This window comes from Desmodus rotundus, chromosome 2 (assembly GCF_022682495.2).
Source record: "Desmodus rotundus isolate HL8 chromosome 2, HLdesRot8A.1, whole genome shotgun sequence".
Taxonomy (NCBI): domain Eukaryota; kingdom Metazoa; phylum Chordata; class Mammalia; order Chiroptera; family Phyllostomidae; genus Desmodus; species Desmodus rotundus.
In genome coordinates, this window is record NC_071388.1 from 197585821 (window position 1) to 197710271 (window position 124451).

The 124451-nt window shown below is 44.9% G+C and overlaps 1 protein-coding gene and 1 long non-coding RNA gene across 2 annotated transcripts; one reads left to right on the forward strand and one right to left on the reverse strand.

The window, feature by feature from the left end:
- Positions 1-11641: 11641 nt before the first annotated feature.
- On the reverse strand, positions 11642-17919 carry LOC123480104 (uncharacterized). The gene is made up of 3 exons (XR_008426217.2): positions 17425-17919; positions 13823-13990; positions 11642-13726 (listed from the first exon to the last, which is right to left on the reverse strand). It is a non-coding gene; the product is annotated as an uncharacterized lncRNA (long non-coding RNA).
- Positions 17920-18143: 224 nt separating this feature from the next.
- On the forward strand, positions 18144-116774 carry SGPP2 (sphingosine-1-phosphate phosphatase 2). Its single transcript, XM_024563983.4, has 5 exons — positions 18144-18376; positions 53484-53642; positions 84829-85008; positions 88031-88120; positions 113406-116774. Exons 1-5 carry the CDS (start codon positions 18158-18160, stop codon positions 113955-113957), a joined length of 1200 nt encoding a protein of 399 aa, XP_024419751.1. The 5' UTR covers positions 18144-18157; the 3' UTR covers positions 113958-116774.
- Positions 116775-124451: the final 7677 nt, after the last annotated feature.

The following is a 124451-nucleotide window of genomic DNA, read 5'->3' on the forward strand; positions in this document are numbered from 1 at the left end:
TTCTCCCTTACAGACAATAACTAATGAGATGAAGAAAATGAGGAGGAGGGGAAGAGCAGGGGGCAGAAAGGGTGAGGAGGAGAAATGGAAGGAAGAGGGAAAAGAAATGGAGAAAGAGAAGTAGGATAAGAGAGATAAGGAGAAGGGTAACACATGCATTCAATTGGATTCTAGTGTTCTCAGCTTCTGCCCTTAGTAGTTAATGTGCAGGGACCACCCCACTCTTTACAGATAGTGAGAAAGAAGGAAAGATGGTAGATAAGGCCCAGCTGGGTCCGGGAAGCTAAACTTCTACTTCAGTCCTTACACCAAGATAAAGTCCAAATAGGTCAATATTAAACTTAAAAATTGAAATAATAAAAGAACTGGTAGACAATGTGGGTGGATTTTTAAAAAAGCAATGTGAAGCCCTGGCTGGTGTAGCTTAGTGAATTGAGCATGGGTTGCGAACCAAGGGGTCGCCGGTTCGATTCCCAGTCAGGGCACATGACCTGGTTGCAGGCCAGGTCCCTAGTGGGTGCCACTTGAGAGTCAACCACACATTGATGATGTTTCTCTCCATCTCCTTCTCCCGCTCTTCTCCTCTCTCTAAAAATAAATAATTTTTTTAAAAAAAGCAATGTGAACATATAGAAAAACCTGTGAAGTGTCAATGTAAGAAACGTCCAAATCTGCCAAGAATTTTTATGAGTGGATTTGGGCCAAACGGATGACAATTGCTAGAAAGCAAAAGCTCAACAAATTGAGAAAATGTTTCAGAGAATGACAGTTTTGCAGCTGATTTTATAGATTAGAGTAAAAGAAGAAGATATAAGGAGGGTTATGTGAGATTGATTGGTGGTAGATTAAGGAGGTAGGAGCAAGAAAAGTAGGGACATCTCTGGGATTGTATAAAGGGGCAAAACAGAGAAATGCATATGTCTCTTCCATTGGTGGGCACATGATACTAATTAACATTTACAGCCCATAGAGATAGTATGTGGGGAACAATATAATGTGAGGGATTCTATGGCCTCATGCCCTGAGGAGTCTGGCAAAGATTGCTCTGACACTTCAAAGTTACCTCTTTTAGATGCAGAAATATAATAGGCAGCCTCACTTAAGGCAAAGATCGACCTTTGACAAGGGAGCCACAGGCCTAGGATGTAACTACCCGCCATGACTTGCTTTTAGTTAGGAATTGTTATGTTCAGACCATCCTGGGTGGTTACTTTTGGTCTCTGAGTTTGTAAGGCCGCCGTGCAGGCCTCCTCTGAGCTTGTCAGGTTTAGTACGTGGTCCCTTCTCACCCACATAGTATGCTACAAATTCCACATTAATTCCATGAAGGAAAAAGTTGTTAAACAGGACTATATACAATTTTAAAATTCTACTTGGCAAAAATGACATCATCAAAAAAAGATAAATGACAACTGGAAAAATATTGTCATACACATTATGTGAAGAGAGCCATTTTTGTGACTGTACAAAGAATCCGTAAGCACATTTTTTAAAAGTGTATGGAAAAAGAAAAAGAGCAAAGAAAAATGATTAGGCCGTTCACAGCAGAGGAAATACTATAGGGCCATAAAACTTTATAACTATAAAGAAGCAAATTAAAGTAATGAGATACCCTGTGCCTACCAAATTGGCAAATACTAAAATATTGAAAATGCTCAATATCAGCAATTGATTAGGAAATGAGTTTCATGTCCTCTGAGAGGGCTTGAAATTGGTGACATCTCTTTGCAGGATAACTTTGGAATATCTTTCAAAACTAATAACACATGACCCTTTGGCCCAGCAGGTCCACTCCCAGGAGTCTAACCAGAAGACGGTTACAGAATCTCTGCACCAACATCAGTTCATGGGATGCTCACTGCAGCCTTGGTTCTGGGAGCAAACCCTGGGAGCAACCGTAAGTGTCCAGCAGTTGCGGGTTACTTGTATAAATTATGGTATTTTCCCCTATGTGCATGAATTACTAAGAAAAAAACCCTAGCTTTAAAAAACAGATCATTACTCACTATGCTGTATACCTGAAACTAATGTAGAATATCAAATATAATTGAAGAGTAAATTTTTAAAAACACAGCAAAAATACTCAGATTATTACTTTTACAAACGAGTAAGTTCAAGTACGCAGGTGAATCTGTATCTGGTAAATTCAGAAGCTGCAGACAGGAGTGGGCTGCAGGACAGTGAGGGTTTGGAAGCCCAGCCAGAACCAAAAGTACCATTCGTACAAAGGGGGCTCTAAAGGGTATACATGAACCAACAGCAAAATGGAGTCAACATGGATGCTGACTCCTCTCCCTGCGGCCAGGATCTGGCCTAGAGAGTAAAGCGGAGCTTAGCACAGTGGTGAGGAGGTTAGCAGATAGTCTGGGTGGAAAATCAGTGAGACCTGGAGAGCACCAGCCCATGCTTATGCCAGCTATTTCAATAAAAAGTTCCTTTATTTTTACAAAATTCTGTAAAATCTCCCTATTTTAAAGCATCATAAAGTAGAAAATCACACCTGCATTTCTCTTCTACTGTATCTTTAGGAATCACAGAGGCTTGGGAAGTCAAGTTAATTATGCTAGTGTGAAACTGGTTACCAAGTGTCCAGCCAAGTTTACATCAGAACAATTAATTACTGAGTTCATTTCTCTAACATGAATAAGCTCAAGTGTCATATTCTACACCAGCAGATTACAGTTTGAAAAAAATTATTGTTTCCGTAAAAACATTTCATAAGATGAAGTTGGTGAACAAAAGGCTAAATATTTGAAAACAGTAAGTATCTGAAAAGTACTTTATTTTTTAATTTAATTTTTATTATACTTTTTCTGTTGCCATTTAGTCCCCTTATACCCCCTCCACCTAGTACTCCCCACACTGGTGTCCATGTCCATGAGTCCAGAGTACTTTAAAAATAGATGCAGCACCTTAAAATGGGTGGAGCTACTGAGAATCTTATGTAACCTCTATTAAAACTCAAGGATACAGTTTCCATAGAATAAAGACAGAGTGCAACACCTCATTTGGAAACTGTCACACATCTGTTTTCATCACTTTTGCATTTTAAATGAGAGCTGCTTTCTTGCCCAGATTTAGTTCAAAGTATTGATCAATACTTAGTTCAATAGTTCTTAGAAGTTTCCTCTGAATGTATTTTCTTCCAATTAAAACATTTTCTTCTCTTTAAAAGCACAAATCAATATATACTTTCTTAGGATCCGTTATTTCTGTTTCTGTGGTTTACCTAATGCATTTATGGGAAGGAGTACATTTTGTTAAAAGAAAAAGTAGAGATTTTTCATTTTTCAGTTAAAGCAATTCTCGCTGTAATTAGTGTTTGGATGCCTTTGCCCTCCTCCCTCCCAACACGCAATCGTCATCGTCATCATCCTCATCCTCATCATCGTCATCTTTGTAAACCTTGGGCCATGCCCTAATAGGTGCTCAATAGGTATTGATTGAATCTAAGGTAAAACACGCTTTCCAACTCCAGGGCACCATGCTGCTCAATATCCATTCCTGCCTCTGACCCTCCTGTGAAGACAGCTGTGGTTTGTTCAGGTGGTGACAAGGACCTCTACCTAAAGCCAGGGGATGAGTTGTGATTGGTCTAAGCTAGTGATAGAAATCTCATTCCTCTCCCTCGGACAGTATTGCTCTAAGGGTGGTCACGTGACCCAGTTCTAGCCATGCAGATGGAAGGGAGTCTTTTGAGTGGGGCTTCCAGAAAATGTTTTGCTCTCCCAGTACGAAAGTTCTGACTCAGCCAGCAAACCCCTTTGCCCATCCCTCCTTTCCTGAGAGCACGGGCTGCTGGGGGAGCAGCAGCCGCCTTGCAATCATGACACACGAGGACAAGAAGATGAAAAATTAAAAATGGCAGACATTCAGAAAGACAGAGAAGATGTATGCCAGCCTCACTGGTTCTGAGAGAAAAATTGCTTGTGCTACTCACCACTCAGTAGTGGTAGTTGAGTATTCCACTATTTGCAGCCTGAAGCACTCCTGACCAATACCACCTTTAAATGTGTATAATTAAAGGAAAAATAAGTATTTTGCTATTGGGAAGGTATTTCAGGCTTTTCCTAAGTTCCCATTCTCTATATTCTATTAGCTGCTAACTTTGTTGACTTTCCCTTCGTAACATGTCTTACTCAAGTTCCCTTCTATATCAGTTTTCTTTTGCTGCCTGAAAATCACCACAAACTTAGCACAAAACAGCCCTAATTTGCTATCTCACAGTTCCTCACAGGGGGTCAGGAGTCTGGGCTAAGTTCCCTGCTTAGGGTTCCGCAATGGTGACATCAAGAGGTCAACTGAGCTGCATTTCTTTCTGGATCTCAGGGTCCTCTTTTAAGCTCCTGTGGTTATAGTAGAATTCAGTGCCTTATAGTTGTGGGACTGAGAAACCCACTTCCGGTTGTCATAGGCCAGGGGCTGCTTTCAACTTCCAGAGGCCACCCACATTCCTGGCCCCTTCGTCTTCAAGTCAGCTTCGGAGAACTTCTCACACATCAAATCCCTTCAGAGCTTCAAGTTCCTGATTTCCTCCATCTCTCCTCGAGACCCTCCTGTGAAGGGTTCATGTGCTTAAGTCAGGCCCACCAGGAAAAATCTCCCTATTTTAAAGTCAACTGATTTGTGCCCTTAATTACATCTGCAAAATCCCTTGAGCGAAGCACGTAGATGAGCATTTGGTACACTGCAGAAGGACATTTCTGCCAACAACAGAATGAACGTACGCCATGGTGGTCCCATGAGATCATAAGGGAGCTGAAAATGCCCGTCATCTAGCGATGTGGTAGCTGTCATCACATCGTATCGCAAGGCATGGCTCGCGTGTTTGTGGTGACGCTGGTGTAAAGCAGCCTACTGCGCTGCCAGGTGTGCACAAGTATATACATACAACTACGTACAACTCATAATGCTTGATAATAATAACAAACAATTCTTCCCAGTTTATGTACTTATTATATTATACTGTTACCAGTATAACAGTATCTAAACTGTTACCAGTTTATGTACTTATTATATTATACTTTTTATCTTAAAGTGTGCTCTTTCCACTTATAAAAAAGTTTGCTGTAGAACAGTGTGCCAGGTTACCCCAGCAGCAGTCTCTCATACCTCTCACGCTCATGCATCTCTTGATCTCACCATCTTCTCTTGTGCTTCATTGTATCTCATGTTGTTTTGTCCTGTAACAGGCTGGGAGCACTAGGCTGTGCCATGTAGCCTAGGTTGTAGTAGGCTCTGCCATCTAGGTTCCTGTAAGTGCCGTCTGTGATGTTTGCACAATGACGGCATGGCCTATGCTGTGTTTCTCAGAACTGCCCCATTATTAAGCTCTGCCTGACTGTAATTGGGAAAATGTGGGCGTACATCAAGCACTGGAAATCAGAATTCTGCCTACCGTACCTTCTTGTGGGCAGAGACTGGGCCTTGCACACGTTTTTTAAGTCCCTGTCTTTCCTACCACAAAGTCCTTGTGATGTTTTCGCTCAGCTGGCAACTCGCATCCCAGTTATGGCTTTACTGTGAATCAGTCCCCAGAGTCCGGTCAACCACTTAGGTTGAATTCCTCACTTTATGTTCAACTCATTTAGATTAAAGAGAAAAGAATGAACAGAGTTTCTGCCTGCCTTTCTTTGTTATCTTATTTCCACAATATCCAATGGTTTTATGAACCCCATTTCATGGATGAGAAGGCTAAGTCTCAAAATAATGAAGTGGATTCTTGCCCTAGGTTATATAGCTACAAAGACATCTTGACTCAAAATCTAGTGTTCTTGGTATGGAATTACAGACACAATCAGGTAAAGCTGGTCTCACTGTATGAAAACAAATGGTCCCTGTTCCAAGGAGCTATTATGATGATAGAAGCTGGTGATATGTAAATATCACCTAGTTACTTGATTATTAGATCCCACGTTTCCATGACCTTTTCCTTCCACTGCTGCGTAGATGATTTTGCCAATGTTCTTCAAATGGGAGCATGTTCGATCTGACAGCCAAGACACAGTGGTCTGTTGTTGTGACCAGGGTCCAGGGCACTTGAGCACAGCTATTTTGCAAGCTGACCTTAGCTTCATTGATTGGCTCTGCAGCAGCCCATTTGTTATCTAAAAGCCGAGCACCGATGTGTATTGTTATCAGCATGATTATGTTTCTTCCTTGATCCCAAGAAGCTGACCCTTTGCCAGCGGTAGGACCCATTGGTCGACCAGCCGCCATGTGAGTCTGCTCCTGTGGTCAGACTTGCTTTTCCTCCTTATGACCCTTGTCACAGCGGCCGTCCTCTCCTGAAGCAGTGAAGTCTCACCCAGGAGCAGACCTGAGGCACAGGATTCACTCACATACATTCCACTAACCCAATTAAAGTCGGTACAATGAAGCTTTTGTCTTTGTGTTTCGAAATGACAATATTCAGATCCAAATCGCCTCGGAAAAAAAAAATAGATCCTAATCGATTGTAACGGTGTCGCAAGAACCAAACACATAATGATTTGTGTTAAAATAAAAACAGCCCATATATTGTGACCAACAGCCAGTGGTATCAGCTTCTGATAACAATGGGCTTCGTCGTCTTTAAAATATTCATTCAGTGCATGGAGACCTACCGCAGTTCTTAAGGTGATAACTGGTTTCACCTTCATGTTTTCAAACGAGGACATGTAGCTCAGTGACTGCGCTAGCGCTGAATAACGCTGGGCGTGTGTGTATTTTTGTACATTAACACTTAGAGAAGTTCCATCAGTCTGGCCTCAGAGTTCAGTTTACTAATCTGAAAAATATCTGGACTTGTGTGGAATACAATGATTTGTTATTTCAGTTTTATCCACGCACAGCCTGCTGATGGCCTCCTTTGAAGATCTCCGTCGGGCATTTTGGTATTTCTTCCCTCAATTCCCTTTCACATCGCTCCCTGACTTCAGCCCGCACCATTCTCTGTTTCTGCTTTTTGGGGGGCTGCGCCTTCTGTCTTTTACCTGTTACATTCTCCCCCTGTCTCTATTTGTCAAAGTCTTTCCCACCTTGGGTGGAACTTCTCAAGTCCTCCCTCCTCCATAGTGTTTCCTTGGATCTCCAGCTGTACATAACTTCTACCTCCCTTGTTGCCGCTGCCCTGTCTTAGATTACAGTCTGGTTATTAGCAGATCCACCTGTTTCTTCCCCCACACTATTCATGGAGGGTAAGGGCTATGTTAATTTCTCTTTTCAACTGTCTACCCTCAAAGCATTAAGACAGAGCTTTTCCTTTAGCTGGTGCTAAACCATTCAGCATTGAATCGAATCCTGTTTTGTTTGTTTTTTTTCTTTATCTGCTTTGACCAACAAGGATTCAGAATTGCATCATATGGTTTTCGTAGATCTCGGAGAATGGCCTCTGAGCATCACAGGCAACACTGGGAAACGCCTTGATGCGCACTTGGGAAATGTCGCTTTTAGACCAGGAGCAGAATCACTAAATGAGCAGAGCCCCACATCCTGGAGGGAGCTGGCAACCAGCTGGGGAAGCAAGCAAAGCATCCAATCCAATCCAGTTTCCTTCAGAATGGACTAGCTCCCTCCTTCCTTCCTCACTCTGTGCTAAAAGCTATTTACCAGTTCAGCACAAAATGTTGGCTTTTCCAGTAATTTCATAGGTGATTGTTGGGTAAGGGGGTTAAATAGGACTTCTCCCCCACAGACACTTAATGGGAGAAAACAATTTTTTTTTGTCCTAAAGTACATGATTCTTCAATAGTTAAACCCCCAGTGCATTGACAATGCTCGTTAATAATGAATCGAAGTTATATTTTATAGCAAGTGATTTAACCTTTCCAATCTCAGTTTTCTCATCTGTCAAATAGGGTAATAGTCACTTTTCCAAACTTTTCGGCTGCTGTGATAATTACAGATAATGTTTATAAAGGGCCAGCTGATGCCATCTGCCCTCCTGGGTCCGCACCCGTTGGCCTTAGGCTGGAACTACACCACTGGCCGGGTCTCTGGTTTGCCGACTGGGCCGTAGATCTTGCAACTTGCCAGCCTCCGTGATCACATCAGCCAATTACCATACTGAATCTTGTGAGGTACATATACACCTATCAATGGGCAGGGTATATGCAGATGTAGACGTACATGTAGATGTATATTCTGTCACTGGTTCTGTTTCCTTGAAGAACCCCGATTCTCAGTATTACCTGAAGTACAAAGAGACAGAGGTCAGAAGCTCATTACCTGTTGAAAAGAATGGGGGTCATGGTTAGGAAATCCACCAGCAATGCTTAGGTAATCAGGAAATAAAGGGATGACAGGGTCCTGTGCTGAGTCACAGGAAGTGGGTGAGTCACGGCAAGCTGCTCAGAGCTGTTAGCCAGCCCTCCTGTCCGTCATCTGTGGGATCGTCTGCCAGGCTGCCCGTGCTGCAGGGGCAAAATGACTTCTGCTTCGTCCACAGTTTCAAATCCACACCGGCATCTCCCAGGGGAGGAGTCTCCCCCGGATCTCTGCCAGGAAGAGTGAGTTTGGGAAATGCAGGCTCTAGGCCTCCAGCACCTGTAATAGAGGGAGAGCTTAGAAGTATTATTTTTAAAAATCAGCTTAAAAATGAATCTAATCTACAAGGTAAAGTTCTGTTGAGTTGAATAAAAACAGCAAACAAAATTGTCCTCTTTCCGTCCAAGCAGCAAAGGCCCTCACAGCTGTGATGGCACTAGCAGATGACGCAGGGCCTCCTGCCTGCTGACGCTCTGATGTGTCCATCACCCCAGGAACCCAGCACTCCAAGTGAATAAATAGCACAGCCACTTTCTCCTGGAAGTCCGTAAGTTGTGAGTGATATTTATCATTCCTAGGCCAGTGACGTTGGGCCTGATTCAGCCACACTATTCCCTGACACTAACCACCAAGGTGAATGCTAGCCAGATATAGAAAAAGAAGTTGAAAACATAAGCCAGGCTGAGGAAAATATTTTGCCTTTGCTAAAACAAGGGGACAAGCTCCTGGATCTGATGACTCAAAAGCTCACTTGTGTGAAAGTAATCTGCAAAATCACTAAAAGAACTCTCCAGCATTCTTTCTAGGGTTCAGCAAATCCACAGATACCAACTACCACAGTTACACAAATGGCATTAACCACGGCTAATAAACTCAGTTAGTAAATGAGAGTGTGAATGTATAAGGCTCCGTAAGTATTTATTAACCAAGTAACACACTGATATTTTTTGTTAGATTTAATTGATTTATTCTTACAGAGAGGGGAATGGAGAGAGGAGGAGGAGCATCGATGTGGGAGATAAACATTGATCAGTTGCCTCTCTCACGCCCCCAACTGGGGACCTGGCCCGCAACCCAGGCATGTGCCCTGACAGGCAATGAAACCTGCTACTTTTTGGTTTGTGGGAGGATGCCCAACCCACTGAGTCACACCAGTCAGGGCCACACTGATATTTTAATGGGGTATAATATCAACATTAAAATAAAAATGTTGCAAAAGCTACAGTATTTACGACTGCAGAACTCAGAGGTGACATAGGCAGTTCAGAAGTCAGTGTGTTTGACCGTCCTGTTTGCCTCCTGTTGTCACTTCAGCTGATCGATCAGCAAGAAAGTTGTCCTCCACTGTGCACTGACCACACATGAGCATTAAGCTGAGTTTTGTGGCATTCAAACACAACTTTAAAAAAAAAATCTCACCTCACAGAGTGAATTACCCAAATGATGTAAGTTAGGTTATGTCAACGGTGATACAGACACGAAAAAACTGGGGAATCTGGAGAAAATTCTATTACAGTTAAAGTAAGGGAGAAATAAGCATCTCGTTAACTTCATGAAATGACCCATCAGGAAAAATAGGATATAGAATGATAGTATCATAGGTTCATAGATGGTTAAACTTGGTCATGGAGAAGAGAATTGCTCAAGGACTAAGGGACCTGGACTTGAACCTGGGTGTGCCTGACTCTGAAACCCACACTACCAGATCATTCTGCTGCCAGCATTACTGGTAATAGAAAAGGGCATTATTAGCAATGACAAAGCACCAGAAGCAAAATTACAAATTAGCATTCTCTTAATTATTCTTCTGGGGAAGTATTTGTTACTGATGCAAGACAATGACATATTGCCATATGTCAACATGGGCGAACTTAAATACATCAAAGAAATTCAAACACAGGATCATTTCCTGATGGCCACTAACTATGCAAAGGAAGAAGATTTGGAGGCCAAACTTAGGACTAGATTTACGGATACAGATGACTGTCTGTCTTCCCCCCTGCATTTTAATTCCATAAGATGAGGGACCACGATTTCTTCTTGTGTCTAACTAACACCAGGAGGTGGGACTCCGTTGGAGAACAGTGCTGCTGATCAGCGTTGGCCCTCTTTGTTTTAACTGCAGTGCAGGTAAACCCAGATGCTCCAGGGGCCATGCTGGCAATGCGATGTGTGATCGCGGGAGGATGTCAAATACAACGAAGTGGGGAGAGCTGTGGGAAACTCCGGAATGATGTCCAGTCTAAAGGGCACAGCAGCTATTTGGCTCAGCTGTTGCCACCATGAATTTGGGCCTGGTGATATCAGACTTCCTGGTTTTTTAAGAGAGGCTAGAAATCTATGTTTTGCATGATAATGTCATCTGATACTTAAAGGTTGGCAATTAATTCCATTTTTAAGATCAAGGCATGGACCACACTCTGAGGCCTGTGCTCTACGTGTCGGTTGTGGTGTGTTGACAGCACTGAGTTTTGTCTGCAGGCTGTGTTCAGGGGGGTCTCTGGGCTTCAGGAATGCCGATGCCTGATGCTACGGTGTAGCACGGATTCGGAGAAGCTCAATGGGCCAGAGGTATGGTCAGGGCTTTTGTATAGAGTGGGCTCTGCAGTCCTGTGTGCTCAAGCTGATTACAGACTGGTCATTGGCCCGTTGTGGACAGTAGTCATTGTCACAAATGCTTCACAGCTGAAAGGACCTTTAATGCCCTGCCATCAACAGCAAAGAACACTGAGACCCAATGGGTTCCGCACCTGTCCACACTGTTTGCTGCCCACGGCCCTTCTCACCACAAGGTGACTTATTACATTGCTGAACCAGAAACTCAAAAGTCCCTAAAAAATTGTGATTGTCTACAGGTGAGTTTGACAGGGGTATTGTTAACTTTGTGGGAAAGACAGGTCATACCTGGTGGCCCACATCACCTCTTGGTATAATTACTCACAATGATCTCTTTTATATGAATACCTCAAAAACCTGCTTCTCTCCCTAGCCAAGACTGGCCAGTTAAAAAGGTCTAAAAGAACAATAATTTTTTTTTAAGTAACACCCTGGGTGGACTCATACATTTAATATTTTTGTCTACCAGATATTCTATGTTGTTTTAAATTAAACAACTGTATAAAGTTACAAACATAATACATGTCTGTGAAAAATTGAAACAAAGGTTAAGAACTCAGAGTGAGAACTGAAAGTTCCTGTTAGCGCCTATCCCATGCCAGGAGTGAGCTACTGTGAACAAATGGGTACTTTTCCATTTTTTTCCTATTCTTTTGCATGCACCTGCACACACACACGTGTATCTTATTTATTTATTTTATGTTTCTAGCAGCTTTTTTGATATATAATTATCATGCAATAAATGCACATATTTAAAGTGTATGATTTGATAGATTTTTTAATTTGATGAGATATACATATGCCCATGAAATGACAACACGATAAAGACAATGAACATAGTCAACAGCTGAGAAAGATTCCTGGTGCCCTTGGTTATTCTTCTTTTTAATAATTTTTTCATTTTTTAATTAAAGTTGATAACAATATTTTATTAGTTTCAGGTGTGTAACATAGCGATTAGACATTCCTATAACCCACAAAGTGAACACCCTGATAAATCTAGTACCCATCCGACATCATGCGTAGTTGTTACAATGTCATTGACTGTATTCTCTATGCTGTACTTTACATCCCTGTGACTGTTCTGCAACTACCGATCTGCACTTCTTAATACCTTTACCTCTTTCACCTGCTGCCTTAATCAAAATGTTCTCTGTGTCTATGAGTTTGTTTCTGTTTTGTTTATTTTGTTTTTCAGATTCCACATATAAGCAAAACCATATGGTATTTGTCTTTCTCTGACTTATTTCACTCAGCATAATACCCTCCAGGTCCATCCGTGTTGTAGCAGATGGCAAAATTTCGGTTTTTTATGGTTGAGTAATACTCTACTGTATACATGTACCACTTCTTTATCCACTCATCTGCTGATGGACACTTGGGGTGCTCCATATCCTGGCTGTCGTAAATAATGCTGCAGTGAGCATATGAATGCGTATGTCTTTGCGAACTAGTGTTTTGGGTTTCTTCAGATTAATACCCAGAACGGAAATTGCTGTGTCTTTTCTTATCTCTTTTTATAGCCATTGTTTTGCAGCCTATTTTGTCTGGTTGTAAGTATTGCTACCCCAGCTTTTCTTTTATTTCCCCATTTTTATGAAATATCTTTTCTCACTCCTTTACTTTCAGTCTGTGTGTGTCTTTTGATCTGAAGCGTGTCTCTTGTAGGCAGCATATATAAGGGTCGTGTTTTCTTATCTGTTTAGCCACCCTGTGTTTTTTGATTGGAGTATATAATCCATTTATGTTTAAAGTAACTGTTGATAGGTTTGTAGTTATTACCATTTTATTATTTATACTTTTGATCTTTCTTTTTCTCCTTTTTAAAGAACTCTCTTTAGCATTTCTTGTAATACTGGTTTGGTTGTGATGAACTCCTATAGTTTTTCTCTTCTGGGACACTCAAGTAGTTCAATATCTTAAACATAACAACATGATATACCTATTGCCCCATAGTATTCTGGAACTTTCTTTGTTTATTAGACAATACATGTTGGAGGTGAATATCTATGAAGTTTTCCAACTAACTTTTAGCTTATAGATGACCCATGAATTTGAATATATGCATGAAGCATACTGAAAAATGCTTCACTAAGATTTGGAAGCGTATCTATAGGTAGGTGAGGTTTTAAAATCTTGTTAACTAAGTGGTACAGCCCTACCCAGATCTATATAATAAATAGTCTTGGAAGGTATTATGTTAACTGTATTTGTAAATTGAGTCACACTATAAAAGTGTGCAGGAAACCGATTATTGGAAAAGACTCAACAGTGACACTAACAGGGAATATTCTTTAGGAATAAAAGTGACCATCCCTAATAGACCACTTGTGGACCAATACATTTCTTTGTCTTAAGTTGGGGCGCTCTCTGCATTGACCAAGTCTGATGTAATTGGATGAAATGTTCCCCTTTCTTTATTGGAGTCTTAGATGTTTTATCAGAGCAAAAGCAAAGAAAGAGAAGGACTTACTTTTAAAGGTTGGCTGGCATGTGAGCTTGCCCCTCCCCCAAGCTCTTTAGTCAGGTACAGCTTGCTATACTCTAAAATGTCCCTCACAATGTGGTCAAAATCCATCAATACGCACTGGAGAAAACTATCTGGTCTCATATGATTTAACTCAACTGGATTCAAACCAAGAAGTCCAGCTGGAAACAAACTCTTCACCAATACCCATGGTTGTGAGAGCAAGCAAACTGGGCCATTCCTGGGAAGTTGGCTGCAGGGAAAGCCAAAACTCCAGTCTTTCCTTCATCGTTTTCCTTCTCGCTGTTCCCCTGTTTGCAGGAACATCACCCACAATTGTTTTTGTTCTTCTTTTAAATCAAATTTTTCTCAGCCCGAAAGGTTTTTTTCCCTCCTCTAAAAAGAAAATGTTATTATTATGTTTCATGATTTATTGAAAATGCCCAGATAGAAAATAATATTTTTCATTAGAGAGAAGAAAGAGGTACCCACCTGAACAGTACAAAGTGAGTCTTTTGCTTTCCACTTCAAATTTCAGCCAACTGTGTAACCCATGGATTTGTGTAATCCACGGGGCTCTGATCAACTTATCCACAAGTGATATACCTCTAATCTGCTGAAGCTATTACCGGTTTTTTGGACCATAAGACGCACCTAGGTCTTAAAGGAGGAAAATAGGAAAAAAAATTTTGAAGCAAAAAATGTGGTAAAATATTTAATAACATCCTTTAAAGCAGAAATCCTGCAGTGAGCCAGGTAAGCTGCATTCGGACTATAAGATGCACCCCCCCTTTCCTCCCTAATTTGGGGGGGAAAGGTGCATTTTGTAGTCTGAAAAATATGGTACTCCTCAGGTACTTTACTTGTAAAGATACAAATTAGTATTAATGAAAAACTTCCAGTAACCAAATTCATATATAGTAGTTGGTAAATTTTAAAATGTTTGTGTACCCTGAGTTTTCTTGGATCTCAGAATGGCTGACCCTTATAAAGTGACTAGATTTCCAGCAAAGCCTAGGAAGCAATTGAATTCAACATGAAGTGAAATATTCTTAATAGTTTCACTCTGAGTTCCAGAATCTCTCAGGAAGGCTGGACTCTGCAGCCCTCTCCAATACTCCAAAGGGCTGGGGTGGGTAGGAATCAGTAGTTTCCATGGAAGCAAGAGGATGTCTGTCTCTAGCAGCATGAGGTGGGTGGGGCTTTGGTGATCCTGTGACAGTGACAGAAAGGTGGGAAGCCGCTCAGGTTTTCAGTTCTAGGGTCTCAGTTTTCATGTCCTGCCAATGCCTGGCTGCCTGAGTTAGGCCTCTTCTGGCCACAAGTTACAGAAGCCGGGTGGGAGGTGGGGATTGTTACCAAGGACTCCAGGGTAACTCTGGAACCCAGGGCCGGAAGAAAGTCACAGTGACTGGAACCAAATTTGATGAGTCCAAATTTGGTCAGGTGTCCAGCCAAGGGCCAATTACCCTTGGCTAAGGGCTCAAACATGGCTGCCAAACTCCTCCCCCAATTCTGTTCCATCCCTTGGGTAAGGCAGTGGATGGGGGAGGCAGGAAATTCTCCCATAAGAGCAGAGTGAGATGGCAGACCTTGCAGAAAGTACCTAATACGTTCTGTCAGAGCCTCTGTTTTTCTCCTTTATAAATTGGAGATACAACTACTTGTTTCCAAAGGTTGTTGTAGAATCTACATGGGACAATTTTAAAATGAGTCGTTAACTCTGAGAACATTTTTAAAAAGTGAGATTTTACTTCATCTAGAACAATGTTCATTGACTCAGTATTTATTGAGCAGTTACTACACACTGGGAATAATTTTCTACACAAAGGTCAAAAACAAAGATTAATTCTAGGGATAGAATGTACTTTAGTAACAAAGAGAACAAGTATTGGAGTCAGACAGACCTGGCTTAAATCACCCTCTAGCAGCTTTCCATTGTGTGCGTTTGGGCAAGTTTCCTATCTCTGATCCTGTTTTCTCATCTGTAAAATGAGAATATTTCTTTCTATTGCAGCCTATCTGGACCTACTTGGTCTATCCCTGCCCTCAATCTCTCCAGCCACGCTGGCCTCCCAGTGGTTCCTCCAACAGGCTGACCATGGGCCTGGCTCAAGGTCTCTACAACTGCAATTTCCTCTGTCTGGAATTTCTGGATCTTGATAAGGCAAGGTCCTTCTTTTCTTCAGGTCTCTGCCCGAACATCCTCTTCTTGGAGTAACCACGTTACCTACAAATGCCATGCCCCTACCCCACCTACAATGCTCTTTTTTCTCCAGAACGCTTATCACTCCCTAAAAATACATGTTTATTTGATTTCCTGTTATCTTCCTCCTCTACTGAAATATAAGTTACATGATTTAGGGGTTCTTTTTTTTAAAGATCTTGTTCATTTATTTTTAAAGAGAGGGGAATGGAGGGAGAAAGGGAAGGAGAGAAACATCAATCAGTTGCCTCTCGTATGCACCCCGACCAGGGGCCAAACCTGCAACTCAGGCATGTGCCCTGACCAGGAATCAAACTGGTGACCTTTTGCTTTGTGGGATGATGCCCAACCAACTGAGCCACACCAGCCAGGGCTGTATTTTAGACTGATGTAGCCCCAAACCTAGAATAGTGCCTGATGCTCTGTACATATTGTCAAATACATGGATGATGAGTGGCTCTTTCATAGGGCTGCTGGGAGGAAATACGGTGACTCAATTAGCCCCGCTCTGAAAGAACAGAGCAGGCATCTGGCATGGAATGAGTACTCTCGCTGGGTTGAAGAGTGTCCCCCGAAGACTCCTGTTTACCCAGAACCTGTGAATTATTCAGAAACAGAGTTTTTGCAGATGCCATCACATTGTGATGAGGTCACACTGGATTAGAGTGGACCCTTATCCAATGACTGGTGTCCTTACAAGACTGAGATTTGGACACAGTCACACAAGGAGACCATGTGACGACAGAGGAAGAGATTGGGGTGATGCTGCCATGAGCCAAGCACCTCCACCCACAACGGCCTTATCAGAAGGATAAGGAGTGAGGATTATTGTTTTCTTGCAGGAAGAAACTGAGGCAACAGCTAGATGTATCTGCTCTTCCAAGGAGATAAAATGCGTTTCTGAATATTACAATTCTTTGGCCTTATGCTGCAGGTACCACGTTCTGCTTTGCCTTTTCCCCCCAAGTTGCGAGAAAGGAAAATTGAAGCTCAAATTTGAGAGACGCATCACTCAAGTGAATTTATGGCAGAACATGTTTCTTTCAACACAGATATAGAACAGGTCCTGACCTACTAGAACTCCAGCTTTCAAAACTAAACCACAGGGTTTGGTCCCCGTGACCGTAAATGATAGCCCAATGCCGAGAGGAGCCTTCTTTCCAGGACTGGACGCCTGGATATGACACAGCTGGGCTGGGACAGCAGCTCTCTGCTGCTTCCCTCTATTAACTAGAAAATGGTATCTCTTAAGAGTTTCATTGCTCTCTCTCCCTCCTTGATCTTGACCTCCAGACAGACTTGGGAACGAGAGTGGAAACTAAGGCATGAAGGAGACCAAATTATCCTTGAAAGCTACACTCCGGAGACTTCCTAGACTGAAAGCACAACTCAATAAACGAAGTAGTGGCAGGCATCTGTTGACAGTCATTTGTGTAGCCGAATGCTTAGTAGCCCTCGCGCAGGCGACGGGGAAACGTGCAGCCTTCTGCGGCAAACGGAAGACAGAAGGACTGAATTGCACTTTTGTTGCTGGCTGATTAGCTGGGCGCAACTGGACTGTTGCCTCTCACTCCTTGTGAGAAAGAGCAGTGGCCCTTAGACGGGATCTAAGCGCCCCTGGAAGTAGATTCTGGAGGCAGGAGGACACACCAATGTCGCCCCACGGGTCCTTTCCTTCGCTGCTCTGCAGAGATCTGAGAAGAGGCGGAGGTGCGGCCGGATGGCAAATCACCACCCCGTCCTTCAGCACCTTGCTCTCTTTGGGTCTAAAGGTCCCGAAAGATCTCGTTCCGTCCTCCCCGCTCCATCGGGCAAACAGAGGCAGAGGAGGGCAAGCGTCATCTTTCTCAAAGCAGAAAACCGAGAAAGAATCACATTTTGTACCTACGCTTTTAAATGAGTTTCCCCAGTTGCCAAATCACAAGGTCAGGGGCAGGGACGCGGAGGATGACTCAGGTCCACTTTCAGTCTCCTCCGCTCTTGAGCAAGGTCGAGGAAGTCCGGCCTTTGGCGAGAAGTTGCCTCACGCAGAGTGTGGGACGAACTTGGGGTTCTTTCGCTACAGGACTTGACTTGCCCGAAGCGGTCAGAGGCGAAAGGAGAGGGCTGGCTTCGGGGCGGGGGTGGCGGGGCGGAGGTGGAATTCTGACCTCGCCCTGGGCGCAGAAGTGAAAGGAAGGTGACTACGGCAATCAGCGGGCGGTCTCGGCAGGTTGGACTCCCGCAGGTTCACACGTGCTCCGCCGCTCCCCATTAGGTGGCACGTCTGCGCCAGCCTGGAGTGGGCGGAGGCGCGGTCGTGCGGGGAGATGGGCGGTGCAGACACCTGTGCGCCTCCGCCCAGGCCCGACCGGACAGACGCCGGGTAGCGCCCAGCCGGAGGGGGAAGAAAGGCGGGCTGACCTGCCCGGAGAAGGGTGGAGGCGCACACCTGGGCTCGTGTGCGCCAGGGCGGGGGCGGGCGTTAGGACCCGAGCGGCTCACCTGTTGGCGGGCTCTCAGCCCCGCCCGCCCTCCTCCCCTGGTGCTGGGCCGGCTGGTGCTAGGGCGAGGGACAGCGAGCGCAGAGGGCCCTGGCGCCGCAGTGGCAGTGGCAGTGGCAGCGGCGTCCCGGGCGCACCATGGCCGAGCTGCTGCGGAGCCTGCAGGATTCCCAGCTCGTCGCCCGCTTCCAGCGCCGCTGCGGGCTCTTTCCGGGGCCGGATGAAGGCCCCCAAGAGAACAGCGCCGGCCTCGCGGAGAGCGTAGCGCGGGCGCCGGGGGTCGGTCACCACCTTGCGGCCAACGACAAGGGCGGCGGGGGACCGGCCAACGGGCTTCGCAGAGTCCCGGCCCCGCAGGTAATCGCGGGCCAGGTGTTCGTGGGTGTGGGGGAGAGGGCAGCCCGCTCCGCTTCCCGCGGACTTGCTGGTCCAGGTGACTCCGCAACGCGGAGAAGCGCGAGCGCGGAGCCTGCCCGGCTCAGAGGGCGCCGGCCCCCGCCGCTTCTAGCGCGGTGGGCAGAGGGGAGGGGGCCTGGGGGTCCCAGCCACCAGGGTGCCCCGCTTTAACGCTGCCAGGTCTAGTCAGACTTCACGTGCCCCCAGAGCTTTAAATGAAGTCTATTTAGAGACTTTCTACCTTCATGAGAAGTTAAATTTATGTGCATGGATTCTCTCCCAAATGTGTAAGCGTTACGTAATTGAAAAACGGAGAAGAGATGTCCTTGGCATTTTCGAGACAGGCTTCCCCGGGGAGAAATTCTGAGAACTCCCCCAGGATTCATGCATTTCCGCCCCATCCCCCCTCTCCTGATCCTCATTAACGGGGTGTAGAGGGGCTCAGTGTGCCCTTCGCCTTTGTGCATCTCCAGCTCTGAAGACAGAACCTCAGGTTTAAACACTGCTCCTGGAAAGGTTTACACACACACTGCCCCCCCGCCCCCCCCCAACCAGAGATGAGGTCTTAACAGTGCTTCCCTTTCCCCCTTCCCCAGAGCTTCGGGGGCCCTCCTGGCTGGGGGGACTTGTATTAACTGGCACCAGTGACTTTTAACAGATGCTGTCAGCAGGGAAGCTCACCACGCTCCCCTCTAGGTGTCCAGAGCGGGGTTATACAACCCACTGCGGCTTTGGGAAGCCAGCGTGTGTTGTCGCAGTGCACAGGGACTCTGGGCGGGAGGGACCAGGCAGGCTGCAGAGATTAACGTGCCAGGGCTTCTGACTGCCAGGGAGGAGGGCTGCTCCTGGGAGGGAGGGCTCTCTGCCGCAGTGAGATGCCCTGAGCACCCTCAGAAACTGCCCTTTCCCTGAGGGAGGTAAAAAGGGTGGCCCAGCAGACAGAAGCATTGTGTTAACAATTCCAACGCTCTCCTTTGGGCGGGGCGGGGGCGCGGTGGGCAATGGAGGAAGACACATTTTTTCTTCCTGGAAGTTTTGGTAACAGGAAGGCGATATTTATTTTTGCGTCGCTTTCTAGTATCCTAGGACCTGGCTTCTATGCAGAGTAGAGCATTGTGTGCATTGAATTACAGAATTTGCGATGGTGGGGGGAGGGGGGAAGGGGGTTTGTGTGTTCCACTGTACAGAAATCCTCCTCTGTAATTTGTTTCCTCCTTTTATTTTTCCTTCTCTGTCCCGCATGATATCCAGTAAGTTTCAGATGAGTTTGGGACAGCCCTTCCTCTTGCCTTGACTTAAAAATGGGGCAGAGTGGGAAGATAAGGACAATTCACCTTCATGAAATGTGGCAAGGCATTTTCTGTGTGCCCACTGTTGAGACCTGCAGGTAGATGCCGGGCTCTATGTCCCTAATTCAGAAAGCTGAAGGAGAGTGCATTTTTCCACTGGTGCATTTCAAACTGTTTTCAACATCGCCCCTGTTGATGTATTCTGGAAAAGGATCCTCTTGTCTTTTAAAAGCGTGATCAGCAGATTTCTTGCAGAGAGCGGTGTCCTTCTGTTGCTTGAAGAGCCTGATTATTTATTCACTGAACCAAATGAAGGAGTTTCCCACTTCCCCTCCAACACACAATCACTCACTATAGAGCAGGAAAAAGGAGTGAGCTAAAAATCCATGATAAGGAATCACCATGGTGATGTGTGATGGAGGAAAACAACCCGAGAGCATTTGATAAATGAGAAGTTCACAAATGTTTTTAAAGGTGGGTTGGTTTCCAGTGACTTGGGAAGGTGAATGTGCAAATACAGGTGGAGTTCCCGAAAGAAAATGATTGTGTACCTGCCCCAGAGACTAGACAGGACTCTGAAGGGAAAGTCAAAGAAACTTTCTCCAGCAGATACCCTTCCCCTTGGCCTCTAGCCTTCGCCCAGCCTGGGGCCTGCCTGAGCTGCCTGTCTTTTTTCTAAATAACCCCACTCTTCCTTCAGTGTCAAAGCTCAGGTCCTCAAGGATAGATACCTTTGCTCATCTTCCATTCTCACCCCGCTTTTATAGGTTCTCTTTTTTTCTTGTGTTTCTTCATTACAGCATTTATCACACTGTCCAAATATACCTTTTTTTAAAATCCTCCCCTGAGAGTATACCTATTGATTTCAGAGAGAGAGAAAGAAATATCAGTCAGTTGCCTCCTGTACATGTCCTGAGCTGGGATAGAACCCAAAACCTAGATACCTGCCTGATCAGGAATGGAACCCACAACCTTTTGGTATATGGGAGTACACTCCAACCACTGAGCCAGCTGGCCAGGGCGTGAATACCCCTATGTGTGGAGCCCTGATCCAGTCTCCTGCAGTGGAAGGCAAGGTCTAAGAATTCAGGAAGCATGTCTGGTGTGCTCTTTATTCCCCCCAACCCTCACCCGACTCCACCCTCATGGCCTGCCACATGGGAGCTCAGTGGATTTTGTGAGTAAATAGGTGCAGATTGCAACATTAAATCAACCCTTTGCAGCAAGATACGGATTTCTTGCAGAGAGCAGAGAAGTGTCTTTTTGCTGCTCAGAGAGCCTGGGCCTTTAGTCAGGCAAATGGTAGGGGTTTCCTCCTTCGCATCCAACATAATTGTATTCACTAGGGAGCAGGAAAAATGAAGACAGGGCTAAAGATTCAAGACCAAAAAAGTGAAGATTTCTTTAACATTTAAGAGTAGATATTGAAAATCAAATGTTTCCACATAACCTAGAAGTCAGGAAGCACTAGGCCATTGATTTAGACCCTTCAAACAATAGAGAAGTCGTTTTCTTCATTTCAGTGACTTAGATTATAACAAATCTAATTTTATCAACTCCCACCTTTTCTATATTTAATTCTTAGAACAGGCCAAGTACACAAATGATTGAATAAGGACCCTCCTTTACAAGTTCTCTTAACATTGCACACTGCTAGCTTAAAGACTGACTGCATCTTTTACCAATCAGAGCTGGGCGTGGCTTGTACAAAGCTGTCTTTAAATAAGGCAGATGGAACTTCAGGTGTGTTCCAATAGTCATGAACTTCCCAGAGTTTTGAGTCCAAGTCTAAACTCTTCTATCGTCCATCTTCCAGAGAGGAATTCAATGGCTTCACTTACTCTGTCTCACGGAGAAGATGTGAAGTGTTGGGGCTTGGTTGGGAGCAGAAAGGAGATTGAGTAGGAAGAGAAATTGCTTTTGGTGTGCAAGGGTAACTATTGGAGGATATTCTTGGCAGTAGCCAAGAGCAAGAGACAGAGATTCTGGGACGGAGCTAGGAGGGCAAAGGCCCAATTAAAATTGTGTATTTATTTATGTTATATATATTTATTTGTTCCGGCATAGAGCCAGCTTTGGATGTGATAATGGTATTTTGATTTTTATCATCTTTGCTTACTCAACACAGTTGCATTAAGTTAGCCTTTTGGTGTCTTTTCTCATCATATCAAACTAGAGATAATCTTTACAAAGTACACTGTGCTTAATAAATACTCCTTGATAACTATTTGCTGAGACATAGTTCGAAAGTTGGGTTGGAGAGGGGATCAAAGATAGGTTGTTTTTAGAAGTTCTTTGCTCTCCTCTTTCCCACTTGAAGTATCTGGGGCCCTCCAAGTCCGTCAATCTATAAAACCCCAGCCTTGACTTGACTGGCTCCCTAAAGTGTAAAGAACCATCACAGGAATCCAGAGACCTGGACCTGGCTCTGCCTCGGTGTCATTTTGAGCTCCTCTGGGCCTCAGTTGTCCCGTATGCAAAATGAGCAGAGTGGAATAGAACCATGGTAGCTCAGTTGATTGAGTGCCAGCCTGCAAACTAAAAGTTCTCCAGTTCCATTCTTGGTCAGGGTACAAGTCTGGACTCCAGGCCAGGTCCCCAGTGGCGGGGAGGGGTGGTGAGAGGCAACACATCCATGTATCTCTCACACATTGGTGTTTCTCTCCCTCTCTTTCGCCCTCCCTTCCCCTCTCTCTAAAAGTAAATAAAGAAAATCTTTCAGAAAGTGGTTTTAAATAGGTATTAGCAATTTGTCCTGCAGAAAGGGTGTATAGAGTACACAACTGTGAGTGCAGGTTTTCCCACACCCCCTCCCCGTATCAGGTATTAACACTTTTTTAATCTTTGGGGGAAAAATAGTCCACTTTGACTTCTCAGTTTTCTTCCTTTATTTCCAACATTTACTGATTAGCAACTGTGTTTCTGGGACAGTCTTTGGCCTTAAAAAAAAGATAAATAATATTTAGTTCCTGCCTGGGGAAAGCCACAAAGAAAATGACACAATGCAAAAAATACTGGACTAGAAAGATACATATGTGGCGAGACAATAGGGGGCGAAAGTCGTCATCCTAAGGGGAGCCCATGAAGTCTTGAGTCAGATCTTAGAGTGAGTAGGAGTCAAATAGGAAAAACATGGGAAAATCTCTTTTTCTCGGCCTGGAAATCTAATGTGATTAAACATAAAGACACACTGTCCTTTTTGGTGAATAGCAACAAGTTCAACTTGGATATAGTAAGAGTCCCAGTGGGCAATAGGTGGCCTATTGAAAAAGGGTAACTAAACCCTTAAAATGATTAAAATGGTAAACTTTATGTTATATATATTTTACCTCAATTAAAAAAACACACACATAGTCTCTACCCCACCTTCTGGTGGAGGAAGCATAACTTCCCCTCCTTAAGTGTGGGCTGTCCAAGGTAACTTCCCAGAAACCAACGAGAAACCAACATAGGTCATGTTGACAGCACATCGTGTCCTGAGATCATATACTCTTGATACATGTTGAGAAAAGCACTTCACTTCTGTGGCTTCCTCCCCCAAACTCACACCCTCGGCCTCAGCATGAGAAAGACATCAGGCAAATCAGGCATTCTGCAAACACCTGACCTGTATTCTTCAAAACTGTCAAGGTCATCAAACACAAGAGAGGTCTGAAGAAACTGTCACAGCCAGGAGGAGCCCAAGGAGACGTGATGACTGACTGTCATTGTGGTGCCCTGGAGGGGCCTCTGGAACAGAAAAAACAGGACGTTAGGGAAAAACTAGAGAAGTCGAAATAAAGTATGGTCTTTAATTAACAATAATGCATCAGTATTATAATAAATTTACCATACTAATAATATAAGATGTTAATGATAGGAAAACTGGCTGCAGATTGTGTGGGAAGGCTGTGGACTATATAGGAACTCTCTATACTCTGTTTGATATTTCTCTCAATGTTGAAACTGTTCAAAAAATAAAATCTATTTAAATATTTTTTAAAAGTGGGGAGGTAATTGAAGGGAGTTCAAGATTGGGCTCTTTTACAAGGGTGTAGGCAGGGTTGGGAAAATTTAACATGGTCTTGGAGCAGGCAACTTTAGACTAAAAAAAAGCCAGGGAGGTGGATAGGGTTCTGGTAACCCCAGCCCCAAGCAGAGCTTAGATGTCAGAGAGAGGCCCCTGCGGGGAGCTGAGGCCTTCAGTAGAGCAACATAGCCACTTCCAGGCTGAAGTACTGGGGGAAATACATCTCAGACTCATTCTCCATATGTCTTCTCAGATCCTGCCAGAGCCTCCCTTTGGCCAGATCCAATCAGAAGCCAGGGAGCTTGGGAGCCTGGCCGATGCGGTCCATGGACGTCAGCCTCCCTGAAGAGAGGTGGGGAGGGCAAATGGAGAATGTCCAAGCACAGGTTGCATGAAGAGGCTGGTGTGGTAATTTAATACTGGCTGGAATTTTGGGTGAGAGCCAGAGTATTAGGCTTAAGCCTTAAGGTGGCTTCCTGCAGAATTTGGATTTCATCCTATAGATGGGGGCGGGGGGGGGGGGGCAGGCAAATCAGTTTCATCCCAGGTGCCAACTCAGACTTGACAACTAAAACACCGTGATAAGAAAGGTTCTCGGGGTGTCACATGCTTGATGCGAAAGAATGTGGGATGGACTGGCGATGCCCGGGTGGCTGGTTAAGGGAGCCTGGTGCTGAAGCATTTGAGAAATGGTGATACCATTGTGTATTCAAACAGCAGCAAATATGGGAAAAAACATGAAATCAAGCCTTAATCTGTTTGGGGTTCTTTGTGATTCCCTGGAATATCTCCTTCACCCACAAACACCTCAGGAGGAAAAAGACCACAGAGGGTTTCCTAAGACACTGGTTGCCCTGTTTTGAATCATGAGCCCCACCATTGTGGCTAAAAGCTGAGCGGATGGAGGTCGGCCCTTGAGTTCAAAGCAGCCTTCTGTAGGCTGGTCAGCATCTTGTGAAATGGCCTGGCGTGAGAGCTCCATCCAATTGGGATACTGCGTAGCAATCAGATTGCTCTCTTAGGGAGTCTGAATGCAAGACCCAAACATAGGGAAATAAATGGCAAAGTGGTGGTGAACTTCAGAGAGAAAGACAAAGGCTGGACGCAGAGGAAGCAGTAGGACAGCGGGCTCCAAAGCGGAGAGGAGAGCCAAAAGACCTCTGCAACCATGGTAAAAGCAGAAGGAAAAACTCCGAGTGGAGAGGGGAGCCTTGAGTATGGTAGGCTCCACTTCTGAGGACAGAATGTGGGGCTCAGGCCAGGGGCTGGTGGTGTGGCTGCTGGCTCTGTATCCTTACTTTCTGAGGAGTCATGTAACAAACTCCTGTCCACGGAGAAAACCTGCAGGGGCAGGGGGTGGGGGGTGGTCTCCCCTTGCAACCAGAATGTGCTGGTCCCTACTGCTCCGGAGACTTGCACGTGATTGTGCTTACATCGTTAGCTCTGTTATTTTTGTGCAGTTGGGAACGGGGATGGGGCCAGACCCCTCTTCCTCACCTGTGCATCCCCAGGACCTAACCTGCACCTGGAACGTGGCAGGTGCTAATAGTACCTGTTGAATGAAGCATGAGAGGGGTGCCAAACTCCTTTTCTTTCTCTGCAGAAATGTGATCGCCTGCTCTCTCTAGTTGTATCTGCCGTCATTTTATCCGTGAGCATTCAACCTGGCTGTCTTCTTTCACCATAATATTTTGTCGTTGTTGACTCCTTTCTTCTTACCCAGGAAAAGATGGAGGATTTTGATTAATGAATAACTTTTTTACTGCTTTGCTTTCTTCTGTCGGACACCTGGCGGGGAGTATAGGTAAGTTGGCAACGGTGAAATACCTGTCCACTTAAGCAATGGGATTCAATTACTGTGGTCTAGGAAGGCTGTTCACAGTGAGCCCAGTGTAATCTAAACTTACCTGACTTAGAATTGACATGTCAAAACTTTTAAATTCTCAAAACACACTTCCACTTCTGTGGCTACACTTTGTGTTAATGATTAAATCTGCTCGCTCTGACAAGGTTTCTGTCTTGACAGAAGCATTCTGACACCTTATCCAGCGCACCATTTTCCTGGGAGCAAGTTCTGTCTGCTTTCCTGGCTGCACCTTTAGAGTGCTCCTATCTGTGTTAGGAATCAAAGACAATGCTAACACTGGGGCTTCTGCTGCTCTTTATCATTCTGTTACTTGCGTGGTGAGATGCATTCTACACACTGAGAAAATGAGATACTGAAAAGCCCAGTCGGGACGATGATTCACGTATTTCTCCCCACACTCTTGCTTCAAACACAGCATGGGCTAATTAGCAAAGTGTTACAAAAACAAAGAAAAAATCTTTAGGAATGGGCTAGCGTGGATGGAGAGGGAAGGGTTAACACACGCCAGAACTTGGGGGAGGGTGGGACTTGGGCATCTCGGAAAGGAAGTGATGGTGCACTTGAACTATTTTAAATATTACCTCCAGCCCCCCCCCCAAAGACTCACTGGCAGTTTCGTATCCCTTAGTTTAATAAAACAAAAAACACTGGCTTCATTCTTGCTTTTGTTAATGCCCATGTACTTGGCAATCACACCTGGCAAAGAAATGTCCTCTCTGCCTTCTGCGGGTACGCTTTGATTTTTCCAAGTAGCGAAACCTTTGTTTCCATAGAATGCTATGGGGATCAGCCCATCAAAGCCAGGATGATTGTGAAGGAGAAGGCTCCGGAAGGTATAAAACGTTGGATGCTGAGAGACCAGGGCTTAATGGTTAGGGAAACGGCTAAGATGAACTTTTTTGTTCTGCAGTTAAAAACAAGTATTCTCTCTTGAAAGATGATTTAAGGTAGCCATGTGCTAGAACATCAAAGATTTTGTTAAAAGCATCACAAGGGAAAGGCGGGAGTTGGGAGCTGTTGGGAGTTGGTTGGGTATTTTTCTTCTTTCTGAATTTTGATCTTTTGTTGACTTTTCAGCTACTAGGAAGATATCAAATAGTTGGTAATTAATTTTCATATTTTTAAAGTAATATATGCTTATATCAGAAATAGTGGAAGAACACCAAAAAGTATGAAGAACAAAACAAAAATCCTGTCATAATTTTGTAATGCAGAGAAAAATATTAACATTTAAGAGTACTGATTCCTTTATTTCTAATCACACATAGTATATTTAAGTTATGAACATATAATATTGGAATTAACTTTTTTCACTCATATAGTGTGTATTTCCCCATGTCACTGAATATCCTTTAATTATATGATTTTAATAGTATAATCACTTAATCATGCAACTATAACCTAAATTTTAAAAACCATTTTCTAATGTTTGTATTTAGATTGTTGCAATGTTTATCTATGTCTAAATATCTAATTATTTCTGAGAGCCATAAGAGAAGCTCATGTCAGAATTCTTCATGCTTATACCTCCCACTTCCTGCCTGACTGTCTTTTGGAAAATGTAGGGTCTCTGTCACTGCTCCCAATAGCACTCAGTGTGGTCTGTCACGTAAACATCGGCTAATATGAGCTCACAACTAATCTATTTCTAACCTTTCCTTGTAAAGAGAAAACAGCTGGAGTCCAAGGGAGAGAAGGGAAATAACTCATTAACTCCCTTCAAGGTAACTGGGCTTAGACAGGTCATGCCTGGCCCCCTGTCCTTGACTCTCCCTTCCAGGTCAGGCCCATCCTTTGCTTCCTGTAAAAGGTCAGGTATTTCAGTAGCCTTGGGCAGAGGTTGGGGTTTCTGAAAGGGTTGGGTGGCCTACATTCCCTGGTAACTCTGAGCCAGGAAGGCAATTTATCTGAAATCAGTAAGTATGTCCTCGTGTGAGGATAAAAAAAAAATCATTGTTAATTTCTAAATGTGTTTATCGATTTTAGAGAGAGAGGAAGGGAGGCTGGGAAAGAGAGAGTGAGACATTGGTGTGAGAGAGAAGCATTGATGGGTTGCCTCTCGTATGTGCCCTGACTGGGAATTGAACTCCCAACCCTTTGGTGCATGGGAGGGCATTCCAAGCAACCGAGCCACACTGGCCAGGGCTCATTGTTTATTTTTAAATTACAGTTGACATACGATATCATATTAGTTTCAGGTGTGCACACCAGTGATTAGATATTACATACCTTACTAAGTGATCATTCTGATGAGTCTTGTCCCCACCTGACACCATGCATAGTTATTAGAATAATACTGACTATATTCCCATGACTGTTCTCTTACTACCAGTTCGTACTTCTTAACCCTTCACCTTTTCCACCCAGCCTCCCGGCCCCCTCCCCGCTGGCAGCCATCAGTTTGTTCTCTGTCTCTATGAGTCTCCTTCTGTTCTGCTGTTTGTTTGTTCTGTTTTTTAGATTCAACTTTTAAAAAGTGTAACTTATTTATTTAATCTATAAAAGTTAGTGCTAAATATATATTTACCGTGCAACCCACAATTGCACTCCTGAGCATGTATCCCAGAGATCCAGGAATTTATTCACCCAAATACCTATACGTGATTTTCATAGCAGCTTAATTTGTAACAGCAAAAACTGGAAACAACCAAAATGTCTCTCACTCGGTGCAGGGCCCAATAAACCGTGGTACCGTGCGATATTATGCCATATAAAAGGAATGACCCACTGACTTCCCCGACAACTTGGATGGATTTCAAGCCCATTATACTGAGTGAAAGAGCCAATCTGAAAAGGTCATCTCCTGTATAATTCCTTTCATATAACATTCTTGAAATGAGAAATTTATAAAGACGGAAAACAGATTAGAGGTTGCCAGGGGTTAAGAATCGGGGTCTGACTACAAAGGGGTAGGAATGGAGGGAGATCTTTGTGGTGAAGGAACAGTATTGTAACTTGATGACGGTGGTGGTTACGTGAGTCCACACGTGTGGTGAAATGACACAGAGCTGTACACATACCGTGCCAATGTCAGATTCCTGGTGTAGATAGCGTGTTTGTAACTATGTAAGATGTCACCATTGGGAAAAAAGAGCTGAAGGGCATATGGGACCTCTCTGTACTACCTTGGCAATTGCTTGTGACCCTACTGTTATTTCCAAATAAAAAGTCTTACGATGCCAGTACTGCCTTCCAAAAGCTGGTCCTGCCAGCCCCTTCACAGCTTGTACCGCAGGCATTCTTTGCACACCGTGCAAGAAGCCCAGGAAACCCGAAGCAGCATCCGGGAGATTTTCCTCTGAGTGCCCATTTCCAGAGCCACGGGGCTTGATGGTAAACCTCCTGCCCACTAGCCCTGGCCACCCGTCCAGGGAGAACATGGGGAAATGTTTGAGGGTCAGGAAAGCACATTTGCCATTGACTTTAGTCCGGCTGACTTGTGTTATAGCTGCAGAATTTTTGCATTAAAACAAGGTGCGTGTGTGTGTGTTGTTTTGTTAATCCACTTCAAGGTGGTGGTGTTAGCACATCAGTCTGCCTTCAGTTGTCACTTTGTCTCTCAGTCTACAAACTGATTTGTCCCATATCTTCAACCCCCGCTCCTGACCTACCAGCTACTCTCAGCCCTACAACCCCTAGAAAATCTGACATCCTTGCCTTTCTGAGATTTACACTTCAGTTCCCCTTTATCACCCATGCTTTTTTGCTGTGGTAGAGTATGAACTCCAATGAAATGAAACCGTGAGAGAGTATTCAGCATAAGGTACTATTTGGGGGGTTTCCTGTGCCCCTGTGTAATTTCATGCAGGGTACCGCCAGTGACTGTAAATGGAAAATGGTAGAAGAGATCACTGTCTCTGATAGTCATAAACAGTGTCACAGATTTCCCTGACTTCAACTGCACTCTGAATGCCAGTAGCTGAGGCTATGGCAGGGGATGCACAACTCTCATTGTAACGGCTGCTTTTTCTGGGCCCCGGGCCAACGGTATACCCTTTCCCGAAGGGGTGGACCCATTCAGCTGGTTGGTAGATTTTTGTTCTTCCCCTACAGGTCGTTTCCTCGCTGCATCTAACTTACCGGATATCTGATTGAAAAGGTGTTTCCCCCACTATATTCCACAGAGGGAAAAACTTAACCACAATATCCAAAGGATACCTGGAAAGCCATTCAAATTCCACCTAGTTCTAGACATGGAGACATATCCATAATATGCTGAACCCAAAAGAGCAAATTTTAAAAAATGATATTTATAATATGACCCAATTTTGAAAACTATATAAGCATGTCCTGGAACATATTTTCTAAAAAAAATTTGAATGATGAATCCAATGTTACCAGTAGTTTTCTCTGGACATGTAAAAAAATGTTATTCATGCTTGTCTATATTTTCTGCATTTTTTTAGTAATAGAAGACAGTATGTTTATGTTTAGAGAAAATTAAACCATTTTCATTTTAGAGAAAAAATTCTCTTATAAAGATCATTTGTGCTTTTGAGGAATATTAGGAAGTTACTAAGATGACTACCATTGTTTCATATAAGAATTTTCTACAACCACCTCTGACATCTTTGTTACAAAGTCCCAAATATCAGCAGTGTTGGTTATGACCTCAACCTGAGGGGACGTTTATTAAACCAGGTGACGTCCTCGCCAAACCTTCGGAGATGAAACAAAATGGCTCCCTCCACGTCTCTGCCTAAAAACACCATGTGAAATGATAAAACACAGTTTCCCGCTCTCTCCAAACAACCACGTGAAGTGCCAACAGCTTAAAATGCAGAATGTCCTTTTGCACCGATGGGAATATCTTAACACATGGAAAGATTTCAGCCTCTGAAGATCTCTTCTTTTCTTGGCCAAAAGTGCATTATTAGGGAGTTTACAAAAGTCTTAAGAAAAGCAGATGTTAAGTGTTATCCTCTCTCCCATCAGTCAGTATTTGGCAGGCATCTTTTGTTGTCTCTTTAAAAGTTGTTTTAGAAGATCTCTTTTGATTGTTTTAGGCCCAAGCAATTTTAAGTGGTTTTAGCTCTTTAGTCACCTGCTGGCCATGTCTTGGGAGCATTTGGTGTTGGATCTCGGTTTCCCTTAATCTGGTGACAATGATTAGAGTAAAAAGATCCTAAAGCAGGTTCCACTTAGGGGCACGACAGCCACCACTGCCAGTGTTTAATGTGGTTCTTAACTGGATGGTACCAGAATTTATCAATTTCTATTTTAAAATAAAGCATAATTACTAATTTCAAAAACTAAATGAATAGACATTTTCTTTTTAAAAAATAATGACTATTCTAAGAATATGACTTTTTTCACTTTCCTGAACAAATGTAAAATGATTTACAGATGATATGGATTTTAATGTGATTTTAATTAGAGTTGTATTAAATCTCTGGGTTAACTTGGGGGTAATTGGCATCCTTATGCTATATCTACTGGTGTGTTCGAACGCAGTTGAGTTTTATGTGTTGATTTGGCAACCTTGCCACACTTTGATTAATTCGACCAAATTGTCTCATTTCCTTGTGTTTGCTGTGAAAACAATGGGAAAAAATCAGATTTTATTTCTTCCTTTTCAATTCCTACACCTTTCATTTGTTTATTTTTTTTTTCTACCTTACTGCACAGACAAGGACCTGACCGGTGTTGGGTGGAGTAGCAGTGGTGGGAGCAGACATCTGGCCCTTGACTTTAAGGGGCGTGGCACTGACATGTCATCACAGAGCATTATGTTTGAGGCAGTTCCCCCTCCCTTTTAGAGTTTGTTTGCCAAGAGATGTTCTCATGAATTAAGACCGAGTTGTTCTGAGTTCTTTTTCTGTGTCTAAGGAGAGGATCATATGTGGGTTTTTAAAAATCTCCTTTAATCCTATAAAAGGATGAGTTAAAAGAGAATTTCATTTGGACCAACCTTTCATTATGACAGATACTTAGTCTTTGTCATGATGTAATCAAATTTACTGCTTCCAGCAAATATAAAAACATTATCAAATAGACTTTTTGCACTAGCATATTTTAAAAGTGTCTTCCGACTCCCACCTTCCCTGACCTTCTGGCTTGGTCGGGCGATGTTTTTCCCAAACACAGAAAAACACTGGACAATTTCGTGGCACAGTTTATCTTCATGTGTCCATAGGTACCAGTATCATAGAATGTGCTGAATTATGTAAATATTCTTGAACATGTAAAATACTCAGTTCCTAGGGTTTAAACTAAATTAGTTTGCTTTGGATAAATATGAAACATGTTTAAAAAACAAGTAGATTCTTTTTGAACTGTGTGGCTCTGCTCATATTTGAACTCTGAAGTGTCTAGCAGTTTACGAATGTAATAAAATAGAGCAACACTGGAGAGATTAGCCTCAGGGGGCCCTTAACTTCCTCCCCCCAGCCCCACCCCCAGAGCAGGCACCGTTGATACTGCTCAGTATTGGGAAGCTCTCCACGGCAAGCAAGAATCTGCAGGTCAGTCGGAGTGGAGCCTGCATGAACAAGCCTGAAATCAGAGTGACTGAATATTGAATCCCAGTGTTATGCTAAGGGACGCCTCAGGAGGAATTGGCACATTTGCAGCTAGTGACCTTTATAAAACACCCACACTGAAAAGGAAAATGACATTTTAAGTAGTTTCTCCCCTAACAATTGTCATAATATTCAAAGTGAAAATATATCACCAGAACGGCAATTATCTTGTAAAGCAGAAGTATTACATCTTGAAATAAAATTGTACCTGGCTGTGCCTTGTGCCTCATTAAAAAAAAAACAAATTTTCAGCTTATTTTATTATTGAAGCAAAGGCCTTACAAAGGGCCACCTGGAGAGAAGGCAGCAGGGATGGGCTTTCCTGTTGCTCCTCCCACCGTTTCTTCTCCCCAGTAGCCACGGAAGATCGGAGGGCTGCCAGGGGCAGGTCTGCTCAAGTTTGTTTTCAGAACCATTGGTTTTGGCCTTGTTGACCGAGGTGGTTGGGCTGAGGGAGCCCTGCAGGGCTGCGGCTGCCCCTGCAGTGGGTCTGCATGTCCCGCGGGCTGTACTTTGGAGGAGGCAGCGGAAGGAATGGGCTAAGATGGTGCATTGCTCCTTACACTCCCAAACCACATCTCCTTGGGCCTAGCCCCTAAGCTTTCTCGCCTTGGTTTCCTTATGTATGAAATGGGGGAAATAATCACATACACCTGCTAGAGTTCTGAGACGTACATAAGACCATCAGGAGGCGTACTGAACACCTCAGGTCTGGCGTCACATGAGCCCTCAAACGCCAACTTTTCTCTGTCGTTTCTGGCGGCTCACTACCACCAATGCTCCTGCTCCTCCGGCTGCTAAACCTCTGCTGCTGTCTCGATCCAACAGATGTTTTCTAGAATGAGTTGCATCTTATGGTGGGGCATGCGCGGCAGGGGAAGAGGAGTGTTGGACCGTACAGGTGGTCTTTCTGTGCCAAATCTGCTTTCTATGCCACTTCTGCATGGCTTCTACCTGAAAATTTGGGCTCATTTTATGGTTTACAGGGCCGTATATTAAATTTTACATTCCTTGGGTGCTTCCTTTTGGTAGTTTGTGGCATCCAGTCATGTGCCATCAACATTCTTTCCCAAGTTCAGCTTCCTGGGAGCTTACTGAGTTGTGGAAAGTGTCTTCCAGAGTGTTTCTTGCTCTGAGATAACACTGTTAATGTTCAGCCATTGTCTAGGAGGCTCCTAAGAACACACCAGACCCTGGATTGGGCTCTGAGCGCTCAGCAATGGAAATGGCCGCTGCCCCATACTCTTGAAGAGCTCTCAGGGGAGACAGGTACACATGGGAACGTAACGTAGGTGCAGAGGAGACAAACTCTCCAAGGTCATCAGTGTTCCATGGAACACGATCTTTCTCAGTTTCCCTCATTCCCCATAAGAACACTCTTAAGTGAACATTTTGAAAGAAGTTGCCCTTTAGCTTTCTTGGAGGGTTTGAAACTTACCAAATATAGAATGAGTTCAGCTGACGTTTTCAGATTTTCGACAATAAATGTGGACATCATATGGGAAAAAACCCTTGGTTTTTTTTTTTATTACAGCATATGACATATAGATTTCACGCTTAAGGCTAGAACATAAGGGAGTTTAAAAAGGGGAAAAGGAATTGTGTGCATGAGTCACAAGAGAAAGCTTTGGGCGTGTGGGCGTGGGAGCTCCTGTGGATCCCCGGCCAAACCCCGGCCAAACCCCGGACCCGGAACAGCGCTAACTGCTCCGTGACCAGGAAAAGGAGGACATCTACTGGTCCCCCTTTCCCTGGACTGCGTCAGAGTTGTGAGGATAAGGTGATCCCTGTTCGGCCCCACGTGGGTAATGGCCATCCATGCAGGCAAAGATGGCAACCAGTGGTCACTGCTGAGACCCAGCCTGGCCTGGGTGGTGGTCCTCCTTCAACCACAAGACAGAGGTCCCACACCAGGGCCCGGAGGGTCCAAATGTTGGCCCCACACAAGCTTTGTTCACACGCGGTTTTCCTAGGGAGACCTTTTTAGATTTTCTGGCTTATGGGGTTTCTTTTTTGTTTATTTGGTATTTTTTTAAAGAAAACGGGACGTGGAGCAGCACCGGCTTGCACTCCACACACCATAAGAGGTTGATTTCTAGGCGCACTCCTCTTCATGGACCAGGGCAGGCTCCCTCGGTCGCCACCAACCCCCCCGTCTCACACCTGCTCATTTATGTCGCTTCTTGCTTGACCTGTGTAGGCATTTGAATTTGCTGCTCCTAGTCTAGAATGTTCCCAAGAAAAGGAGAATAGCTAGGGTCCTCAGGGTAGAAACCCTCAGAACACCCTCAAAAATGGTAGGGGCACCTTCTCGTGGGTGCTGCCACAAACTCTCAGAAGGAATGCCCAATTCCATACGCCTCAATGCAACCATTTAAAACATAACTCTGGCCCGAAGTTTAGGGTAGAAGCCATTCTGAAGTGGCATAGGAAGTAAATCCGTACTGCCTGATGCTATGCTTTGAAAAATTGAGCTACTGGGACTTCCAGGAGGTATTGTTCTGGGCAGCAAGGAACCCTGGTATCCAGGCCGAGGCTGCACCCTAGAAGGAGTGACCATCACACAACCACAGAGGGACCCAAGGCTGACAGATCAGATTTGTAACCACAGATTGTTCCACTTCGAGGAGAAGACTATGAGAAGTGGGTAGAACTAGTCTTTATTGCATTTTGCATAGGCAGTTTTATTTAATTCTCCTAATGATAACGTGGTCCTTCTCCAGATATTAGTGGGTGCCGCCGTGTGCGGAGCTAGGCACTGGGGGAAGAGTGGTGAGTCAGCCCTACTGAGCGCACAGGCAAGTGAAGGTGGCAAAACAATGACAATGATTAGAAGTAGGTGCGAAGAGGTAGCACAGCTGGACAAGGGGATAACTGGTGAGGGAGGGGAAGAGATGTGCCTCCAATGCCACCAGGAAGGAGCTTCTGTCATCTCCACTTTACTGCTGGGGACACTGAGGCAGGACGTGGCCAGGTGATATCTGGTGGAAGCTGGCTTCTGAGCCGGGTCAGACCCCGGTGCACATACTTGGGAACAGTCATTCAGCTGGGAACTGGGGGCTACTTACTGTCTACATCTAGGGGGAGGCCCAGGGTCTCACCTAGGACTCCGTGTATGAGAAGAATTCAGCATTGGTGACATCAAGCTTATTTGAATGTTTACGCCGTAGAGAGTCCCTTTTGCTGTGACAGGAGCACAGCACCTGATTTTTGCCATGACTTCTTAGTCTCTGCTGGCCAAGTGTGGTTGTTGAAACAAAGGGACTATATTCCACACGGTGAGCTGCCCGGACTCATGGGCACCAGGTTTATGGGCAGAATGGAGGGGTGGTTGAGGGACCACAGGCTCTGGACTCCAGGAGCTTGCATTGGAACACTTCCTCACTGGCGCATAAACTTGGACAAGTTAGCTCTGGGCAGCTCAGTTTCCTCACCTGCAAAGCGAGAAAAATCCCAGTTCCTACCTCAGCCCCGTGCTGTACATTGCATCTGAGATAACGCGGTCATGGAGGCACTGTGTAAATGCTCACTCTGGGTACTGTTTCTCCCGGCGGCTTTTAGAGAACCTTCTCATCATTGGATGCTATGATCACATGGCAGAGGTAGCCTCAGAAAAACTTTTTTTTTTCCACGCAGAAACTCCCATTTACAAGTTTCTGAACTGGGAACAGCCTGTGGCATGGCGAGGGACTGTGCTCCCCTGATGGCACATTTCTGAAGCACAGCAGGCTCAACATTTTCTCTTCCTATTCGACATGCTTTTGCAGACGGCACAATATGGAACCGGTCAGACTCCTAATTATGACAGTGGTCCAGAGCCAGAATCCAATCATCCAGTTGACAAAGAACTTGGTACAGAGAACGGTGACCAGCTGTTCCCCATCTCCAGCGAGCAGAGAGTCAGAGGAAATGGGTTTAAGCTGCGTGAAGGATTTGGGTTATTTATGGTAGGATTTCCTGACAGTGAAGGCTGCTGAGCATTGGGACTGGATTAGAGACAGCGGTTGTAGAATTTCCGTCCATGGGGATTTTGCAAACGTGGTCCTGCTTGCACGCTGACTGCAGGGCCCGCCTTCCAAAGGCAGAGACCGTGCTCTCTATTTGGTCTCTGCCCCCTTCTACCCGTGTGGTGCCGTAGGCAAATGAACCTTCTCTGGAAGATAGCGAGGAGGAGAAGGGAAGTGGGCTCCCAGTTAACCCACCCAGCTTTCTGACACATTGATGGCTGGCTTTGACACTCCAGGTAAGGTCCCAGGAACCATGGCCTGGTTTAGTTAGCCTCAGACTGAGAAGCCCTCCTGGGACAGGGAAAAAGCAGCTCTGGTCAGGTTTAAGGCTTGGACAACCGTGGAGAGCACCTCCCTTGTCCTGAGGAAGGCAGCCCTTCTGAGAGTGAGCCGATTCTTGCCACAAGACCTGTGGGAATGCACACTGTCGCCAGACTTCAATTCTCAAAAGAGGGTTTGAAATCCGGGAGTCTGAAAACCCTGGCAACTAGTTTTTAAGAAACTGGTTACTTGAGGACCAAAGTGAATGTGCCCCTGTGGGCCTAAATCCAGTGTGCAGGGCGCTCTTCCCTGACCTCTGCTCTGTGGATGACGCCGGCCCTGTGGCCACGGGCTGAGTTCAAGCACAAGCTTGAGGCAGCAGAATTTCCCTTTTAGAATGAGAACCTCTGTCGTAGTGTCTACAAATATTGAATCATTATGTGTATGCCCGAAACTAATATAATGTTACATGTCAATGACACCTCAATAAAAAATAAATGAGAAGCTCTGTATTCATGGATTGAACCAAAAGAAATCACTATTTTACTCCTGGCAAAGTAGTTCAGTTGGATAGAATCATCCCCATATACCATGGTTGTGGGTATAACTAAGTGGAACCACAAATTGATCTTTCTCTCTCTCAAAATCAGTAAGTTAAAAAAATTAAATAAATCAGTTTTATATACAAAATTACCAAATATTGTTGATTTCATGGACTTCAGTCTAAAAGTAATCTTCCACCCACTTAAGAAAAATAAGAATATAAAATATCAATGGTGGTTTCTCCTGTGGTGTCGACCATTTCTGCCTCCTCTAAGACAGAGAGAGAACTCCTTGATTGCTTCACAGTCCTGTGTTATCTCTTAGCACAACGCCCCTGGTAGCTGCAGGTGACATCGGCCATCTGGGTAGTGTCCAGGCAGCAGAGCCTGCCCTTCCCAGTCTCCAGGCAGCAGAGCCTGCTCTTCCCAGGACTAACAGCTTTGAGATCGTGGAAGCTCTCCTAATAGGAATATATCATTTGTGGGAATTACTCAAAGAGATCACCCTTCTCTTCACCTTTTCATCTCTCCCATAGTCATCAGCTGCCATTTTCTACATATACCATTATTTGGAAATGAACTGGGTATAGCTGAAGGCAAAACAATTGTCATCGCTCCCAAGCAGGCAGATTTCAGTTTCAGCCAGGGTCCATGATGATTCCGTGGAAATCAAGGCGCTTAGCTGATGGTGCCATGCTCTTAAACAAAGGTGTGCTGGGGAAGATGCGGCTGGCAGACCCCTCACAGGAACCAGGAGGGGAGGGTTCCGCCTCTGACGCCAGGTCTCTCCTGCTGCCCTCCCTGACTCCTGAGGGGGATGGCAGTGCCAGCCTTGATCATGTTAGAAGAGAAAGACAGACAGAAGGAGGAGCTTACTTTTCTCTCTGGCCTTCCCCGTGTGTCCTAGAATTTAAACTCTAATGGAGGTATTTCTCCAGGCAGTCCTGACAGCTCTCTGGATAAGTAGGGTGGTGGGTTTCTTTTTCTTTTTTTTTCTCTTTTCTTTTCTTTCCTTCTTTCAACTATTTGAGGTTTATTTTATATTGATTTATAAAGATCAACTCCTTTGTGTATTTCCTTCCTAACATACTTCCTTTGTGTGTTGGACTAAATGCATCATGCATTCTGTTCTCTTAATCAACTGGAATTTCAACTCACTCCCGTTGCTTCACTTTAATAAGAAGTAGCAAATGAATAAAAACCATACTAAATAGAAGAGGCTAGGGAAGCTGCAGCAGAGACTCAACAGAACAAAACTCCCCACTAAAACAACTTCCTAGAATTCATTTTCAGAGGACCCATGAAATCAATCACCAGGGGAATGTTTTGAAGGGAAAGATGTGCCCTATTAAATGATTACTGTATTTTTCTATGGATGACTTTAAAAAAATAATAATGGATGATCTACTCCTCACCCCATTGATGGTTACTACTTTGAAAGTCATATTGATATTTAGGAAACACCTGTGAGTGTGCATGGCGCTATCCAGCTACCTCTTAATTTAGTTCAGTAAGTGCATAGAAATTTTTTCTGATGGGCCCCAAGAGCCTGAGCCCTCTGCGTGATCTGTGGTGCAGCCACAAATTGTGGAACAGACCTCTGAGGGGCTGAGGCACTAAGCACTGGCAGTTCCAGGAGTCACAGCCCCCTCCAGACACAACTGTTCCTCCTCTTATCTCAGGAGGAGAATGTAATGCCTGCTGCTTCCCCATGGGCCACAGCCTCTTAGCTCTGTGCCTCTGGCTTGACGCAGATGGCATTACAAGGGTACTAAAAGTAAGAGAAAATAAATATCACATTCTTTTAATTAAATGAAAGGAAGGGAGGGAAGGAAAAGAACAATGAGACCGGGACACAGATTTAAAAATACATTCTTATGTTCCCCGAGCACAGTGGCAGCAACACATGGAAAGGGTTAGCGGCTGTTGCTTAGTGCCTGCCGGTGTGGAACAATCACCATCATCATCATCATCATCGACAACTTGCATTCACTCAGGTGCTAAATGCCTCACGTGCATCGATGCACCTGTTTTTCACAACTCTGTAAGGTCGATGTTTTATTTTCTGTAGTTGGGGGAACAGGCACAAGGCCGGGCCACACAGCTAGTGGGAGGCAGAGCAGGGGCTGAAACCCGAGTCTTCACCGCGGGCTGTCCTGCTTCTTTTGACGAGGGTGCCAGAGGCCATTCAGTTATTTCCAAAGAGCGCTTGCGTTTAGTGACCATTTTCTTTAACACTTAGCACCAGTGTTCCCCCGTAATGAGAAAGTCCCTTTGGAACCCTCGGAAGTCAGACTTCCGCTTTCTTGGTATCTCATTGGCTGATGCAAATTGGGAAAATTTCTCTCTAACCTGCCAACAATCTCAAGATGAAAAGAGAAGAAGCTGGTGGTTTCTGTCTTTCTCAGAGACAAGGAAGAATACGCCCCAGGCACTTGCCAGAGGGGATTTATGAAGTTATTTCTGGATATTTGACCAATGAGACTTTATTTTTTAAATGGAGATATAATTCACATACCACTGAATTTACAATAAATTCAAATATATTTATAAATATATAATTTTAAAATATAAAATATTTATATTTTACAATAACCCTTTAAAACCCTTTTAAAATCTATAATTTGGTGGGTTTTCGTGTATTACAAAGCCGTGGGACTAACTGTAAGCTGTGTAGATAGTACATCACTATATACTTTTCGGGTTTAAGAACAAAGTGCTGTAAGTCACAAAAATGATGGTACCTACTCCCAACTACAGAGCGAGTAAGAGAGGGCTTACTGAGACTATAGAGAAAACATGAAAATTCTCCCAGATCAGCACATGCAATGGAACTTCTGGGCAGGATGGACATGTTCTGTGTCTGCTCTGTCCAGACTGGAAGCCATTAGTCACATGGGCCTGTCGAGCACGCGGAATGTGACGGGTACAACTGAGTAACGGGATTTTTTTTTATCTAGTTCAATGTAAATAGCCACATATGTCTACCATACTGGGCAGGGCAGCTGTATGGCAACTTACCAATTCGGTCTTATCTGGGATCATTGTCCCCACCGCCCCAGTTTCCAGAATGACTGAAATGTTGAAGCACATGCTATACAAATTGTTATATTTAAACTTAATCCCCAGTACAAAGAAAAAGCTGCAGCATTCCCACAAGGAATCCAGATGACGGGATTGGGTGGGGGAAGGCATGAGGACTGGGGAGCCTGTTCTGGAAATCTGTCTGAGTGGGAGTCCACTTGGTTGGCACCAGGCATGGGCGACATCTGTGCGCTCACAGGAGGGCAAAGGAAAGTTGTGAACTTGGCCTCTGTTTCACGGCTCACAAGGAATAAAAATCATTCCAAAAGCAGAGTATTTTCAGAGGACACAAAAGTAAGGTTGCCTCTCCTGCTCAAATTGAGGGTTGCATGTGATGACAGGAAATTGCCCCTTCTAGGATTCTGTCACCAAACTGTTAGTTAGGAAGAATCCAAGAGCCAACATTTCTTTAAGCTCTCGTGGTTTAACTCATTAAGTTCCCCACCCCACCCCCACAAAGTTCCATTTAAGGTGTTTGTTATTGTTTTCAAAAAGTGTCCAGTGGCTTTTTTTTTTCTTGAGGATTTGTTTTTCCATTCTCCTTTAGAAGAAGAATAGCCCAAGAGGAACTTTAAACTTTATTAATGTAAAAATATGTAGCCTCTTTATTCATTTTTTTACCTCCTAGTTTTTCTGTTTTTATAAAAACTGTCATGTTTACAAGTATGAGGTATATGAAGGCAAACATTTAAAATGCTTATCACCCTGGCCAGGTAGCTCAGTTGTTTGGAGCATCGTCCCAATACACCAAGGTTGTGGGTTCAATCCCCAGTCAGGGCACATACAGGAAGCAACCAATGAATACATAAATAATTGGAACAACAAATTGATTTTTTCTTTCGCTCTCAAATCAATAAAAAAATAAAATAAAATGCTTCTTATCCTAAAACTTTCTGTACTGTTTGGGAACAAAAATATATCCTTAGTATTTATTATGTATGAAGTTATGAAAAGACAAGATGGCCTTTAGTGAATAATTAATATTTACCTATAAAATACAGCACGCAAGAGAGAAGACCAAAAATATTCACTTGACAAACAGAGGAAAAAATAATCGACCTCTAAAACGGCAAGGTTTTTAGGCAAGTGCACGGATGGAGACAGAGATTCCGTGCACTTGGACTTATAGGTCCAAGTGTGTTAAAGTTATTTATCAAACTAACAAATCACTAGGTATAATACATTTTGACCTGCCTTGACAGAGATATCTTTATGTGACCTGGAAAGTTAGGGTCAAATTCAGAATTCTCAGACTCCCCAGAGTTCCAGCTGGAAGGTAGCAAAGCCAGGGGACCAGTCTGTCACCTGTCCGGGACCGCACAATGACCCCCACCCCACCCCGTGCCTGGGACAGCCCTAGGGTCTGGGGGCGGCACACTGGTGTGCCACCCACACTAGGGAAGGCAGACCTGGGGCACAGACCTGTGCGGGGCCCGGGTATAGGCTGGGGCATTTGGTCAGGGAATGCGGGGGATCCACATGCAGTACCTAGAGAATGTTCTAGAAGACTGGGCATCCTCCCTTGCTGTGTGTGCAAGGACACAGCTGGAGGAGATCAGAATGGTGTGTCTAAATGACAGAGTCAGGGCACAGACCCAGATGGCCTTCAGGCAGCACCGAATCGTATGTGGCTGAAGACCAGTGGCCAGTTCGGCGTTTCTGTGCTGAAACTCTGCTCCCTAACAAGGCCCTTGAACCTCACCAATCTGGGACAAGAGAACAGGCTCTCCTGTCGTCACCCTTCAAGGCCTGGCTCTACTGGTGGCCTCTTTTGCTGTCAGGAGTCAGAAGTTGTTAGTTGGGCGTTTCCAAGGCTCCTGGGTGTTTTCATTTATATTTTTCAGCTTTATGGAGCCATAATTCACGTACCCTGCAGTTTGCCTATTTCATTGTTTTTTAGCGTATTCACAGAGTTGTGCGATCCTCACTGCAATCAATTTTAGAGCACTTTCATCACCCGGAAAAGAAACCCATAGCCACTAACAGTCTCTCCCTAACCGCGCCCCCCCCCCCAACCCCTCTACTCTGTTTCTCTGGGTTTGCCTGTCCTTCCTGAGTGCTTTCTCTTCTCAAACAGTTCCCCCTCGCATGTGTATCCGGACCTAGAAAGAATAGTAACATCTTATACATTCAAACATTGCATTTGCTTCCTCAATAGATGCAGATTCATGCTTCTCACAATTTCAAGTGCATGCCAACCCCCTCTCCACCCCCGGCGGAATCTGGCTCCAATTCCCAGCAACTCCGCAGGTCTGGGGTGGGGCCTGAGATTCCGAATTTCTAAAAGTAATGCCCACTCTGAGGATATAGGTGATGCTGAAGTCATATTTTTTAACCAGAGCAGCTTTCATTGCAGACAGTGTGTCAAGGAGCTGAGATTTCAACTGGCTTAATGTGGCAGGTTCCCGTCATAGCAGAGAACACAGGATGGGAAGGAAGTGTGAGTGCATTTGTGTGCTTGTGTGTTTCTGCGCGTGTGCGAGAGGCAGAGGGTGGGGGGTTTGCGTACACAGGCATCTGTCATTCTGGAATTAGGCCTGTGAAGACCCCAAACATTCATTTCATCTTTTCTCGTCTCCAGATCCAGGCTTTCCTGCTCCTCGTCACCCTCGCAAGCGGGCAGTTGCTGTGGGATGTTTAACTTGGTCTGGTTCCCTTCCTTGTCAAGCCCCTGAACCCACATTTCCCTGGCCATCTCTGACACACTGGGGTCATTGGTTCTGGTCACACAGCGCTTTCTGGAAGTTGTGTTCTAGGAAAAGAAATGGGAACCACATTTTCCACAGTGTGGTGTTTTTAGTGTGTTCTGTGTCCTTGGGTATGGGAGCCGTGGTCCCTGTTTAGGGAGGAAGCCTCTGAAGTGTGGGGCCCTCGGTGACAGGGCTTAGCTGAAACCCAGAGCTAAGGGTTTATTCAGGGCGGGTCCCTGCACAGCCTGTGGCATCCAGTCTCCCTCTGTGCATGGACTTACTTTCTCTGGGTTTCATCAAATTGTTTATGTTCCTGTGGTTTCTTGCTAAATGACTGTATCATCAGATCCCACATGGCAACGGCCAGGCCAGAAAGAGAAAGCACGCTTTCTTCCTCTTCCCTGATGGCCCCTGGAGACTCTCAGAGCGCCCAGCCTCCATTTCAGACACAGGGCGGCTCCAACTGGCCTGCCTGCTGATGGCCCAGGTGGCTGTGCGTGAAACCCTTGGGGAGCACAGCACAGGAGAAGGGGTCCTGGGCGTGTTGCAGCCTGTCTCCTTGCACACATCTGAATCTGAAAAAGGTGGGAAATCACTGAGAAGGGACAAGAATGTGAGCACGTTGGTGGCCATTTAGACCACACTGCTGATCGGGTCACTCACTGGTCCAGCCCTCTCGGTGGCTTCCCATTGCCCACAGGTTAAACCCAGCCTCCTCATGAAGGCCTTCAGGACTCCCTCTGGTCTGGTATCCCTTCCAGGCTTCCACCTGCAACTCCCTTTACAGAGACTCATGCTCTAGCCATGGACCATACACCATTCCAGGAACACTGCGCCTTGCTGCTTCCATCCTTCTCCTCATGCTGTTCCCTTCAGCTTAGTGTCTCCCTCCCTTCCTCTTTCTGTCAGAGTTCCAGTCATCCTTCCAGGATGGTGTACCTGCCTCCTCTAGGGTGTCTTTGTTTTTTTAAAAAATCTTTTTTCCTTTTCTCATCCTTTGTGTTCCACTGTAACTGGACACTTCTGACATTTTCTTATTTATACTGTGTAAAAATGTGGCAGATGTAACTACCATTTATTGAGCACATACTGTGTGTCTGATGTAGTATGATGTAACTTATATAAGTGACTTCACTGCATCTCTCGAAACACCTTTCTAGGGACCTGGCATTATATCCACTGCACAGGGGAGGATAAACTCGTCGCTCAGATAAGGATATACCCGCTGCACAGGTGAGAATACACGCATTGAACAGGTGAGGAAGTCAAACTTCCCCAGAGTTGCACGAGTAGATCTGTCATGGGACCCAAGGCAGGCAGACACCCACACCCTCTTAGCTCCATGTAGATCCCTTCATCTGAGCTAGAGGCAGCTAGGAATGAGGGGGGTGGCTCACGTACCAACCCCAGGAATTCCAAAGCCTTGAAGACCTGGTTTCACCGTTTTAAAGGTGGACTTGGGACCCCCCTTCTGCTGCAGCACAGTAACTGTCCCGCCCGTTCCCCGGTCATCCTTCATGTCTTCAGCCCTGTGCTCTGAGCCAGGGTGCTCGGGCAGATGCAAAGTATCTCTCTAAAGCTTGTGCAAGATTTGGTGAAAAGACAAGCAAACAGCAATAAGGCCGAACAGGTGGCCAAGGGGGATGTTGTCGGTGTGGATGTTTATTTGGTCAGGCTAAGGAGTGAGTGAGGCCAAGAGAGAGTCCGGGAAGGGTGCCCCCAGGAGCCCCCGGCAGGCTGAGTTTGCTGCCCTGCCCTGGGCTGGGTTGGCCTGGGATCTGCCTTGGAATGGGTGAGTGAGCCGGCGGAGCACAGTGAAGAAGGAACCAAAGTTCCACAGTCCAGCTTGACCAAAGTCATGATCTCAAGTAATATTTAGGGACCTAGGCACATATAATACATTATACTTAAACATGTAAGATGTAGTAGAATCTCAATTCTGCTAAATACAGGCCACATGTACTCTCACTCATGCACCAGGAAGAGACCAGTGAAGCTATTCAAAGGGGTTGAGGCTCAGGGGTGGGACCACGGGGAATTTTTGCTTTGTTTTTACATAGTTTTGAACTCCCACATGTTCTCAAGTAAAATGTGTTAATCAGGGGGGGAAAAGTATTAATCAGATAATCAGAAAAACAAGTAACTTAAAAAGCCCACATGTTTAGCTCAAAAAATCAAAAGGGCCAAAAGAACAGCAATCCCAAGCCCCAACAGTGGCAGGCACACGGGAACCAGAGTGCGCAGGCACAGACTGGGCGGGGGGACCATTGTTCTGACTCGCCCGCCTTTCTTCTGGACGGCCTTTCCCGTGTCCGCTCGACTTCAAAGCTTTCCCTAGGTTTGTTTTTGTGACCTGTGACTTCAAACTTTGCCAGAGCTAGCCTTCCAGAGGGAACTATAGTTCGAAAACACAGTGGAGGTGGATGACACTGCCCAAGGTTTAGGAGGGGTGAGGAGGGAGTGAGACCCTCTCAGCAAAAGGTCCCCCCCTTCCATCTGTCCCAGCCATCCCTGCTCTGCTCTGATGCCCACGGCCACATCCTGACGGTGCCCTGGGGGTGGGGTGGGGTGTGAAGGAGGGTGCCTATCAAGAAAGGAAATCGTTCCCAAGCATTCTCTTTCTCATCTTGGGTTACAGGAGAGCTTGAGGAGTGGAGAGCTAGGTTTCAGAAGTGGGGACAGGTAGCAGGAAGGTGCTTTTTTGCTCCATCTTTGTTCTCCACGTACACACACAACTACCAACGTGAGAGGCTTGGGTAAGAGAAACTACAGGCTGAAACAATCTGTGCCCAGCTAATCCAGAAAGATGGGGGCAGGAAAGCCTTTGGGTGAAATCTCAACTTCAGTGGCGAACTAGCCAGACTTGAGTTTTGTTTTTGTCTGAATTCGATGTTTGTGTTTAAATCTCTGTACGTGAAAATCACCAAGGAGAAAACCTTATATGTGTCTGCATAGCTTTCTTACATTTCAGTGGTGCCCTTTTAAAAAATTTAAACATTTGTTTTGTTGTTGAGCTATAATCAACCTACACCATCCTATTAGTTTCAGATATACAACATAATGATCCGATATTTGCATCAATTGCAAAATGATGGGAAGAAGACTTGTTAACTTCTGTCACCCTCCAGAGTTACGGAATTTTTCTTCTTGTGGTGAGAATTTTTATGCTTTCCTCTCAGCAACTTTCAAATAGGCAAAACAGCGTTATTACCTGTGGTCAGCATGCTGGATATTACGTCCCCAGGACTTACTAGTTTATAACTCCAAGTTTGTACCTTTTGGCCTTCTTCTCCCCCTTGTTGGTGGTGCCTATTAAAGCTTTAGAAAAGTTTTTTTTTTTTCTTTTGAAGGGATTCAGGAATGGATGAGTTCATGCTGCCAGGTTAGGGCAGAACCGAACCAAGCCTCCCTAGTTCTGAATTCTGAGTGTGTGCATTGGAGCGGCGGTGGAATTCCTGGATTAAAACTAATGAACTCAAGTTTAAAAGGCTCCTTCTCGAACATCCTCTAGCTCTTCCAAACGTCATGCTGATAAGTTAACATAAATGAATCAGAAACATCTGCCGCAAAAATCCCCCCGAACACACGAGGGCTTAACAATTAAGTGGAAGAGCGTTTGGCATAATGTGTTTCAGGTTTTAAGGGATCCAAATGTTTTGAAAAACAGTTAAGTTCTTAAGACATTTCGAGAATTTAAAGGGCAGCTGGTCCTCCCACCCCCTGTAAAAAGGGGAATAGTTATTTCTGCTCTTCCTGTTGACTCCTGTTGCTTGTAGTGTCCGTGGAGAAGGTCCTTCTAGCCAAGGCTCACGTCTGCATTTCTGCAAACCCGTGTCCCACCCCATCCCACACATTCCTAGATTTGCTTCCGAAGATACTGTGTGTTTCAGGCAGAGTTCTCCAAGTCATGGTAAAGCAGTGTTTTCTCCCATCAGAAGACCTGTTTCTAGGTACAAGTGAAGCGTCGTTGCCACCACGGATCACTGTTGCAATTTCAAGAATTTCACAATTTGTAGTTCTGGCTCCCCCTTCCTGATGGTGCCCGATAGGAGAGCTGGCTCTTGAGGAGAGATACCAGCTGTTCCGAGGATGAGCTGAAATCTGATGGACTGTCCAGAGGAAAGCAAAGCTGCCATGTGGAAAAGGCTACAACAAAATCAAATAAAAGCCACGCTGGGTTCTGTCCCCAGCAGCCTCCGTCTTATTCTTGAACACAGGCAGAGGGCCCCCGACCAACGCTAACTAGAAGATGAAAGTGATTAACATGAAGTTCCCTTTCAAGCTCTTGTACTCGAAGAATGTGTCCTTTTATTTTATTGACTTTCAGTCTTGCCATCCTGAAAGTTTAATCACCCCGGCACAGAGCAGACATCAGTGAGCTCACCCAGCCTGTAATTCTATCTGGACTTGAAGATAAAAGAAGAAACCCTTGCACAGTCTCGTTCCTCTGGTTTCCCCTTCAAGGGACACTTTCAGTCTCTCTTAGGCTTCCTAAGTGATCATTTAATTTTCTTTATAAGTTGAAAAGTCTTGATTTCCTAAACTTAAATTAAAAAAAAATAAGAGTAATTAAAAGTGAAGGGAGTATGCTGGCCAGTGGCTCGGTTGGTTGGAGCATTGCACTGTACACCAAAAAGTTGCAGGTTCGATTCCTGGTCAGGGCAAACACCTAGGTTGCAGGTTTGATCCCTGGTTGGGGTACATACGAGAGACAACCAATCAGTGTTTCTCTCTCTCTCTCTCTCTCCCCCCCTCTCCCTTCCTTCCTTTCTCTCTAAAATCAATAAACATATCCTTGAGTGAGGATTTTTTTAAAAAGTGATGGGCCCTGGCTGGTGTGGCTCAGTTTGTTGGGCGTCATCCCATGGGGCCAGGGGTCGCCTGTTCAGTTCCTGGTTGGGCACATGCCTGGGTTGCGAGAGGTCCCCAGCTGGGGTGTGTGCAATGGGTGGTGTGGTGATCAATTGATGTTTCTCTCGTACGTCAATGTCTCTCTCCCTCTCTGTCTTCCTCCCTTCCCTTCTCTCTAAAAATAAAAATAAAAATAAATAAGTAATGAGAGCATTAGTAAATAATCTTCCATCACTAATGTGTAGCAACAAATGAATGGTCTATATAAACATGGCCCCTAAGATTTGCCGTATTTGATTTTATAAAAAATGTTGGGCATTGCTTGGTTGGTACTTGGTGTGTTAACATGCTAGCAGGTGTCTTCTGTAACAGCTTGGAAAGAGTGTTTATTTCTCAAATGTTCCACCTCTGTCACGTGTGCCAAGGCCTCGTCTTTCAGAGAGAGGTAGCAGGACCGAAACCTCTACTGACTGTATTGAAAGAGGCGGCCAGTGCCTTGGATGTGACCTTCCCAATCTCCAGGCTCTAGGTTAGAGACTCTGCCTGACTGTATGCAGAGTGTGAGAGTCAGAGAGCAGGGCAATGTCGGATTTTAGTCCTGAACCCTATGCCTTTTGGGATATCCCCTCGACCACGGACAGTATTTTTTCTGGGGAGACCCCAGTCTCATAAAGGACTGTCAATCTGGAGGTCATCGGCTGATACCCCTTTACTCTCACAATCCCAGTACACGACGATGTTGTCTACCTTGAAAAATGACCCTGGGCAAGCATGTGACAATGTGACAGTCCTTGGAAGTTAAAGAGATGAATGTGCAGGTTGAATGTGTATTATTGCCGATGTAGCTAGCAATGACAATTTTTCAGGTTGGGTTAAAAAAAATAATACTTTAGAACTTCCAAAAGCCACCCATCTTAATAGGATACTCTCCGTTTTTATATTCTATTTTCAACAAAAGGCAAATTGCCGCCTGCATTTATTTTAGCAGAGGACATAAGGACAGAGGTTCCTGCCTGCAGAGTCAGAGGGCCTTGTTTCCAAGCCAGGACTCTGACAGGGATGCAAAAAGCCCTTTTTAAGAAATGAGGCTTGTTTTTCTGTACTGTGATGGTCTCTCAAGGCTAAGAATGATTTTTAAGGTCCGTGACTCCTAACTAATTTTGTATTTGTCACCCAAGAATTTATGCAAACCCTGGAGACGGCTTAGTGCCTTCTGCATCGTCAGCTGGTAGTTTGTTCCAGCTGCCATTTCAGCTCCTAGGTGGGCCCTTCCCTAGCTTAGTAGCTTCTGCGCTCAAGGTGCTTGTCTGGGCTCCCTTCCTGCGTTCAGACAATTGTAGGCTCCTGCATGGAACCCACTCACTGTTCCCTTCCTGTTTTCACCAGCGTTTTCACCTGTTGCTTTGATATCACATTACCTAACTCCCTTAAACTCCCATTGGGGCTTTCTCCAACTCTGACGATCAAATCTGAGAGCCTCACTTTTGTGTTTAAAGCCCTTCGCTGGGGAGTCCTTGACCCTTGCTCCTCAAAGCGCGGCCCATGGGCTGGAAAGTGGCAGCATATGCATCACCTGGGAACTCAGAACGATCAGCCCTGCCCCAGAGGAACTGCACCAAAATCGGCATTTTAACAGGATCCAGGTGATTCAAAGGCACATTAGAATCGAGAAGGAGTTTCTGGAAATCTTCACCGCTATGGTGGTCAGTCATGGCCAGTCATGGCCAGAAACATCTCTTGCTGAGATGTTTCTCTGCCAGGGTCCGAACTGAGTGCTTTGCGTACACTGCCAACAATATCTGCTTTAAGCTTCCCAACATCTCTGTGTGGTATGTACTAGTATTACTTACACTTTTGAAAGGGGAAACTGAGGCTCTGGGAGATTAAGGCATTGCTGAGATTATTCAGACAGTGAGTGGTGCACCAGCCTGGATTTGGTCTGAGGTCCCCACCACCGGGCACGGAGGTGCCTTCCTGCTGGCCCCTCCTGCTCTCCAGGTCAGTTCACCCCGTATTCACTGGCTTCTTCCTCTCCCGTCTCTAAAACTTCTCTAAAGCGAAGCTATTGTGAAAGGAACACTGCTGTTCGGTGCACTCTACAAAAGAGCTTTGGGTCTAACGATTATGTTTAAGTAAGACTGTGCACATGTGTGGTCAGACCTGTATCAGCGGATCTCCCTCAGCCCAAGAGAGTCCAACTGGAGAGAAATGCTTAGAGCGGCAGATGTCCTCCCAAACGTGAGCTCTCAGCTCTGTTGAGACACAGAAGTGTCTCAAACTTGACCTTTGGAGAAATACTTGTGTTTACAGCTCTCATCTAAACAAAGGGAGACAGTAATAAGACCTTGTGATGACTTTTGGTCCAGAGCTTATCAAAGACCTCAGGGTTGGTGTGCCTATAGCCTGTGTACTCAGGGCCAAAGGTCAATGCTAGGACTTTGGAAGGTGAGGTCTGGCAAAGGTCCATGGTTTCCAAGCCTGCTACTGAGCTGCTCTGAGGGGCTGTTCCAGAGCAGGGCCGGGGGGCTGGAGGTGGTCAGGCACGAAATAGGGATTCTCTGGGCACCCCCCACTTTCAACCAGTTAGTACAGACTTTCAGTCTTATTTTATATAATAGGCCTGCAGTGCCATTTTATTCAAGGGGACTTTTCCTGTTTTAAAAGTTTTTGTATATTAAAAAGCAACTGAACTCACACTACTCTGTCCTTTGCAGCTGAGGCCTCTGCAGTCCAGAAGGGCAAAGTGACTTCCCCAAGGTCATACACTGTTTTGGCTAAAAACGATTTCTTGTTTTGCTCCTTTGAAAACTCAAAAGTGGGGCCAGCTGCTGAGTCTGCTGGGCATTTGCTCCTCTGCTGTCTAGGTCAGCCCTTCGCATATCAGGGGCACCGACCTGACCAACTTTTCTTTGCATTTAGGACTCCTTGGTGTGTGCTTGGGGGAAAATCGAAACAAAGCAAAAACGCTGTTCAGGTGTTCAGAGCTGAGCCGAGCCAGGAAGTTATATATTCTCAGTGTTCTTTTCCTTCCCACACAGTGAGCCCGCGTGGCTCCCCCGCTCTCTGGATCCATTTGTGTACTGAAGGCAGCCTTGCAGAGAACACAGAATACTCCGGTAACAGCAAAACAGAGCAGCTCGTCTCTGGCCCACAGGCTAAGTTACTGAAAAGCCAGCGTTAGAAAAATGGACATTTGAGGAACTCGTGACCAAAAAGGCAGGATGAGATTGGGAGACTGCGGTCACACTCTCTCACCTGTGGAAACACTTCTGTTTTTTAACTTTCAGGAAAATAAGCCAATCAATAAAATAAACAAGTGAGACTATCCATGATATTTTGCAGTTAGTTAGAATGGATATGTGAGTAATTTCCAGCTTATCATCCCTTGTTTCCTCCAAACGTCTTCATTTGTGACAGATAATAGGCACACTAAGAAGCATTTGGTTGCTAAAAGTATCTCTCCACCCCTCAGTGTTCAGCGCCTTCCTGATCTTTAGTCTAAAAAGTTAGCTGCTAATCCCTGTCTCTGAAGGCTGGGCCCAGAGACGCTGCCCCACAGCCTGCCTGGGCCATGGGCCCCTTCCACGGTGCCGGTTTTACAGAAATGTGTCGGTAGGCTTCTGGGACTTGGTTTCTTTTCTCTCGGCTCTTTCTTTCTGCCATTCACCTTTCCTACCACTTCTCTTTCTCTCTCTAATTGCTCTCAATGGGACCAACACATACACTGGGCCTGAAATTCTTGTGATTTCCAAAAATATGTTCAAGTTATACACACTGAGATTTCCTACAAGGGAAACTTAGATTCTTGTTTGGAAAAAAAAAAAGAGAAATTACTTAATTGCTTTATTTAGGTACATAATAGCCCCCAAGAATTTGGAGGTAAATAATAGCCCTCAAGTTTAATCATAGGTATAGAGATGTTCTCTAAAAATTCCTGTAGGTGTCCTATCTGTATAGGCTGATATTTAAAATTTTACCTTTGCTGCTTCTGTTCCTGGAAGATTTAGAGAATATTTAGCTGCTCCCCCCACACCAAAAAAAAAAAAAAAAAAGAATTCCTGCGAGATGATAAGAAGCATGTCTAAATATATCACTTAGAAATACGGACACTAGAGCTGCTTGCTGTCATCCTTGACGGTCTTTTCGGTTACTTACTAGGATTAAGATCGTTGAGCACGGTCTTAGGTAAATCTCCAGGGTGGGAAGTGGTTGTTGCTGAGTGTTTACAATGTCAACAGCACTTGGGAACCATGAAATGACACAAGGGAAAGGTTTGACCCTTGTCAGAGTTTGGCTCAAGTTCTCCTTGTAAAGCTTCAATGCGGGACAGATTACCAGGGGCACCTGGGAGCTGGCAGGTTGAAGTGGTCTTCACACTAAAGGGGTGCTTTACAGTGTTTGCCTGACGGTCGGGCCTATTAGGTCGACCTGTATACAACAAAACTTGCAGAGATTAGTTTTCAGATCAGATAACAAAGACCGGAGTTTGTCACTTATTTATTCACAGCCCCTGGTCCTTATTTTGCAAATCTAATCCTAATATTATTTTGGCAGAGAAATGAAACTAGACGCTTCCTTATTTAATTCATTTTGTGCGTTATTATTTTTCCTGTTTAGGGTGGATCTATTGCCATTCCCTCTCATTTAGATTCACTTAAAAGTAAAGTCCATCCCAACAAGAGAAGAAACTGTGGCATGTGCTCACCCCTGACTAGTTACTTTCAACAGGTACCAAGCACTGCTTGGCTTGAGGCTGAATTCTTGAACTTTCGGTGACTGGCTGAGACAAATCCAGACAGATCCACCCCTGGAGCTGAGGGTAGTGTCAGCTTCCCCCTGAGTCACAGGGCTCTGTGGGGGGAGGCAGAGATGCTGGAATAAAATCAGGAACCTTTTAGAGAGGAGAGAGAAAGGAATGCATGCTTGGTAGGCAGCCAACAGTGTCAAGTACAGTTATATTCTTGCAATTTCCAAGGTCATCTTTTTTTTTATTCCTTAAGTATAACATACTCTTGGCCTTTTTCAAGGCCTCAAAGTGTTGGACCTTTAAAAATCTGTTGCCCCAAATTATTGTACGCTTTGACTCCCACCGGAAAAAAGCTCCTTGAACCCCGATGTCATGCTTGACTCATCTGAGTTTTCTTGGCACCCAGCACAGGTTCAGGGCCATCGCAGGCACACAGTGTGTTCAGAATAAATACATATACCTTGTTCTCGAATTCCCCCAGGATTCAAGGACCTCAGAATTTTTATAAAACAAACAAAACAAAATCCAGATCTACAAGGGTCTTGACAAGTTGCCCCAGTGGTAGGGCTGCCCTCCCCCACCCCAATTTTTCACCCATCACGAATATACCATAACTTAAAGGCATTTACGATATTTTGAATAGATTGCTTATTTCTGTTTTAACCCCCTTAAGTCATTTTTTTTTTCCCCTGCCTTTTCCTACTCCAGCATAAGAGGGGAAGAGGATAGAAAGTGGGAGTGCATGTTAGCAGGCCCCGTGTGTATTAGCTGCTTTTCTTGCACCATCGCTGTGTTGGGTTGGCCTTCTTAGTCCCACTTAAAAAGTAAACTAAAAACGTTCATTGGCAGCTGATTTTTCTTAAGTCTTTCTAGTAGTTATCCATGGCTGCTGTGACTTATTACCTCCTGTATACCCAGGAAAAAAGGTTTTGGCTCTTTTGTGTGTGTCTTCCTGACATTTCTGTCTCAGATGTTACTTCGTTAACTTTTTGAAGAACGAACATTTTCTGTGACTGAAGAAACTGCGTCGATAGATGTTCAACAACTGCGTACACGAATGCAATCATACCGTAATGACATAGTGGGCAGGGAGGCGGCGCCTTGGCAACTGAGGCACGAGTTTCAGAGAGTGGTTTCAAAATTTGCCGGGTAGTAATATGTTCAGCGAACTCACAGTCTTCTAACCTTTTGTTTCTTCAGGCTTATGTACAGAAGTACATTGTGAAGAATTATTTCTACTATTACCTATTCAGATTTTCGGCTGCTTTGGGTCAAGAAGTGTTCTACATCACATTTCTTCCGTTCACTCACTGGAATATTGACCCTTATTTATCCAGAAGACTGATCATCATATGGGTGGTAAGTATTACCAGTACTCACGGATCACTGGTACTTCTACAACAACTACCTGCTTTGGTGTTCAAGTGCTTTGCACATATGTTCCTTTTTTAATCACGTAGCGTTGAATTTTTGCCTGGTTTACTTTGGGAAAATACCAGGAAGAATTAAAACACTATGAACACAACTCGTTCTGTCTGCAAAGCCAGACAAAGCTGTGGATTCCTTGTACTTTGGTGTCCACCTCCCCGGGGGTGAATAAAACTAGAAGAAGGGAAAAGTGATGGGCAGAGAAGACAGGGCCTTTTTGAGAACCCATAAAGTGCATCCTGAGAGGCCCATTTTCGTAAAATTGGATCAAAAGTTGAAACTAGAAGCTGTCGACTAATAACTCCAAGCGGTATTAAGCGAACTCTATAAACATCAGAGAGACAGAAACTTATAAAGGAGGGAGGGCACCTGCCTGAGGGCACGGCTAGTGAAGTATGGGCAGCTGGCTTGGAAACAAAAACCCAGTCACAATTCCAGCTGGTGAGGCAAAACCCCTCTCTGAGGTTTTACTCAGGACTCTATTGTTTAATTTGCAGAACCAAATTAGTTCTTTTATTATTATTATTACTGGGGAGGTGGTGGATGTTGGCAAGGCAGCAAGGCCGGTTGCCAGTGAACAGGCTTTGGGATCCGAAAGGCTTGGGTTCAAGGGCAGCTCAGCTGCTGCCCTTGTCTGGGTGCCCTTGCCCTCAGCCTTACCTATCTCGTCAGGAAAATGGTGTTAATAATGCACATCTCCCAGCTTCTTCATGAAGAGGAACAGTGTGCACAGGGCTCGGGGCCTGGCCAGTGAGAGGACTGTTCACGGGGCTACTTGAGACCATGGCAATTGACAGTGAATAGTCCGTGAAGGCAAAGGGGTCTCAAAGAGCAACACATTCTAAGGTCAAAGATGGCTTAGCTGGAAGAGGGAGATTCAGGGACAAGGATGACAGCGTGACCGGTTTCCTCACTCAAGATTCTGCAGTATAAAGGGAGGTGCCGACATGCTCCGTTGTGTGGGAAGCAGTCGGGGTTCTTGTGCGGCTCTACTCTGAGAAGTGGTTCGATCACAAGCATATGACTGCCCCGCCCTGCCCTGGGCTTCGTATTTTCCATTTGTAGAGCAAGTTAGAGTGGCCTTCATCAGGAGCCATAAACTCAGATGTCCCCAAAGGCAAGGAGAGAAGTGAAACAGTGAAGTCCTGGGGAGAGAGAGGCAGCGAGGGTGGGGAGTATCGGGGAGCATCACAGTGTGAGCACCTGGGGCACTGGGGATCGGCTGTCCCTCTGCGCCTCCTGTGACTGCCATGAGGAGAAATGGGCCAGAGTTGCCAGATCCATTTTCACGTGCAATCTCCCACTTTTTAGATGCAGGCTTATATTTTAAAAACATTATATGCCAACGGAACACGGAATCCTTGAAGTCCAAACATATGAGGCCTGGGTTGAAGCCTCTAGCCTAAAGGACCACTGAGGTCCCTAGGGCTTACCATTAGGATTATTTGGCTCCAAATTCTTCCTGTTTTCTCCTTTTCTCCCTAAAACTACAACCCACTCTTTTCTTTCCCCACCCCTGTCTCCTGGCCAGCTCTCTTCTGAAAGCTAGCTTCTGTCTAGAAGTACAGTCCATCCCGGCTGTAGCTCGGTGGGTTGAGTGCTGGCCTGGGAACTGAAGAGCTGCTTCCCGGTCAGGGTACAGGCCGGGATTCCCGGCTGGGTCCCCAGTTGGGGGTGTGCGAGAGGCAACCCATCCATGTATCTTTTGCACATTGCTGTTTCTCTCGCTCTTTTTCCCTCCCTTCCGTTCTCTCTAAACATAATTAAATAAAATCTTTAGAAAAAGTAAAAGTATGGTCCTTTCAGATAGAATATGCATGTTGCACAAGGTGAATGTTAGGCCAGTTGTCCCCCGCCCTATCTGAACCCCTGCAGAGTGGGGCTGTGACTGGGGAGTCGGGGTGGGGGAGGGAGCGTTCCTTCTGTTTTTAAGATCTGACAGTGCTTGAAAGACCCACCTTGCCTGAGTTTTCGGAGATACTAAAAAAAAAAATTCAACTGTCATGGTGGTTGAGTGGAGCAAATGATATTAATTACTTACAATAACCTGAGAATATATTGTAATGTATATGGTCTTCTCAAGGCTAATTATCTCTCACACCCCCAGGGTGGGAAGATTTCCTGGGGGAGGGATGGTGGGAGACGGTGGTCAGAGGGCTCTCTGATTATCTTTATTGGTTGTTATTTTCCGCTTTGGAGTCCTCATTTCAAAGTGGGCAAAGGATTTCCTGTTGGAGATAGAATTACCAGCCTTTTGTCAGAGAGGGAGCCAATAAAATCTTTGCGGGAGAAAGGAAAGCACAATCTTTGATTATGCAGTTTGTCCTGAGCTCTGGCGGCTTGTGACTTGTTTTTAAAAATGGGTGCACGGCCAGGTCCACAAAGCACCCAGACTGAGAGTTACCTGTTCTGTAACTCTCATGTTCTGTGTGGTCAGCTGTGTCTGTAAGGCACTGTGTGTGGTCTTGGTGGTTCCTGGTGGAGAGAAGGGAGGCCAGGAACCTCCCTGGGTGGGTGAGGTGTGGGAGACAGATATTCGGAGAGAGGGAGGGAGGGGAAGGGGAGGAAAAGGAGGAAGAGAGAGGGATGTTGAGAAAGGTTGAGAGGTAGGAAGGGAGGGAGCTCTGCACTACACAGATAATGAGAGATGCTTAGCTTGGCTCCAGTGTTGAAGGACGAAGGGAAGGGAAGGGAAGGGAAATTCCTGGTGGTTTGGGGGGTTGGAAGGGAAGGAGGGGTGGAGCAGGATGAGGCTCTTCTCAGCTTTACGGAGAGGCAGCCTCTGTCATGGAAGGGCTATCGCTGAATTAATGACTGCCTCCTCCAGGGGTGAGGATTAAGAAATGTTAATCACCTAAGGGGCAGAGCTTGAAGTCTTGTCACTTTGAACATCTAATCACACCCAACAGCCTTTGGAAGGCAGCTGCATTCAGGAGCTCCAGACCTCCTGTCAAATTTTTTAATTAATTTTACAGTTGTCTTTGGATGAAGTCCCAACAGGTTTTATTGCTTTTACAAATCACTTGTTAACTTCAGGGTGACTCACAGGTCTGAAATAGCTTAGCAGAACTTAGGTCTTCTAACTGCTTTAAGGTCACAATCACAATTGTTCCACCCTCCGTGGTACATCGTTTCTGGCTTTTATTGGCCTCCATTTCATTATGGCTTTTTCTCATTACCGTATTTGATCTTCATAACAGTCAATGTCATTTTCATCATCTTTTAGATCGGGATAGTAATACTTCAAATGCTAATAAGCCATGTCATATGTTGCATTTCACTGTAATAGTGCATTTTATATCTCATTTTATCCTGCCAGCAATCCTGATCCGTGGTTATTGCCGGCCCATTTTACAGATCAGAAAACCGACATGTAGAAAGGTTAAATAACTTGTCCAGGATCACATTGGATTAGGTAATGTGGCTTCTATGCCAGAGAGAGAGGAAGGGCTACCATCTCTGTTTCTTAGAACAGCTACACGATATGAAAAGCATTCACTGTCAGTTTTTTTAAAAGAGATGTTAAAGCTGAAGCTTTAAGCATTAAAATGTTTTGCCTAATATTCTCTTCTATTGCTTTTCTGCTGTGGCTGGCCAGATTACATTATCAATTTCATTCTACATAAATGTCTTTTATATACCTTTCTTGGCAGTCAAAGGTATTTTATCCCAGAAAATAAGCCTTTGTTAAGTGAACTGAAAGATATCAACTCAAGCCATTATTTCTGTCATCTATCACTTATCAAAGTTTCTGATGTGTCATTGGTTGGATTCAGCAGAATCTTTGACTTTGGGACAGAAAAGGTGATGAATGGGTTATTTAATGAGATGCTCATAAAAAGATATTGTAGATAGTGCTTCAGAAAGAGCCACGGTCCAACCAAGCGACGAGCTGATCGCTTGACTTCCATTTGCAGTATGGTGACAGCCCCACCAAAAATTAAAACAGAGGTTTTAAAATGCTGGTGCTGGATCTTACAAAGGTTAGGGGCAAGTTCATGGGAACTGCATGGTGTTCAGCTTTAGAGCATGAAGCAAAATTCACTTTTGGCTACATAAGCTTATTTCCCACTTTGTAAAATAGCAATGCAAATATTGTTGACACAATTGATTCTTGGAAGACTCATTTTCTCTGTCCTTATGACATTTTACTTGTTTATATTCTGCCTCTTTTTACAGATATTTCATGGCATTCAAGATGAGATATACAAAAAAAAGGGAAAAGTAGATAAAATCAAAATTAGGAGGAATGCAGATAGGAGAGGAGATTAAGGTCTAAAGTTAAATGGAGCTTGTTGATTCTAAGTTGAGCCATGAATTTCTTTGAACTTTGCCTCCACCAAACCAAAATGAAATTTCATTTCTCCAGAGCATTTGAGGTCTTGCTTCCCAGCATATGTGTCAGTTTGGCTCAAATAAACTCTTATAAAACTTCTCAAGGAAAAAAAAAAAAGAACGATCCATTGGGAAATAATAGGCTTATTTCTAAGAGAGGAAACATTTTCCTGCCACACAGGATTGATAAACACATTATGTCCAGTGATTCATATGCGAAATTATTTTCCTCGATACATTGCTTGGTTTTAGTGCCCCCATCACCTATGCGAGAGTACTCGTTTTGACTGTTCCTCATGAGCTTTGTGTCTGGTCAATATATTTTTTTAAGATTTTATTTTTTTATTTTTAGCAGTAGGGGAAGGGAGGGAGGAAGAGAGCTCACCCTGACCAGGACTGAACCCGCAACATAGGCATGTGCTCTGACCAGAATCGAAGCAGCGACCTTCCGCTTTGTGGAATGACGCTTAACCCACTGAGCCACACCGGTCAGGGCGTGGTCATTTTTAATCATTGTTAATTTAAACAGTGAAAAATGGTATCTCAGTTCATTTTCCTTTCATATATTTTTAGTGATGACAACATTTTTCAGAATTTTATTAGCCATTTGTACTAACTCTTCTATGAATTGTAAGTCTGTCTTTCATGTATTTTTAGAAGGAGCTTTGATATTTTAATAGATTTTCACCAGCTGCTAACATAAAATGACATTGAACTATTGATTTTTCATAGCTCAGAGGCCACATGTCTTTATATATAAGATTTGAGAAGTTCAGGACTTTGAGAAATGGTATTTCATTGTACGCTACATCAGCAGTGACCTAAGAAAATCACTTAGAGTGGAATTTTAATGCTTTTATACTGTGTGTTCACTTGAGTTTAGTCACAGACCTCACCACTCCCTGTTGTCTGACCCTTTGTGACCTCCCTGGTTCTTTTAAGGCATTTGAATTTGGGACTCCTGTCTTCAGGCATTTAATCTTCTTGGCCTGCTGTTTTCCTTACAGTAAAATATTGGGTTGGCCAAAAAGTTTGTTTATTTTTTTCCATATGATGGCTCTAGTAGCGCTTAGTTGCCTTTAACTTCATTTGAAACAATTTTGTTAGATTGTATTGTGACAACTGTCATCTCAGCATACATTTGAAAAAAACTTATCAAAATCAGTGAATTTTTGTGCAGCCATTTTAATACCAAAGATGGAAGAAGACATGCAACAGTTTCAGCGTACTCTGCTTTATTATTTCAAGAAGCGTACAAATGTGACGAAATGCAAAAGATTTGTGTAGTGTATGGAGAAGGAGCTCTAACTGATCAAACATGTCAAAAGCAATTTGTGAAGTTTCTTGGTGCTATTGACATTTTGGCCAAATAAGTCTTTTCTGTGGGGCTGTCTTGTGCATTGAAAGGTGTTTAGCAGCACCCTTGGCCTCTACCCACTAGAAGCCGATAGTAGGAGGTAGCCAACATACTCAAAATATCCAAATCAATAAAGTTATTGGTGAAAATGAAAAATGTGTCTTTTATTTTAAATAAAAAACCTAAATGGACTATTTGGCCAACCCAATAGCTTACTCAGGGATGACCAGCCCTTAGAAAACCTGATATGCCAGCTGAACTCCAATAACGTTAAAATTTGTCTTTGAGTTTTTCCTTGCCTTTTTGCCATTCGTAAAAGAATGTTTTTGCCTAACATCCAAAGATAGGTTCCTAACCTATGTGTGATTATTTTAAAATAATTATCATATCCAAATTGTTCCCTATAGTTTCTCTGATTGTGTTGAAGGCCCTGGTTGCTCCTGAAAGTTTCCAGGCAAGTTTGATTTCTCTTCTAAGAATGCATAACTTTTTGGAAAGATTTTATTTATTTATTTTTAGAGAGAGGGGAACAGAATAGGAAAGAGAGGGAAAGAAGCATTGACCAGTTGCTTCTTGTATGCGCCCCAACCCCACAACCCAGACATGTGCCCTGATTGGGAATCAACCAGCAACCCTTTGCTTCACAAAATGACATCCAACCAACTGAGCCGCACCAGTCAGGGCTAACAACTCATAGCTGTTGATGATATTCCTGATTGGAAGCAAGGAGTGTATATGGGAGGGAGGTCTGCTTCCACCTCCAGCAGCAGCTTCAAGGTTTGGTTAGACACTCGTGGTCCTGGAATACCATGAGAGGAACACCAGGCTGATGTTTATTGGCAGGGTTCTTTGGTTTCCAGAAACCGGGACCATTCCAACCAGCTCCAGAAAGTGCGGGGTTTGTTGTAAGATTCCGAGGAAATCCATAAAAACCAGACCCACACAGGAACTGATGCCAGTAAACAGCTGTCTGCTACAGTTAAGCTGTCATTCCACGTATCTGCGTCTTTACCTCCTGTTGCCAGCTGGTAACTCTCCAACCATCTTTTAGTTCAGATTCTCAAGACAGTCTGACCCGGCTCGCTGTGTGGCGTGACTCCATCCATCGCTGGCCGGTGTGTGCCGTGGCTGTACTTGGTCCAAACAGCTGTGCCAGGGATGAGGATAGACAATTAATTAGGGCTCAGAGCTGTGGATGAGGATGGAATGTCAAGAGATTTGGACTATAACTCTAGCGGTGGAATCTTGCTCAAGGTTCTTTAGGATTCTGGCCTGGAGTGTCTGTAGCTTTAAAATGAAAGGGACCAGCTACAGCATCCTTGGAGGCTTGTAATGTGGTCATGAGCCTTCTTTACACACTCACTATGTGACACTTGAAGGAGGTCCATCCATGACATGGAGTAAGAAGAAAAAGAGCAAAATTTGGGCAGAGTAACATTAGAGAAAGGCGGAGGAACATTGTTTCTTTTGCAGACTGAGTGCTAACATGGCTTTACTTATTTTGTGTTGTGTTGTGAATCCCCTTGGTATCTGATAGTACATTGGAATTGTATATCAAACCCATCGCTCAATAATGTTCGGTCATTTGCTGTGTTGTATCCAACACGATTGGAGGAACGCTTTAAAAGAAAATGCTTAATTGCTTTATGAATATAATTTGCATTTGTTTTTTTACACAATCAAACCCCTGGCGATAACAAAGCCATAAGAGAATATTCCTCTTGGCCAGTCCTTCTGCTCCGATTCTTCCACGTCAAATAACTGCTGTTGGGGAGCTGGAGCTGAACATGATGGATTTCACATCTCTCACCTTCTGATTGTTGAAAGCTAGCTAGCTGATACCTGCGGTACAGAGCAGGCCTAAAACTCACATTTAAATGGCACCTACTGTCTAGATAGCTTCTATCTGCAGCAGAGTCTCTGGTCTTATTTTATAAACCAGTTTTATAAATTGGTTCAGAGGCGAACTTTGGGATAACACGTCAAAATGCAGTGGCATCTCTGGATGTGGACTGGCTGCCATCTGTCACAGGGAGTCTGAGACACTGGGTGAGGGAAGAGAGGAAGACAGCCTGCCCCATCCCTATAATTCACAACCCCCAGACTGGGGTCAATTTTAGTGCCAAAAGATGACTTGAAATGTGATTATCTCCTAATCCTCTGTTTAAACCACTACCACCGTTCACTTCAAAAGATTGCCCTGCTTGTTAAATTGGTTCTTGCTTGAGATTAATGAGTCTTGAAAAGTCTTCAACAATGGCCAGATTGTAACCCTTGCTGACTTGCATTGAATGGAACAGAATTAGGCGTCAGAGATTCTGCCCAGTGCCTCTGAAGTAGAATCTTGTAATTTAGCCTTAGTTAAATATTAAGTAAATGTCTCTAGGGGGTTTATTATGCAAACTGTATTGGTTTTGAAGCACAATAAGGAAATCTTTTGATTTTAGTGTAGTTTCCTTTTTTAAAAAAGCCCTTTTAACTGGGCTCCTGTGGTGGAATAGACAGATTTGGATCTCTGATTATCACCATGATTACCTGAAAAATGATTCCCTACCCTCTCGTGTTTGATGAGGACGGGGGAAAGTGCCCCATGCTTCCCTGATCTCCTGCCCTCCCCCCACACCCCCCCTTTAGCTACTGTTCCTGCTCCCAGCCCCCTAAGACTGCAGTGGTGGTTTTTGGTCTGTTTTGGGTTGTGTTTTGTCTTGGTTGGGCAGAATTGAAATCCTCCCAGATAGAGACCAGCACCCCCCCCCCCAACACCCAAGCATCTCTTCTAAATGCTTTCACTTAATTTATCTCTTAGAGGTGTGATTAAAGATTAGCTGGGTATGAAATTGTTTGAAATACCAGGGGCCTGGGGGCTGGATGTCTTTAAGGACAAAATTAGATCTGCTAAAATGATGCAAAAAACCTAAAACGCTTCATACAGTGAGTCCTTCTCCTTTTCCTTTGTCTGCGGTGTAGCTTTGAACGTCCTATTAAGCAACACAAGTCACATTTGCCAGGTCACATCCAGACCCGAAACCAAGGAGCTCCTGGCAGGGCAGAGCACAGGGCGTTCAGTTTCTCTCTGAATTCAGCTGGAGTGGGCTGGGATGAGAGGCTGAGGCTGCTCTCCACCCACTGCCTTCAGGCAAACCAGTCCCTAGGGGTCCTCACCAGGCACCTCTGGACTGGACTGTGTCCCAGATTCTCTCCCATTCATTTGTGAAACAAAAGGAAAGAGAATGAGCCGAACAATAGGCCATGGGGACCTTTCTTTCAGATGAAATTTTCAAATAAAAATGTAACTCTATTTTTTTCTTTAAACCAATCAATTCCTTTTGCAGCCCAGGCTGCATTCTTGACCGGATGTGGTTCTCACAGCAGCTGCCTGCTGAGCCTCCTCTACAAGTCAGGTGCTTTATAGATAAGAACCCCATTTCACAGATGAGAAAACTGAAACCCATCGATTGAAGTGGCTTACCCAAGGGGACATGTCCAGTGAGTAGAACAGGTAGTATTCCCACCTGGGTCTATCTCCCACCACCATCCGTATTTCCACTGCACCACCTGTCCTCAAATAGCTGAACCCTACTCTCCCTTCCCTCACCCCCCATTCAATTTTTCAGAAATGTACTCGGGCCTCCTTGGGTGGAAAGGCCCCACACACCATCACAGTCCCATTTGCGAGTGTCCTATATATACATGGTCATAAGTCACAGATTTCCCAGATTTTTTTGCCTCCCAGTGCTCTGTGCTGTGGTCTTTGGGCGGACCCCTTCCCACCCCCCTGCCATTTATCAGACCGAGTGCCCCAGGTTTTTTACACTTCCCATCATGGGACTTGGGAGGGCAGAGAGGGCCCAGGGGGTCTTTGCCTCAGGCCTGGAGGACTGAATGGAAGGCTGCCTGCTGATGTGCTCAGCACTGGGCCAGTGCCTGGGCCCACTGCACATACGACGTCCTGGTCCTGTAGTGTCCCATTAGAAGGTAGGGATTTGCCCCAAAGGGGACTGTCCTTGCCTGAGGGAACAAAACCCTCTGGGGAAGGCTGTGTTTTCTTGTCAGTATTCCTGTCCTTCCCAGGCTGCTCGCCCCTGGGTACCCTCATCTGCCCCTCCTTCAGTGGTCCTTTGCAGGGGAGGTGGGGCGGGGGGGTGGGGGGGTTGCGGATGAGGAGCCTTCATTCCTCAGTTGCTCTCTGGTAGCCTCAGAGTCCCAATACTAGGAAGTGGCCCCTGTGCTGGGACCAGGAAGGAAAGGCTCTTATCAGTTAAGTGCTCTACTGCTTTACAGTGGGACAGGCCACACTTTATTTTGGCCTCTGGAATGTTCTGGAAGCTGGAGAGTTACTGGACAACCTGGTATTATTATCTGTCCTCTTCCCTCTTCTTTTTTCAGTGCAGCCCGGGGCTACCCCACAGGTGCCTTTGGTAGCCTCTACATTTACCTGGTGCAGATCATAGTGTTTGCCTGTTCAGAGGACACTGCCGCCAGACGCCAGCCTTGACTGTTCCGTTCCTTCCAGGCCCAGCTGCCACCAGACACCAGCCTGGCCCTCTTGCCCTGGTGGCCTCAGTGGGCCTGCACGGTGACCCAGAGGCACTACATTTGCCTCAGGGAAGTTGGGCCTCAGCCATTTTAAAGATTAAACTGGGAAACTGAGGCTTCCTGGCCTGACTCTGACCCCAGGGCCTCCCTCCGGGACCTCTGGCCTCCCCCAGCCATCCTGGCCGCTACAGTGTCCGAGGCCCAACCTTGGCCCCAGCATTCCCCTTGCTCAGCTGAGTCCAGCCCTTGGGCTCTGACTGTGCCCCCTGTATTGAATATTTAATTCTCAGAGAGCTGCAGTACCACTGCTTAGGAATAAGTAACACTGTAAAATTCATAAACGGAGGCCCATGGGGCTGTGTCTGCCCAGTGTGACTGTTTCTCAGATGGGGGCAGCCTCTGTGCCAGCTTTCAAGATGACGCGAGCTCACAGTGCAGCCACAGCCAGCACGTGCTGATTCCCCACTATGTGCTGGACACAGGCTGTGGGCTTTAGAAACGCCACGGAGTGAAGCGCTGTTGTGACTCTCCTTTTACAGGTGAGGAAACATCAGGAGGCCAGCCAGGCTGCTGTAGCCAGCAGGGGGCAGAGCCAGGATCTGAACCCATGGCTCCTATTTTAGAACCCTGGCTGCGAACCACTGCGTTCTGCACTACCCTTTTCCCTTAATGAAGTGTAATCCAGCTTTATTATATGTTAAATGTGCTCAATGAATTTTAGTTTTCATTTTACTAGTTGCACATTAATTTTTTTTAAATGAAAAAATAAGAAAAAGTTTCCTAAACCTATCACATTTATTGGTTGAGAGTAATTTAAAAAAGGAGAATGGGATGGAGATAACTTTGAATCTTTAACCTAAAAGAATCATTGAATCAAAGGATGGTTTATTCCCTTTAAGAATTAGGAGACGTGGCTTCCAATCCAAGTACAAATTGCTCCACCTCCGTTTCTTTTACACAGCCCGGTGTTTTAGTCATCAGATCCAATAAGAAGCCTTTGGGGGGACCGTGGCCAGTCTGGGATGGCTCAGAGCGTGCTGGCTGTTACAGGGGTGTGATGGATTGCAGTCCGGAGTTTACTAATAACCAGCCAGATAACATTGATCTCTGGGCCTCAGTTTGACCGTCTGTGAAATGTTGAGTTGAACAAAATACCTGCAGGACCCCTCTTACTTTGAAAGTTTTACAATTATAAAAAATATTGATGGTGGTGCACCTGTTAGGATATTCAGTCTGTTTTAATGGTATCGTCTGGCTTCAGGAATGCCTCTGGCCCTATCACATGTCCCTGGGCTGACACCCACTACATGCCTTCGCTGAGCTGGCTCCTACCAGGTTTCTTGGGGCCTCCAAGAGGAGTGATAGTTAGTGATTCTCTGTGAAAGGGGTCTGTAGGGAGATAGTTGAACCCACCCAGGGTCTGAGTCACTAGGAAGCACTGGTAAGCCAAGGGACAAAGGGCCTCGGTGGGGTTCAGGGCTCTCCTAGTGCAGGCACAGAGTAATCACAAAGCCCACAGGTCTTGCTCTGAGTTCTGAGTGTGTACACGCTTATAAATTCCCTGTTTGCATAGCATGTGTCCATATTTAACTAGAAAGAGATGTTATGTTTTTATCCCTCTCAAAATTAAATTTCTTCTGGCATTCGCAGGCACTGAAGCCAGAAGGGAAAAAAATGTTTTGTTTAATTTGAAAATGTTTTTTAAATACATAGCAATTTGACTCTAGGGCCTGGGAAACAACATTCTGAAGGTTTTCCCAAAAACTCTAACTTGGAAATTAGCAAGTTGTGAGCAGCAGGAAGCTTGCTCCCTTTTAAACTAACGCTGGAAAACACATAAAGGCTAAATGAGTGAAATAAGACAGCTGATTTCTCTGGTTAGACCATCACAGAAGGCTCAGTCAAAGGAGGAAGATCACTTCTGGATTGAACTCACTCCACCATCGAGGGCACACCTGTATTAGGACTGCCAGTGGGACGAAGCCCACCCCGGCCTGACCACACCCCCACGAGGGCTTCTTAAACTCGGGCTACGTGCATTCTCCAGTGTTTGTCTACATAACTGGGGAAGACATTTAGCTAGAAAGAGTGGACACGGGGAGGGACTGAAAGTCTCCATTTTTCGCGAGCCAGCAGAGACCACAACATGGCTGTTTAATTAGAGCGCATTAAAAAATAAGGAAAGGTGGAGCCTCGTTCACTTGGGTAAGCATCCCAAATAAGCTTTTGCCTGTTGGGGGCTGAGTTCAGAAATTTAAACCTAAATTTGTACTGTAGGAAGCTTTTAGAATGTACAACACTACGTTTTGTGCTAAAAAAAAGAAAAAGAAAAAGAAAAAAAAGCTGCTAATCTACAAAGAGTGTTTCACCATTTGCCCTAGGGAACAATCAAGAGGGTGCATCTCTTACCCTGAAAGGACTAAAGCATTAACATTCTGTCAAGTCTTGAGTTTCAGGAAACCAGGTGCCTATTTTTAAAATGTTAGAGCTCCCTAAAAGGATAGTTAAGGGTGTGCTAATCTGTTATTTCGGTCTCTTAAGGATGCTAATTTTGCACAAACTTATACATCCCTGAGGAATATGTTTTAAGGTAAATCTTTGAGCAGATATGAAGTCACCCAGAGCCGTTTTAGAGTGCCCCTCTGAAGATGAGACTATAAAGAGCCGTGCATGGCATGGGCTCTGGCTCAGGAAATACGCTTGGTAAGTAGAGCAGAGGTTTTGTGATGGAAATTCTCCTAGAAAACCCTAGGAGAGTAGGTGCCCAAATAAAAATACAGGCAATGTTAAATATCCTTTCAGGTCCTCTGGACAATTTTTACCTCAAATTCTGAGGTAATACGCATTTAAACACTAAATGTTGACACGAGTGAGAAGACACGCATAGTGATCTCTGAAGGTGTCTCCTAACACATCTGAATCTTCTGTTGCTGCAAATACATCGAGCTTAGGTCTTCACTGTGTTTTGTTTGGGGATCTTGGAGCCATGAACATAATTCATTATTATTACTACTAACACCTTGTTCCTAAACTACGTCTAGATGCACCATAGCACAGCCTGAAAAAAAGTAAAAAAAGATTAAAGTGCTCTTGCCTTGTTTTTTTGGTTTTTTTTTTTTTTTTACCATTTTTAATTATATTCTATTGATCATACTATTACAGTTGTCCCCATTGTCCCCCTTTTCCCCCCTCCACCCAGCACCCCCACTCCCTCAGGTAGTGCCCACACAATTTGTTCCTGTCCATGGCTCATGTATCATTTCTTTGGCTGCTCCATTTCCTACACTGTACTTTACACCCCCACGGCTATTCTGTAACTACCTATTTGTACTTCTCAATCCCCTCACCTCTTCACCCATTCCCACACCCCCCCCTCCCATCTGGCAACCATCAAAATGGTCTCCATACCCATGGTTCTGTCTCTGTTCTTGTTTGCTTAGTTTTGTTTTTTAGATTCAATTGTTAATAATATGTATTTTTGCCATTATATTGTTTATAGTCTTAATCTTCTTTTTCTTAAATAAGTCCCTTTAGCATTTCATATAATAATGGTTTGGTGATGATGAACTCCTTTAGTTTCTTCTTATCTGGGAAGCTCTTTACCTGCCCTTCAATTCTAAATGATAGCTTTGCTGAGTAGAACAATCTTGGCCATAGGTTCTTGCTTTTCATGACTTTGAATATTTCTTGCCAATCCCTTCTAGCCTGCAGATTTCCTTTTGAGAAATCAGCCAACAGCCTTAAGGGAACTCCCCTGAAGGCAACTAGCTGTTTTTCTCTTGTTACATTTAAGACTCTCTCTTTATCTTTTAACCTTTGACATTTTAACTATGATGTGTCTTGGAGTGGGCCTCTTTGTATCCATCTTGTTTGGGACTCTCTGTGCTTCCTTGACTTGCATGTCTATTTCCTTCACCAAATTAGGGAAGTTATTTTTCGTTATTTTTTCCAGTAGATCTCCAATGTCTTGCTGTTTCTCTTCTCATTCTGGCACCCCTAAGATGCAAATTTGGAATGCTGGAAGTTGTCCCAGAGGCTGCTTACACTATCCTCATTTTCTTGGATTCTTTTTTCTTGCTGTTCTGATTGGTTGTTTTTGCTTCCATATGTTCCATATCATTGCTTTGATTGTCAGCTTCATCTGTTCTACTGTTGATTCCCTGTAAATTGTTTTTTATTTCCATTAGTATATCCTTCATTTCTGCCTGTGTCTTTTTTATGCTGTTGAGGTCCTCACTAAGTTCCTTGAGCATCCTTATAACCAGTGTTTTGAATTCTGCATCTGATAGATTCCTTATCTCCTTTTGGTTTAGTTTTTTTTCTGGAGTTTTGATCTGTTCTTTCATTTGAGCCATGTTTCTTTGTCTCCTCACTTTGGCAGCCTCCCTGTGTTTTTTTCTATGTATTCGGTAGAGCTGCTTTGACTTCATCTCTTGGTAGTGTGGCCTAATGTAGGGGGTGTCCTGTAGGGTCCAGTGGCACAGCCTCCCCTACCACCAAAGCTGGGTACTTGAGGTGAGCCTTCTGTGTGGGATGAGTGTACCCTCCTCTTGTAGTTGAGACTTGATCACTGTTGGCAAATCAATGGGAGGGATTTACCCAGGCAAGTCAGCTTCAAGGACTGACTGTAACCACTGACCACAGATCAGCTGTGCAGGCACGGGGTGGTGGTGCTCCAACATGCACTGTAGCTGTCCACTGGGTGTGCAGGCCCTGGGGTTTCCTAGGTGGTACAGGCCAAGGTCAGCCCCCACCTGTGATTTGCTTGGGGCCACCCTGCCCGAGCTATAAAGTCACCTGAGGTGGCTACTGCTTGTGCTGGGCTTGGAGATTCCCAGGTGAAGTCAAGCTGTGAATCTGGGCTGGTTGCTGCTAGTGCCAGACCTGCAGCCATTTAACAAGAGCTACAGGGTCTGGGGACTACTGAGACTGGCTGTTGCTTATTTGAGAGGATTTAGGAAGTTGTGAAGCATGAGCCACCAGCCATTCATATGGAAAATCAGCTTGGGTGGTCCCATGAGTCAAGTAGGATGGAGTTTCTAGGGATCTGCAGGGTGGGGTCAAACAGTGTTAGCCAGGTTGATGGAGTCTCAGATATGGCACCAGCCTGCCAGCTCTGTGGCTCTGTGGAGAGAGGGCTCAGAAAAGGGACAATGGCCTCTGCCCACCTTTTTGTCCTTCAGCTCTTGCCTTAATGCCAGACACTTCAGTTCCTCCCTGTATGCCACTGCTGCCTTTCAAGCTGCTGCCCCAGTGTGGGAGCGCAGAGGGAATAGTCTAAGACTGTGTGTGGGTTCTTTAAAAGGAACTGCTGGGATTCCAGAAGTGTCTTCCACTGACTCACTCCATGCTGGTTTTTGCAACCAGAAGTTATGGAGACTTGTCTTCCTGGCCCTGGAACCACAGGATGGGGAGCCTGGTGTGGCAGTGGGATTCCTCACTCCCAAGATGTCTCTCTCAAATTTCTATCCACCACACGTGGATGTGGGACTAGCCTGTTCTGCATCTTCTGCCCACCCCCCGCCCACTAGTCTGGATGGATGTGGTTTCTTTAATTCCATAGTTTCAGACTTCCTTTCAACTTGATTTCTGACAGTTCTGAGTGAAGGTTATTAGGTATTTTAATTGTAGTTTTGATATGGGGTGTGAGGAGGCAAGCCATGTTTACCTAGGCTGCCATCTTTTCCAGAAAGTCCTTGTACTTGCCTCTTAAGATGATGAGATTGTACTCAAGTGTAAGTGGTCTCGTGTCAACTCTTCACCTCTCCTGCGAAAACAGCTGGACATAAGCAAACTATAGAAATAGGTTCTGTAGTATTTCTGTATTTAAAATATGATATTAGCGGCATGTAAGTAGGAAGGAAGAAAATTTCCATAAGTCAGTCATTGTCTCTAAAAATAATATGTAAGAAAAGAAGCATACAGTTCCACAGATGGCACAGAACTTCCAAATATGTTCTTATCTCAGTGTAACACTAATTTTGTAAGATATTAATATCTGCATTTACATATGATGAAACAGAGGAGATATTAATGACACCCAGATCTCATTCTCAATCCAGCCCTCATTAGACTTCATGGTACTGTGTCAGGCTTAAAATAAAGGATCTTTGGAGCAAATGAAGAGTCTTTGGAAAGGGCCCAATAGTCTAGACTGTATGTGAAAGATGTGGAGAAATATCCATAGACAGGAAAATACATCTTTAATAAAAGCTCAAAGAAATTGACCTTAAGAATAAAAATCAGTTATTTTATCAGCAAAGATGTATTTATTCAGGAATAGCAGAGCTTTGCAATTCAGGACATGCAAGTATGACAAAACCAGAGGCAGATCTGGAGAACAAAGGAGAAGACTGTTCTTTTATAGAGAAAAGGGGGGTTTGGAAAGAGCCGTGATTACCTTAGAGCCCATTGGAGGAAACTGGGAATTTGAAGTGTAATGGCTTCTCATTGGCTGGGTCATGACTGTCTCTCATTGGCCTGGCCACTGCCAGGGGAGGGGAATATCTTCCTTCCTTCTGGTTGGGTATTAGAGTAGAAACACCTTTCTATTGGAGGTACAAGGCAGGTGTCTTCCTGTTTTATGTGATCGAGAAAGAGTGTTAAGCCATGAGAGTCCCCCTGTGGGCCCTCCCAACTCCAGTCTTGGTTGAGGTCTCCTTTATTAATTTTCACAAAGAAAACTGTATAACTAGCCACTCTGAGCTACATTGAGTAAAGCTGAGCAGGATTTAAAGACCTTTAAACCTGTGGTAAAGGCGACCATTTTTGTTTTCTCTCTTAAAGGGAAGTTTGCCCTGCCTCAGTGCCAGAAACTCTGGCTCTGCCTGGCGTTAGCCCCTCAGAAAGCTCCTGGCAGCTTGTCTTCAGCGTGTCCTTAACCTAGGAGTTGCTGATGGCTAATTAGAGCCTGACAGGGGTAACCAATGTCAGCTGATCTTAAAGGACTTTCACCAAAGCCCTTTTCAAATCTACATTTTCCCCTGCAATCAAAATCTGATCAGACAAAGCACTCAGTAAACTCTTGGCTTAAAAATAAAAGAAAGGAAAGAAGGTGACCCTTTTGAATTTCACCTGAGCCCTGTCCGCCTGGAAAAGCACACCTTCAAGGTTCCATTTGTGATCCAGGAAGTAACTTCCTATAAGGACCCAGCCTTCCCCATATGGCTTGCACAAAACTCACAGATGCCCCCCTTGTTTACCTGTGACAAGGTGAGACACAAACCCTCCAATTCCTATTCTTTGTCCTGTGAATGACTAGCTGAACTTGGTCCTCACTGGCCCATCTGGGCAAAATAGCTTCTACCTTGACTTGACCAAACTTTTGAGTTAAGCCTCTCTCCACCCCTGGGTCCCTGAACTTTGACCCACTTTCACCCCAGCCAGCACACAGCCCTTCCTTGAGGCCCCTCTGAGAATGAGCTGATTTTAGGGTGAACACGCACTGGCCTACTGTCCTAGTCACCTCTCCTCACTCGGCGAGCATCTTTCCAGCCTTCATTCTTCTGTAAATAAAAGCCCCCTTCTGCTTGAACTTGCAGATCTCACGATCACAGGGGTCTCCCTACTGTAGTAGGGACAAAGTGACAGAAAATATAAGACGTCACTTAATATTTGGTTGTGGAAGGTGCTTTGGGGTTACGTTGGAAAATAGTTATATCCAATGCTTGTGCTGCGGGACGTAGAAATGAATTAGGAAGTCCCTTCCCCAGTCTTGCAATCATCCTTTCAAACAAAGTCCGTCCTTACCTAAGTCCAAGCTTGTTTTTTATTTGACAGAGAACACGGGGACTGCAGCCCTAGAGTACCTCTGCAGAGCTGCGCTGTGGCTCTCAGGCTCCGGATCACTCTGCGGCAGAGTTTGCTGGGGTTTTCTCCCCTCGTGTCTAGCAGAATACCCTCCAGGAAAGCATTTGAATTCTTCCTCTAACCACAGCAACATAGAAATAGTAAGAAAATGAGGAGGAGTCATTTTGTTGAGGCCAATACTAGCATCCACTGGGGAAAGATGGCTGCTCAAACAGAGCAACTTCCTCATTCGTTTCTACATCCAATGCGCAAGCACTGGATGTAACTATATTAAACGTAACCCAAAGCACCTTCCACAGCCCAGTATTAAATGACATCTTGTATCTTCTCTCACTTTAAATAGCTTAGCTCTAGCTTTCCCAGCATTAATGGAACCATTGAGAATTTGCTGTATAGCACCTATTTCTCAGCTGTGTCTACACAGTCAATTAGCTTGCCTTATTCTTGTTTCGAATGAATAAATAGTTCACAAAGAATATGGGTATTAAAGAGTGCTACAGCATTTAAAAATAATAGAAAATTCATTTTAATTCTGTTAGAATACCTAGGCTGTTGGTTAACAGCAATTTTCAACCGGTGTGCTGCAAGAATTTTTAAAACATACAATACCTGACTATTTAGTCAGGGGGATGGACCTCTTTTCTCTTAGACTGTCAAATAAAAAATGACAACAGTCAACACAACAATGGCCACCCACTGTGAATGAATTAAATTTTACCTATTTATTTTTGTCAGGTCTGCAAAAAATATATTTTTTAGTGTGCCATAGAATTTTAGTAATTAGATTATGTGTGCCATGAAAAGAAACAGGTTGAAAATCACTGGAGTAACTCCATCAAATATGTTTATGTACCGGTTAATTCAGGGACATTAATGTAACCGGCAGTATGATCAGGTCTGTAGTAATGAATCATACAATAGCTGTTTTTTACCCTGTAGTATATCTTAGATGTTATATATCAGATGTTACATCTATCAAAGAAGTTACATAGTATGTTATGTTACAGTCTTAATTATCTCCTAGAGTATTTGAGACTGGCCACAAGCTGTAAATCCTAAGTTATTTACCAATATAGGTGACTTGTTTACTCTTATTTATTTATTTTTTCATGAGCTTGGTAGATCCAAAAAGCAGGACTTTTCAACAGTAACATCTAAACGGTCTCACTTAACACCGTGATATGTGACAAAAAAGCTACAAAATAAGCACAACCAACAAACACAGTGCATGCCCCATAGTCCCTGGTGTCTTAGCTGGCTGTTTCCTGTAGTGAGTGGTCTAGTTCTCTGGGGAGCTGCGGTGTAGGCACTGAGTCACTTAGCACAGATTTTTGTTCTCTACCGGGCACTGGTGGTTTTATATTTGCAGCCGGTTCGGAAACGTCACCTCAGTCCTGCACCATCTCTGTTTTTCATCATCACATTAACCTTCTAATAAACCTCCTTCCAGCTATTCATTCTCCCCACAGAATGGAAAGTGACCTATTGCAAATGCAAAAATGACCAGGAACCGCTCTTTAAAACATGTATGTGTCCAAGCACCTTAAAATTATCTTTCACAATCAGATCTCTGCCTAAATCTGTACCTTCATCCTTCCTGCTATCCTTTCTCTTCTCTGGAGTCACAGAACTCCTGATGACACCCTGCCATCCCACTCTCTCCCCAGTCCCTGTATGTTAGGCCTGTGCTCTACTTTGTCCTTCGTTCCTAGTGTCGCATGATCTCACCTGCCCCTGGCTGCTTGAGTCTCAGCACAGACCTTACCGCTAGACAGACCACCCTGAACCTTGTGTCTACGCTCCTTCCTGGTGGGTCTTTATTGTTCCTTGAACAATAAAAGGGTCTTTGTTTCTACAAAGATGATTTAAGAGCTTTCCCCCTATCAGGGGCAGACACGTACAGAAGTAATTACAGTTCGGGGTGCTAAAGATACACTAGAAAAATCTACAAAGTACTAAGGTAGTTCCTAGAGATCTTTTAAAAATGGAATTGTTCCCCATTGAAACACCTCCCCAGTGGCCTTGATGGATAGTCAGGACACACATTTGGTCAGGATTCCATCAGGGTTTTTCAGTACGAAAGTAGTGAACTGCTAAGAAATCTTTGAACCAGAAACCAGATTTCATTGGCTTTTTAAAAAGCATGGATCTCTTTCTTACTTTGCAATTGGTGAGCAACAACTTTTCATTCATTTTACAAACAGCTGACAAGGGCCTATTATGAAATACCACTCTAAGTGTGGAGAGGAGAAGCAGAGAACAAGACAGACTCCATACCACTCTCCTGGGATTTAGTCGTAGGCTAAACAGACAGTAATAAGTAAATCAACACAACAGTTAAAGGTTATACAATTACTGCTTAGGCCACAATCGGGGTGATAGCAGAGACCTGCTCTAAAGAAGATGGTCAAGAAAGAGCACTTTGCATTAGTTTCACTTAACTTAAGGCCTGAAGGATGAGAAGGAGCCAGCCAGGTGAGGTGCTGGGGGAGAGAGTTCCAGGCTCAGACTGCTCCAGACACGGTTCCAGACACCAGGTCCTGAACAAGACCGAGCATGCACTTGAGGTGGGGTTGGGGCTGATAAAGTAAAAATATTAGTCTACATTGTCCCATAACCAAAAGGTCACAGGTTCGGTTCCCAGTCAGGGCACATACCCAGATTGTGGGTTCAATCCTCAGTTGGGGTGCCTATGAGAAGGCAACTGATTGATGTTTCTCTCTCTCTTTCTCTTTCTCTCTCAAGCAATGAGAAAAGTGTCCTCAGGTAAGGATTTACAAAAAAATAAATGAATAAAAGTATAAGGCCAGGCCATGTTTGAGTTGGTTTTCTCAATCAAACGTTTGCTGTGATTCAGATCTGATAAGACATTTCATCCAACAGTTGTTTGGTAAAAATGCTTTCACTCAGCCTTAGGGAGGAATGTGGAGATTGCAGAGAAAAGGCCCAGAAAGAAGAGGTGGAGGCCACCCGTGGGCCTGGAAGGCAGGTGCTGGCAGGCTCCAGGCAAGCCTTGCTCACCACAGAGGGTCACGGGGAGGTTACAGCCCCCAGTCCTGTTGGGGGAGGTTCTGACTGTGTGCCTGACAGCCCCTCCTAATAGGGTTGGAGTTAATCACTCACTGGCCCACTGGCACATCAATGGCGCTCTGCTTTCCGCCCCCCTACTTCACCTCTGCTATCCAACCTCCTTCCCTTGCTCCCTGCAGTGAGCAGGCGTCAGGCAGGGGACCCGTGGAGACTCTTGTCCCTTTCTACTCAAAGACTGGCTCTTCAGGAGGAAAGCCATCTAACACCAGGGGAGGAGGACCCATTGCTCTCTGCTTGGGAGAAATGGGGTAATGAAGCCCTCCTGCCCGTGATGAGGACAAAGCAGCAAAGACGGGGGATAAGGAGAAAAGTCAGTCATTTAGAGGGAAGTCATGATTGCAGCCAAAATGCAATTAGGAAACTTGGTTTTGGGAGTTGATGGGCTGGACAGTATTTACATGTCTACAGCCCCTTGTCAAATGCAGTGTAATCTTAGTTCTTACACTATTTTCATCTCAAGAGGTGGTGACTGACTGTTTTTTGGTTGGGCTCTAAAAGTTGGTGTCATATGTTTTTTTACTCCAAACAGGCCCTTCCCTGGTGTTTACTAGACCAAGGAGCCTGAAGACTCAGGACACGGAGCCCCAGACTAGAACTGAGTCCTCAGTTCCGGCCTGACTAGGGGCATGTCTGCACCCTTTGGTTGCCAGAAAGGTGTTACCTACAGGCAGGCAGAATTAGACCCCGGGGTCAAGGAGACTGTTCATTCCATCATTCTCGCTGAGAGGTTTTATTCCTGAGTCAGGGGACCACCCCTGATGCCAGAGCTCAGGTTCTGCCTCAGTACGGAAGAGACTGTCACAAGGTTTAGACATTGCCCAGGAGAGAGGTTACATCTCAGACCAAGGTCAGTTTCTTTCCCAGGTGAGATGTGACCGCTTTTGTTCCCTGTGGTGATGATGGTGGCAGAGAGGAGCAGTGATGTGATGACAGTGTGGATCCCAACTTTCCTCTGAATGTGTGTTTTCAGTATGGAAGGAAAACTGTTTTCATGACGACGAGAAAAGTTGGGAGGCAGCACAGTGAGGAGTAAATAGGGGCACTGATACACACACAGCTGACTAGGGTATTGTGGAGGTAATATGCTGGCCGAGCCTCTGGACTTTGGACCCCTTCGGGCACACTGACTGGTAGCCATGCCCCTTCACAGTCGCCTTGCTGGCAGTCGTTTGAAATGCGTACTGGCTGTGCCCAGTGTCGCCAGCCCAGCCTGTGACATCAGACTGAGAGCAGAAATAGATGTTGTATAAAGAAATAGCGGAGTCCATTTGGCTGCTCCCCCGTTAGTTGAGTAGATACATATCCAGGGCGCCCTCTCTGAAGACGGAAGACTGACATCATCTGCACTGTCATAAGTGAATTTGCTTCCCTGCATCCTGTGATTATGGCTCCCATAATTTTGTTAGCCTGCATATTGAGTTTTTCTTCATATGCGTTTCCTTAGCTCTTCATTTCCTCTCAGCCTCTTCTTAACTGGTAATTTAGTTTGCTCGTGGGCTGCTGCCGGACAGAGCTCCTCGCTGTGAAGTGCCCCCCGCCCTTGTGCACACGTGTAGCCTGAGGAAACGCAGCCAGCCAGCCGGGCAGCCTGTTAGGGACCAAGACACTCACTTAGACCTGAGGGTGTGAGGCTAACCCTGCACCGTTCTTGTCACCAGTTAGGTAGTTCAGTGTTAAATTATTTACTGACTAAGACAAGTGGGAAGATTTGGGCATGTGAGAAGGGAACCTATCCAGACAGACAGAGAGCCCCTAACCTTTGAACTTTCTCAAACGAGGACCATCAGATCAAGTGCTTTTTACACATTGCTTTCGTGACGGGGAATGGTTTTAACGCCCAGAGGTTACAGCACAGGTTGTGCCAGCCCGCGCCACAAGTCCCAGTTTCTCACGGCGCCTTACCGTGCAGAACGGCCGGCGGGTCCCATGAGAGGCACGCCACCGAGACTCCCTGGACCGGGACGCAGAGCTGGCATAGATGAGGTTGCACAGCTCGACTTTGCGGAGTCTTAATCCTTCCAGAAACAAATCTTTTATCTATCTCTTTTGAGTGACCACCGCTCACACCTTTCCTGAGTTCCCTAAGACTAGGATGGCTGACCCACTGAGGCAACCTTCAGCTCCCAAGGTTCTGCAACCCCAAAACCATCTCTTTACAGCGTGAAATGATCCAGCTCTAACCAAATGTGTAAGGAGGGTCTGGGGTGGTCTGAAAAGCCAGGTGTTCGATGTTAATGACCTTTAGCCTAAAATCAGGCTCACATCTGTCAGGTCAGCACGATGGCCGCCGCCCCGACCTCATACACAGATGCTGACCTAAAAAGACAGGAGAGTGCAGGTGTGGGCACACTTGCTCTTGTCTCAGTCTTTGAGGCTGAATATATTCAGGGTATACTGAGCCTGAACCCCATTTTAATGACATCCATGTTTTAAGGGTAGATATTCGTTTTCAGGTATTATTTGTCAGATGCTACGTGGTGGGATGTGGAGAAAAGACCGTAGGATTTGGAATCAAAACACAGAAGTCAAGTCCAGCTCATCTACACTGATGGCGTTGTCTTCGGTGAGACGTTTACCCTCTGTGACCTTCAATTTCCTCATCTGTAAAACGGGAATGATGTGGGCATTAAGTAATGTCTACAAACACACACTAAAGAAATCACCGTGCAAACATGAGTTATAATTTAACCTAACTCCTTCTTAACAATGAAAAGGAGGCTCTGCTGCTTTGAAGTAACTTTCCTAAAGATACGCCACACCTATGACTTAACTACTGATCTTTATACCTTTAGGGTTTGTCTTCAGAAATTTCAGAAGCAGCCCTGGCTGCATAGCTCAGTTGATTAGAGCATTGTCCCGGGTTTTAGCCCTGGTCAGGGCACATACGAGAAGCGACTAATGAATGTGTAAGTAAGTGGAACAAGAAGCTGATACCTCTCTCCCTCTCCCTCTCCCTCAGTCTCTCTCTCTGCCCCCACCCCCATTCTCACTCTCCCCTCCCCCCTCCTCTCTCTCTAAAATCAATCAATAAAATTGTTTTTTAATTTTTCAGAAGAAGATACGAGCTTGAAAAAAAATAGAGGCTTAGAGCAAGAAAATGTGGCAACTTAATGGTTTTATTTTCCTCACCTGCCGTTCGTTGTTTAGTTAATGTTTCTCATGCACACGGAACTTGGGATACGTGAAGACCAGTTTTCTGATGGTCTTCTGTGAGTTATAATGTTTGCTCTGTAATTTCATTGTTCTGGTGCTTCAGGCATGGAATGAAATTTTATTAGTTTAAAATTGCAGTCGTTTCTCCCCGTGATTCACTGCCACCACCGCTCTATCCCCATAAACATGCACAAACCCACATGATGCGCCCTGTAAAGGAGCCCTGGATTCTCAAAAGTAAACAAAAATACTGCCACAAGTAGGAGAGGGGGTTCATCTATTGAAAACAACTTTTCATGCTGGATAGTAACCAGTAGTCTCTAGAATGTTCCCAAATGACCATAACAACAACAAAAAAATGCTTTTAATTCACTCCCTGAAGGCAAATAGGGAGCAGTGTGTGTCCATTCCAGGGAGAGAAGCAACACATGGGCTAGTGTAGTTAGTCTCCTTTTCCTTTTTTTTTTTTTTTGTAAAATTCTTAATCTTACAACCTTCCGCAGCCAAAAGCTGCTCTTAAAACAAACTTTGTACTCATGATTTTAAGGAGGTAGATTTTCACCAGCTTCCTCTATGGCATATGCCGTCACCTCCTCAGTGTCCTGTAGAACTGGGGGGTCAGAGCCACCGCTGGGCAGGACATTTGAAGATAAGGATATTAATAGTCCCCAAAGCTACTTCTGCTGAATGAATATTTGAGGACATTGGCAATAACATTTGGAACAAAGGACTTAAAGGACACATCAAAGGGGTATTTCAGGACCCATCTTAATGCCTAGTTTCTCTTACTCTTGTATTAATTGTGGTCCAATCCACATATCATCATATTTACCTTCTTAAAGAATGTAAGTCAGTGGTTTTTAGTACAGTCACAAAGTTGTGCGACCATCTACCTCCAGAACACTTTTGTCTTCCCCCAAATAAATCCCGTATCCATTGGTACTCACTCCCCATACCCTTCTCCCCGCCCCCCCCCACCCGCCCTGCCAACCACTAATCTACTTCCTGTCTCTGGGTCTGCATTTCTGAACAATTTCATATAAATGGGAACATACAGTGTTTGTCCTTTTCATATCTGGCTTCTTTCACTGAGCGTACTGTTTTGAAGGTTCATCCATGCTGCTATAGCATGTGTCAGTACCTCACTGCTATTTCGGTCCAATAATATTCCATTATAAGGCTATACTACATTTTGTTTATCCATTCAACTGTTGATGGGTGTTGAGGTTGTTTAAACTTTTTGGCTATTGTGAAGGATGACGCTGAGGGCATTCACGTACATACATTTTCAGTTCTACTGGGTATGTACCTAGGAGTGGAATGGTTGGGTGTCTGATTTCTCTTTCTCCAAATCATCATATTAGCAACCCAAGGAGAAGGGGAATGAGCTTAATTTGGACCGATTGAAAAACAGGATGGGTATGCGTTGGTGGAGAAGCTCTATTAGTTGGGTTACATCTCATAGTTCTCAACTATCCAACAGATAAAAAATGATATGACTAATTTCTGTCTTATTGAAAATAAATCCATGGATAGACTGTAATTCCCAGTAATTCACAGTGTTTTTGCACCATGAGACCTAAGAGATATCACACACTCCTGTCAGCTAGCTTTTTGTGCTGTGACTTCCCCAGGTGGAGGAAGCTATGGGTGTAGCCAGAAGGAGGAAAGATGCTAGAGTTTATCAAAGTTTGTGTGTGGATGAATGGCGTGGGGGGTGTAATTTGAAACCTCTTGATGTCTCCTCCATCCTGCAGTGGACTTAGCTCTTATTGTAATAAGATTGGAGCCTTCTCTCCACGGGATGGGGGTGCTGTGTGGGAAGGAGAAGTGGGGGCAGCTGGCAATCTCAGCATATAAAGAATGAACACATCGCTTTGTTTGTGATATCCTGTGGCTGCTTTACTGGAAATCATGTTATTTTGATGACCTTCTGTTTTCTAAACTGTTTAGGTAGAGGGTGAAGAGTAATGTCCTGTTTGTTGGAGATGTGTTTGGTTCAGTAAACTTGTCATTTTGGACTGTAATAACTAGAAAGTCCACCACAGTAAGAGAAAATGGGCTGTTTTCTCTGATGGCCCAGATGAGCCCAGCCATCAAGGACAGACCCCAAGTTGGAAGTTCTTCCAGGCTGGGATGGGGACATGTTTCGGTTGATAGAATTGGTTCTCCAGAAAAGCTCTGTGTCTGCTAGAGATCAGCAGCAGACTGTCCAGAGAAATGGATTTTCTTCCCACCTACATATTTCCTTCATCCTGTAATCAGGGCGGAAGTAAGAAAATCCACTACTTCCTCATCAGGAAATACTACTCCACTCCCCCCCACCCCACCCATCACCACCAGTACCATGCAGGGGACCCAGCTGGTTTGCTAAGGTGTCAGTGATGTGAAATTGGATTTTTCTTTTGCATCTAGGCCTTTGGGGCCTTAACCCAAAGGAATGTGAAAGATGTCGGAACTTAATTGGTCCTCTAGGTGCAGAGCAAAGTTCTCCATTTCAGGCAAGTCCTATCAAGTTAATCCTTACACTCTTTAACTGCAACCTGAATGGACAAATAGTTATCTTCTGCCACAGGACTCTTTTTAATAGATGTTATTTCTTACAACAGTTTAGGTTTACTGCAAAATTGAGTGGCAAGCACACAGAGCTCCCATATACCGCCCCCCCATAGGCACAGCCCCCCGCATTACCAACATTTCCTACCAGAGTGGGACTTCTGTTACAATTGATGATCCTACATTGATGTACTATAATTGTCCAAGCCCATAGTTTACATTAGGGTTCACTGTTGTACACCCTGTGGGTGTGGACAAATGTATAACAACATGTATCCACCGATACAGGACCATGCAGAATAGCTTCACTGCCCTAAAAATTCTCTGTGCTCCACCAGTTCGCCCTCCCTTCCCCTAATCCCCGGCAATCACTGATTTTTTTTACTGTCTCTCCAGTTTTTCCTTTTCCAGAACGTCATGTAGATGAAATCATACAGTATGTAGCTTTTTCAGATTGGCTTCTTTCACTTAGTCATATACATTTACGTTTCCTCCATGTCTTTTCATGGCTTGAAAGCTCACTTTTTAGCACTGAGAAGATGGCCATCTGTGACCCAGGCAGCAGGCCCTGATCAGTACCTTGAACTTGGATTTCCCATCCTCCAGAACTGTGAGAAATAAATTTCTGTTGTTTGTGAGTCACCCAGGCTATGCCATCCAACCTGATTTAGACAACCACTTTTGCGATGTGATCAGCACACAATAAACTACACATGTTTAACAGCTTTATCGAGGTATAATTTACATACTGTACACTTCATTCATTTAGAGCGTATGGTTGAATAATTTTCAGTGGATTCACAAAGTTTACACATATTTAAAATGTATAACTTGGCACATTTTGACATATGGACATACCCCTGTAATCATCGCCATGATTAAGATGAGTAGCCATCACTCCCAGGAGTTTCCTGATTGGTCATTTCTTTCCTCACCTCCTGGAAAACCACTGATGTGCTTTCTGTCCTTGAATGTCATTTGCATTTTCAAGAATTTTGTAGAAATGAAAACATATATGTACTCTCTTTTTTGTTTGTTTGTTTTTGGTCTGGCTTCTGCAGAAACTCAGCATAATAATTATTAAGATTCATTTATGCTGCAGTATGGTATCAATAGTTTATTTTGTTGTTGCTGAGAAGTATGCAACTGTATGATTATACTCTGGTTTGCTTATTTGTTCACCTATGGATGGAAACGGTGGTCTTTCCAGTTTGGGGCTATTACAGAGGAGCTGCCACGAATGTTTATGCACAAGTCTTTGTGTGACTTATGCTCTCATTCTTCACAGGTGAGTGCCCAGGAGTGGCACAGCTGGATCACATGGAGAGTGTGTGCTTCACATTTGAGGAAATTGTCCAACCCTTTTTCAAAGTGGCCGTAGTGTTTTGCTTGCCCTCCCGAGGTGTATGAGATTTCCAGGGGCTTCCCATCTGCCCTAATCCCCTGTGTGGTCGGTCCCTTTAATCATAGCCATTCTAACAGATCGGAAGTGCCGTGCCTCATGGTTTAAACTCTAGTGCTCCTCCCCTCCCAGCATCTCTTCTCCAAGCCTTTGCTCCTGCTACACTTGCAACCTTGATGCCTCTGTACCCATCCCTCTTCTTAGTTAAACGATAGACTTTGAACATTCAGCCCAAGTGCTCCTGGTCCCCCAGGTTGAACGAAAGTCTGTCTCTGCATATAGACACACCCATGGACTTCTGTGGACAATTTGTCTCAAAGCATGTTTGTATTGTGAGGAGATCCCCTGTTTGTGCGGCTGTCTGTCCCACTCTGGGATGGAGACCTAATGCAGAGCTTGGCCCCCTGTAGCCTTGTAGTAATGAATGTGAGACAGGACACACCCCCTGTAAGTGGTACTCTTTCTGTGTGACTTGAAAAATACGGCTAGTTTTCTTGCTTAAAGAGAAATGTCCTTACAAGAATTGCTATTTGAGATTTATTGATCAGAAAAAAGGTAGAGCTGTGGAAATATTTTAAAATGAAATGAGCAACTGCCCTCATTCTTAAAAACATCCTTCAGTCATAGAAGGTGAAATTATAAATGACGTCAGAGGAACTCATGAACCTCAAGGGAAGTAAATTTTGTCTGAATGAGGGTCGCCCAGTCTGTCTTCACTTTATGATCTTAAGGTCGCCAGTGTCCAAGGGTTTTAAAGTAGTTTTGAGCAAACTAGAATTAGTCGTCATGCCCGTAATATCTTGTTTATGTTGGTGAGTGGCAAGGGGGCAGGGTTGAAAATCGATCTCAAGCAGCCTCTGAGAAGTCCTTGGTAGCCAACAATGTCTGCAAGTTTTCCAACTCCGCAGATAACAGTCTGTCTGAGGTGGTTTTTACAGGTTCACAGGAGGAGGCAGAAACATAAAAGAGTGAGCTGGTTTCCAGGACAGTGGTTGCTGGTAATAAGGGGGTGGTAAACAGCTTAAGTTTCAAAGTCCCATTAGAAATCACGGCTATGGAATTTGGAGTGATTGTCCCTGGGCCTTTAAAGCCTGTGGCTTTGGCCTGCTGTGCACTGACAGTGGGTCTCAGTTGCTAACCCAGAGCAAAGTGGCAGCTGAGCACAAAAACATACGCAGTGCCTTGCAGGGCTACTGCCTCTGCTGCGGTGATGCTCAGGATTAATGGGCAACAAAACAACTATTCAAGCTAAAAGGAAGCACCAGAATGTGGGAAAAAGCCTAAGGCGATCTGGCTGACTCATCAAAATTGTTCCAAAATAGTTCTCCCATCAGTGGGTTTTGTTCCAAAGCAAGGTAACCCCATCCATCAGGAGCTAAATAAAACCCTAGTAAGATCAATATGGTCATGGTAAGACAAGGAAGTTTATGATTAGAGGCAGTGGCAAAATGACCTGTGCAAGAATACCGGGTAAAGCAGGGCTTCTCAAAGTCCCCTGTGTGCACGACCCACCCACGAGTCCTGTGCAAGTGGGGGTTCGAATTCAGCGGGCCCGGCTGGGGCCTGGGAGCAGCATCTTAAAATAGCGCCTGTGTAGTTCTGCTCTCAGACCACACTTTGAGTGACAAATGCAGAGACTTCAGTAAATGGCTTGCTTTATCCTCTTTTATAACAGATCGTGAAATCATCCTCTTGGAAAGCTCTCTGACAAAATAAATGTCCAGTTAACAGTCCTGTTCATTTCTGGGTTTATAGAAATCAAATTCTGATCTTTGTCTCTGCTTTAAGAACAAACAGAAAGGGACTGGAAATTTTTTCATTAATGGCATCATGCAAAAGTCATTAAAAAAAAAACCCTCCAGATTGAGTTGTCTTTATTGTAGGACTGAAAATATCATACCATTTATGTTACTGAAGCTTCTGATTACTGAGTGAGGTTAAGTCAGATCCAGTATGTTGACTGCATATAACAGGAGTAACAGTAGCATTCAAAAAAATTTTAGCTAGATGTCCCATAGGACAGTCACTTTTCTGGTTAAAACTAGAAAACAACAGCTGTCTGATCTGAGTATTAGATGGTCTTCTAGTCCAGGATCATCCTGTGTTTGAATAGGTACTATCAGATGGTTGTTTAAGGCACAGATTTTGAAGCCAAACTCTCTGGATAGAAATCCAGTGAGTCCCACCATTTACTGACTGTTTACAATGGTTTACTCATCTGCACAGGGGGGTCTGCACTCTATAGGTGTTATTGGATTAAGTGAGTTAGTACATATTCATAAAGCTCTTAGAACAGTGCTGCACACGTATCCGAGCTATATAAATGCTTGTCAACTATATGACTAAAATAAAGACTAATGTCCCTCCCTGGCTGGTGTGGCTCAGTGCACTGAGTGCTGGCCTGCAAACCACAGGGTTGCTGGTTCGATTCCCAGTTAGGGTACATGCCTTGGTTGCGGGCAAAGTCCCCAGTAGGGGGCACATGAGAGACCACCACACATTGATGTTTCTCTCCTTCTCTTTCTTCCTCACTCCCCCTCTGTCTATTTACTTTTTATTTAAGAGTAAATTTAAAGTAAATTATTTAATTTATTTACTTTTTTAAATAAAAAGTAAATAAATAAATAAATCTTTTTTTAAAAAGAGTTAATGTTGTATCTTAGTTGCTCTGTGGAATCCAGCAGGCCTGTTTTTCTTTTGATCAATTAAATATCACTCTGCAAGGCTTTCACAATATGTAGCTGGTTCTGAAAGAAAGGGGATTTCAGTCAACAAACAGGGAATCCTTCCCCCTGACCCCTCACCAAAATTCATGAAATGTAGGAGTTCACTAATGTCACTTATTTGGCTACAGTCATCTTGGTCCTTTGGTTTTGCAGCTGGTGATGTACATTGGCCAGGTGGCCAAGGATATCTTGAAGTGGCCCCGCCCTTTATCCCCTCCCGTGGTGAAACTGGAGAAGAGAATGATTGCTGAGTTTGGAATGCCCTCTACCCACGCCATGGCGGCCACTGCCATTTCCTTCACCCTCCTCATCTCTACCATGGACAGGTACCAGGTAAGGCACCTGACTCCTCTCCCTCCCATCTGAGGCTCTCCATACAGTGAAAGTGCAGCGAGAGGTCTCACTTCTCAAGATTCTTTTAAAGCTGCTTGGAGGGACTTTGAAGTTTATGAAGTGGAACTGAAACCAATTGAACTGTCCATGACAATTTCTTCCCGAGTCAAGTGACCCTATATAGCATCCAGATCAGGTTGTGCCTAAGAATGGAAGTGGACACCAGCAAAACAGGGACAATCCAGGAACCAGGGTGTGTCACTGGCCCCTGCAGAAAGTATTTTCCCCCCCAGAGCTGCCTGATGAGACAGTACTTGAGTCGGTTTTCTCATCCTGTCTGCAACAGACACGAGGCATTTCTGATCCTAGTAAATGATCCTCCAGGGCTGAGATAAGGCCACCAAATCCTCCTGCTAGACTTCCCAGGGTGGGGGACCAAAGAGTTTGAGCCTCGAATTACTCCCCAAAGATGCCTCTGTGCCATGTGGGGGCTTAGCCACTAGAAGTAATGGTTCCATATTTTCTAGACTACTGTCTAAACTACAGGAGATTAATAAATGCTGGAAATAGAAGAATTTCACTTAATATGTGCGTAGATGCCAGTTACAGTCAGGCCTTTACAAAGTTATATTATTACTGCAATGAAGTTCTGTTTTGCCTGTCTGGGAACTCTTGCTGTAGTTTGTGTTAAATTTCATAATTAATTGTCATAATTTTACCTTTGGTTGCTGGAAAATGTAGATTTCATTAAATCTAGCAGTATTATTCATAAATGACAGTATTGTTTTGCCCTGCCCTATACCCAAGAAACTCAGGGACATTCTGCATTCCAGGTTAAGCAGAAATGGGGGAGTCAGCCCTGATGTGTCGGAGGAGGACAAGATTAGCATTGGGTCCTGCTCTACCTTGGCTGTCATCTACCTGGTCACCTGGGGTTAGACCTAACTGGGAAAGGGACAGGTATAAGGAATATCTCTAACCAAGTATAACCTTGTGTCGTAACTTGCTTCAATGTCAGGCCAGGATCAAAAAATGTCTGGGAGCCCCAGGCCTGTCTGAACTAACTTAAGGCAGACTCCTGAGCTATGTCGTGCCCAGTGACCTCTTCCCCAGAAGGACGTAGTGGGCCCCGCATTGGCCTCACTGGGCTGCTCTCAGCACCCAGAGCGCCTGCGAACGTACCGATTTACTCCGAAAAAACCAGCCGGTGGAGGCCGACTGCAGGGAGACAACCACCATTTGAACGTGCAGTGGATACCACCCGGGCCTTCCTAAAAAATTCTTTCTAGATCACATGATGCAACAGTTTTCTTTTCTTTTTTTATTCTTATAAATATTTAATTTTTTCAAAACAACTAAAACATTTAATGAGTTTCACTTGGTAATATATTCTCCATTTACAGGTTCTTTTCAACCCCCCCCCCATTTCTATCTTATCAGTATAGTTCGTAGAGAATATTTAACTTAAGGCTGAATCTATTTTTTAAATATTTTTAGTGTCTCTTTTCTTTTTTTTTAATTATTTTATTGTTGTTCAATTATAGTTGTCTGCGTTTACCCACCACCACTCCCCACCACCCCAGCCAAACCTCCCTCCCTCCCTTGCTTCCACCCTGCCTTGGTTTTGTCCACATGTCCTTTATAGTTGTTCCTGAAAGCCCTTCCCCCTTCCCTCCATTATCCCCTCCCTTCTCTCCTCTGGTTACTGTCAATTTGTTCTTAATTTTAATGTCTCTGGTTATATTTTGCTTGCTTGTTTCTTTTGTTAATTAGGTTCCAGTTAAAGGTGTCCCTCACCACCTGGCTGCAACAGTTTTCATAAGGCCTGACTTATAAAGGTCTTTCTTACTTAATTTTAAGGATAACTATATTTAGCTATTTGAGTTATCGCTTCTAAATAGCACTAAATATGGATTTGTTTATATAAATATGTGTTGAACCTAATGCCTAGACTCTAATTTCAGAATGCATCAATGTATTCATTTTTAGCATTCTTTTGATGACAAACTGACACCCAGTTAATGATAAATCTTAAGAAAAGATGTACAGCTGTATGTTACTGTACTCACATGTTACGTTGGAAAGAATATGCTGGCCTTGGTCTCAGACCGTGTGGCTTCGGGTTCTGACCCTGTCATTTCTGGCCATGTGACCTTGGGAAAGACATTTTGCCTCTCTGATCCCCAGCTCCTGTTTTCAGGATCAAATGTGATGATTGATGGGGAAGCATTTTTGTGCTAAATTTTAACACTAATGCAACTTATTGTGATTAAGGGTTTCTTCCTCTGTGGAGTGCAGCTAATTATAGAACCTACTTCATAGCGTTGGGTGGAAATTAAGTGAGATCGTGACTGTAAAGTGCATTGCATAATGTAGACTGTTCTCTATTATCTTTATTCTCCGTGGAAGGCCAGACTAATGAGTCCCTGAAGCACGTGGATGATGGCCCAATGTCTAGTTTATAAGCAGAATACTCACATGTTCCTTACACGATTCGGCATTAGCCCGATTCCCCCGGCTGCTCTCCCACCAGCGAATGTTGAGGTTTAGCGAAGTCGGGGCCTCTGCCTTGACGTTTGTACACAACCACGCCCATTCTTAGCTTGGGCCTATTGTCCCTGTCCTTCCTCGGGAAGCCCGTGGTTGCCAAGCTATTTCACCATGGTGCTAGCTTGCCCCTTGTTCAACACTGTACACTTCGTAAGTTTTACTCTAAGAACATGTAGAAAGAAATAATTATCTACTGCATGAAAATAGTCAGAACAGTCGCTGTGGACATGAGTCTTACAGCCAAGTTCTACTATGTCTTATGTTGTGAAACTTCCTCCCAGAACTATATTCCTAGGCATCTTCCCCCTCCTTCCTCAGTTTCCCCAGTGTCACATGATCATCAGCTTGCTGGTCCAGGGCATGCCAGGCTCAGACTGGCGTTACTGGACCAGGAGCCCTGCTTCCTCCCGGGGTGTTGACGGTGTGTGTGTGAGCACCACCTAACATCCCTGTGTCCTCTTCTTCCCTGCAGTACCCCTTCGGCCTGGGGCTGATGATGGCTGTGGTGTTCTCCATGCTGGTGTGCCTCAGCAGGCTGTACACTGGGATGCACACGGTCCTGGTAAGGCTTTGTGGTTGGGCCTGGGGATCATGGGCTGCCGAGCACGGTGACTGGTGTGTCAGGCTGTTCTTCACACAATATTTTTATAAAGCTATTTGCATATGTAATTACATTTCACATCAGGCCAGTGAGTGGAGTAATTATTATTTTAGGGCACATCCGTAATAACAGTAATGAACTATTAAGATAGGACCAAGGAGGACGAGCTGGGCTAGATCCTTGTGACTTTGAAGATTGGCTGAAACAGTGACAGAGACATGGTCATTTATGTTCAGGCGGGTTTACTGCTGCTGAAGCAAGTAGCGCAGGAACACCACCCAGGGTCAAGGATGTGATGAGTGGACGCAGTTCCCTCTTAGGTCCTAACAGAGATGGGCCTGAATTTCAGGGTTCTCAGCTGCCATTCCGGAAGAGCCCAGACTCATGGGCTTGCTTTCTTCCATACTGTTCTAGGGAGGTAGTGGGGGTACAAAGATACACACAGTTATTTATACACTCATTGTAAGGCCTTCTTAAAGAATTCTTTGTAGCTCACATGGTACAGCAGTTTTCATAAGGCCTGAGTTGTTGTGGTCTTCATTCCTGTTTAATTCTTCACGATCAGTAAATGGGTATTGCTCAAGTAGGGTTATCTGCATTTAAAGATCTGTCCACCCTTTTATGCTATCAGGACTTTTTCCTGGGCTGCCATGCTGAGTACATTTACAATTACATAGAATTCCATTTCCTAGTGTACCATCCTGCTGCCTTGAGGTTCCAGAGCCTGAGGCTGGCCATGGTTCACCTCGGGCACTATCAGCTTCATCATTGGTACAAGAAAGATTTCTTTGGAAAGGAACAGGCCCTGCTAATTGTGTTCGTGTCCATCTGAAGCTCAAAAATTGCATTGGCCAAAGACCCCCACAGGAATGGGGAATGCCCACCCTTCACTGGCCCTCTTGTGTCTTCCTGGTGCCCTAGTGTTGGTTACCCTGGGAAAGTGGTGGGAGGGGGTCGAGGGCAGAGCAGGAGGGCAGACAGACTGAGGGGGGGGGGGGTGTCAGAATGGGTGGAGGCAGAGACCTGGGAGGAAGTCAGCCCAGAGAAAGGGGGCTTGTGGGCTGTGTGAGATCAGAGGGCAGCTTCAGGCTTTCCTCCTGAAAACGCCAGTCCTACCTCAGAGGCAAGCCGGGAGGTGCCCAGAGTGACTGGAGTCAAGAAAGGCACAAAATGGAATGGGTGCCAAATAAGCAACCAGGAGAAATGGTTTTAATGTGCTACTTCAAGAAGCCAAAATTAATGCAAAAAATACCCATGATAAGCAAAATCTGCACATTTCAAATAAAGACCAGCTCTGACCCTGCATGACCCAGCCTCCATGCCCCAGGCACCGGATAATACTACAGAAGTAGGGGACATGCTTACTATTCTGCTTGCCATGGCCTGTGCCTGCTGCCCTGTCCCACTGCACAGTGTGTCTGGTGGCTTCTAAGACAAAAGGGGAGACAGGCATTCTCAATTTGCTATACCCCTGCTTCCCATTATGAGGAGGTTCCCTCCAACTATCTCCACAGAGTTAACTATGGAGTAAAATGAGCTTTCTTGGGGGTTTGGGTATTTCTTTTATCTGGGCCTACTTCTCAACTTCCTTAGGCTTTAGTAAAAATTGATCTTAGGAACTCAGATTAAAAATTAAAACCACAGTAAACACAAGGATGTGGAGCTGCAGACGTGAATAGAGGGCCTGGAAAACCCACCTCAGGAAAAATACAGCATATGGCTTCCTTTTCCTTGTAAAGTGGATTGTGGAGATGGGGAAACAAACATTCTCAGGGAAGGTCATTCAGGTGCAAGGGTGTGTGTGGCACAGCCACCCTTTTTGGAGCATCTGACCTGGAAGAAACCAGAGCAAGGGGCCGTGGCCCCTATTATTCCTACCACTGTCCTGTTCCCCCATCTGCGCTGGGGCTTCTTTGCACATGTAATTTTAATTCATAAAGATCGTAGTCCCCAACTCAGGCCCAGGCCCCCATCAGGGCCATGGGCAAGGGCCCAGGGTCCAATGGTACCTAATTTCTAGCAGCAGAAGGGAGCAGTCGGTTTTAATGGTCGGATAGAGTTAAGTGGTGGGTTGGTAGTCTTTATGCAGCGGTAACTTAATAAGCTCCTGCCGGATGCCAGACTTGGAGCTAGATCTGGGAGATACTGAGCAAACAAAACCTAATCCCACCCACCTGAGTCTTCAAGTTTGTTGATGGAGACAGACGTGGAAGATCTGATCACTGGATGTGACAAGTACTAGAAATGGAACAGATGGATCAGGCCCACTGAGGGGGCCTGCCTCTCCCCGGGACCCCTCACAATCTCTGGGGACCACCTTGCACTAATGGTTCTCAACCTTTGCTGCATATTGGAATCCCATGGAAAGCATTTTAAAAATATGGAGATATCTGGACACTGATGTTTATAGCAGCAGCACTATTCTAATAACTGAAGGATGGAAGCCCACCCAGGTGGTCACTGACAGGGGCCCATCCACACAACGGAATGTTATCCCTCCTTAAAATAAAGAAAGAAGGAAACTCTGACACGTGCTCCAACTTGGACGAGCCTTAAAGACCTAACGCTAAGCGAACTAACCAGTCACAAAAGAATGGATGTTGTATGATTCCACTTACATGAGGCACTTAGAAGAGTCACATTCACAGAGATGGAAAGAGAACGGTGTTGCCTGGGGCTGAGGGGAGGGGCAATGTGGAGTTGTTTAAGGGGCACAGAGCTTCAGTGCGGGGAGACGAGAAAGTCCTGGGGACGGATGGCGGTGATGGTTGCATGACAGTGTGAATGCACTTAATGCCTGAACCGTACACTTTACAGTGGTCAAGACGGTAAATTTTGTTATGTGATTTTTTTTTACCACAATCATATGTATATGAGGATCCTGGGCATTGGTGATTTTTTCAAAGCTCCTCAGTTGATTTTAATAGGCAGCCATGGTTGAGAGCCATTGATGAGGCTAATTACCCTCTAGAATGGGGCGTGTGTGTGTTCCCGAACAAAACCAGAGTTGGAAGGTGGAGGGAAGGTGGAGATGGCCGCTGTGTAGGCACCCACAGCTCGTGAGTCACGCAGGTGGTGCCTGTTTCATGTGAGTGGTTCCCTGGGCAGGAAGGGGGAGAGCAGTTCACAGGGAACTTATCTCACCCACAACAAAACTCACTCCCTGTCAGGGGCGGGTGGCTCCCTTTGATGGCAGCGCTTCCGGACAGGCTCCAGCTGACTGCTGGGCAGTTCCGAGTGAATCAGTCGAGACACTGAACCTGCATGTACTGTCACCCATCCTGCCAAACCAGCTCTGGCACTGCCTCCACCTACCAAGATGCCTAAATAAGATACTTGGTATCCCCTGGCTCCTCCCTTCCCACACCCCACCAGCCAGGCAGTCACCAAGCCAAATTAATTCTGACTCTTAAAGACATCTTGGAGCTCTTCTTACACCACTGCCAGGATATTATTTCCAAAACTGCTTAGGCTGGTCCATGCATGGAGAAGTTTCTCTGTCTCCTGCTGGCTGGGGATGATGACACAGGTGGTCCCAACGGTGAGCAGCACCCACTGGGGACCCCAGGGGAATCGGCCTCTGAGAGAAGTCAGCTGTGCTCATGGCAAACAGGGAGATAAAACACGGGTCTTGGCGATGTTCTTTAGCTGCTGTATATACTGTACCTTGGGCCACCCTTCCTCTAGGCCCACTGTTCAAGGTAAAAGCTCCTTATTGCTCCAGGGGATTGTTTTTGAAGTCTTATATTTCCCATAGTGAAAAGTATCCTAACCAATGACTTGCAGAGACAGTTTTTTGGTGTATAATCTCATGTTCTCTGGTTTGAAGAGGAAACCAATTGCAGTCTGGGAAGGACTGGGTAGCTCCTGGAATCCATCATGGATGGGGTCAAATAAATAAGCCTCAGGAAGGGCCAGAACCAGGGAGATGTTGACTGCATCTTCCCCTGCCTTTAGAGTGCCACTGCACATAGAATTTAGCCCTGACCAAATTCTCTCTCAGATAAAAACCCGAATTAACTTCCTGAGATGAAACTTCGATTGACTCAGGCACAACCCTGGACCAGTAAGCCTTGGCAGGATGACAGAAAACAGGACCTCAGAAACCACCCCTATGGACTGCAAAGGCACTAGGACTAGGAAGACAACCCTTTAAGTTCACCACTATTGGGAATGCCCAAACTCAAGGTCACCATCTACCTGCATGAGCCAGGATTCCATGAATGCAAATGACAGAAACTAACTCAAACCTGTTCCAGATCAAAAGGACAGTTAGTGGTTTTTACAGTGTAAGTATAGAGGTCCCCAGGCCCACATCTTCAATGGAAATCTCTCCCACTCTTTCCCAAGCTTCTCTCTGCATGGCGGCCCCATGCTTCTGGGCTGCCTTCTGTCTCAGACCGCACGCAGGGAGGTCTGGGCTTAAATTCTCTCTGTTTCACTCCTGAAAGGAGTCCAATGGGGAGAATTTCAGGAAAGGTATTTAATTGGCCTGGCCTGGATTACGAGCTCATTACTGCACCAAACGCTGTCCAAGGGGTGCAGAGGGCTGTGTTTGGATCACTGGGCCAGGAGCCAGTCTGTGTAAGCAGGGGCTGTGATTGGCAGCCAGGGTTAAGGTTACCGTTGAAATTGATGGGGGGGCAAAGGGGGACAGTGGGCAGTTCTCCCAAAGGAACTGGGTGTGCCTTCAGAAGAAGAGAGCAGACAAAAATCCCCAGTGATATTCTTTCCACATTTGACATCATTGCATTTTCCTACACTTTGAAAGACTCCAAAACTGGACATTTTATTTGTGTTTGTGGGGAAAGAAGGGCTAGAGCAAATCAAGAAGGCTGATCATATTGATTTTGTGACACCTGCAATAAACTTACACAGAATTTTAAGTGTTTCAGCTGATAAAGCCATCATGCCTAATGTGTTATCAGTAAAATTAGCCAGAATTTTTGTTTTACATTAGCAAATGGTTGTTCCATTATTTTGAACTTGAATCAGCTAAAATGCTGCTCTATGGTCCCTGAATTGTTTGATCTGTGGAATTACATAAATATTAGATCTTATTTTCTCACTCAGTTTTTCCCCATAAGTATTGTTTTAGCTTTGGTTTGAACTGGAGAATGTTGAAAAGGCTTCTGAAATATTAAATTAACTGCAGGCCAGACAAAACTGTGTTCTGGCGTTGGACTAGAGCACTTTTGGTGTGTTTTTGCAAGTTCTCTGAAACCACTTAAAAAAAAAAAAAACCTTACTTCAAACTGCCTTACTTAATATGGGAAAGAAAGTTAATTATAGTATAAATTAATTAACACCACACTAAGCCTTACTTGCTGTTACTGCCTGTTGGATGAGCTAGTTACTGAGCTCCAAAGGGAATTTGCTTGCGTGTCTGAGTACCAGTCACCATGTTGTTATGCCCACGTCTTCTCTTCACCTTGGAGAGAAATATTTTTACCTACTTTACAATAGAATTATTTCTAGTTTCAAAAGTAGTAAGTATACAAGGTAAAGCATTCATCCTCTATTGTTTGTACAGTTTTTTTTTTTTAAGCAAAACAAATCACTGTTAGTTAACCACCATAGGAGAGGTCCAGACTGCCGTGTGTAGGATGACGTAAAGGGGAACTTCTGCCTCTGTATTGGGCGAATCAGAATTAGGACTCAGCACCATTTCCCGAAAGAACTACCCGTGGTGTGCATTCCTAACAACAAACTGAAGCCGATTAATTTTTCTTCCCCTTCTCAACACTGTCCAAAAAGCCACAACTGGGGCATGGTTTTCCGTCTGTCCTGTGGATGTGCGTGAACAGGCTATGGGGAATGCTCTAACCCGAGGAGGGGAGCTGGACTGAGCCTGCACAGCAGCCCACAGAAGATGTACAAAGAAGTTGGTCAAAGCACCAGATTCGTGTACAGGTCCATGGTCCCTGCAGGGCAGTGAGCCAAAATCCAAAGGGCTGAAGCAGGCATGGGCTTGAATCCATCCTGCTGTAACAGAAACAAGTTGGCCTCTATCATTCCGTGGCCCGGGGCCTCACCTCAGAAGCTATGCCAATGCGGCACGTAGGCAGACCTGAGGGAGTGTGAGAATTAGCTGGCAATTAGCCTGATGGGCAGGGAGGGCAGGGAACTCCCCGAAGCTCATGGCTGGGCAGCCAAGCCAGATGGATGAGGCCTGCAACCACAGGGCTGGTCTGCTGAGGCTCAGTCAACAGGAGAGGTGGCTCTGGGGAACCAGGGGGTTGACCTCAGTGCGAACGACACTGAAGCACCACTTACATCCCAGAATGCTGAAGAGGGAGCTCGAGTAAGTTCTTAAAGTCTAGGCTGTGTTGAGAGTGCATCTACGTTCCCCAGGTAAATAAGAAAAACAACCACATGCCGGGACAGAGCACAGATGTGACGTCTGGCAGTCCCGTGGGTTGAATTTATTTGTGTTCTAGGTGAGTCCCAGTTACTAGTAAAATAAGAATAAGGCACTGATTCAACCTCGCAGAGCAGCCAGTCTCCGTATGTTTGTTTCTTTTATTGGGCAGCTGCTTTTTGGATTGTACAGTGGGTTACAATTTCAGGGAAGGGTGAAGTCTTTCTGCGAGCTTAGCATCATACACCTCTCTTAATGAAAAAGGCTTATGAAGTCGACTTTTCTAGAATGAATCAAACCTCCTGTTTATTTACGTGATTTTTTAAAAAGATTGTTTAGCCCCGTTGGAAAGTAGAAACACAAACATCTGCCAAGTTGCTCACCACGGCGACGAGACTCTGAGGAACGCGGGCAGGCCCCGCACTTCACTCTCGCTGCAGTTCTTCAAAGTACTGCTAGTCTGTCCTGGAGGGAACAGATGGAAAGAGGTAATATGATTTGCTGTGTTTCCTCAACTAACCACCAAAACCTGAGCATAAAGTCTTGTTTCTGAATCTAATCCAATCCTAAGAGGAAAATTCAACCTAGTTCAATAAGCCATTGAACCAGAGGCAGAAAGAAGAATCCTACATATTTACTGTCGGTCACTGAAAGTCATGAAGAGAAAAGCCAGCCCTGCTCCTCTCCACCTTCCAAATTCTGCAAGAGTGCTTCTAACTGGTGGAGCCTGGTTTCCAAAGGAGCCTAGAAAATGTAGGGTTTCTCCTTCCCACATCTCAAGTTCAGCAGGGAGGTGAGAAAGGTCACAGGGTGCCCGCTGACCACTTTCCTCAGGCTTCGGGATCCCTTTCCTCTCACCTAGTTTCCTGTGGGCATACTGCGGGACGCTCTCCTGAGCATGACGTCCTAGCAGTGGGCGTCCTAGGGAAAACTTGGTACATTTTACCAACAGAAACGACAAGAATGCGGATTTCCTGAACTTGGTTTTCTTTTTTTTTTTTAAGGTTTTATTTATTTACTTTTAGGCAGAAGGGTAGGGAGGGAGAAAGAGAGGGAGAGAAACATCAATGTACATCAATGTGCGAGAGATACATAAATAGGTTGCTTCCCACACGCCCCCAACCAGGGACCTGGCCTGCAACCGAGGCAGGTGCCCTGACTGGGAACAGCTCACAAACTGGAACTTAATGCACTGAGCCACACCCGCCAGGGCTGACCTTGGTTTGTGTTAATGTTAAATACAAATGTTATTATTTCGGTAGATAAAAGGACACTTGAGAGATTCCCAAGCTCCCTTAAATTCTATTGCATTTAAGTGTATAAATGTCACTTCAGTAGCAGTAAGAGCAAGCTGCGATAGAGCGTGTAGTTGGCTATATTCATATCTGTCTGTCCCATTAGATTGTGGGTCCCTCGAGGCTAAGAATCTGCCTCCCAATTCCCAACAGAGATCCTAGCAGTAAGCGCACAGCAATGTCAAGTGGATTGTAATGGATGTCATCCGTTATCTGATCATGAGTCAGTTTTTTTGCTTCTATTTCTTTGTACTTTGTTGAGTCAGGTTTGACGAGGTTCATCCATTAGCTTGACTATGGCGCTCATCATGGGGGATCAGGCCAGATCACACTTCACCCCTTCCATTACTGACCTACATTTGGATTGTTTCCAGTTCGAGACTTACAGATCATACATCTCATTTTTAAACGTTATTTTGTTCTGCTTGTAAGAATGAACGTTAACTTGTGAAAAATTTAATAGAGCATGTCATGCAACATTAAATACCACACAGGCATGGATGCTGCACTTTGGGCTTCTGGAACACGGAGTTGAACGCGACAGAGGTCTTGATGTGTAAGAAGGGACCAGGCACAGTGCTCAGCGGCGTGAAGCGCTGGGGCTCTTTGAGAGACCAGTTTTGGGGCGAGAGGGAGGAATATCTGAAGACACGCTGGTTCGGTGCTTTGCACGTGTCACCTCATAAATGGGATCACAATGCATTTAGGAGTGGGCGAGGAAGTTCTACAGCTCCTAATGGACTTGAGAATTTCATGAACAGAGAACCTGGTACCTGGCTCTTGGATATAGGTGTGTAAGGGGTGTGTGTGTGTGTCACATGCCGCTGACTCAGCTTCAGCGTCTGAGAACTCTGGGAATGAGTGATATGCACACTGGCCTGTCTTCACTGTCCCTGCTCAGCTCCAATGGACTCAGGCCTGTGTTTCCTTTATGGAGTCCGTCCCTCTCATATTGGGTCTGCCTCTTTTCCTGCTGCCTTCTGCTTTCCCAGCTTTATTGTCTTTTCCAAAGAACCCTGCCTTCTCATGATGTGCCCGAACCAGGACAGCTTCAGTCTTGTCCTTTTGGCCACCTGCAACGACGTTTCAGGCCTCATTTGCTGTAGTGCACCCAATAATCACCACCCGTGTTTCTGTAAGTACAGCATTACCAGTACCTCAGAAGTCCCCTCTTGCCCCCTACCCTGCATCTTCCCCAGGGTACCCACTCCCCAGATCTCTGGCACCATACCATGGTTGAACTTGACATATATGGAATTATACAGTATGCATTCTTTTGAATTTGGCTTCTTTGATTTACTGTTTTGTTTGTGATATTCACCCATGTTGTATATAGTTACAATTCATTTTTGGTTTTGTATAGTATTAAATTATATGACCATATCACACTTTATTCCTTCAATTACTGATGTGTATTTGGGTTGTTTCCAGTTTGAGACTTACAGATCATGCCACTCTGAACTTTCTTTTACAGCCCTTTTAGAGCAAATATGTACATTTTACTGTTGAGTGTGAATGTAGAAGTAAAATTGCTGGGTCATAAGCAATGTTCAGCTTTCAGGATACACCATTGTGATTTCTGAAGAATTGTACCAGTGTACACTCCTACCAAGAGGCCGAGATTTCTGGTTCTCCACGTCCTCGCAGCCCTTGCTAACGTCAGTGATTTCATTTGACCCATTGTAGTGGGTGTGTGGCAATACCTCTTCGTGCTTTCATTTTGATTTCTCTGATGAATGATATCCAGCCCCTTTTCATGTGTTTATTGGCCATTTATATATAGCCTGGTTGCCTTTTAGCCACTTTTTAATTGGATTGCTTGTGTTTTCTTTATTGATTTATTGGTGAGTTGCTGGTCAGATATATGTATTGCAAATTTCTTTTCCTTGTTATTCTGTTGGTGGTGTCTTTAGGTGAGCAGAAGTTCTTAATTTTAACATAGTTCAATTATGAGTCTTTACCTATGTTTACAATGTTTTGTGTCCTGCTTAAGGTACTTTTGCCTATAACGAGGTCATGAAGATATTCTCTTATGTTTGGGAAGTTGTATTATTTTTCTTTTCTTAGTTAGATCTATAATCTACTTGGAGTTGATTTGTGACTCATTTTTGTGCTATAGGAATACCTAATATACTAAGCACTGTTTATTGAAAGGATGGTCCTCTTTACATTTACGGAAGCATCAACTTTGTCAGAAATCATGTGACTATTTATACTCTCTCCATATGTACTCTCTACACGTTTGCATTAGTTCATTAGTCTGTCTTCATCTCTGCCAACACTCATCCCTTATTTACTGTAGCTTTCTAAAACGTCTTGATGTCAGGCAGTGAAAGCCTCCAACCTTGTTCTGCTTCAAAATTATCTTTGCTGTTACACTAGGTCTACCCGGGAAAAGTCCAGCCATGTTTAATATAACGAGAACAGTTTGCACGACATCAATGTAACCAGGCAGGCCAAGGAGAGTGGACTGGAATGCACATGTGTGAACAATGACGACTTCACTGTACTAGTCAGTGGAGACGGTAGACGCTATTGAGTGAGCACATGTACTGTGTGGCCATTGCATTCAAAATGACTGAGTGAGTAGAGCAATGAATTTGCATCACATTTGGTGTGAAGCTTGAACAGTCCTCCACAGAAACTATTCAGATGACTCAGAAGGCCACAGCTCTGGGCAGTTGGTGGTTGGCAGCTTCAGCATGGCAACCTACCCGCTCATGCATCACATCTCGTGCAGTTTTTTTTGTGAAACTTCAAATTGCCCAGGTGAATTAGCCCCCTTACAGCCCAGATTTGGTGCCTTGAGACTTCTGGCTTTTCCCAAAACTAAAGTCACCTTTGAAAGGGAAGAGATTTCAGACTGTTGATGGGATTCAGGAAAATATGACAGGGCAGCTGATGGTGATTGGGAGAACTGTGTGAGGTCCCAAGGTGCCTATTTTGAAAGGGACTGAGTCATCATTGTCCTGTGTTCAATGTTTCTTGTATCTACTTCAATAAATGTCTCTATTTTTCATATTACATGACTGGACACCTTCTGGACAGACCATATACATGACTATCCAGATGTTCTGTTTTCTCCTTTACAGTCGAAGGTGTGTTTTTCTAGGAATTTGTCCCTTTTATCTCAGTTGTCAAATCAGTTGCCATGAGGTTTACAATGTCTCTTATTATCTTTGTAGAATCTGTAATAATCTCTTTCTCTTCACTCCTAAGTATACATCTGTTCTTGATCAGTTTTATAGGAGTTTATCAATTTGAGTAGTCTTTTCCAAGAATCAACTTTTTATTTTGTAAATATTCTCTATTCTACAAGTATTAATTTTTGTTCTTTATTGTTTGAATCCTCCTTTCAGAATTACTTTGCTGTTATCTTTCTAATATATTTGAAGTAGATTCTTAATCATTGATTTGTAGCCCTTCTTCTTTTCCAATATATCACTCAAGGCTCTACGTTTCCTTCTAATAATATGTATAGTTGCATCCTACAAGCATTAGTAAGTTGTTTCTTTATTGCCATTCTGTTGAAAACATTCTTTAATTTCCCCTGTGGGTTACTTAGAAGTATATTATATAAATGTTTAAATATTAGGGAATTTTCTAATTATTGTTTTAAAATTTTTTCTAGCCTAATATCCTTGTAGTTAGGAAGATATGCTATATAATTTCCATCTTTCAAATTTCTTGAAATTTGCTTTATTTCCCTACAAATGGTTAATTTTTGTTGCAATTGTGTGTGGTGTCTTATATGTCAGGTCATTTTCTGTAAATTTACTTTCAGTCTTCTATATCCTTAATCAACTTTTCTTCTTCTTGTTCTCTGAATCTCTGAGAGGAGTTTCTAACAGTCTCCCACAAGGATTGTGGGTTCGTCTACTTCTCCGTTCAGTTCTGTCCGTTTTTCCCTCATATATTTGGAAGCTATGTTATTATTTGCCATGTACAGTTTTTAAATTGTTATCTCTTTGATAAAGTGACCCTTTTATCACTAAGAAATGTTCATCTCTAATAATATTTCCTACCTTAAAGCCTACTTTGTCTAATAATATAGCAACATCAGCTTTTAGTTAGCATTTGCAAAGCATTTTCCAGCCTTTTACTTTCGAGTTTTCTATACCCTCATGTTTTTACTGTGTTCTTAGGAATGGTGTATAGTTGGGGTTTTTTAATTTGACAATTTTGTTCTTTAATTGTTATATCTAACCTATTACCACATGATGTAATCTGACATATTTGGGTATAAATCTACCATATTGCTCTTTGTTAACTTGCCCCCATTAGTTATTCTTTATCTTTTTTTTTGCCTTCTTTTTAATCAAGTATTTTAACTCTTCCACTGTCCCTCCTCTAGTAGCCTGTTATAAATTCTTTACAAGTGTCCTAGTAGGCGACCCAAGAGATTACAGCGCACAGCCTTAACTTACGGGGGTCCCATGCACATCAGTGTCTCTGTCACTTCCTGGGAAGAGTGGGTTGTTGGGTACAATTTTATTCTGCATATATTTAAATCCACAGGACTTATTTTTATTGTTTTATAGTTACACATCTTTGGTTTATCTGCATATTCATGCTTTCTGTTTTTCCTCATTCCATCCTGTAGTTCTACTCGTCCATCTGGCATCTCATTCCTTCTGCCTAAGTTTCTCTATTTAGTGTTTCTTTTAGCATGGTTCTCCTAGTGATGAATTTTCTCAGTTTTTGTGTTTCTGGAATGTCTCCATTTGACTTTCATTTTTGAAGGATATTTTTGCTAGAATTCTCTGTGTCATTTCCTCCAGGGTCCCTGACCTCGCTGCTTGCCCTTCCCATGTGCCCATGGTGTGCACGGAATCAGTGTAGCAGCGTGGTCAGACTGGCGGTGAGCTTCCAAGTCTCGTGACTGCCAAGCAAGGGGAACTGTTTTTAAAGTTATGGTTAATCCACCAGTATAAGCTTTTTGGAGGATACGTTGCAGAATATACTCAGATCTAACATGTTCATTCATAGCCTTCTAGGCTCTTAGCCCATTTTTAGAAGTTTCTTCTAAAGCATTAATTGCACAAACGTGAAAGTAAGAACAATAGTAGCAAACACTTCTAAAGCACTTACGATCTGCTAGGTACCATTCTAAGTGCTTTACATGTATGAACTACTTCATGGGGGCAGTTACAGCAACCGTGTGAGGGAGGCGTTATCATCACTCCAGTTTCACAGATGAGGCTTAGGTTCGGTAACCTGACCACGGTTACGTAGTTGGGAAGAGACTGCACTGAGATTTAAAACCAAGCAGTCTGACTTCAGAATCCATGCCCTTATTACCATTCTATACTGCCCCTCCAGGTGTTTGTTACTGCATTTAATAGCAAGCAGTGAGACTATACTAAATGTCCATCAATCAGATCTCCTTAAGTAGAATGGAATGTTATATGGCCATGAAAGTCATACAGTTCTGTAATCATGAAAAGATGCGTGTGATAGATTGCCAATGGAGAAAGCAGGATATAGAACGGCTTATACAGTCCGGTGCCATTAGTTGTACAATTGTGTGTGTTGCGGGGGGGTGGAGAAGATAGGTTATGGACAGACAGCTCTGAAATGAATGTTTAATAGTGAGGCTGACTTGTTTTTAACAAAAACAATGAAGCTATTTTTATTAACTGGACAGAGACTGTATCTTATTCTTCCTCTATCCTAGTGTATTTCTTGGTATCTACCAGCCAACTGAAAATAAAAGCACATGATAGCTGTTGAGCGAATACATAAATATTTGAGATATATTATTATTTACATGTCCTAGTAGAGAATGAAGATGTTAGATTTTACTGCTATGAACAACAAGTCTTCTCCAGCTGGGTACTTGCATGTTTTATGATTTCTTCCCTTACACTGTGTGTTTTTCCATTTTTAATTTTTTTTTCAAGATTTTACTTATTTATTTTTAGAGAGAAGGGAAAGGAGGGAGAAAGAAAGGGAGAGAAACATCAATGTGTGGTTGCCTCTAGTGTGCCCCCTACTGGGAACCTGGCCCCCAACCCAGGCATGTGCCCTGACTGGGAATCGAACTGGTGACACTTTGGTTTGCAGGCCGGTGCTCAATCCACTGAGCCACACCAGTCAGGGCTTTTTTTTTTTTTTTTTTTTTTTTTAACAGCACACCACTTAATATGGATTTTGGCAATAAGATAAATATATGGGTTTCAAAGGTCTTACATGTGTTGTCCTTTTATTGTTTGGGAATCAACTTGAAAATTCTCTCATCATTGATTTGCAACGTTCTTTTAGTTGCTATAACCCAACTTCCCAAATCTGACTGAAAAGGGAACCAAGTTCTCAACAGAATTAATATCCATGCACCCCTTCTCTGTGGTGCTGTTTCAAGATGAAAAATTCACCATGAAGGGTTTTGGGAGTTGAGCTGGGCCGAGCTGACTATGGAGAGAAATGGTAGTCTCTCACTATCCACAAGGGGCAAATGGCCCGTTAGTCTGTAAAACTGCCCGAGAATTGGTCTCATTACTCAGGTGTGTCCTGTTGGTGGTCTGTTGAACACTAATCGGGGCCTCTTACACCCTGAAAATCAGCTAAAGGTCCAGAACTTACTCTCAAAATGTTACTGAGGTCTGTATTTACGAAGGTCTGTGGGAATGTTCCTTAAAACATGCTCCCCCGGGAAAGGAAACAAACACTTCACACATCATGTTTTTAAATGCACCCAGGGCTTCCTGTCAGCGCGGTACTTGACTTCAATCTTTCAACCCCTGAAATCTTCATAAAATTATTCCATGTGCGTAGGTCTGTGGTCAGTTTGGTTTCCACTCCACACCCCTGAGCACTCCTCACACTCGTGAAAACAAAGGGTCACCCAGGGACCACAGTCTTGTTCCTCCCTGTGTCTGGATCTCATGTATCTATGTTAACAAAAGTGTGTGGCTTTACCTTGTTTGTACTTGACACACGATGACAAGGAAGCGGCCATCTCTGTCACTGAGGTTGTCCAGCCCCATCGAAGACCTTGCACGCCCATCTTTGACATTAACGGGACAGTCTGCAAAACAAGACTGATGTTTTCAAGTGCCCAGTAATCCCCAGTTCCAGTGCGATCCCGGCAGCAAGGTGTTCGCTCGGGGAGTTCTGTTTTGGCACCAGGGGCCATGTCTCAAGGGTTCAAGCCAAAGGTCAGGGACAAAGGACTGGGACAGATTTATTTTGTTTTTAACATGACACCCACATCACCAGGTCTACAAAGAATTTTCAGACCTTTCTCTTATACCTCTTTGTGCAGAAATGTTTCTACATCGGAATATCACTTTAGGATTTTCAAAGGTGGTTCTATCATTTTTAAGTATGGTGTTCCTGTAATTCAGAAATTTTTATTATTTTACGTGTTTGAAAAATGCATTCCAGAAGCTCTGGCTCGCCGTGGTCAGCATGAGGAGCCCACATTGGTCTTTCCACTTTAGCGAGATGAGAGAGTCTTTACCATTCTCAACGGGGTCTCCTGACCACAGCCTCAGCATCACCTGGGAGCTTGTTAGAACTACAGGCTCTCAGGCCCCACCTGGACCCACTGAATCAAAACCTGCATTTTAACAAGCTTCCCACAGGTTCTAATGCAAGGCATAATTTGAAAGCATGGAAGCTATCTACACTCATCCCAGCAAATGTGGAGACAATGCCAATTAAATTTCAGCCTGCATGGGACTGTTCAGCAATGACATCACATCAAACATGACTCTCTTCTGTTCTCTTGTCGCTCTGAGGTCCCTCTGCCCATCCAGATTTGAGAAACGTCACTTAAATGTTTGACAGCGCCTTTGTGTCTTCTAGCAGGTTGCCCTCCCTGTGTTTGTCACTCTTGCGAGCTGCGTGGCAGCTGTTGATGATGATGTTATAACCTGCCCGGAAGCTTGTGTGAGCTGAAGTCACGATCCCCTGGACCTGCTAGAGCTGCCGGAGCTACAGCTGCTCACGTTAATGTGAATTCTGGGTGGGGAATTCTGTCTGTTTTCATGACGCTCTGCTGTTTGAACTTGTCAGATTCTCTGAAGCCGAGACAAGCAAGTGATTATTTCCTAAATCATGCTGTTTATGGAGTAGAGTTAGAAATATATAGTATAGCTAAATACCTGTCTATTTAATGTGATAAAAGCATGGGATAATCCCTTATTATGTCATCACATTAAGAAACATAATACCTGCCTTATTTACTTTTTTAGCACACCAGCGCCATTAGAATATACAAAAGAAAACAAAATAAAAACTAATTATTGTTATATAGAATATTCACATTTAATAATTGAAGATAAATAGTCATATGAATACACATCGAAATAATAACCTACTTGCTAGAGCCTAATCTTTAAATGGTAAAATCATAACTCCTGCCAAAGTATAAAATGAACAGGCATCAAAGGTTTTATTCAACTCCTTAATCAGTGAAGGAACCAATAAGATGTAAAGAACTAAATATTTACAGACAATGTAATGAAGAAATCATACATTAAAATTGCTGGGTTATATACAAAACTGGTTATCATCCCACCAACTGTAACCTTTGGGGTCATTTCCACTGAACAGAAATTATTTGTATCTCTGCCAAACAAAATTTATTAGCTGTCACTTCACTAAGCCTGAGACCTTTAATGAGCAGTAAACAGTGACTTGAAGTGCTTTCCCTTCTGTAATCCATGGGTAGCCTTTGCCCTGTATGACACTGAAATATTTCTTTTGTCTTACATCTGAGTTTTACATAATTTTTCTTAACCCTCTTATAGAAAACCTGTTTTTGTTTGAATGCCACCATGATTTCTCATGAAGGTTTCAACATGCTTAGTCTCCACACAGGTGTTTCTTCCTCAGATTGCAGCAGGTGGAAGCTGGCACACTAACTCTTGGAGCTACTGCTGAGCCTCAGCGAGTTTTCGGGTCTCTCCCAGAGCCTCCTCTTTATCGCCGTAGACTGACACCTAGGGACCCGTAGCCGTAGATTTGTGCTCAGATCTCACAGATGCTCCGAGGACAGGCGTGACACAGAACGGGGAGGCGTCAGGGCCACAGCGCCCGCTCATACCTGGGTCAGGTATGGGTGAGTGTCGGGGCGTTCTGCTGCTTACGCTCACACCACGTGGCCAGGAAAGTCTGCTTCCTGCTTCTGGCAGATCCCTGTGGATACTGGTGTGTTTCAGCAGGAAATTAATATTTTTGGACGTAGGCATTCACTCTTTCTCCCCTTTACATATGCTAATTGCATGACATGTAGGTTTCTCTCTGTAATCATTTGCATTCATATTTATGAACAATGCACCTCTCTTGCCATTTGGCTTCTATTGAATCTCATCTGCATTATTCTCAGAAATTCAATTAATCGTGAGCTAGCATGGAGAAAAGCAAGTATTCTGAGTGTGTTAACTAGGAAATATTGGTCTATAAATTCAAATTATTTTCTAGAATAATTGTAGTGTTTTTGGAGGGGAGTTGGTTTTTGTTGATGATGTTTCAGTCTGTTTCAATGTTGGGCTTTGCTCACATTCAGAGCATTTGCTGCATCTACAAATAAGTGGGTCTGGCTTTTCCTCTGCTCCTGGCTTCAGCTCAGCAGCAAAGGCATCTGAGGGCCCTTCACATTCTCAGCAGGGGACCTAGCAGAGGGGAAGATGCCAGAATCATAGAGTTTCCAGCATAAATAGTTCCAAGATCTGAATGCATTCTTTCCTAACAATTGAATGAATAGGTTTATTGGGGCCCCTTCTTTCTAGTTAGCTAATCTTATGTTGTGTTGGTCTGCTCAAAAGCATTCTTCACTAAAGATGTTTGGAGATAGAATGCAAATGTGTAGCTGTAAACTGCATATGGGAATGTGATGCAGGGTCAGAAATCGCAAATGCTGGGAGTACTCGGGGTTAGGGCCTGCCGTCGAAATACCTAGAGATGTTTACCCAAAGGAGTGTTTCTGCTTGGCTAAGAGTAAGAACAGTTTTTCATGTGTGTATATAGGCATCCACTGAAATCTACCCTGATGCTCGGGAGGGCTCTGTTAGCATTCTTTTCTGAACACCTTTTGTCTATATTACTCTTTTCTGTAATGAGACATGATAAAGCTTAAACTTTTATCTGAATATTAAGTTTTATAACTGAAGTGAAATAGCTACAAAAATCAAAGGGATTTAGATCTTTCTGCATTTTATCTTTAGAAAATGTTAGTTTCATGCGATGATTTCTTTCAAAAAATTCAGAAGTGTTTCTTTAAACCCTGGATGTGAATTGAATTAAAGATTGAGTATATTCAAACAATAGGGTCTGCAGGGCTGGGGGCCAACGTGTCTCGTGTGCTTGTGGCTTGAACGTTACTTATGTCATGGGGGAATGACATGTTGATTATCATATAGGTTCTTGGGAGCATTTGATTTTTTGGCATGATGTGAAAATTTTCAAGCATTAGTTATTTTTAGGTTTGTCTATTTTGAAACATTCTGATTTTAGCATCTTAATTTCTTCTCCTCGATTACATTTTTTATTATAATAAAACTAGTAGGCATTGACTGTAGAAAATTTAAAGAATACTGCAAAGCAGGGACAAGATAATCATCACCTGTAATGTCCAAACAGAAAAAAGCATGCAACATTTTAGTTTACTTCCTTTGGGTGTCTTACCCACGCATGCAACTACATACTACCTAACGTGAGGATCATCCTCTCTGTCAAGTTTGTGTTCTGTTTGATGTGTCTCACTATGGTTGGTTACTTTGAAACTAAAAAAGCAAACAAACAAACAAAACCCCTTAAAACTCAAGGTTGTAGAAATGTATCTTTTCAAGCGGAAAATGTTCCTATCGTGTCATTAGATAAGAAAGCAGTATGTATTTTTATCTTATTTTTGGCGTCCTGGGCCAAACGCCTGACCGTGTGTGCAGTTCCAAAGAAATCCCCGCCTGATTTCAAATCTGCCAGAAACAAAACAGCAGGTCCAATTCCAAGATGGAGATTTGTGAGCTTTTATGGAATTCAGTAGCTTGAAAAACTTAATGTAAAATGTTGCTCAAGAATTTTCAAGCACTACAAGTTCTTATTTTTAGAAGCTGCTTAGAGTAGTTTTTTTATTAGAAACTTAGAGCCCCAAATTAGAAATCTCATAAGCGATGGTTTAAGTATTTTCCTTACAAAAATACCTAAATGTCTTTTTATCACCTTTTATGGGTAAAAACTCAAGTGTGTGGCTAGGAGAAAAAAAAACTACACCAGGAGCCATGTTGATTAAAATTACTTTTGTCTCAAATGCTGGGTCTGTGGACCAAAATAGCCTCGTTCCCTGCAGCGTTGAAGGTGAACAGACTAAGCTTAGAAAGAATATTCCAACCAGATGTCTGGGAATGTGATAACTGCACGTACAAAGGAAGACGGGAAGGAAGACTCCTTTTCCTCTGTGTACTGAAACAATGCGTATTAAACGGTACAGATAGTCAGGCTGAGAGAAATGCGCTGCATTCTCCCGTCACATGATGGGGCGTCTGCTGCATGTGAGGCACCACGCTGGGGACTTGGAGGCAGAAGCGGACACGCAGGAGAACGCATCTCCACGGACTGGAGTTTTGTAATCTGCTCGGGGGAAAGCATGCGAACATAGAGCCTGCAGCAAAGGCAATAGAAGGGAAAGTGCCTTCATGGTCAGCCCAGGGAAAGGTCATTGCCATCTGTGGGGATACACGAAGATATTGGGGAAAGGAAGTAGCTTTTGAGCTGAGCCTTAGGCGAACTGACAAGATTTTGATAGAGATGGTTAGTGTGCTGTCCATAAAAGGACAAAAGCATGGGGATAAAACTCAACGAGGCATCTTTAGGAAAAGCAAGCAGGCCTCCTTGACTGGGCCAGAAAGTAGTGAGAGAAAACCCTGGAATGACAGCTTCATTAAACCCATGGCATGCAGGGCTCTGGCTCTCGATTGACAGGCCAATAGTTCTCAGCATTTGTTTTCTGTTGAGACCCGCGACATCAGTGGGCCTTGCAGTGTGAAAATGCAGACTCCCAGGCCACACGTCGGATGGGAACCAGAGAGCAATCCCCCTGGAAACTGTAACTTCGAATCTCCCGAGGTAGTTCCAGTGCACACTAACGTCGGGGGCATTTGCTATTGACACAGGCATCAGAAAGGCAGGCCGTGGATTCTGGAGCCGGGGAATGGCTGGTAGGAGGCGAAATGAAGGTCTGAACTCCGAGGGCAGGAGCGGGAGCTGGTGCATGAATGGAGAGGAGCCTGTGCCGAATAGGGGCTGGCGAGTGAGGGTGCCGAGAGGAAGGAGCAGTCTGATGGTGGCATCAGGACTCTGAGCTTCCGTGACCAGGGAGCCTGGGGTGCCACCAACAGGAATATGTATATCAGAATTCCCCTGAGCACCTGCAGAACTTCTCTGCAAAACTGCTCTACCCCTACCCCATAGAAACGTCCCCACAAAATGTCTCTGGAGTTTTCCAAAGGAGTCTGGCATGAACCCCCATGACAGCCCCAGAGCTAGTGCCACTCTGTCCGATGCCCCAGTGTCAGAATGGCTTTGCTGGTTCCCTTGCTCTCACCCAGCCTGTGGCCTTGGGCTCCTGTGTCTTGCCCACTGCTCTCCAGGCCCAGCAGCTCCCTGACCTCGGCAGTAACTGTGCCGCCCACTGATCTAGGAGAGGCTGCTGGTGCTCTGAGTACTGTGGTCCCTGCCCCACAACAGCGCCCTTTCCTGTGTATCTGCATGTCGTCAGCCTCTCTCCAACTGTCCTGCCAGGCAGAGCAGGCCTGTGGTCATGAATCTGACTCAAGGGCCATAGTGGTTATATGGCTACTCTGCCCTTGACCTGCCAGGTGGGGGTCAAAAGTGCCCCCAGGAAGCACTGTGGCCTAGGGTTCAAGAAAGAATAGGTTCTTCCCTTTGGAGAGCCCTCTGCAGGGGGCTTTCAAAGCAGCATTGCCTGGCTCTGTGTTTTCTAGGTGGAGGCAAAATGACTCCTGCCTCCTCTCCGACCGCCTTAGGACTCCGACGTGAAGCCCAGTGAGGCTGCCAGAGGCCATCTGAGTGGCAGAGTCTCTGCCTCCGGCTCCGCGTGCCTGGTTTCTTCCTCCCCTCGACGTGTACGTTCCTTTGAAACACACAAGACGCCCTCAGTCGTCAGCAAGTGAAGTTTGGCAGGCCACCCCTGCCACATCTACCTTATGCCTCCAGTTCCCTGCCGAAGACACTGCCGAGCTCTCCTGGGATCCCCCACTCCTTTATGGGAATTGAAAGGCCCATCCCGTTTGGAGAAGGAGAGGCCGAATTTTATCTCACTTAAGTATTTTAAAGAGGCAATCTATTTACGTGATATAAAATTTGAAAGGCCTATAAGAGTACCCTAAGAACAGTCTACTTCCCAACTCTGCCACCCCATGTAAATGAACCTGCTTTGTGTATTCAAGTGAAAAGGTCTCTCTCCAGTCTCCCACCATTTCTAAACGGAAATGATGGCATGACCACACCACGGGTCGACCTAATTGGTCCCGACAGGTGAAACTTACCGTGTTTTGTCTCTTGCCACGACAAGCAAACTACAACAGAAAACTTGTAAATGCTTCGTTTCAGACATGGGCCAAGTGTATCTCTGTGGTCCAGTCCCATACTGAGATCAGGGATCAGAGGTTAAATGAACTTGCCATTTTTAAAATGTTGCCAAGTTCCTCCCCATTAGGGTTGTGCCATTTTACATTCATCTGGCTAATAAACTCCCTTTCCCCCCACCCCGTCCTGTGTTCCTCAACAGAATGTTGTCACACTTCCAGATTCTTGGTAATGCTGATAGGTGAGGGGTACATTCTGAGCATGGTGTGGGGCGGGGGGGTCAGGGGGTGCACACTGGGAACCTCCGTGTCCAGCACACTGCTTTACACACAGCCGCAGACGCTCAATGGTGTTACTCAGTGTCAAAGAATGAGCCCGCTAGCTTTTCAATTTGTGTTTGAAATGCAATTTTAAATTTCTTTTTAAGTTAACGGCAAAATTGACTGTTTTGGTGTATAGTTCCATGGGTTTTCAGTTCTATCACCCCCAAACCTCCATCACGCTGTCCCTGAGTAGTCACATTCTCCCCCTCGAGCCCCTGGCAGCCGCTGATCCTGTCCCCATCACTACGGTTGTATCTTTCAGAGAGTTTCATGTAAATGGAACCATGCAGTACGTAGCCCTCAGAGACTGGCTTTTTCCGCTCTGCATAATTTCCTGGAGGTTTCAGGCTGTTGGTGCGCACCAGCGCTTGGATGCCTTTTGTTGCTGGGGAATATTCCACTGTATCATGTAGCACAGTGTACCTGTTCTCCCCCTGGATGACACTGGGTGGTTTCCAGGTTTGGGTTGTTGACAGACCTGCTATAAACACTCATGTCAGGTTTTTGTGTAAACATCAGTTTTAATTTCTCCTCGGCATAATTTGCACCTCTTATTAGTAAGTTTAAGTACATTTCCATATGTTTAAGGGGCGTTCATAGTTCCTTTTCTATAGAATGCTCATTTCCTTTACTCATTTTTCTGTTTGGTTGTCAGTGATTTTTGTTTTAGACAAAGTTGGCTTGGGGGGCTAATGGGGTATCTGGATAAAATGCAAGCATTCTGTTAAAAAATGTGGGACCAAGGTTTGAGAGAGACACCTGAAGACATAGATTTGAGAGTCACACAGATGGAGAACGGAAGCTGAAGCCATAGACCTACACAAACTCTTCATGGGAGAAAACACGCAAGGCTTGAAGACAGGCCTTGTTTGGGATGTGGAAACGAGGGTCTGAAGGAGAAACTGGTTAGTGGTCAGAGAAGAGCCAGGATGGTGCGGGGTAACACTAATAAAAGCTGAATATTAAAGGACTATTAGCCCTGAACAGTATGGCTCAGCGAGTTGACCATCGGCCCACAAAGCAAAGGGTCTCTGGTTCGATTCCCGGTTGGGGCACATGCCTGAATTGTGGGCTGGTCCTTGGTTGGGGCACATGCAACTGATCTGTGTTTCTCTCACATGTTGATGTCTCTCCCCCTCTCTTTCTGTCTCCCTGCCCCCCCTATCTAAAAATAAATAAATAAAACTTTTTAGAAAGAAAGGAAGGGAGGGAAGGAGGGAGAAAGAAAGAGAGACAGGGGGGAGTGGAGGGAGGGAGGAAGGGAGAGAGAGAAAGAAAAGAAAAGAAAAAAAAGAGAAAGGTCTGCTAAATAAAAGTGTGTTAAACCCACGGGACAGTGTCCAGAAGAACATCTCCTTCCAACAATTCCAAGCCAAAGCCCTACAACTCATTCTGACTGGGGTAGCTTAGGTGACATGGCCACCCCTACACCAAATACTGTCACCAGGAGATACAATGTATTGATTGGCCTACCTAGGTCATGTGCTTCAACTCCATAATTTCCCAGAACCTTCTGGATCCCCAAGGAAAAATATGAGGCTACTGGGGGAAAAAACAACCAATGAATGTCTGTAAGTGGACTTTGAAAATGGTGCATCATCTAAATCTAGGAATTTAAATGGCACTTGTTTTTCAAGTTGAGAAATAGTTGCAACTGGCATAGAAAATGCAATCCAAGAATGTGGTTTAATTTTAGTAATCAGGATGCTTAAATGAAGGATTTTTCCCTCTTTCCAAAAATGAGTCAACATCCATGCATATTCATAGGCATGGGGAAAGGAATCATGGGAAGGGAGACCATGGAGATTGTGAAGCCTGCCCTAGGGGATAATTGAGAAAGATGACAGCAGAAGTAAGAGCAGGTGAAGTCCCAGGTGCCACAGAGAGCACAGTGGAGGCACCAGGCTTCCTCTGAGGAGGCAGGTGGTACCCCATCCACTCTTGCTCCTCCATCTGTTCTCCCCTCTACAGTCAGAACAATCCTTCAGAGGTGAAAATCTCCTTGTGCTGGTACCCACGGAAGGCTACTTCAGTGGCTTCACTCTGCTCACGGATGTCATCCTCAGCAAGCAGACTGGACTCCAGGGCCTTGTAGGAGGTGTCTCCTGCCTGTTTGCTCTCTCTTCTCTCACCCCAAAGGACCAGCAAGATCCACACAAACTAGCCTTGTTCCCTCTCAAATAACAGAATCATCTGTCTCTCTGCTAGACTGTGAGGTTCTGCGTGGGAATCGATCATGTATTTGTCTCACACTGGACCCTCTAACCCCATGTCTGGCACACAGCAGACACTCATACGTGCTCATCGGAAGGATGACCAGATGCCCACTCTTCCTGAAATCTGCTGTAGCCTCAGTGATTTTTTTCTAAGGTCTAATTCTCACCCATTGTTTGAGAGGTCATTTTATTAGACAGTAAACAAGAGAAATAATGATGTTATTATAAAATGAAACATCAAGTCTTCAGAATTCTATGTTTTTTATGATTTAATTTATTTCTAGAGGGGAAGAGAGAGAGAGAGAGGGAGAGAAACATTGATGTGCAAAAGAATCGTCCATCGGTTGCCTCTTGCACTCCTCCAACTGGAGACTCGGCCTGCAACCCAGGCATGTGCCCTGACTGGTGATCGAACCCTTGACCTTTCGGTTCACAGGCCAGCACTCACTCCTCTGAGCCACACCAGCCAGGGCAGAATTCTATTTTACATATATGTATATATGAAAAAAGTGAAAGGCAACATGCCAACATATAGGCAGCATTGACTGTAGGTAGTGGAAATAAGGATCTATTTTTTTCTTCTACTTTTCAGTGTTTTCCAGATTAAATTGCATATGTATTACTTCCTGGTGTCTTCCAGATTTTCCAGTGCATTGGGGAAAATGCTTTAAATTTTTCAACTATAAACTTTCAAAATAATCCATATGAAACTTTGTAGCAAAACTGTAGCAAGCTCCCCATTCTGACTTAGATGTATTTGTCCTTTAATTACACTGATTCATCTTCTAGTAGATTTTGCAACAGGAACACTAAAGGAAGAAGAAGACGGATGATATTAAGGAGTTAAAGATGCTTTGTGCAGGCACTTAAGGAAGAAAGGAAAGGAGAGAGGGAGAGAGGGAGGAAAGGAGGGAAGAAGAAAGAAACCACAATCTCAAATGCTGCAAGGAAGGCTCGGTTAAAGCAAGTGTGGAGCAGCCACTCAGTGAAAGTGAGATGTGGCAACACTCTAGCACCACCGCACCTGAGGGTCTGCTCTGACCACCCGAATAGGGGAGCCCTGCGAGAGAGGTGGCGTGGCCGCGGCCGTGCCAACCTCCTCCTCCCACCTGGCTGCTGCCGCCCCAACCCCTGCCGACCAGGAAGGGACAGTGCCACCTGTGTGAGGATCACAGCCATACTTGTCATATAACATTAAATCAAAAAGAATTGAAGGTGAAAGGAGCCATGTGATCATAGTTGTGCATTAAGGAAACAAATACAGAATTTCTTCCAAAAGAGAAAGTGGAGGAAATGCATCACGTGCATAGCATGCTTATTGTTTGTATCGTTCCTTTCAAATTTCTACTACTCTACATTTTTTACCACCATGTGTTAAAAAAGGAAACAGTGTAAAAATTGTATCTCACATGTCAGATCTACCATATTTGAGACAAAATTACACCTGCGGACGGGGGAGCTCTCACTGGCTTACGGCGTTCTCTTCTCTCCTCCCCACAGGATGTGCTGGGCGGCGTCCTCATCACCGCAGTCCTCATCGTCCTCACCTACCCTTCCTGGACCCTTATCGATCGCCTGGACTCGGCCAGCCCCCTCTTCCCTGTGTGTGCCATAGTGGTGCCCTTCTTCTTGTGTTACAATTACCCCGCGTCCGATTACTACAGCCCGACCAGAGCAGACACCACCACCATCCTGGCCGCCGGGGCCGGAGTGACCATAGGATTCTGGATCAACCACTTTTTCCAGCTCGAGTCTGAGCGCATGGACTCGCTGCCTGTTATCCAGCACATCCCCCCGCTCACCATGGACATGCTGGTTTTGGGTCTGACCAAATTCGCCGTGGGCATTGTGTTGGTCCTCCTGGTTCGCCAACTTGTGCAAAAGCTCTCGCTGCAAGTGTTATACTCCTGGTTCAGGGTGGTCACCAGGAACAAGGAGGCCAGGCGGAGACTGGAGATCGAAGTGCCTTACAAGTTTGTCACCTACACGTCTGTCGGCATCTGTGCGACCACCGTGGTGCCCCTGCTACACAGGTTCTTGGGGTTGCTCTGAGGCCCAGGCAGTTGGAAGTGAGCCCACTGGACAAGAGCCAAGATGTAGGAAAGTGGTTGGGTGGGCAAGTCTTGACAACACGTTTATTTTGAAGAAATTCTTTAAGTCACATGTCTGTTTTGCTGATAGCTGTGATAAATGCTGTTGCTGTACAGGGTGTAGGGGGTGGTGAATTGTCTCAGAGGAACATTAGTCTGGAAGGGTCATGCCGCACGGGAAGCCAGGCTAAAACCCATAGTCAAGTTCTACAAGGGTCTCCACCTTCCCTGTGTGTCAACTTGGATGCTCAACCAAGTCATGGACTGGCGGGAATAGTGGCCACAGACACACCCAGCTCTGGAGAGGTGGGCAGGGCCTGGGAGGCTGGGGTAGGGCCTTTCTTCTCGGTGATGGCTTTGCCCGATGCTGAGTATCCTTTCCCGAACTGGAACTTTGGCCCAGGAGAAAGGGTGGCATCCTGTAAAACCGCATTCCTTAGAGTGACTCTCTTGTCATTATGATCAAATTAGCCTGCGGCATCCCAGTCTCTGCAGGTGTGAATATTGAAACAGGGGTCTGCCCTTCCTGGTTTGCACATTTGGGGGGATTCCAGGCACCATCACTATGCTCTTCTGATTAATGGACCCCCCTGGCTGCTCCTGTTGCACCAGGCAGGTGGGGGTTAGCCTTCAACAGCAGGTACACCTGGGCTTCTCTCGGTGTCCTGCTCTCTCCTGCTTCAGAGTGACTTGGGATAAGCCCTCTGCCCATCTTCAGCTTTTCTTGCTTCCTTACAAACTGTCATCTGCATGTAAAAGTGGATCGAGAGAGGAACAGAGACATAATTCTTCCTGGAGCCTGACAGGGAGACTCAGCCTCATGGGCGTGGCCTGTCCTGACATTGCTCTTCCATTTCTCAGCTACTTTCTGTCCATCTGTGTTTCTCTCTACCAAATAAAATCAGGACCCCCTTTCTGTCTCCCCACCCACCATCTCTTGGCAATTTTCAGGGTAATTAATGCAAGAGTAACATCAGCCTCTTTTGGAAAAACAAGCCAACCAAACACAACAACCTTTACACAGAGGGTGTGTCCTCAGGACACGTAGGCAGGTGACCCACACCAGGGGGTTCTCTCGCAGGCCTTCTCTTTGGTTACTGTGAGTAAGGAACACATAGCAACAGTTTTCTCAGAAGTTAGTGTAAATATGTAGTTAACAAAGTACCTTTTGTGGTCCAGTGTTGGGGCCACTGCTATGGCGATTTAAAACCCTCACACGTCACAGCCGTGCACACGCTGGGGGACCTGAGCCTGCCTGGGAAGGGAGGCTCTTACCTCTGCGTCCAGTGCGAAACGGAAACCGCCGGATCTCTGTCCTGATCGCCGACGTGTCCCCGGCCTCACTGCTGGAAGAATCTTTCATGTTTGACTTAGTGCTCCAGTTTCTTGAGAATAATTTTCAGTAAAACATCCTGTTCTTCCTTCAAATTCTTCTCACATTTTTCAATTAGAAGGTAGGGATAAAAATGGGCCGCCATTCGACTATTTTTACATCATACTGACTAGTATTTGCAGCACCATGTGTTGGGGGGGCGGTACTTGGGGAGAGCCCAGCTGCCAGGCACTCCTGCCCTCCCTCCTCCCCCACCCCCAGTGCTCACTTCCAACTGCCTGGATGAGGCACGTTCCCATAACTCCATTCGCTGATGCCAAACCACGGGATAATTATGCAAAATCATTTCAGTTGATTTTTCTGAAACCACCTGACAAAATGATTAGCCTTTGCCACTTGTATCACTTGTCGTCACAAGCAGTGGGGGTTGGCAGTTCATTCGTGGCCTCCCGACAGGAGGACGGCCAGGTCCGCTATACTGGCATACTCGAGGCTGCATTTGCACAGTCTGGGCTGAGCCACAGCTCACCAAAGAACGAGCCAAGGACTGGCACGGTTGGCCACTTTTTCAAGTATCTTCTACAGCAACTGGAGACTAAAGAGTATGCGTTGATGAGGCCAAGTTTAGTCTTTGCGCTCCGCTTCTTCACCCCTCTCCATCCGTTTCTCACACTGTTAAACTCTCACACCCTCTCAGGCTTTCCCATCCACGCTTGCCCTTCAGAGTTTGCCTTGGTCTCCTGTGAAGACACTTTGATTTTCTCTCTGGGGAAAGACTGCCCCCTGCTGGTCTACCCTCAGTCTTGCTCCAAAGCCTCCTCTCTTGATCTAAGAACTTAATGATTTTTTTTTAAATTATCAATACTTAAGAAAAATCAATAGGATAAAGAAATTTGAAAAATGAAACTGCCATCAAAATGTTTTTTAAATGAACTCGAATGTCACGCTCACCACGATGTGTCCAGTATAGGCTGAAGACCAGCCTATGGCTAACCCTGACCTTGGAACCTGTGACACCAAAGTCCTCGGGGCCACTGGCCCCTCCAGGAGCCAGGTGGGGACAGGATACCCTTTCCCCCCCATCCCCATCCAGCCCCCAACCCACAACCACCCTGGCTCAGGGCGTCCTTTCTGCAACTATCGCTCTAAATAGTGGTCATCCTGTGCCACTTTTGCTCAGACCTGCGCCGGGACAGAACATGCGGAAGAGACATAGACGAGACTCCCGAGCTGACACTCCACAGCATGCCTGATGGCCGCACTGCGACGTGGGGTCTGCTCGCCCAGTTCGGCGGCCGACACTTCCCGAGAGTCATCAGAGCCTGTGGTGTCACAGGGCCGCATGCTCTGGTTTCTGTTTTGGAAGCTTTCCACGGTCTTGCTTATGTACTGTTATGTAAAGTTATTCTTTTACGAATAAAATAACTTTTGTTTGACCTTGCCTTATTAAGTGCTCTAAAAGCCAGTTTCTGCTTCCTTGGATTTTTCCCCCCTAGACTTTTTTTCTCAGGGTTTATTCAGCCTGAGTTCAAAAAGAGGGGACAGCAATATAAAGCAGGCTATGTCCTTCTCTGTCACTGTCATGATTCAGTCACATGTGAATGTCGGTGAGTGTCACGGCGGTCACAGGTGTGATTCACCAGAAGTAAGGGTGTGTCTGCATGCTTCAATACCCTCTAACTCCCTGATACTACAGAGCATCCTTTTACCATAATCGTAGATAAATGTCACTGCGTGGCGGCAGGTAAACTTTACAGCTGTGGCTAGTTAAGGTCATGAAGGGGTTTTCGCAGATGAGTATACTGTTGGCTGCACCAAATGGACACGATCCTATTTCTCATCATTACAACGATATGCTCTGCCCCCCAGCATCACGGATTTGCTACTTGAAATGGAACGGAAAGCAGACACTCGTATTTGCAAGGCCAAGGCTAGAGTCTGATTTGTACTTGGAACAGTATGTATGTAATACCGAATATGCCGGGCACCTTGGGCATAGGCGGATGAGACCCCCATCCTCCCCGTGGAGTTTTCTTGGGAGAGCGGAGGCCCAGGTTCAGAGAATCACAATTGAAGACCCAAAGTGCTAAGGCTGTTGGGGGGAAATTACCACGCTGCAGGGGTTGAGAAGAGGGGTGTGAATTCCAGCTTGGGAGCTGCAGCAGCTCAGGGAGCCTCGTGGGAGGAGTGCACGAGCCAGTGAGGTCTGCACAGGGGCGTACATGAAGGGCAGCATGTGCAAGGTGGCGCTCCATAGAGGGCCCAGCGAGTCGGAGGCCCTTCCCCAAACACCTCCACCCAGCTCTCACGGGGAGAAGCCCAGCCAAACCCGCGCTGGCCTTTGTGTGTAGAAATAACAGTGGCGGCAGGCTCAGCAAGGGGCTTTGACGTTGCGGAAGCAGATCACAAGAAGAGGAAGGAAGCCTGAGAAGTCCCTTAGTCCATTTCCTTGTGTCCATGTGGGGCCATTCCAGGGGAGGTGGCACCGGGAGGTGATTCCAGTTGCCTTTCATTTCCTCGTTGGAGTACAACAGTCCTCAGTGGGCACCTTCTCCAGCCCCGTTCCCTCCGGCTCTGGCCCTCTCAGCTGCAGCTTCATTCCCGTGTCCTCTTTTGGCTCTAAGCAGAGGTGATGGCAGCCGGGGACTCAGTCTGTGTCCCTGGTGCCTTCCTCCCTCCTCTCTCTGCTCAGTTCCCTGAACTAGTCCCGTGGAATTTCATTTAAAAAACATTTCGCACGAGCCTGGCTCTTGGGGGACCTGTAAATGCATCGTGTCGCCCTTGAATGGTGCTGAATGGGGCGCTGGGTCTCCAGTAAGAGGCTGACCAGGACCAAGTGGAAAAGGCATGCAGACGTATCTCGTTTTAGAGGACAGATGTTGTCCTAAAAGCTGCCTCTGTTTGGACTTTTTCAACTTGAATTTTAAGTGCACCAAGGGGTTTGCTGTTTAAAATCACATGGCAATTCATCATTCCTGAAAACATAAGCTCTTTAATGAATTACTGTGGGCCTGCCACACGCCCATTGTTTCCTTAAAGTGGGGCACACCTGCAGCGCAGACGTGGCTAGTCCCGGGTGCGTGTGAAGAATGAGAGCTGAATGTGAACCATGAGCAGAATGCTACATTCTAAAAAACTGTAGCCACATGAGACAAGGGAGCTACACGAAGCCAAAAATCCGTTTTCCTTCTCCACGCCTGTCTCTATGGCATGCAAAAACAAACAAGCAAAGCAAGGATGCAGCCAGCAGTTCCGGCAGGAAGGCTGCTTTCATGCACACGCTCAGCACATCTGCTGGCCTTGTTCCTTGACGCTATGATATCAGGGTCCCCTTGGTTGGAGCACAAGCCAGATTCTTCCCCAGTGGAGGTCTTCAAAGAATGGGAATGCCTCTGGACAAAGCCAGCCTCGAACTGCTGGGGGCGGGGCAGGGTGACTTGGGGCCGCCTTCATGCCATCTACCTGCATCTGTGAGCCTACACAGGAGTGGGCGTCCAGTCTGCGGTCTCTCTCGGTCACGTGGGAACGGGGTGGATGGCTCTGTGAGAGAGCAAGCAAGTCACACACAGGGCACACCCAACGCAGACCAGTTTGGCTGTCTCAGGTAGGTACTGATAAACACTGGGCTGGAAAGCTATTTTTGTTGTGGAGGAGAAAGACATAGTTTAATTCTTTCATGAAATCAATTAACTCTGCTATTAAATAGGTATTGCTATTATTTTCATCAGTTCATTCTTTTTCCTTTTCATCCCTCACATCATAGTTTTCTTCTCTAGGAATTCAAAACATACATCTTCCACGTCCCAACTTGTCCAGTCTCCCCTCTGGCTTCTTGAACATCTGGAACACAGTTACAGTATCCTTGCCTGTAACGTTGTTTGCTCTGCCGTGTTGGAGGGTTTGAGTCCTGTTTTCCTCCCCTTCTTCTTTAAGGCCTGTATTTCCCAGCTTTTTCGCTTGCCTGATAACTTTTAATGGGACTGTGAATTTTACATTGTTGGGTGCTGGATATTTTTGTATCCCTATAAATATTCTTAAAGTTTGCTCTGGGATGCAGTTTATTCCTTGGAACTAGTTTGATTCTTCTGGGTCTTGTTCTTAGGCTTTATTAGGCAGAACCAGAGGAACATTTAGTCTAAAGTTGGTGTTCCCGGTACTGAAAGCAAAAGCCTTCTGAGGACTCTTCCCCACAGCCCCCCAGTTTCTGAGGGTTTCTAGCTCGTGCCCGTGTGGGCTCCAGGGAGCGCTCCCTCCGTTCGGTGTGGGTGGTTACAGGTCGTCTCCGTAAGAGGCAGCGCCCCCCTGTGTATGTGCAGATCAGCACCTGACTTTGGGCTCAGCAGGTGGGGTGGGGGGCTCTGTGAATCTCTCTGCAGCCTTCACCCTCCCTGCCGACCCCGGGCTGCCGTGGCCTCTCAGCCCCATCTCACCTGCTGGAGGCCCATCCCTGCTGCACGGCCCAGAAGCTGGCCAGGCGGCCAGCTGGGTAATCACAGGACTTACTTTGTTTATTTTGTGTCTCAGGGATCACTGACCTTCACTGCTGATGTCCGATGTCCTGAAAAGCACTGTTTTACATATTTCATCTGGATTTCTAGCTGGGGTATTCGAAGTAGGAAGAGGCTCCTTGGGGAGAGAGGAGATAAGGTGTGTGGATCAGCGAGCTGCGTCAACAGCTTGGCCGTCGGAGGGGAAGTCAGGTCCAGCTGACGGGTGCCCGTCCTCGATGTGCCCCGGTACGAATGCCAGTCCGGGGCCTGCCCGGGACAGGCTGCGCCCAGCATTTTCCGTTCACTATCCTCCACCCTCTCGCTCCTCCTGCAGCGCGATTTGCTTATGGGGCACCCTTCTGTCTAACTTACCTCACTTTGCCCCCCTCGGGACAACCCCAAGTGCTCTTGTTAAATGTTCTGCCCGACACAACTAACAAATCTGGAATCCTTTCTCGATTGGTCTTCTACCCGGTGTGCATCCAGCCCAGTGTGGACGTTCACCAGCTTTGCATCCTTGTCAGCTGGCTCTTGGCAGCCCTGGAGCAGGCACGCTTTTATGCCTTAGGACAGAAAGTTGCACCTTGTGGAATGTAGAAAACTTTTTTGGCATCAAGCACGCTCATATCCTCAACCTCTTCACTTTCTGTCTCAAAGGAAGGACGGATTTGTTCGTATGTCTGACAAATCCTGTACTGATTTGACAGCTCTGTGGCTCTGTCTCGAGCTGCCTCCTGACACCGGGGGGACTTGTTTCTAATGCAGAATCATGTCATGTTCCTGATTTCTTTCAAGAGAGATGATCCAGGCCAAACCTCACGGACGAGGGGTGGAAAACTTGAGTGTAGCCCTTGAGAGTATTTCACCGCACTGTGTTGGTCATGGGGAGAAAAACACACAGGACTTTGGCCAGACACAAGTCAATTAAATGCTCTGCTGGAGGTGACGCGTTCAGCCCACAGTCTTGCTGCAGTGCTTACCGCCATGCTTTCTAGTCACTGGAAAGTCTGAGGAGAGCACAGTACCTGAGAACAAACCGAACCGGCTGCCATGGGAACTAGAGCTGCCCGGGATCTGCCTGGCCCCTCCTGGGGCCTGGCTCCTCTGACCTGGCCCTTCGGCTCCTCCGCCTTTGCCCAGGAAGACCCCGGTCCCCCCGGCAGACTGCAGTCAGGACCTGGGATGGGGGAGGAGGGGGCGGGCTGCTCGTGGACCGACACAGCGGCGTGCTGTTGCCTTGAGTTTCGTTGTATGTGGCGGCCTCTGTCTTCCCCTCCAGTGATACAAAGTTATTCTAACTCCCTATTAACATAATAAGGCATAACTTGGAAGAGATCCGGTGTGTCACAAGCTTTGGCATTTAAGGGCATGTTTTGCTGAAGGCAGCTGTGCCCTTTGAAGGCTACTGGTGTGGTTTTGGGTAAAATGGACAAAAGAGCCAAGTCAGGACCCCAGCACTGGGCTCAGTGATGTGCATAGGAGACAATAAGCACAGGCAAGGGTGTGGAAGGAGATGGTGAGCAATGCCTTTACTGGCCCAAGGGGTCATCCCTGCCGACGGCAGGGGCAGCTTGCTCACGGGTTCCCGGTCAGGCGGCTCCTGTTTCAGCAGTACAGGAAGGTCACTTAACACCCCCTACATGTCTAGGACTCTAACCTACTGGGATAATACACTGCTCAGGCACCACAGTCACATCTGCGAACTACCTAAGTAACCCCATGCACCTGTGAATGTGGCCATCAGACAGCAAACGTGGGCACTTATACAGTCATACAGCCCTAGGACCTGTTTTTAGGGGTCCCTAAGCTAGTGCTATTTTAGGGGAGCTAGAGCAAAGTCCACTGGTGCACCATTTCTAAGTGCAGCGTTGGAAACGTCTTCAACAGAGGAACAGCCGAACAAAGCACGACATCCGTGTAATACAACATTGCACCATTCGTTTCAAAGAATGAGGCAGGGCTGTGGGTCCTGAGCTGGGAAAATGGGGCATGTTAAGTGGGACGTCATCAGCTATGCTAGGTAACGTAAAAATCAAGACCTCCTGCAAACCAGTAAGCAGAGCATGACCCACACGCTGTGGGCAAGTGTGGCTGGCTGTCCAAACAAGGGGAAATGTCAGACACAACACAAGCCAAACTGTTAACAGTGCTCAGACTCCAGAGCGTTGGGGGGAAGGGTGCAGTAGCGGGAAGGCCTTACTGTGTACAACTTTTCTACAGCGGCGGCGTTAAGGTTTTCAACTTCTTGTTTTTCAGATTTTTATATATAAAACTGGTAAAAATCTCTCAACATTTTGGATAAGGAGATAAAACACTGAATGATCGTGAACTCCAAGTCACCCTTATTCGGTGTCTCAATCCTGCTTATTAGCCATGGAACTTTGGGGCACATCATGAATCTCTCTGAAGGTCTTCTGTTCTATAAATCAAGGGAATTCCTATTCTACCTACCTCCTATGACCAACAAATTAAAACATTTAAATGTTGAAATGAGACCCCATGTGTAAATACTTGATAAAACTCAAGTCACGCAGGAATGTCAGGCTGTAGCAGAAGTTATCTGTAAGTGAGAACAAGCATCAGCTAGATTTCCCTTTTAACGCCAGGGCCCCCGCTTTTCCGAACATGTCTGCTCCAGTAAGGGTTTTCAGCAGTGCCCAGACTGCTCTGGCTCTGGCTCCGATGCCTCCTCGCCCACCCGGGACAGGTAAGATGATCTGGCTGGGGAGCCTCCACTCCAGGCTGAAGGCTCATTTCCTCTTCTCAGGTGCCGATATTGTTTTTCTCCCTACTGCTTCCCACGTCAGAAGGCAGAAACATCCACATGATGGATGGCATTGATCTGCCCCCTTCCATGCTGGGATACACAATTAGGTATCGCTGGGTGTTTTATTACAAGTAGTTTCTGACCACTCCAAAAATACCCAGGTGGCTGGCTGCTACTAGAATGAATGGCTCCACCCACTTCGACAACGGCTATCCAGTTGTCGAAGCCCCAACCAGTGAAACTGAATCTAGGGGAGAATGTCTTCTTGAGCAGCCACGCTGACTCTAAAATTCACTCTTACCCTGTGCACACATATGCTGGTGTCGCACAAAATTATTAAAATACGTGCTGCGTTAACTTTTTCCTCCCAGCTTTACTGAGGTATAACCTACATCACCTGAGTTTCCTCTTAATCCTTTAAGTCGACCCCCTTGACCTTTTTAGAACTTCGTGTAAGTGGAATCACACACGGCCTTCAGTGTCTTGCACGGTGCTTTGAGATTTACTCCTTTTGAGTGGCAGTTCTTTTTTTTTGCTGATAACTTTCCATAATACAGATACACTGTGGTTGTTTATCGACTCATCTGTTGATGAACCTTTGGGCTGTAGCTACCATAACACTGTGTGAACAGCTCCATAAAAACCTTCGTATGGCCACACAGGTAAACCAGGGAGTAAAATGGCTAGATGGTCAATGTGTTTCGTGTTTTAGGAAATTGCCAAACTATTTTCCCAAGTGGCTTTACCAGTTTACATCCCCACGAGCAACGCATGAAAGCTCCAGTTGCTTCCGTCGCAACACTTGCTGTAGTGTTTTTCCCACTTCAGCCATTTTACTGTGCATTGCAATTTTTGTTTGCATTTGCCTGATGACCAGTGATGTTGAGCATCTTTTCATGTGCTTATTTCATTTATCTTCTTTTGTGAAATGTCTGTTCAAATCTTTTGTCCGTTTTTTAAAAACTGGGTTGTCTTGTTAAGTTGTAAGAAATCTTTATATGCTGGATATAAACCTTTTGACAAGCATTATTTTTTATGAGCATCTCTCATTCCATTTTTAAAATGTTATAAGGATGTGCTTACAACAGAACGGGAAGGAACAGATGCAAGTCCGTGGTCGCAATGCTTGCTAAGTGGGGCGTTGCTGTCCTCCTTTGAGGTAGCAGTATGATTGTGTTTGTTCTGAGAAGCAGGCTCAGCAAAAGTTCCAGAAACATAATTCTAGTCTTTCTTGGCTATTTCTACCTCACTTCCTTTCGAGTTTTACATTTTATTGTGTTTCGTACCATCTCAACAGTAACTGAGCACTCTTCTCCAACATCAGTCCCAGCTTTTCCCAGTAGAGGGTACCCACTGGAGGACTCCAGATCAAAGCATGAAAGTAAATTAGGAGGTAAGCTAAGGCAGACTGGCAGAAGCCTAACTTCAGAGACGAGCTAAAGCTTCCCTATAAAATAAGACAGAAACTAGTAGCTCAGTAAAGCTATGAAACAATGATTTTGATTGTAGAATAATGATTACAGTAAACTGTCTGGCCTAGGGCAGTAAGTTTTTCATTAGTTCCTAATGTTCAAACTGCACCAGTATCAACATGGCTTTTGTAACTCTTCTGGCAGAACAGATTTATCTTATGTAAACTCTGACTGTGTCTCAGAGTATCAGGTAAGAGTTAAAAACACCTACATGCTCTCAAATATTTGGAATATTTGTGTTGTAGATTTTTGTTTCACTTTAAAATGGCTTCGGAGGCCGTAACTAGTGGACCATCACTGATTCTTAAAGCTTTTCTAAAAATGCCGTGTCATCATTTCCCAAGGGCGAACACATGTCAAATGCAGAAAGTGAAAACTAAAAACCCTCCGTCAC

What these genes read in the sequence shown, in the direction of transcription:
- SGPP2 (XM_024563983.4), top strand. Translation starts at nt 18,158, where the DNA reads ATGGCCGAGCTGCTGCGGAGCCTGCAGGATTCCCAGCTCGTCGCCCGC. An exon ending in GCAGAGTCCCGGCCCCGCAG is followed by an intron (nt 18,377 to 53,483) that starts GTAATCGCGGGC and finishes TTGTTTCTTCAG; the next exon opens with GCTTATGTACAGAAGTACAT. An exon ending in CTACCATGGACAGGTACCAG is followed by an intron (nt 85,009 to 88,030) that starts GTAAGGCACCTG and finishes TCTTCCCTGCAG; the next exon opens with TACCCCTTCGGCCTGGGGCT.